The sequence below is a fragment of the Nicotiana tomentosiformis genome, chromosome 9 (genome assembly GCF_000390325.3).
Source record: "Nicotiana tomentosiformis chromosome 9, ASM39032v3, whole genome shotgun sequence".
Taxonomy (NCBI): domain Eukaryota; kingdom Viridiplantae; phylum Streptophyta; class Magnoliopsida; order Solanales; family Solanaceae; genus Nicotiana; species Nicotiana tomentosiformis.
The window spans coordinates 308312-452490 of NC_090820.1; the positions used below are offsets into that span (position 1 = coordinate 308312).

At 38.0% G+C, this 144179-nt stretch overlaps 3 protein-coding genes, 1 long non-coding RNA gene and 1 pseudogene across 4 annotated transcripts; 4 read left to right on the top strand and 1 right to left on the bottom strand.

Moving 5' to 3' along the window:
- Positions 1-33972: 33972 nt before the first annotated feature.
- Positions 33973-37431, bottom strand: LOC104106848 (uncharacterized). Its single transcript, XM_070186038.1, has 3 exons — positions 37304-37431; positions 36413-36522; positions 33973-34763 (listed from the first exon to the last, which is right to left on the bottom strand). The coding sequence occupies exons 1-3, from the start codon at positions 37429-37431 to the stop codon at positions 33973-33975; spliced, it is 1029 nt and encodes a 342-aa protein (XP_070042139.1).
- A 21170-nt stretch (positions 37432-58601) lies between these two features.
- Positions 58602-106083, top strand: LOC138899456 (uncharacterized). Its single transcript, XR_011411110.1, has 2 exons — positions 58602-58683; positions 105987-106083. It is a non-coding gene; the product is annotated as an uncharacterized lncRNA (long non-coding RNA).
- LOC104089298 (protein neprosin-like) lies at positions 81862-84733 on the top strand. Its single transcript, XM_033654305.2, has 8 exons — positions 81862-82311; positions 82435-82527; positions 82642-82836; positions 83021-83077; positions 83637-83792; positions 83905-83958; positions 84047-84184; positions 84292-84733. The coding sequence occupies exons 1-8, from the start codon at positions 82153-82155 to the stop codon at positions 84646-84648; spliced, it is 1209 nt and encodes a 402-aa protein (XP_033510196.1). The 5' UTR covers positions 81862-82152; the 3' UTR covers positions 84649-84733.
- Positions 88339-103381, top strand: LOC104089297 (uncharacterized; annotated as a pseudogene).
- A 25644-nt stretch (positions 106084-131727) lies between the features above and the next one.
- Positions 131728-133108, top strand: LOC104103717 (protein CURLY FLAG LEAF 1-like). Its single transcript, XM_009611643.4, has 2 exons — positions 131728-132128; positions 132584-133108. Exons 1-2 carry the CDS (start codon positions 131958-131960, stop codon positions 132917-132919), a joined length of 507 nt encoding a protein of 168 aa, XP_009609938.1. The 5' UTR covers positions 131728-131957; the 3' UTR covers positions 132920-133108.
- Positions 133109-144179: the final 11071 nt, after the last annotated feature.

The window sequence follows — 144179 nt, forward strand, 5'->3', positions numbered from 1 at the left end:
TAGTCACCGCCCCGCCATGAGTGTTCCTCGTTTTTTGGTGTTTCATTGCCTTAAAACTGGAATTCCGTCTGATTCTCATATTTTTGTGTGCTATAACCCACGCCTTCCGTTTAGGCCTAGTCCCCTGGATCCGGATCACCTAAAACTTTTTCGGGCCATCAAAAACGACCTAAGGAAATTAGTTACCGCCCCGCTATGATCGTTTCTCATTTTTTGGCATTTTACGGCCATAAAACTGGAATTCCGCGTGATTCCCAGATTTTCTTGTGCTTTAGCCCACGTCTTCCGCATAGGCCCGTCCCGGACCCGGATCACCTAAAAAAATTTTGACCCATCAAAAATGACCCAGGGAACCATAGTCACCGCCCCTCCATGACCGTTCTTCATTATTTTGCATTTTACGGATATAAAATTAGAATTCTGCCTGCTTCCCAGATTTTCGTATGCTATAGCCCAAGCCTTCCGCATGGGCTTGGGACCCCAGATCCGGACGCTGAAAATTTTTCTGGGCCATAAAAACGACATAAGGAACCATATAAAAGGCGTGGGTTATAACACACGAAAATCAGGGAATCGAGCGGAATTCAGTTTTATGTCCGTATAACGCCAAAAAATAAGGAACGGTCATTGCGGGGCGGTGACTAAAATAGATTATGGATCGTAACTCTTTGTGAAGATTTTTCTAATTAATTTACACTGTTGTTTATTCTCTTCAGCGGGCTATCGTTACAACTGAAGATAATCCAAATAACAAGTTTGGAGGAGCTTCAATGATAGCTGCTATATATAATCCTAATAGCGTGGGTCAACACATAGTGCATGTCGAAACTTGTTAAAGGAAATAGTATTATACAAACGGGTTGGAGAGTAAGTCAAATCAGCTACTTTATATATGTGAATTTATAATTTCACCTTTCCACGCCAACATGCATAAAAATATCTTTATTTCCTTTTTGTCTTAGCTTGACCTACTTTATATGGAGATAACAGGACAAGGATTCATACATTTCGATGTAAGTCTCTAACTAGTAATATTGGTTAATTAACTACTTTATTTTATAAGTTGTTCCTCCCTCAAATTAAACATAATATGTTTCATATTTTCAGGATGGTACAAATTCTTGTTTCGATTTGTTATGTCCGAGCTTTGTACTTATAACCACACGACTGTCTTTTGGTCAACCATTTCCTCACATTTCGCAAATTAATGGGAAACATTTTGACTAGGGATTTCGCATAAATTGGGTTAACTTTTCTGCCTCTATTATATATAACTTCATATTATGTTGCTCGGATCCTTCCAACATGTTGTTCGACACGCGTTAAATCTTTCGAGTATGAATAATTTTTGAAGAATTTGATACACATTCGATGATACTTTTGAAGGATCCGAGCAACATAGATTTCAGGAGAAGCATTAGTATCTTTATTTGTTAACCATATATTTTTCTCTATTGAAAAATGTAGGACATAAAGATTGGCAATTGGTGGTTGTTCCTTGAAGAGACTCGTAACAATTATGTACCAATTGGTTTTTGGCCTCGAGAGGTATTTGATGACTTTGCATATTTTGCAACAAGAGTTGAATGGGGCGGAGTCGTATATAGTCCATCAGGCATACTTGAACCACCTATGGGTTCAGGGCTTTATGCTTTTATAAGAAACGCTAAAGTTGTCGCATATTGCAGAAATATTACAGCTTTAAACGATAAGGGTGATTATATAAATTTAGGTGAGCTGCCAACATTTACAACCAGTCCTATGTTGTACAATGTAATAGATGTTCCAGATAATGGGATTCGTTATAACCATACCATCTTTTATGGTGGAGCTGGTGAGATGTAATAAAGTCTACCTTAATTTTGTTCGATTCCGTTGTAATTTGTTTAATTTCTCTAAGTAATTCAAGAAATGCTGCATCTTATCTTTATTTTCTATTTTCTTTTTGTGAGAAGTTCTAAGCTATATATTTTTGTGAATGACACCACCTATTTCTTTCTTTCCTTTTTAATTTTACCCATTGTATAGGCTTGCAGTACTATGCAATCTTATGAGTGATCAAAACGATACAAATAAGATGGTTACAAACGTGCTAAATTTAAATGATTTAACTCACGCGTTCTAGCCATGGAATCAGCCACTAATGCTTGCATCAGGATTCAGGGTAGGTCGCCTTGGGGTACAGCCCTTCCCGAATCATGCATGAATACGGAATGCTTTGTACACTGGACTTCCCCTTTTTATACAGTCAAACATCTCCATAACAGTCTCATTTGTTCCGACTTTTTTGGTTGTTATAGCGAAGTGTTGTTATAGAGAACATATATTATAACATAGTATGAAAATTAATTCCATAAAAAACTTGACTTGTATAGTAAATAATTGTTATATAGCGATATTGTTATAAAAATATCTGATTGTATAGATGGAGAATTTCTTTCATATGAAAGAAAATTAACCTCGACAATTAAATCATGTCTCAATGAAGAGAAGCAACTATGACGGCCTTTTAAAAAAACCGCTCCAAAGATGAGTCAAACCTAGAGAATGATCTCTAAGTTAAAGTTTTAACTAATAAAATCATGAAAAATATTTACGCAATTATAAAAAGTTTAGGAATTGTATGACTTAGTGAATAAACTTGAAAACGTTAACAAAAATAGTTGAATACGTTAGGATTTGTTAAAACAGATCATTTTGCAAGGCCAAGAATGGAAAGAGAAGATAAAGGAAGAAGCATATAGAGAAGAATATTTTAGAAATAATATTTTTTGGAATTCCAATAGGTCGCCTGCCTAAAAGGCGACCTGCTTTAAAACCTTTTCTTTTTAAAAAAAAAATCCAACATTTCGACTTTAAAATTCTAGTGATGGATTATTTTTTTCTAACTTATATACTTAACCAATTTACCCTTTTTCAAAATCAAAAACTCCTGAAAAGAAAGAAAATCAAAGTCAAAATGCCCACGAAGGCAAAATAAAGTTGAAAAAGGTTAAGTCCCATGTGATTAACCGTCATAGTAAAATTTTGGAAAAGCCAGTTTCTCCAGGGTCAGAAATAAAATCGGTCCTCAGGGAACAAGCAAGCAGTTGAGATCTTCATCAAAGAAGCCGGGCCGAGATCAAGTGACTGAAACGCCCAAGGCCACAAAACCAACCACTGTTTCAAACTGACAAATTGTTCGTTGTTTGAAAAATAGGAAACATGTGTAATTAAAAGTAACCTTGCAAGAAGCAAGTGCAACTAAAAGAAACTGCGCAAGGGCAAGAAACAGCTTCGCAGCAACAACTCCAAAAAGGGAAGTCTTCTCCAAAATTCTTTTCCGCATTTACTCAATCTCTGAAATAATAAAAAAAGAAGAAAGGAAGAAATGATGATGAAAATGATAATAATAAAAAAAGAGACAAAAAAAAGAGAGACAGAAAACAAAGAAATTTCAAAATCATGGCAGTATAGGGTCTCCAATCCCTAGCTGCACTTTCCAACATAGGGTCTCCGCTCCCTACTTGATGATTTTCCAACATAGGGTCTCCACTCCCAAGTTGATGCCAGCGTAGGGTCACCACTCCCTAGTTGATGACAGCGTAGGGTCTCTACACCCTATTTGATGCCAACATAACTTGATGCCAACATAAGGTCACCACTCCCTAGTTGATGCCAACATAACTTGATGCCAACATAGGGTCACCACTCCCTAGTTGATGCCAGCATAGGGTCTCTACTCTCTAGTTGATGATTTTTCAGCATAGGGTCTCCATTCCCTAGTTGATGATGTTCCAACATAGGGTCTCCACTCCCTAGTTGATGCCAGCATAGGGTCTCCACTCCCTAGTTGATGATGTATCAACATAGGGTATCCACTCCCTAGTTGATGCCAACATAGGGTCACTACTCCCTAGTTGATGCAGCATAGGGTCTCCACTCCCTAGTTGATGATTTTTCAGCATAGGGTCTCTACTTCCTAGTTGATGATATTCTAACATAGGGTCCCCACTCCCTCGTTGATGCCAACATAACGTGATACCAACATAGGGTCTCCACTCCCTAATTGATGATTTTCCAACATAAGGTCTCCAATCCCTAGTTGATTTTATTTTAGACATAGGGTCTCCACTCCCTAGTCGCTTTTCCAACATAGAGTCTCAATTCCCTAGTTGATGCCAACATAAGGTCTCCACTCCCTAGTTGATACCAATATAACTTGATGCCAACATAGGGTCTCCACTCCCTAGTTTATGATTTTCCAACATAGAGTCTCCAATCCCTAGTTGATTTTATTATTAGATATAGGGTATTCACTTCCTAATCTCTGTTTTTACAGGGTACACTAATCCCGGCCTTTTATTGCTTTCAACAATGAAGTAGTATAGAGTTTTGTTACCAATAACTCACATCTTTTCTAGAGAAAAGATGTGGACTGCTCAAGACATGATTGAAGTCACAAGCTTTGCATGTCCCGCCTTGATCCGAAAAGATGAAGAAGAATGAACAAGCACTTGCAGCTATTAAGCATCAAGATTCAGATCAGAGTATGCATGAAGAACCAGCCAAGACTCAAGGTCAAGCTTTAGAAGACCTATGGATAGGAATCTTGTAACTCGCAGTTGGTAGGCTTAGTTAGTCTTTTTTTTTCGGCGTAATAAGGAGCTCAGCAAGCAGTTACAACAGTTAAATCACAGTTTCTCGATAGTCCCAGCTACCAAAATTTCCAGAACTATACTGACCTGATTCCTTTATAGCCAAGGATATGTAGGCAACCTCCGAAGCAAGGTTCGGTCAAACTTTTTCAAAGTGCTTCCCATGGAGTATCAAACAGGTAAAAATTATTCATGATTGCTCCCTTTATCTTTGCCCCAAAATTTTTCATGTTTTCGAGCAAAGAGGGGCAGCTGTGAGCACCTAATTTTTGCCCAACATAGGAAATTACTCCTAAAAAAAATTAAAAAATAATTTAATTATTTTTATAAATTTTAGAAGTTTTTCTTTATTTATTTTATATTTATTCGCATTGTTTATGCATGTTAGGAATATTGTAAATCATAAAAATCATAAAAATGTTCAAATCTTAATTTCATAGCATTTTAGATTTTAAATTGTATTTTAGGATTTAATTGCATTGTTAAATACATTATATAAATATCTAAAAACCAAAAAAAATACATTCTTAGGTTAGTTAATTAATTAGGTCATTAGTCAATTAGTAAAATATATATATAATAGTTTATTCACGCAAATTGGTTTTAATTAAAATTTGAGTCCAAAGTGACTAATTTTGTAATTGTTTTAAGTTCATCCTTTTAGAAGCCCAATCCACCCCATAGCCTGGCCCATACTCTTCTCTTAAAACACCTATCTCCCCACTCTATTAGAGGAGACCCTAATTTGGACCTCTCTTTCTAGAACACACACACACGGACCTTCCCCTTCTCCTTCTTCAATCTTTCGATCGCCACCCCCATTCTGATCGACAGACCTCACTCTTTCTCTTCTAAAAAAGGCCAGTCGATACACATACATAAATCCACACTAGTCTGACTCTATTTGGCTCTCGCTAAAAGCTGAAAAAACTGAAGGAAACATAGAATTCAAAAGAAGGTTTGAAGAGAACCAATTTAAAAGCTCAACTTCTCTTCTTTCTGGATTTTCTTGATGCCGTGGATGTTGCTTTGGTGAGCCGCTGTTGATTTCTGGTTTGTCATTTTAGCCTTTATTTGGATTTCTCTTCTACAAACTTAATTCTAGAGAAATTAGGTATGTGTCTTCTCACTTTTGTATTTTCAGCTTTGTCTTAATATGAAACCACAATTGGTACATACTAAATGCTTGTATTTCTGCTCGTCTGAAGAATTGATTCATATTTTAAACTATGGCATAAAATTAAGCTGCTTTATATTTATAGAATCTGTTAATGGTTCCTTTAAGTTCAGATTATTGGGATAATATATATTATTGTTGCTTTGGGCCCTTTTCTATATTTTTTTTGTTCTGTTTGAAAAATGCCATGAATTGTTTCTTTATAGATGTTTCACGGTTTGGATCTGTTCTTGTCAATTTTAGTATATGTCATTGAGGTGTTACCTTATCATTAAATTCATCCTTGTTCTTTGCCTATTTCGTGTGAATTATCATTAGTAAGTTGATGTTCATTTGTTATGATTAGGATCCTAGTGTTGACATTGTTGTTCCTTGTTTACTCATAGGAATTAATAGTTTTTTTTTTAATTTAAGTGGTTATGGCTTTGAAACGAAATAGAGGCTACATTTATAAAAAAAAATAAAATGGCCAAAAATTAGAATTCTTAAATAAAAGGGGTTGTTATTTAAAGATTAGGCAAAATATCAGAACCTTACTAGCTAGTTTAAATTTGAATGAATGATTAGTGTCGCACCTCCTTTTTCTCGAAGGGGATAGGGATAAGGGAGTTTTTCCAATTTAAGTGACATTAATCGAAATGAGATTATTTATTTAATTTTAGAGTTGCCACTTGGAATAATTTATGGTGTCCCAAGTCACTGATTTATTTTAAATCCCAAATCGAGGCAATTTGACTCCGTTAAAAGTCTGCAAACCAGAAGATCGGGTAAAGAATTCTGTTAACCCGGGAGAAGGTGTTGGGCACTCCCGAATTTCGTGATTCTAGCACGGTCGCTTAATGATTCATACTTGGCTTATTTGATCTAATTACTCATTTTAGGACCTATGTGTATTTATCCTTTACCGCTTTTAATTACTTGATTTATCTAAAGGATTACCTTAATGCGAGTTACGCGTACGTATACCCGTTTAGTTTGGTGTGTCAAAAATCATGGCACGCGTACGTGTACACAACTCATGACATTTGGTTTATTTAAGAAAAATAGTCAAAGTCGCACGAACGCGTACCTTGGATTTATTTAAAAATCGAGATCACGTCACGCGAACATGTACGCAACCACGATAGTACTTTAAAATTCGCGCCTAAAAGCATTTCTACGAGTATTTGATTAAGGCGTTTTATTTACTAAGAGTGTTTGACCATGGTCACGCGAACATGTACCTTGGTTTATTTTGGTATCATAACGATGTCACGCATGCGTGTACATAATTGTAATAATTAATTTAATTATGAGTACCTAAAGTCATGCCTACGTTTCTAATACTATGTCGTATATCTAGGTGTAAAGGTTCAATACTAATGTTACATATTTGTTTGTATCTAATAGGGCAGCTTATCTACAAACTGCCTATCAGGCCCAGATTTTTTAGAAGTTTGAGGCCTGATAAGGACTGAATCCAAATAGACTCTGGCCCATGATTATATTGTCCATTGTTTGGACCATACTACTGAATTAATTGGAAAAGAATTTGGGTCTGTTTGAGTCCAATTAGACTCTGACCCAATTAAGCATCTAAGCAGTTAAACACATTTAATTCAGAGGTTTGGACATAGTAATAAGTCTGAATGAATCTGGCCCAATGCATATTTATTTGAATGAGTTTGAATTTAACATTGGTAATGACATATGTAAAATTTACCTATATTTTGTTTATACTTTAAAGCAGAAGTAAAAGGATCTTTGAATAACTAATCGAAATCTAGTTAAAGTTGGCGAAATTTCCTATTGATTTGCCTAAGTTTTTCATTAAAAATGCTAAGTTTAAAACTCTTATATTTGAAAATCATAAAGTGATTATATTTAATCAAAGTATTTATTTAATTTAAAGACTAAAATCTAAAATACAGTTTGAGGGATCCAATTGGTTTGGGCCTGAAACTGTATCAAAGCATGCTACATTAATTATCTTGTGAACAACCTAGTTTCATACAAATTTGAGTTATTATATTTAATCACTAAAAAAAGAGTAGTAAATGGCTAAAATATCAAGCGGATCTATAGCATAAGAAGATGTAAAAAATAAAATTGTTACATTTCTTGTTTTGACTAACTGAACAGTGATAAAAATTTGCTTGTTATTACTTAAACAAATTTTCTAGACTATTTTTCCCTTATTCTCACTACTGCATACAGATCTCATGAACATAAAGCCTTAAACTTATTTCATAATTTGCTGACCTTTTAACAGTACCACCTAAATTGCCTAAATAATTAATCCTTCATGAATTGACACATGATATATCACTCTACCACCACCATTTAGGTGATAACTTAGCTTAAAATATCCAGTCACATTCAAACCAACCACACACTTTATAAACAGTAAATGAAACTTCATAGCAAAAAGAATGGAATTTTACATTGTTAAGGAGGTACCTTGACAGTAGCAAGAAAATGAAAATAGTAAGAAAATAAGTCTCTGAATAAACTTTGAAGCAAAGTAGCAGCAATGAAACTAGATTTCAAAAATAGGAAGATATTTTTTGATTCTGAAAGATCAAGACCGATTCTCAGAAAAGAAAAGAAGGTTTTTCTCTTAAGGATGAAAGAAAAATTTCTTTTAGGCAGTGCAGAGATTTCTGTGTGTATATTGTCACTCAAAATCTATCCTATTTAGTGAAAAGGGAAGAATGTATTTATATAGTGAGGTGGTGAAAAGGGATAAGAATCAAGGTACAAAGAATCTGTCAGAATTCCCTATAAATTAGGGAAAATGGCATCTTCTTAATAGAAATGAACAACTTTCCAATTTCTAGTACCTTCCTTATCTCAGAAAATAGATAAGTGTCCAGATTCTGGATATTTTTGGATCTTATCCCTATTTTCCTACTCAGCATTGGGACAGTTGTCCATATTCTAGAAAGTTCTAGTACCTTCTGAATTAATTTTAGAATTAGGTTTCCAAAATCGACCCCTAAGGGTCTTGGAATTACCTCAAAACCAGATTGGTTCTGGGCCTGAGTCAGGTGACTCTTAGCCTGAAGATCTTGGGCTCTTAAACTTTTAACAAAGCTATGGGCCTGTCTATTTAGTCAGGCCCAATAATAACAAAAAATAAATAAGCAATAATAAAATAACAAAGCTATGGGCCTGTCTATTTAGCCAGGCCCAATTAATTTAAAAATAAATAACAGGAAATAAAATACAACAGTAAGCAGAAAAAAATAAACTCAACACTGATTAATCTATTTTAGCTAATAAATTAATGCAAACGAAATAACAAATGATGTAAAAATTAACAGAATATATTTAAGTCCTGATTTTTAATATTTTTTAATTAAGTCTGATTTAATTAGTTAATTAATTATAATGGAGTATAACTAACAATGATAATTAAAAAAAATAAATACAGAAATATAAAAAACAGAATGCGTAATTAATTGAAAAATAACAGAATAAATAAAAAATTTGGAAACAATAACAGAAATAATAAAAAAAAATACGGAGACCCGTGAAAGGAGTTCTTGGCATGAGGATCTTTAGACGGACTAGGTAGGATTTTAACAGATCTAGGGTTATTGGTGGAGATTTTAGGGATTTGGTCGGTAAGATGAGGTTTATGAGGATGAGAGGAGGGTATGGGGTGAGTTTGGGGTAGTTTTAGAGGTCCACCACCGCTGTAGGCGATTTTCAGCGGCGGGGTTAGGGTTTCTGGGATCTAAGATCTAAAGTTTATTGATTTTGGTGTGGTTTTTGGGGAATCAGTTGTTATGGTGGGATTCTAGAGGGTGAGGAGAGTGTTTAGGGTAAGTTTGGGGGGCTTTGGAGGTCCACCGCCGCCGTAGGGCGATTTCCGGCGACGGCGTGAGAGGAGCATATTGGGGCGGCTAGGGTTTGGTTAGAGATATGAGAGACGAAGTCATCTCTAGGGTTAGAGAGAGATGTGAGAGAGGGGGGTGTGACTAAATGAGGGGGGTAGGAGTCGTTTGGACATTTATATACAAAATGACAGGCAAGTTTCGAGCCGTTGGATCTTGTGAAGATCAACTTCCAGGATCGCCTGGCACCTAAACAGCGTCGTTTGGTTTAGTGATGGGGCGGACCGGTTCTGGGGTATTTGAGCTTGGGTGATTGGGCTAGATTTCGAGGGATTGGGCTGGTTTTTTACCCTGGCCCAGTCCGATTTAGGCTAATTTAAACCCCACTTTGTTTAATTAACTCTTTAAAATTTATTTAATTTAAACAAATCCTAAGTTACCTTAATTTGTAAAATTAAACCAACTATCTATTTGTATTATTTACATAATTAGTCAATCTTAGATTTAAAAAGGAAAATTGCTAATTTAATACTAAAACTGAAAATGTCAAAACAAATAATTTTTTTGTGATTTTCTTTTAATGGAGTAATTAATTATGTACTTAAACATTGAATTAAATTAAAAACCTAACAATACAATATGATGAAGGTTTAAATATGTTTTGTTAGTTTTCATAACTTTAAAAATAAAAAAAATGCAACAAAAAATGCAAATAATTCCAAACAAACATAAAAAAAAAATTCTAAAACAAAATCCAAAAATAAATAGTACTAATTTATTCATTAATTTTGTAGGAATATTTGGGTAAGGTAAAAATTACATGCTCACAGCTGCCCCTCTTTGCTCGGAAATATGAAGAGTTTTCGATCTAAGACAAAGTGAGCAGTCACGAACAACTTTTACCCGTTTGGATACTCCATGGAAAGCACTTTAGAAAAGTTTGACCGAACCTTGGTTCAAAGGTTGCCTACATATCCTTGGCTATAAAGGAATCAGGTCAGTGTAGTTCTGGAAGTTTTGGTAGTTGGGACTACCGGAAAGCTGTGATTTCACTACTGCTGCTGCTGTTACTGTTGCTGAGCTCCTTATTAAACCAAAACGAAGAAAACTAACTAAGCCTATCAGCTACGAGTTACAAGATTCCTATCTACAAGTTTTTCGAAGCTTGGTCTTGAGTCGTAGCTAGTTCTTTGTGCAGACTGTGATCTAGATCTTGATGCTTATTAGCCACAGATGCTGGTTCAATCTTCTTCATCTTTCGGATCAAGACGGGACATGCAAAACTTGGGACTTCAATCTCATCTTGAGCAGCTCATATCTTCTCCTCTTCTGTATTTTGGGTTTTTCTTCTTCTTCTTTTCTTTATTCTAGATTGAGACGTCTTCTTTTGGTTGTCTCCAACCCAGTACTTTAAAATATAACTTGCTCAGGAATTGAAACAAATAAATGAAATTTTCTGCCCCAGTTATCACTAGAAAAATTTCGTGGGTTATTGTAAACAAATTCTATACTACTTCATTATTGAAAGCGATAAAAAGACGGGAATGGTGTACCCGGGGTAAATGTAGACTAAGGAGTGGAGACCCTATATCTAAAAGTAAAATCAACAAGGGATTGGAGATCCTATGTTGGGGAAAATCACCAAGTTCTGCTGGCATCAACTAGGGAGTGAGGATCCTATGCTGGAAAGTTATCAGGTTATGCAGGCATCAACTAAGGAGTGGGACCCTATGTTGGAAACTCATCAGGTTATGCTGGCATCAACTAGGGAGTGGGACCCTATATTGGAAAGTCATCAGGTTATGCTGGCATCAACTAGGGAGTGGGACCCTATGTTGGAAAGTCATCAGGTTATGCTGGCATCAACTAGGGAATGGGACCCTACGTTGGAAAGTCATCAGGTTATGCTGGCATCAACTAAGGAGTGGGACCCTACATTGGAAAGTCATCAGGTTATGCTGGCATCAACTAGGGAATGAGACCCTATGTTGGAAAGTCATCAAGTTATGCTGGCATCAACTAGAGAGTGGGACCCTACGTTGGAAAGTCACCAAGTTATACTGGCATCAACTAGGGAGTGGGACCATACGTTGGAAAGTCATTAGGTTATGCTGGAATCAACTAGAGAGTGGGACCCTATGTTAGAAAGTCATTAGGTTATCCTTGCATCAACTAGGGAGTGGGACCCTACGTTGGAAAGTCATTAGGTTATGCTGGCATCAACTAGGGAGTGGGACCCTATGTTGGAAAGTCATCAGGTTATCCTGGAATCAACTAGGGAATGAGACACTATGTTGGAAAGTCATCAGGTTATGCTGGCATCCACTAGGGAGTGGGACCCTATGTTGGAAAGTCATCAGGTTATGCTGGCATCAACTAGGGAGTGGGACCCTACGTTGGAAAGTCATCAGGTTATGCTGGCATCCACTAGGGAGTGGGACCCTATGTTAGAAAGTCATCAGGTTATGCTGGCATCAACTAGAGAGTGAGACCCTACGTTAGAAAGTCATCAGGTTAACTGGCATCAACTAGGGAGTGGGACCCTACGTTGGAAAGTCATCAGGTTATGCTGGCATCAACTAGGGAGTGGGACCCTATGTTGGAAACTCATCAGGTTATGCTGGCATCAACTAGGGAGTGGGACCATATGTTAGAAACTTATCAGGTTATGCTGGCATCAACTAGGGAGTGGGACCCTACGTTGGAAAGTCATCAGGTTATGTTGGCATCAACTAGGGAGTGGAGATTTTATGTTGGAAAGTCATCAGGTTATGCTGGTATTAACTAGGAAGTAGGACCCTATGTTGGAAACTCATCAAGTTATGCTGGCATCAACTAGGGAGTGGGGCCCTATTGTAATGACCCAACCGGTCATTTTAACTTTTAGAAACCCGTTCCCTAAAATAAAACTCCCCGAATATGCTTTTATTAATTTATGACTTACGGGGATGGTTGGTTCGGGATTTGGAAGCATTTGGGTTGAAATCGGAACACTTGGTTCCTTAAGTTAGCTTTAAATGGACAAGTTTAACTTCGGTCAGCATTTTGAGAAAACGACCCCAAAATCGGGATTTGACGGTTCCAATAGGTTCGTATGATGAATTTGGACTTGGGCGTATGTATGAATCTGGTTTTGGATAAACTGGGAGCGTTTTGACGCTTAAATAGTAAACATCAACTATTTGAAGGTTTAAAGTTCTTTAAATTTGGTTTGGAGTAGATTTTTGAGTAATTGAAGTCCGTTTGGAATTTCGAGTTTGGGAATAGTTCTGTATAGTGATTTAAGATTTGCACGCAAAATCTTATGTCATTCCGAGTAGTTTAAGTATATTTCGGCGCATTGGAAGTAAATTGAAGAACTTGAAGTTCTTAAGTTTGATTCAATTTGGTTTGGGGTATGATTCTTAGATTTGATGTTGTTTTACATGTTCCATGAGTTCGAGCGAGTCCGTTTTACGATTTCAAACCTGTTGGTATGTTCGGGCGAGGCTCCGGAGGGCCCAAGTGTTAATCAGACGAGGCTCGGATCAATTTTGGAATTTTGAAGAAGAGCTGAAGCTTCTAGCTTCTGGTATGATCGCACCTGCGCATGGTAAGCCGCAGGTGCGAGCTCACAGGTGCGAAGGGGAGGATCTGCCAGGCCATCGCAGATGCGAAGAATTAGGCGCAGAAGTGGACGTGCAGGTGCGGTCCTTTGGGCGCAGGTGCGGAGCCAGTCTAAGAGGAAAAATCTCGCACCTGCAAGGCTTTTCCGCAGATGTGAAAGCCGCAGGTGCGAAAAATCTGTCTGGGCAGAACCTTAAAATGGACGAAGCTCAGTCCATCTTTGTTCATATTTCCTCCATGTTTGCGCGATTTCAGAGCTCTTTGTGAGGAGTTTTCAACTAACAACTTTGAGGTAAGTTAATTCTATACCCTTGAGTTAAATACATAGATTATTGGTAGATTATAACTAGTAAATCTTAGAAATCAAGAGTTTAGGTGAAAAACCTAGATTTTTATAAAAATAATATTTTAACCACGAAAATGGTTATGGAATTGTATAGAAATTATATATTTGAGTTCTTGAGATTATGGGTAACGTTTTTATCCGAATATTTTCGGAATCCGGGCACGTGGGCCCGGGATGAATTTTAGGAATTTTATCATTTTGGATAGGGTAATTTATTTAATAGATGAATTTCGAATTTGTTGAACATATATTAATTATTTTATATAACTTTTGGATAGTTTCGAATTTTTCGACATTGAATCGACAATTTTACGCGACTCGATAATCGAAAAGTGGACTTTGAGACTAGGTAAGTCTCTTGTCTAATCTTGTGGGGGAAAAATTACCCCATAGGGATTAAATTGAATAATTGTTGCTAATTGCGGGGGCTACGTATGCACGAGGTGATGAGAGTCCGTGCGTAGCTACTATAAATGTTAAAGTCCGGGTAGTTTAAGACTCAAAAGCATGAATTACTTGTGTAAATTATATTCTCTGATTAATTAATTTTAAATTGATATATATGAATATATTGTGAATTTTTAGATAAAGATATTAAAAGATGAAAATCTCATATACTTGATTTTCTGTTTAAATTAATTAATTATTAAACAAAATAATTCTTCCTCCCAAATTTATCTTATAATAAATATACTCTCCTTCCGGAGGTACATATAAAAATGTCCTCCTTTCTTGTGGAGCGGGTCGAACGCCTCGGCAGGATATATGCATCTATGGATCGCGCCGCACATCCCTCGACAGTATACATGACACTCTGGATCGGGCCGTACGTCCTCGACAGAAATCGTGCTTAATAATAATAATTATTATACGATACTTTAATTGTTTATTTCAGCTTGCGAAGCTAATTGATAAATTGAAAAATCCTTAGAATTTAATGAATTATTATTCTTGCTTGTTAAAGAATTAATTGTTATTCCTGTAAATGATATTTAATTGATAAATTAGAAATTATTTGAATTGAAGGAATTTAATTATTATATTGAGAATTGTTGCATTTGAAGGAATTTGATTATTTTCGCTGATTAAATAAATTATTTTAAATTCTGTAAATCATGTTGATTTAAATATCCTAGTTGTATTTTAATTATTATTATTGACCCATAGTGAGTCTCAAAGTCGGCCATCTCGTCTCTACCACTTCGAGATTAGGCTTGATACTTACTGGGTACACGTTGTTTACGTACTCATACTATACGTGTTGCACTTTTTGTGTAGGAACTGAGGCAAGTACTAGTGGAGGACCTATCGTCTTACACCCATATTATCCAGGGGCATAGTGGTGAGCTGTTTCTCTAATCCGTTCTGCAGCTACTGGTGTCTCTTTTTGTATTTTTTTTTCATTCTGTCTATTTTTATTTCAGACAGTATTTGAGGTTTTGTATAATCTACTAGATGCTCATACACTTGTGACACCAGGTCTTGGCACACACACATTGGTAGAATTTGGATTTTATTATTTCTCTTGGTTTTAAATTTTGTCAATGAATGCTTAATTTATTAAGTTGGCTTGCCTAGCCATAGTGTTGGGCGCCATCATGACTTATAGGTGAAATTGGGTCGTGACAACATGGTATCAGAGCACTAGGTTCATGTAGGTCTCACAAGTTATGAGCAGGCCTAATAGAGTCTTGCCGATCGGTACAGAGACGTCTGTACTTTTCTTCGATAGGCTATAGAGTGTTAGGAAATTACCTTTCTTCATATTCCATCGTGCATTTAATGTAGTACTAAATATCCTTCTCTTATTCTCTCATAGATGGTGAGAACGCGCTCAAATGAAGTTCCAGATCAAGGAAGAGCTACTCCCCCAGTTAATAGAGGCCGAGGCCGATGAAGGGCTCTAGCTCGTGGTAGAGGACGAGGACGTCATAGGACTGTTCCAGTTATGCCGCCAGTGCATCCAGCAAAGAACCCCATTGTTGAGGAACACGATGAGGTGCCTGTGGTAGAGCCAGCTCCAATGGATTTCACATCTGCACTGGGATTTCAGGATGTCATGGGTCGTATGTTGCGATTCATGGACAATATGACTTAGGCCGGTTTATTTCCGGCAGAACCAGCCACATCTCAGGCGGGCGGAGAGCACAGACCCCTACCGCGCAAGCTCATAGACAGGCAGCTGCTGTATATCATACCCAGGGTGCACTACCCATGGGTGGAGCCCAACCAGTGGCAGCAACTACACCTGAGCCCAAGCCAACTGTAGTCGCCGATACCTCAAAAATTATTGGACAGATGGACTAGACTACATCCTCCTATCTTTGGGGGTGAGCGACATGAGGATCCACAGGACTTCATTGATCGGTGCAAGTATATATTGTATAACATGAGGATATTGGAGTCTTATGGAATAGACTTTGCTACTTTTCAGCTAGAGGGCAGAGCCCGTAGATGGTGGCAGTCTTATGTTTTTGGCAGACCAACAGATTCTCCTCCCATGACTTGGGACAGGTTCACCCATATCTTCATGGACAGGTATATTCCACCCTACTAGAGGGAAGAGTTGCAGTTTCAGTTTGAGCAGCTCTAGCAGGGTCAGATGTCAGTGACTGATTATGAGGCGAGGTTTTCTGAATTATCTCACCATGCACTTATGATACTCCCTACTGAGGCGGAGAGAGTGTAGAGGTTTGTAGCCGGTTTACATACTGGTATTCAGGCCACTATGGCTCGAGAGGTTGAGGTGGGTACTTCTTGTGAGTGAGTTGTGGAGATAGCCCGGAGGATTGAGGGTGTGCGTCAGCGGAGCCGAGAGCAGATTATGAGAGATAAGCGGTTCAGGTACTCTAGAGAGTTCAGAGGTGCTCCGTCTGGGGGCAGAGGTCAGTTTGTGAGGGGGCAGTCCAGCAGACTCCCATTTCCAGCACCACCACCTCCTCGAGGTGCTCCAGTACAACCTTATCTCAGTGCTATACCAGAGAGTTCCTACCGCCCACCAACTATTCAGGGTCCTCCTAGTGGGTATTCAGTTCCCCAGGGCCAGACACTTAGTCAACAGCCCATTGCACCGAAGAGTTGTTACGAGTGCGGGGATCCCAGTCACATGCGGAGGTTTTGCCCCAGGCTTCGGGGTAGACCAGTACAGCAGGGTCAGCAGCCTATGCTTACCGGACCAGTTGCTCCACCAGTAGTCCGACCACCCAGAGGTGGAGGACAGGTGGGTAGGGGCCGTCCTAGAGGTGGAGGTCAGCTAGGCGGAGGCCAGCCAGTTGGCGCTCTAGCTCGGTTCTATGCTTTTCCGGCTAGACCAGATGCAGAGGCCTCAGATGCTGTGATTACAGGTATTATTTCTGTTTAAGGCAAAGATGCCTCAGTATTATTTGATCCAGGATCCACGTATTCATATATGTCATCTCTGTTTGCTCCATTCCTGGGTGTTTCTCGTGAGTCCTTTAGTACTCTTATTTATGTGTCCACTCCTGTAGGCGATTCTATTATTGTGAATTGGATCTACCGGTCTTGTATTATTACATTCTGTGGTTATGAAACTAGAGCAAATCTCTTATTGCTCGAGATGATCAATTTTGAAATTATTCTGGGTATGGACTGGTTATCTCCATATCATGCTATTCTAGATTGTCATGCCAAAACTGTTACCTTGGCTATTCCATCTTTGCCTAGGCTGGAGTGGAAGGGTTCGTCGGCTAGTTCATTTAATAAGGTTATTTCCTTTATAAAGGCTCAACACATGGTTGAGAAGGGTTTTTTGGCTTATCTAGCCTATGTTCGGGATACTACTACAGAGACTCCGGCTATTGATTCAGTGCCAGTAGTTCGGGAGTTCTCCGATATATTTCCTTCAAATCTTCCAGGTATGCCACCTGATCGAGATATTGATTTTTATATTGACTTGGCTCCAATTACTCAGCCTATATCTATTCCACCGTATCACATAGCTCCGAAAGAATTGAAAGAACAGCTTGAAGAGTTATTAGCCAAAGGGTTCATCAGACCGAGTGTATCGCCTTGGGTGTACCGGTATTATTTGTGAAAAAGAAGGATGGAACAATGCGGATGTGTATTGATTATCGCCAATTGAACAAAGTCACTATTAAGAACAAGTACCCATTGCCACGTATTGATGATCTATTTGACCAGTTGCAGGGTGCCAGGGTGTTCTCTAAGATTGACTTGAGGTCGGGGTATCATTAGTTGAAGATTCGAGATTCGGATGTTCCAAAAACTGCTTTCCGTACTAGATATGGTCATTATGAGTTTCTAGTAATGTCTTTCGTTTAACTAATGCCCCGGCAGTGTTTATGGATATGATGAACATGGTATTCAAGCCATATATTGATTCATTTGTCATTGTCTTCATTGATGACATTTTGATCTACTCGCGCAGTAAGGAGGAGCACGAGCAACATATGAGAGTAGTGCTTCAGACATTGCGGGAAAAAAAGCTATATGCTAAGTTCTCCGAATATGAGTTTTGGCTAGAGTCTGTAGCATTTTTGGGGCATATTGTATGGTATTAAGGTTGATCCCAAAAAGATTGAGGCAGTTCATAGTTAGCATCGTCCCACTTCGGCGACTGAGATCAGGAGTTTTCTGGGTTTAGCAGGTTATTATCGTCGATTCGTGGAAGGTTTTTCATCTATTGCAGCACCTTTGACCAAATTAACCTAGAAGGGTGTTCAGTTCCGATGGTCCGATGATTGTGAGTCAAGCTTTCAGAAGCTCAAGACAACATTAACTACAGCACCAGTGTTAGTGTTACCTTCCGGTTCGGGAATGTATACAGTGTATTGCAACGCTTCATGCATTGGTTTGGGTTGTGTATTAATGCAGGAATAGCGAGTTATTGCATATGCTTCATGGCAGTTGAAGCCCCACGAGAAGAATTATCCAGTACATGATTTGGAGTTAGCTTTGATTATTCACGCTCTAAAGATTTGGAGGCATTATCTTTATGGGGTGTCCTGTGAAGTTTATACTGATCATCACATTTTGCAGCATTTGTTCAAGCAGAGGGACTTAAATTTGAGGCAGCTCAGATGGCTGGAATTACTAAAAGATTATAATATTACTATCTTATATCATCCAGGTAAAGCAAATATAGTTGCAGATGCCTTGAGTAGAAAGGCGAAAAGTATGGGTAGTTTGGCTTTCATTTCAGCAGAAGAGAGGCCATTAGCTTTGGATATCCAATCCTTGGCCAATAGACTTGTGCGGCTAGATATGTCAGAGCCCAGCCGAGTTCTTGCATGTGTCGTAGCTCAGTCTTCACTATTTGAGCAGATCAAGGCTTGCCAGTATGATGACCCACACTTAATGGTTCTTCGAGAAATGGTACTACGAGGTGGTGCCAAGGAAGTTACTATTGGTGCGGATGCTGTTTTGTGACTCCAGGATCATCTGTGTGTTCCTAATGTGGATGAACTGAGGAAAACGATCCTGGAGGAGGCACACAGTTCTCAGTACTATATTTATCCAGGTGCTACGAAGATGTATCGTGACTTGAGGCAGCATTATTGGTGGCGACGAATGAAAAATGACATAGTTGAGTATGTAGCTAGGTATCTAAATTGCCAGCAGGTTAAATATGAGCACCTGAGGCCAAGTGGCCTACTTCAGCAGATGACTATACCGGAATGGAAATGGGAACGCATCACTATGGACTTTGTAGTTAGGTTGCCGCGGACCTTGAGGAAGTTTGATGCAGTTTGGGTGATTGTTGACAGGTTGACCAAGTCGGCACATTTTATTCCTGTTATGACTACGTATACTTTAGAGAGGTTGGCCCAGATTTATATTCAGGAGATAGTTCGGTTTCATGGTGTGCCAATTTCCATCATATCAGATAGAGGCCCTCAGTTTACTTCACATTTCTGGAGAGCAGTACAGAGTGAATTAGGGACCCGGGTAGAGCTCAGCACAGCTTTTCAACCGCAGACCGATGGGCAGTCAGAGCGGACAGTTCAAATTTTGGAGGATATGCTCAGGGCATGTGTGATTGACTTTAGAGGTCAGTGGGATCGTTTCCCGCCTTTGGCCGAGTTTGCTTATAATAACAGTTACCAATCCAACATCGAGATGGCTCCATTTGAGGATTTATATGGTCGTCGATGCCGTTCACCTATCGGATGGTTTGAGCCCGGTGAGGCTAAGTTATATGGTACTTATTTGGTAAAGGATGCATTGGAAAAGGTAAAGTTAATTCAGGGGCGACTTCGTACAGCACAGTCAAGACAGAAGAGTTACGCGGATCAGAAAGAGTGTGATTTATCATTTATGGTAGGTGAAAAAGTTCTCTTGAAGGTTTCGCCGATGAAGGAAATTATGAGATTCGGGAAGAAGGGAAAGTTGAGTCCAAGGTTTATAGGCCCATTTGAGGTGTTGAGACGAGTTGGGGAGGTTGCTTATGAGCTTGCATTGCCTCCCAGTCTATCGGGAGTTCATTCGATTTTCCATGTATCTATGCTCCGAAAGTATCATGCTGACCTATCACATGTGTTGGACTTCAGCACAGTTCAGCTAGATATGAGTTTGGGATAAGAAGAAGAGCCATTTGCCATCGTTGATAAACAAGTTTGCCAGTTGAGGTCTAAGAGGATTTCTGCAGTAAAGGTCCAGTGGAGGGGCCAACCAGTCGAGGAAGCGACTTGGGAGGCCGAGGAGGACATGCGAAGCAAATATCCACACTTATTTAGCACTCCAGGTATTATTCTAAACCCGTTCAAGGACGAACATTTGTTTAAGAGGTGGAGAATGTAATGACCCAACCGGTCCTTTTAAATTTTAGAAACCCATTCCCTAAAATAAAACTCCCCGAATATGCTTTTATTAATTTATGACTTGCGGGGATGGTTGGTTCGGATTTGGAAGCGTTTGGGTTGAAATCGGAACACTTGGTTCCTTAAGTTAGCTTTAAATGGACAAGTTTGACTTCGGTCAACATTTTGAGAAAACGACCCCAAAATTGGGATTTGACGGTTCCAATAGGTTCGTATGATGATTTGGACTTGGTTGTATGTACGAATCTGGTTTTGGATAACCCGGGTGTGTTTTGACATTAAATAGTAAACATCAACTATTTGAAGGTTTAATGTTCTTTAAATTTGATTTGGAGTAGGTTTTTGAGTAATTGAAGTCCGTATGGAATTTTGAGTTTGGGAATAGTTCCGTAAAGGGATTTAAGACTTGCACGCAAAGTTTCATATCATTCCGAGTAGTTTAAGTATATTTCGGCGCATTAGAAGTAAATTGAAGAACTTGAAGTTCTTAAGTTTAATTCAATTTAGTTTGGGGTATGATTCTTAGATTTGATGTTGTTTTACACGTTCTGTGAGTTTGAGCGAGTCCGTTTTATGATTTCAAACTTGTTGGTATGTTCGGGCGGGGCTCCGGGGGCCCCGAGTGTTAACCGGACGAGGCTCGGATCAATTTTGGAATTTTGAAAAAGAGCTGAAGCTTCCAGCTTCTGTATGATCACACCTGCGCATGGTCAGCCGTAGGTGCGAGCCACCAGCCGTAAGTGCGAAGGGGAGGATCTGCCAGGCCATCGCAGATGCGAAGAATTGGGCGCAGAAGCGGACGCGCAGGTGCGGTCCTTCGGGCGCAGGTGCGGAGCCAGTCCAAGAGAAAAAATCTCGCACCTGCGAGGCTTTTCCGCAGATGCGAAAGCCACAGGTGCGAGCACCTTCCGCAGGTGCGAACACCTTCCGCAGATGCGAAATATCTGTCTGGGCAAAACCTTAAAATGGACGAAGCTCAGTCAATTTTTGTTCATTTTTCCTCCATGTTTGCGCGATTTTAGAGCTCTTTGTGAGGAATTTTCAACTAACAACTTTGAGGTAAGTTAATTCTACACCCTTGAGTTAAATACATAGATTATGGGTAGATTATAACTAGTAAATCTTAGAAATCAAGGGTTTAGGTGAAAAACCTAGATTTTTATAAAAATGAGATTTTAACCACGAAAATGGTTATGGAATTGGATAGAAATTATATATTTGAGTTCTTGAGATTATGGGTAACGTTTCAACCGAAAATTTACGGAATCCGAGCACGTGGGCCCGGGGTAAATTTTAGGAATTTTACCATTTTGGATAGGATAATTTATTTAATAGATGAATTTCAAATTTGTTGAGCATATATTAATTATTTTATATAACTTTTGGATAGTTTCGAATTTTTTGGCATTGAATCGAGAATTTTACGCGACGCGATAATCGAAAAGTGGACTTTGAGATGAGGTAAGTCTCTTGTCTAATCTTGTGAGGGGGAAATTACCCCATAGGGATTAAATTGAATAATTATTGCTAATTGCGGGGGCTACGTATACACGAGGTGGTGCGAGTCCGTGCGTAGCTACTATAACTGCTAAAGTCCGGGTAGTTTAAGACTCAAAAGCATGAATTACTTATGTAAATTGTATTCCCTGATTAATTAATATTAAATTGATATATATGAATATATTGTGAATTGTTAGATAAAGATATTAAAGGATGGAAATCTCATATGCTTGATTTTTTGTTTAAATTAATTAATTATTAAAAGAAATTATTCTTCCTCCTAAATTTATCTTATAATAAATATACTCTCCTTCCGGAGGTACATATAAAAATATCCTCCTTTCTTGTGGAGCAGGCCGAACATCTCGGCAGGAAAGATGCATCTATGGATTACGCCGCACGTCCCTCGGCAGTGTACACCACACTCTGGATCGGGCCGTACGTCCTCGGTAGAAATCGTGCTTAATAAAAATAATAATTACACGATACTTTGATAGTTTATTTCAGCTTGCGAAGCTAATTGATAAATTAAAAAATTCTTGAAATTTAATGAATTATTATTCTTGCTTGTTAAAGAATTAATTGTTATTCCCGTAAATGATATTTAATTGATAAATTAGAAATTATTTGAATTGAAGTAATTTAATTATTATATTGAGAATTGTTGCATTTGAAGGAATTTGATTATTTCCGCTGATTAAATAAATTATTTTAAATTCTGTAAATCATGCTGATTTAAATATCCTAGTTGTATTTTAATTATTATTATTATTGACCCATAGTGAGTCTCAAAGTCGGCCATCTCGTCTCTACCACTTCGAGATTAGGCTTGATACTTACTGGGTACACGTTATTTATGTACTCATACTACACTTGCTGCACTTTTTGTGCAGGAACTGAGGCAAGTACTAGTGGGGGACCGATCGTTTTACACCCACGTTATCCAGGGGCATAGTGGTGAGCTGTTTCTCTCCTTTGTTCTGCAGCTACTAGTGTTTTTCTTTGTATTTTATTTTTTCATTCTGTCTATTTTTATTTCAGACAGTATTTAAGGTTTTGTATAATTTACTAGATGCTCATACACTTGTGACACCAGGTCTTGGCACACACACATTGGTAGAATTTGGATTTAATTATTTCTCTTGGTTTTAAAATTTTGTCAATGAATGCTTAATTTATTAATTTGGCTTGCCTAACCATAGTGTTGGGCGCCATCACGACCTATAGGTAAAATTGGGTCGTGACACCTATGTTGGAAAGTCATCAAGTTATGCTAGCATCAACTAGGGAGTGGGACCCTATGTTGGAAAGTCATCAGGTTTTGCTGGCATCAACTAGGGAGTGAGGATCCTATGTTGGAAAGTCATCAGGTTATGCTGGAATCATCTAGGGAGTGGGACCCTATGTTGGAAAACTCATCAGGTTATGCTGGCATCAACTAGGGAGTGAGACCCTACGTTAAAAAGTTATGAGGTTATGATGGCATCAACTTGGGAATGAGATCCTTCGTTGGAAAGTCATCAGGTTATGCTGGCATCCAGTAGGGAAGGGGACCCTATGTTGGAAAGTCATCAAGTTATGCTGGCATAAACTAGGGAGTAGGACCCTACGTTAGAAAGTCATCAGGTTATGCTGGCATCAACTAGGGAGTGGGACCCTACGTTGGAAAGTCATCAGGTTATGCTGGCATCAACTAGGGAGTGGGACCCTACGTTGGAAAGTCATCAGGTAATGGTGGCATCAACTACGGAGTTGGGCCCTATGTTGGAAAGTCATCAGGTTATGTTGGCATCAACTAGGGATTGAGACCTTATGCTGAAAAGTCATTAGGTTATGCTGGCATCCACTAGGGAGTGTGACCCTATGTTGGAAAGTCATCAGGTTATGCTGGCATCAACTAGGGAGTGTGACCCTATGTTGGAAAGTCATCAGGTTATGCTGGCATCAACTAGGGAGTGGGACCCTACGTCGGAAAGTCATCAGGTTATGCTGGCCTCAACTAGGGAATGAGACCCTATGTTGGAAAGTCATCAGGTTATGCTGGCATCCACTAGGGAGTGGAACCCTATATTGGAAAGTCATCAGGTTATGCTGGCATCAACTAGGGAGTGGGACCCTACGTTCGAAAGTCATCAAGTTATGCTGGCATCAACTAGGGAGTGGGACCCTACGTTGGAAAGTCATTAGGTTATGCTGGCATCAACTAGGGAGTGGGACCCTACGTTGGAAAGTTATCAGGTTATGCTGGCATCAACTAGGGTGTGGGACCCTACGTTGGAAAGTCATCAGGTTATACTGGCATCAACTAGGGAGTGAGACCCTATGTTGGAAAGTCATCAGGTTATGCTGGCCTCAACTAGGGAATGAGACCCTATGTTGGAAAGTTATTAGGTTATGCTGGCATCCACTAGGGAGGGGGACCCTATGTTGGAAAGTCATCAGGTTATGGTGGCATCAACTAGGGAGTGGGACCCTACGTTGGTAAGTTATCAGGTTATGCTGGCATCAACTAGGGCGTGGGAGCCTATGTTAGAAACTTATCAGGTTATGCTGGCATTAACTAGGGAGTGGGACCCTACGTTGGAAAGTCATCAGGTTATGCTGGCATCAACTAGGGAGTGGGACCCTATGTTGGAAAGTCATCAGGTTATACTGGCATCAACTAGGGAATGAGACCCTATGTTGGAAAGTTATCAGGATATGCTAGCATCCACTAGGGAGTGCGACCCTATGTTGGAAAGTCATCAGATTACGCTGGCATCAACTAGGGAGTGGGACCCTACATTGGAAAGTCATCAGGTTATGCTAGCATCAACTAGGGAGTGGGACCCTATGTTGGATACTCATCAGGTTATGCTGGTATCAACTAGGGAGTGAGACCCTATGTTGAAAACTCATCAAGGTATGCTGGCATCAACTAGGGAGTGGGACCCTACGTTGAAAAGTCATCAGGTTATGCTGGCATCAACTAGGGAGTGGGGATCCTTTGTGGGAAAGTCATCAGGTTATGCTGGCATCAACTAGGGAGCAGGACCCTATGTTGGAAACTCATCAAGTTATGCTGGCATTAGCTAGGTAGTGGGACCCTATTGGAATGACCCAACCGGTCATTTAAACTTTTAGAAACCCTATCCCTAAAATAAAACTCCCCGAATATGCTTTTAATAATTTATGACTTGCGGGGATGGTTGGTTCGGGATTTGGAAGCGTTTGGGTTGAAATCGGAACACTTGGTTCCTTAAGTTAGCTTTAAATGGACAAGTTTGACTTCGGTCAACATTTTGAGAAAATGTCCCTAGAATCGGGATTTGTCGGTTCCAATAGTTTTGTATGTTGATTTTGGACTTGGTCGTATGTCCGAATCTGGTTTTGGATGACCCCGGAGCATTTTGACGCTTAAATAGTAAACATCAACTATTTGAAGGTTTAAAGTTCTTTATATTTGGTTTGGAGTAGGTTTTTGAGTAATTGAAGTCCGTTTGGAATTTCGAGTTTGGGAATAGTTCCGTATAGTGATTTAAGACTTGCACGCAAAATTTCGTGTCATTCCAAGTAGTTTAAGTATATTTCGGCGCATTGCAAGTAAATTGAAGAACTTGAAGTTCTTAAGTTTGATTCAATTTGGTTTGAGGTATGATTCTTAGATTTTATATTGTTTTACATGTTCCGTGAGTTCAACCGAGTCCGTTTTACGATTTCAAACCTGTTGGTATGTTCGGACGAGGCTCCGGGGGCCCCGAGTGTTAACCAGACGAGGCTCGGATTAATTTTTGAATTTTGAGGAAGAGCTGAAGCTTCCAGCTTCTGGTATGATCGCACATGTGCATGGTCAGCCGCAGGTGCGAAGGGGAGGATCTGCCAGGCCATCGCAGATGCGAAGCATTGGGCGCAGAAGCGGACGCGCAGATGCGGAGCCAGTCCAAGAGGAAATATTTCGCACCTGCGAGGCTTTTCCGTAGATGCGAAAGCCGCAGGTGCGAACATCTTCCACAGGTGCAAAAAATCTGTCTGGGCAGAACCTTAAAATAGAAGAAGCTCAGTCCATTTTTGTTCATTTTTCCTCCATGTTTGAGCGATTTCAGAGCTCTTTGTGAGGAGTTTTCAACTAACAACTTTGAGGTAAGTTAATTCTACACCCTTGAGTTAAATATATAGATTATGAGTAGATTATAACTAGTAAATCTTAGAAATCAAGGGTTTAGGTGAAAAACCTAGATTTTTATAAAAATGAGATTTTACATGAAAATGGTTATGGAATTGGATAGAAATTATATATTTGAGTGCTTGAGATTATGGGTAACGTTTTCATCCGAAAATATTCGGAATCCGGGCAGGTGGACCCGGGGTGAATTTTAGGAATTTTACCATTTTGGATAGGGTAATTTATTTAATAGATGAATTTCGAATTTGTTGAACATATATTAATTATTTTATATAACTTTTGGATTGTTTAGAATTTTTCGGCATTGAATCGAGAATTTTACGCGACGCGATAATCGGAAAGTGGACTTTGAGACGAGGTAAGTCTCTTGTCTAATCTTGTGAGGGGGAAAATTACCCCATAGGCCTTAAATTGAATAATTGTTGCTAATTGCAGGGGCTACATACGCACGAGGTGACGAGAGTCCGTGCGTAGCTACTATAAATGCTAAAGTCCGGGTAGTTTAAGATTCAAAAGCATGAATTACTTGTGTAAATTGTACTCCCTGATTAATTAATATTAAATTAATATATATGAATATATTATGAATTGTTAGATAAAGATATTAAAGGATAAAAATCTCATATGCTTGATTTTCTGTTTAAATTAATTAATTATTAAAAGAAATTTTTTTTCCTCCCAAATTTATCTTATAATAAATATACTCTCCTTCCGGAGGTACATATAAAAATGTCTTCCTTTATTGTGGAGCGGGCCGAATGCCTCGGCAGGATAGATGCATCTATGGATCGCGCCGCACGTCCCTCGGCAATGTACACGACACTCTGGATCAGGTCGTACGTTCTCGGTAGAAATCGTGCTAGATAATAATAATAATAATTACACGATACTTTAATAGTTTATTTCAGCTTGCGAAGCTAATTGATAAATTGAAAAATTCTTGGAATTTAATGAATTATTATTCTTGCTTGTTAAAGAATTAATTGTTATTCCTCTAAATGATATTGAATTGATAAATTGGAAATTATTTGAATTGAATGAATTTAATTATTATATTGAGAATTGTTGCATTTGAAAGAATTTGATTATTTTCGCTGATTAAATAAATTATTTTAAATTCTGTAAATCATGGTGATTTAAATAACCTAGTTGTATTTTAATTATTATTATTGACCCATAGTGAGTCTCAAAGTCGGCCATCTCGTCTTTACCACTTCGAGATTAGGCTTGATACTTACTGGGTACACGTTGTTTAGGTACTCATACTACACTTGCTGCACTTTTTGTGCAGGAACTGAGGCAAGTACTAGTGGGGGACCGATCGTCTTACACCCACGTTATACAGGGGCATAGTGGTGAGCTGTTTCTCTGCTCCGTTCTGCAGCTACTAGTGTCTTTCTTTGTATTTTGTTTTTTAATTCTGTCTATTTTTATTTCAGACAGTATTTAAGGTTTTGTATAATCTACTAGATGCTCAAACACTTATGACACCAGGTCTTGGCACACACACATTGGTAGAATTTGGATTTTATTATTTCTCTTGGTTTTAAATTTTGTCAATGAATGATTAATTTATTAAGTTGGCTTGCCTAGCCATAGTATTGGGCGCCATCACGACCTATAGGTGAAATTGGTTCGTGACACCTATGTTGGAAAGTCATCAAGTTATGCTGGCATCAACTAGGGAGTGGGAACCAATGTTGGAAAGTCATTAGGTTATGCTGGCATCAACTAGGGAGAGGGACCCTACATTGGAAAGTCATCAGGTTATGGTGGCATCATCTAGGGGGTGGGGATCCTATGTTGGAAAGTTATCAGGTTACGCTGGCATCAACTAGGGAGTGGGACCCTATGTTGGAAACTCATCAGGTTATGCTGGCATCAACTAGGCATTGGGACCCAACGTTGGAAAGTCATCAGGCTATGCTTGCATCAACTAGGGAGTGGGACCCTATATTGGAAAGTCATCAGGTTATGCTGGAATCAACTAGGGAATGAGACCCTATGTTGGAAAGTCTTCAAGTTATGCTGGCATCCACTAGGGAGAGGGACCCTATGTTGGAAAGTCATCAGGTTGTGCTGGCATCAACTAGGGAGTGGGACCCTATGTTAGAAAGTCATCAGGTTATGCTGGCATCAACTAGGGAGTGGGACCTTACGGTTGAAAGTCATCAGGTTATGGTGGCATCAAATAGGGAGTGGGACCCTACGTTGGAAAATCATCAGGTTATGCTGGCATCAACTAAGGAGTGGAACCCTATGTTAGAAAGTCATCAGATTATGCTGGCATCAACTAGGAAATGAGACCCTATGTTGGAAAGTCATCAACTTATGCTGGCATCCACTAGGAAGTGGGACCCTATGTTGGAAAGTCATCAGGTTATGCTGGCATCAACTAAGGAGTGGGACCCTACGTTGGAAAGTCATCGGGTTATGCTAGCATCAACTAGGGAGTGGGTCCATATGTTGGAAAGTCATCAGGTTATGCTGGCATCAACTAGGGAATGAGACCCTTTGTTGGAAAGTCATCAGATTATGCTTGCATCAACTAGGGAGTGGGACTCTATGTTGGAAAGTCATCAAATTATGCTGGCATCAACTAGGGAGTGGGGCCCTACGTTGGAAAGTTATCAGGTTATGCTGGCATCAACTAGGGAGTGGGACCATACGTTGGAAAGTCATCAGGTTATGCTCACATCAACTAGGGAGTGGGACCCTACGTTGGAAAGTCATCAGGTTATGCTGGCATCAACTAGGTAGTGGGACCCTACGTTGGAAAGTCATCAGGTTATGCTGGCATCAACTAGGGAGTGGGACCCTATGTTGGAAAGTCATCAGGTTATGCTGGCATCAACTAGGTAGTGGGGATCCTATGTTAGAAAGTAATCAGGTTATTCTGGCATCAACTAGGGAGTGGGACCCTACGTTGGAAAATCATCAGGTTATGCTGGCATCAACTAGGCATTGGGACCCTACGTTGGAAAGTCATCAGGTTATGCTTGCATCAACTAGGGAGTGGGACCCTATGTTGGAAAGTCATCAAGTTATGTTGGTATCAACTAGGGAATGAGACCCTATGTTGGAAAGTCATCAGGTTATGCTGGCATCCACTAGGGGGAGGGACCATATGTTGGAAAGTCATCAGGTTATGTTGGCATCAACTAGGGAGTGGGACCCTATGTTAGAAAGTCATCAAGTTATGCTGACACCAACTAAGGAGTCGGACCCTACGTTGGAAAGTCATCAGGTTATGTTGACATCAACTAGAGAGTGGGACCCTATGTTGGAAAGTCATCAAGTTATGTTGACATCAACTAGGGAGTGGGACCCTACGTTGGAAAGTCATCAGGTTATGTAGACATCAACTAGGGAGTGAGACCCTACGTTGGAAAGTCATCAGGTTATGCTGGCATCAACTAGGGAGTGGGACTCTACGTTGGAAAGTCATCAGGTTATGCTGGCATCAACTAGGGAGTGGGACCCTACGTTGGAAAGTCATTAGGTTATGCTGGCATCAACTAGGGAAGGTTATGGTGGCATCAACTAGGGAGTGAGACCCTATGTTGGAAAGTCATCAGGTTATGCTGGCATCAACTAGGGAATGAGACCCTATGTTGGAAAGTCATCAGGTTATGATGGCATCCATTAGGGAGAGGGACCCTATGTTCGAAAGTCATCAGGTTATGCTGGCATCAACTAGGGAGTGGGACCCTACGTTGGAAAGTCATCAGGTTATGCTCGCATCAACTAGGGAGTGGGACCCTTCGTTGGAAAGTCATCAGGTTATGCTGGCATCCACTAGGGAGAGGGACCCTATGTTGGAAAGTCATCAGGTTGTGCTGGCATCAACTAGGAGTGGGACCCTATCTTAGAAAGTCAGCAGGTTATGCTGGCATCAACTAGGGAGTGGGACCTTACGTTGGAAAGTCATCAGGTTATGGTGGCATCAACTAGGGAGTAGGACCCTACGTTGGAAAGCTATCAGGTTATGCTGGCATCAACTAGGGAGTGGGACCCTACTTTAGAAAGTCATCAGATTATGCTGGCATCAACTAGGGAGTGGGTCCCTATGTTGGAAAGTCATTAGGTTATGCTGGCATCAACTAGGGAGTGGTACCCTACGTTAGAAAGTCATCAGGTTATGTTGACATCAACTAGGGAGTGGGACCCTATGTTGGAAAGTCATTAGGTTATGCTGGCATCAACTAGGGAGTGGGACCCTACGTTTGAAAGTCATCAGGTTATGCTGGCATCAACTAGGCAGTAGGACCCTACGGTGGAAAGTCATCAGGTTATGCTGGCATCAACTAGGGAGTGGGACCCTATGTTGGAAAGTCATCAGGTTATGCTGGCATCAACTAGGGAATAAGACCCTATGTTGGAAAGTCATCAGGTTATGCTGGCGTCCACTAGGGAGTGGGACCCTATGTTGGAAAGTTATCAGGTTATGCTGGCATCAATTAGGGAGTGGGACCTATGTTGGAAAGTCATCAGGTTATGCTGGCATCCACTAGGGAGAGGGACCCTATGTTGGAAAGTCATCAGGTTGTTTTGGCATCAACTAGGGAGTGGGACCCTATGTTAGAAAGTCATCAGGTTATGCTGGCATCAACTAGGGAGTGGGACCTTAAGTTGGAAAGTCATCAGGTTATGGTGGCATCAACTAGGGAGTGGGACCCTACGTTGGAAAGTTATCCGGTTATGCTGGCATCAACTAGGGAGTGGGACCCTACGTTGGAAAGTCATCAGGTTATGCTCGCATCAACTAGGGAGTGGGACCCTACGTTGGAAAGTCATCAGGTTATGCTGGCATCAACTAGGGAGTGGGACCCTACGTTGGAAAGTCATCAGGTTATGCTGGCATCAACTAGGCAGTGGGACCCTACGTTGGAAAGTCATCAGGTTATGCTGGCATCAACTAGGGAATGAGATCCTATGTTGGAAAGTCATCATGTTATGCTGGCATCCACTAGGGAGTGTGACCCTATGTTGGAAAGTTATCAGGTTATGCTGGCATCAACTAGGGAGTGGCACCCTACGTTGGAAAGTCATCAGTTTATGCTGGCATCAACTAGGGAGTGGGACCCTATGTGTGAAAGTCATCAGGTTATGCTGGCATCAACTAGGGAATGAGACCCTATGTTGGAAAGTCATCAGGTTATGTTGGCATCCACTAGGGAGTGGGACCCTATGTTGGAAAGTTATCAGGTTTGCTGGCATTAACTAGGGAGTGGGACCCTACGTTGGAAAGTCATCAGGTTATGCTGGCATCAACTAGGGAGTGGGACCCTACGTTGGAAAGTCATCAACTTATGCTGGCATCAACTAGGGAGTGGGACCTTATGTTGGAAAGTCATTAGGTTATGATGGCAACAACTAGGGAGTGGGACCCTATGTTGGAAAGTCATCAGGTTATGCTCGCATCAATTAGGGAGTGGGACCTTTTGTTGGAAAAGACACGGCTGGGGACCAAAGACCGTAGTTTTGAATTATTTTCAACATTATTTCTTCTTTTCTTCCTTTATTTTTTAGAGGACGTTTGAATGCGGGAAAGAAATTTGGAGGAGACTTCCCTTTTGAAGCTGTTGTTGTAAGGTTGTTTCCAGCCTTTGCGCGGTTTTCCTTTTGGTTGCCTCTGCTTTTGCGAGGTTGCTTTCGGGTTGCACATGTTTTCCGTTTTCTTCAACAAAGAATAGTTTGTCAGTTCGAAACAGTTGTATGTTTTTGTGGCCTTGATTATTTGGTCACTCGATCTTGGCCCGTCTTTTGGACAAAGATTTTGATTGCTTGCTGGTTCACTGGGGATTGGTTTTATTTCTAACCCTCGAGATCTTGACTTTTACAAAATCTTATCAGGACGGTTAATCACGTGGGACTTAACCTTCTTTAACTTTTTTTTGCCTTTGTGGAACTTTGACTTTAATCCCTTTCCTTTTGGGAATTATTAATTTCGAAGAATCAGATATCACGACTGGTCGAGGTCGACTCGATGCACCTGCCGAGGCTGGGCGCTTTTTGCATACTAACTTGTATCAAATGAGAACCTTATAGATCGGTCTTGCCATCCTTTATTTGTCTCAATTTTGAATAGAATTAGACCAAAAGGGATTGAAAGAAAAACACACAACGGAATGGAAAATGAATTTAGATAAGAGGTATCCCTTTCGGGGAAAGGAAATAAGGACTTATCTGGAGGGTACGCGGACTTCAATGAACATGACATGCCTCTTGGACTGGATGCCCGATCTGTGCGGACCGTCCAACTCTCAGAAATCCATCATAGCTTATACCTCAAGATTTGAGAAACCTTGCCCTGGGCTTTGTCCATGTCAGTGACCAATTATCCTCTTTTTCGATCAGTGGTGCCCTTTGCGGGTTTTCACCATCTAACCTTTCTCATTTCTTTTCTCACCATCCCTTTGTAGTGCTCTTTGCGAGTTTTCACTAATGAGACTCTCTCATTTTCAATTTCTCTACTTACCATCGCCTCATGATGCTCGTGTGGATTTTCACCGATAAAACTCTCTTATTTTATTTCTCTCATTTGGTCGCATCAAATCCAAGTCATTGTATTCTCCTATTTTGGACATCTTTACCGATTGGTCGGAAGGACTTGAACAGGATTTGGGTAGAAAGAATTTGAATTGAATTACAACCTTGGGACCTTTCAGGAAAAAGCACCGCCAAACCACTATAAATTTTGCCCCAGTTTCATCTTCGGGGGAATTTGGATTTTTATTTTGGTGTGACTGATTCCCAGAGTGAGGCTGCCTACGTATCCTTTTGGAATCAAGTCGAACGTAGTTCAAGGAAACATTTTTTATTTTTTATTTTTGTTTTGATTTTTTTTTTTTTTTTTGATAATTGAACTTTCAGGTTCCAAGGAAGGTGATCAAAGAAGAGTAACCAACTCAAAGGGTTTACAAAACGTTGATAGTATTTGGGTAGCGAGAATGAAAGCCTTCGTCATCCTAATCAGAGAGTATTAAGATCGCGAAAGGGGTTAAACATAATACCTTTTGACTACATCTACATTGACAGTCATTTTGGGCTTATTTTCGTCAATATCTCATAAGTACAATGCCCCTTTTGGCAGCAGTTTTCTTATAATGTACGGACCTTTCCAATTTGGTGCAAACTTTCCTTTTGCTTTTTCATGATGCGGGAGAATGTGTCTTAGAACGAGTTGCCCCACTTCGATGCTTCTAGGCCGCACTTTCTTGTTGTAAGCACAAGCCATTCTTTGTTGGTACAACTGCCCGTGACAAACTGCGGCCATCCACTTTTCATTAATCATAGTTAACTATTCCAGCCGAGTTTTGACCCATTCATCATCCTCGATCTCTACTTCAACAATGATTCGAAGAGAGGGAATTTTGACTTCCGCGGGTAATACGGCTTCAGTGCCATAAACCAATAAGTAAGGCGTAGCCTCGACTGATGTGTGCACGGTTGTGTGATATCCCAATAATGCGAAAGGCAGATTCTCCGGCCATTGCCTAGAACTTAGGATCATTTTCCTGAGGGTCTTCTTGATGTTTTTGTTTGCCGCTTCAACGGCGCCTTTGGCTTTTGGTCGATAAGGGGCAGAATTGCGATGCGTAATTTTAAACTGTTCGCATACCTCCCTCATCAGGTGACTATTCAAATTTTTAGCGTTGTCGGCAATGATAGTTTTTGGAATACCAAAACAACAGATAATGTTGGAATGTACGAAGTCCACCACTACTTTCTTGGTGACGGCTTTAAAAGTGACCGCTTCGACCCATTTGGTGCCCATTTGAGGCTTTCGGCTCGATCGGCCCAATGACATCCATACCCCAAGCAACAAACGGCCAAGGTGCTGACATAGCATGCAAGTCTGAAGGCGGTGCATGAATCAGGTCACCGTGTATCTGACACTGATGGCACTTCTGAACAAAACTAAAGCAATCCTTTTCCATGGTCATCCAGTAATAACCTGTCCACAGGATTTTCTTTGCCAAGACATATCTGTTTATGTGGAGGGCCGTATACTCCTGAATGCACTTCGTTCATGATCTTTTCGGCTTCTTTGGCATCTACACACCTTAAAAGATTCAGATCTGGAGTTCTCTTATACAACACTTCTCCGCTTAAGAAGAAACTGTCAGCAAGCCTTCTAATGGTTCTCTTTTGGTCTACATTGGCCTGCTCAAGGTATTCCTTTGTTTTCAAGAACCTTTTAATATCATGATACCATGGTTGGTCATTTGGTTCTACTTTAACCGTGTTGCAATAACCATGTCTTTCTCGGATTTGAATCTCCAAAGGGTCAATATGGACGTTGCCTGGATATGACATCATTGCAGCTAAAGTAGCTAGCGCGTCAGCTAACTCATTGTGGAATCGAGGAATATACCTGAATTCAATGGATTGATATGGGATGAGCTTGATATCTCGAGTTTCCCATTCGCCCTGTGCTTGCCGAATGATCAAATCAAAATCTCCCATAATTAATAATTCTTCTACATCCATATCAATTGCCATGTTCATGCCCATGATACAAGCTTCATATTCAGCGGTGTTATTCGTACAGAAGAACCAAAGCCGGGTTATATCCGGATAGTGCTGACCCATAGGCGAAATCAAAATTGCCCCAATCCCAACACCCTTTGCATTTACAGCTCCATCAAAGAAAATTTTCCAAGTCTTAGTATCTTCTGGGATTACTTCAACTGAATTCACTTCATCGTCTGGGAAATAAGTGCTTAGGGGTTGGTATTCATCATCAACCGGGTTCTCAGCTAAATGATCGGCCAAGGCTTGGGCTTTCACGATTGTGCGGGTGACATAGACAATGTCAAACTCAGTGAGCAGGATCTGTCATTTGGCTAGCCTTCCCGTAGGCATTGGTTTCTGGAATATATACTTCAGGGGATCCATTCCGGTTATGAGATATGTGGTATAAGCCAACAAATAATGTCTAAGCTTTTTAGCGACCCAAGTTAAAGCACAACAAGTTCTTTCCAGCAAAGTATACTTGGCTTCATAACCAGTAAATTTCTTGCTCAAATAGTATATGGCTTGCTCTTTCTTCCCGGTCGCATCATGTTGTCAGAGGACACAGCCAAAAGAATTCTGCAGAACCATTAAGTACAAGAACAAAGGTCTTCCAGGCTTATGCGGAACCAACACCAGCAGATTTGACAAATATTCTTTGATTTTTTCAAAAGCTTTTTGACACTCATCCGTCCATTTAATTGCCGCGTCTTTCTTTTGCAGCTTAAATATGGGCTCACACATGGTAGCAAGCTGAGCGATGAACCTACTGATGTAATTCAACCTTCCCAGCAAACTCATGACCTCTTTCTTAGTTTTCGGAGGTGGCAGATCTCGGATAGATTTTATCTTTGTTGGATCCAACTCAATACCCCTTCGACTGACTATAAACCCTAAAAGCTTCCCAGATGGAACTCCGAATGCACATTTAGCTGGATTCAATTTCAAATCATACATGCGCAGGCGCTCAAAGAACTTTCTCAAATCCTTCACATGGTCTTCCTACGTTCTGGACTTAATGATCACGCCGTCCACATACACCTCAATTTCCTGGTCATCATATCGTGGAAAATGGCAGTCATAGCCCTCATGTAAGTTTCCCTAGCGTTCTTCAGACTGAATGGCATGATCCTGTAACAGTAAATCCCTCATGGTGTGGTGAAAGCTATCTTTTCTGCATCTTCTTCATCGATCAGGACTTGGTGATACCCAGTATAACAATCTACAAAAGACTGTATCTAATGTTTGGCACAATTATCGACAAGGATGTTGATGTTGGGTAATGGAAAGTTGTCCTTAGGGCTTGCTTTGTTCAAATATCTATAGTCCACACATACTCGGATCTTCCCATCCTTCTTTGGTACTGGGACTACATTGGCCAACCATGTGTTGTATCGGACTACTCGGATCACACCAGCTTTTAATTGTTTGGCAACCTCTTCTTTAATCTTATCACTGATGTCTGTTTTGAATTTTCTTTACTTTTGTTGGATAGGTGGACAACCGAGATAAGTCGGCAACTTGTGTACCACTAGATCGACACTTAGTCCTGGCATATTATCGTAAGACCAGGCAAACACGTCTTTAAATTCAAACAAGAGTTGGATCAATGCATCTCTAGTTTTTTCCTCGGCGTGAATGTTTATCATGGTCTCTCTGATCTCTTCTGAACTGCCCAAATTAACTGGCTTGGTTTTATTTAGGTTTGGCTTAGGCATCCCCAGCTATGTCGTCCTCTAACCATGCGAAATAGTAGTACATATGACCGGCGTGAACCCGTCTGCCTTAGTAGTCTTATTCTCAAATTGTTCCAATTCTCAATTTATTTTCCTAAAATCCTCACCTTCGTCATATTCTGGTTCTTGATTCATTATTTCGGGGTTAGACAACGTTTTAGGATCTGGGCATGAAGTCCGCAAGCATGTCATGTTATTTAAGTCCGCATTATTAGAACTGAAAAGAGAAAGATAGCAAAATCAGAAAGAATAACAGGAAAAGATTCATAGACGATGAAATATTGATTTCATTTCATTGAATTTTGAAGATAGGAGGGTTTACATCAGAATTTAAAAAGATAATGAAACTAAAGACATTCGAGTTACACCCTGAAATAACTCGGAATGCAGAAAATATGGCAAGACTGATCTACCAGGATTCCCGCCTGACTGGGAATAGAGTAGCCTACCAGTTTTGCAATTTAGCATTGGGCCCCATGTATTGAACCTCAGCAGTGCTCGAGCCTTCGCCCGGTTGGACCATGTGGACTTCATAGAGCATTTGCCTCATTGCTTCACAAATATCCTATATTTCATCGGCCGTGATGGCCTCTTCTTCTTCTTCTTCTTCTTCTTCTATATATCTTGGCTTAACAAATGATTTGGCGAGGTGCGGGATTGGCTGAGGCAAAACCCACCCATCTTTCTTACATTTATCGGCCCATGTTTTGTCGATATCGGTGGCTTAGAAACCTATGCCAAAGAATTTCTTGTTGGCAGCCAAGGTGACGGGTTCTGTGATGCCCTGTAAGGATACCCCGAGCCCTTTTCCAGGTTTGTACCCATGCTTGATCATTTTGCTGGCGACCATGATTAATGCGCTTGATAAACAAGGTTGAGGGCATGCGGTTCTTTCCTTGCACTGGTCGGCGAGCACAATTTCAAAGGCTTGGTAGATGATGTGCTCGTTTCCGTCTCTTGCCTCGAGGTATGGGACTGACGGGTCCCTGTAGATTTACTGTTCATCTTCTCCATGGACCACTTGGTTCTCATGTTCGAACTTGACCATTTGATGGAGAGTAGAGGGCGAGGCTCCTGCTGCATGGATCCATGGTCTTCCTAACAGAAAGTTATAGGAAGTGTCCATGTCCAGAACTTGGAATGTTACTTCAAAATCTACGGGGCCAATGGTTAGGATATCTCCCTTATCATGTCCCTCTTGACACCATCGAAAGCACGCACGCAAACATTGTTTGGTTTGATCCTTTCAGTCCCAATTCCCATCCTTTGCAATGTTGATAGAGGGCAAATATCAATTCCGGACCCGCCATCCAACATAATTCTTTTCACATAATATCCCTCACACTTGACAGTCAAGTGAAGGGCCATGTTGTGGGCGGCTCCTTCGGGAGGCAAGTCATTTCGACTGAAGGGGATTTTGTTGACCTCAAAAAATCGCTCTGCCATTCTTTCTAACTGTTCAACCGTGGTTTCAATTGGAATGTATGCCTCATTCAGCATCTTTAGAAGCACTTTTTGGTGTTCGTTTGAGCTCATCAGTAAAGACAAGAGTGGAACCTGGGAAGGGGCTTTTCTCAGTTCATCAATTACAGCATACTCCGAGGTTTTCATCTTTCAGAAGAATTCCTCCGCTTCTTCAGCAGTTACAAGCTTTTTGAGGGGAAAACGCTTCTGGTTGGTTATGTTCAATTCTTTTGGGTTATGATACTTCCCAGATTGGTTTGTTTCATTCACTTCCCCCTTAACTTCCTTCCCTTTGCATGTGACAATTGTCTGATTGTAGTTCCAAGGAATGGCAGAAGTGTCTTTTTTGGGATTTTGTGGCATGCAGCTGATGATCAAAGGCTCATCCAACCTAGGTGGAATGAATGGCCTCCGTGCCACGTAAGTCCCTTTTGGTACATTCATTTTTGGCAGATTTGGTGTGGTTTTCCTTAGCTTAAATCTCTTGGGAGGGCTTAACATGAGCTGTCCCTCTCTGGGGGCTCTTGGGATGTAGAGAATGGCCTCTTTGGCAGGTGATGTCCCTGTCTTTGCTTCCCCGTCCTTTTCTTCATTTTGGGGAGTGGAATTCATCTTTTTCTCATTCGTAACCTATTTTGCCACTGCTTTAGGTTTCCTCTCTGAATCAGCAATGGCAATAATTTCTTTTAATGCGGGGTCGAATTCTTTATCTTCACAGATCATCCCGATGACCGGCCCGTTGTTGTGGGCTGGTAACGGGTTATTGGTTACATTGGGGACTTCCTCATCCCTTAGCACTACCCTTTTCTCTTCTATCAGGTTCTCGACTACTCTCTTAAGGGTCCAACAATCTTTAGTATCATGCCCTTCTGCCCCGGAATGATAAGCGCACCTGGTACCTAGCCTGTAGGATGGAGATTCTAGGTTTTGTCTGTTCGACAGTACAGGCTGCAACAGGCCCATTTGGACTAATTTCGGGAAGAGGCTGGAGTTCGACTCACCAATGGGTGTAAAGTCAGCTTTTCTGGGTGGTTCATGGGGACAGGTGTTATATTGGTAATTATTCTGTGGTGGACGGGGATTATACGGAGCTTGGTGAGGATGAGGGTTGATTCTTGGAGGTGGAGCTCTATTTTGATTGTAATGTTGTTGTGGCCGGGTGTACGGTTGAGCGTTCATTACTGCATAAGGATGAGGGGTCATAGCATAGGCTGCATCTTGGTAGGGGTAATAATGTTGCGGGGCCCTGGAAGGTGGACCAGAATAATCTCGGGGTCGCCGAGAGTTTCTTAAGCTCGAAGCCATCATGGCTCCCTCTTCTTTTTTCTTTCGGCTTGCTAAACTTCCCGAGCCGCTCTGAATGGCTTAGGAAGTGGCTCTTAGAGCTGATTGACTTAAGTACGGCCTGCGTTTAGGTCATTTTCTACCATTTATCCAATTTTAATGGCCTCCGCAAACGGTTTGCCCATGGCAGACATCATGTTTTGGAAATAATCGGTCTCTTGGGCCTGTAAGAAGACACTGACCATCTCGGTCTCATCCATCGGGGGTTTTATCCTGGCTGTTTGTTCACGCCATTTGATAGCGTATTCTCGGAAGCTTTCCGAGGCTTTCTTTTTGAAGTTGGATAAAGCATTTCTGCCTGGAGCTATGTCCACGCTGTATTGGAATTGCCTCACAAAATCCCGGGCCAGGTTATCCCATATGTGCCAATGGGAGATATCTTGGTCTATATACCATTCACACACGATTTCGGTGAGGCTCTCTCCGAAGTGGGCCATTAACATCTCCTCTTTTCCACCAGCGCCCCTCAGCTGGTTACAATATCACTTTAAGTGAGCAATCGGGTCTCCATGCCCGTCATATCTTTAAAACTTTGGAGTCTTAAAGCCCACAGGTAAATGCACGTGAGGGAACATGCACGGATCAGCATATGACACGCTCTTTTGACCACTCAGGCCTTGTATATTCTTGAGGCTTTGCTCAATACTTTTCATTTTTCGTACCATCTCCTCTTGTTCAGGATTCCTTAAGACTCTCTCCTGTTCTACGGGAGATTCAAATTGTGGGTGCTGAGGATATGAATTTGGGGTAACCCGAGCGATGTCCAATTGGAATTGGGGAGCTTGTAAAGTAAAAGTTGATAGTTCGAAGGTTTGTCGAGGCAGCGTTAGTTGTGCCATACTAGAAGTTGGTGGTGTTGTGAACACGGTAGATGGTATTCCTGAAGATAGTGCCTCGGGGCAAACCTTAGAAGGCATTCCAGTGAAGTTTGTTGTCATGGTGGGGAACCCAAATGGCATGAATGGGTTGGCTACTGAGATAAGGACATTGGCAGTTCCTCCCATTCTTGGGATTAACTCAGGGAAACCAGGGATAGTACTGGGTGGCTCCCTGCCATTGGACCATGCATCCCATATTTCTAACATGTGGCATCTTAACCGCCTATTCTCCTCAGCAGTTGCTGACTCAAGCTGTGGGATAACTGATGCAGGGCTCTCTTCGGGCTCAACGATAGGTAGGTGACTCTCTAAGGCCATGGCGATACTTCCTTTAGATCTTGTGAAATAAGGGTGTGAATCCAGATTACCACCACAAAACCAACCATCTAAAAATAGAACCTTGTTCTTTTAAAGCACACATAACAAACCGGTTAGTTTGAGACATTTAACACATAGGGAATCGCATATTGGGGATGCAATGCACCTAAACAGTTAAACGTTTTGCTAAGATGTTTTGCAACGGCTGCGTGTTTCATCCCACCTTTATTGTCTCTCTCTCTCTCTCTCTTTTGCTTTCTTAATTATTTTCTTTTAGGGTTATGATCAAATCCTACGTGGATTGCCTACGTATCATGGCGCCGCATGAATCATATCATTATGTAGTTCAGGGAATACAAAGTAACAAAGTGCAATTTTTCATTTCATTAATAAAGGATATCTCTTTCTTTTGGGTTTTTCATTACAGGGAATTAAAGTACTGACAACAATACAGACTCAAAACAAGTGACAAAACAATTTAAAACTCTAGAAAGAAGGAAAGTACAGACTCGAAAACTAGTTAATCAAAAATACATGAGAGCTTCTACTGGTCTTCTTGGAGCCTGTGGGGCATTAGCTGGTCTTTGCACGGGCCTTCGCGCAATATCTTCTTGAAGACGGTCCAAGTCATCTATTACTTGGTGGACGAAGGTCATCAGAGAAGCGAAAAACATGGACCTAGTCATGTCTTCACACTCGTGACATTCCATCACAACATAGTCAGCTATTTCCTTGATCCTAGTTCTGATGACTCCTTTCTCTTGAAGCATACACCCAATCTGTTGTGCCCGGGCTTCCAACACTTGTGCACTTGTGTTGTTTTGGTCTTGTAGTTGTTGCACGCTTTCTTCTAGTTGGCAGATTAGTGCGTAAGAATGCTCTTTTTCTGTTTTGAAATCTTTGGTTTGCTGGACCATCCCATTCCCAAGGGCAAACAACTTTTCCTTTAGAATTGTTATTTCTTTGCCATATTTCTGTCTCAAATGGTGGGTCTGTTTTGCTGCCCCCCTTAGCTAGTTTTGTTTGAGCATCTAGCAAATTCTTTTCGGTTTTTATCAAGTCAGCTGCATAGTCATGGACCTTCATTCTTAAGTTGTTGATGATCTTTTCATCTCTCTTGCTTCTTACAGGCATTTCGGCGGCTATCCTCACATTCCGGAGTTGGGCTCGGAGCGCTTCGTTCTCTCGGGTTAACTTTCTCTTTTCACCTTCAGCTACCTGTTCCTGCAAATCATTGTCAAATGCGAGGTTTCTCAATTTTTCCTCCAAGGTATGGATAGTGTCTTGATATTTCTTTTTTTTCCCCGGGCCAACCGTTCTTGGATCTTGTCATCAAAAGCTTGAACATGACGCCTTTTGGCGGGCCTTTCTGGCTTGGGCTCTGGTTCCTCATCGATGCAATTCCTTTTCTCAAACTATGTGGCATAGCCCAAATCTACTTCGCCTTTGGCAAGATCGGTACTTGAGTATCCTCTTTCAAATATCGGCACCCATTCCAGATTTGTTGAATCAAGGCTTCTGGAAGTAGGGCTTCGGGATGTAGCTCAATAACTTGGGTACTCAAGTCTTCATCCTCAGGTACTACTTGATATCTTCCCAATTGCCTTAGAACCCTTTGGGTGCATATGGTTGGACACTTCTCAGGCCCATCAATAACAAATAATTCTTCGTGGCTGACATATATATAACTTCCCTCACCAGGAGCCATCCTAAATTCCACTCAATCTAATTTGCCCTTAAAGTTATCAAGTGGACGATCCAAGCTTCAACCCCTTCCGAGGAGTCGTAATCTTTCACTCTTTCTTTATAGCTTTCAATGAAGTTGCTCTTGCTTGGACCGTAGTTCAATTAGTCACATTTGTAGAAGAATGTTGCAACCTTCGAAGAATGTCGCCCCCGACTTACACTGCGTCAATGCCCGATAAATATCCGACAATATTAGAGGAGTGAGTGTGTGATCTTCCTTGTCAGTTAGGACTTGTGCAATTCTAGCCATACGAATATCAACTGTCCCCTTTTCATTTGGCAAAACGACGGTGAACTTTTCAAGTATCTTTGCTTTGCTTGTTGTTCAACCCTTTTTCATGCGTTTCAAATCCCTCTGGATGCCCATATCGGGAGTATAGGAAGTAGAATAAGCAGCAGCCCTCGTTCACATGGTTCTTTCTTATTCGCTTACTGATGTTCATGACATCAAAGAAATGGTGCACTGACATAGGCCTCAGGAATATAAGCTGTTGATTTCTCAAACCCCGCCCAAAACCTCTATACCCCGCTATTTCCTACAAGGTGGGAGTGAGCTCGAAATCTGAGAAGAGGAAGACATTACGGACAAGATCCCAAAAAGTCACTAAAGCATTGATTACGTCATTTCATGGCTTAACTTTCATGATATCGGTGAGAGCACCCAGATGTTCGACTACCCAGTCTTGACCCTCTTTGTCTAAATCATACCACCACATTTGGAGCTGTAGCGGAGCTTGCTCTACGGTATTCAATGGTGGATTCTGGACAATATTCATTTTGTACTTGTGAGCAGGTATGGTTAAGGTTAACTCTAATTTTGAAAGACAAGACCAGCAGAAGTAAAAGTGTCTATTTGTGCAACCTCGACCAAAATGGTTATTTTGCAAAAGTGGCCCCTTCATACTTTTGAATAAAGTTTTGAGGCTGAAGTAAGGCACTTTTCTGGGAAAAGTGATGATTTATTGACAAATATGTCAGTTCTTAGCGAAAATAACCCTTTGACAATTTAAAGGCATTCCAAGGCTATTACGGCAAAAACGGCACAGGACTTAACCGAAGCTGGGTCGGTTTTATTTTTGATCAATGGACACACTTTATTTATTTGATTGGAAATAATTGGGGTCGGCACCGATGAGGTTTGCCTACGTATCTCACATTCGGTGAGAATCAGACCCACGTAGTTCGGTCAGTTTTGACATAATTGGAAAAGCATGATATTGATAAATTTTATTTATTTTTTATTTTTTTCTCTTTTTTTCAAACTTTTGGCAGAGTTTCGAGGCATTTTCAAATACCGTGATTTTTAGAACCGGGTGAATTTTCTATCCTACCTCACTCTTGATTTTTCTGCTGATTTTCTTTCCTTAGCCGGTCAACAAACAAGCCGAAACAAATAAATGCACACATAGAAGGTAAGATGCATCAAGATGGTCTTTTATTTCGGGTACACCTGTCCTAGACGAACCCAACCCCTATGTTGAGTTCCCTAAGTCAAATGCACGTGATGCAAACAAACGTACCTACTAGGGATCCGGCGTGAGGCTATGTTATTTTAGGTTTAAACTTGGGAGTGTGTTCTATGCATGGCTTACCCAAGAGGACAACTTGAGCCGAGGTGGGAGCGACGTACCGGGAGTAAGAATGTCTACCCGGCCTAGTGGCTGATCCATCCTCGTTCTATTTGGTACTACCTCTAACAGAAAAGTGGGCCACGCGTACGTGTGCACTATATTTTTTAGAAGACTCAGAAGGGAGGCGTTAAAAAATAGTTTAGTACAGTTCAAATAATATCAAAACAGTAAATGAGCGGCAATTAGCACATTAGGCCCACAAAAACAGTAATATAAACAATCAATAAAGCCAAGTAAAAATCATATTAACAAGCACGAATTCTTGAACCCTGAACCAGAGATTCTGGGTTCGATCCCCTGCAGAGTCGCCAGAGCTATCACACCTCCTTTTTATCGAATGGTATAGGGATAAGGGAGTTTTTCGAACTTAAATGACATTACTCGAAATGGGATTATTTATTTAATTTCAGAGTCGCCACTTGGAATAATTTATGGTGTCCCAAGTTACCGGTTTATTTTAAATCCCAAATCGAGGAAATTTGACTCCGTTAAAAGTCTGCGAACCAGAAGACCGGGTAAGGAATTCTGTTAACCCGGGAGAAGGTATTAGAAAATCCCGAATTCCGTGGTTCTAGCACGGTCGCTTAATGATTCATACTTGGCTTATTTGATCTAATTACTCATTTTAGGACCTATGTGTATTTATCCTTTACTGCTTTTAATTACTTGATTTATCTAAAGGATTACCTTAATGCGAGTTACGAGTACGTATACCCGTTTAGTTTGGTATGTCAAAAATCATGTCACGCGTATGTGTACACAACTCACGACATTTGGTTTATTTAAGAAAAATAGTCAAAGTCGCGCGAACGCGTACCTTGGATTTATTTGAAAATCGAGATCACGTCACGCGAACATGTACGCAACCACGATAGTAGTTTAAAATTCGCGCCTAAAAGCATTTCTACGAGTATTTGATTAAGGCATTTTATTTACTAAGAGTGTTTGACCATGGTCACGCGAACATGTACCTTGGTTTATTTTGGTATCACAACGATGTCATGCATGCGTGTACATAATTGTAATAATTAATTTAAGTATGAGTACCTAAAGTCATGCCTACGTTTCTAATACTATATCGTATATCTAGGTATAAAGGTTCAACACTAATGTTACATATTTGTTTGTATCTAATAGGGCAGCTTATCTACAAACTGCCTATCAGGCCCAGATTTTTTAGAAGTTTGAGGCCTGATAAGGACTGAATCCAAATAGACTCTGGCCCATGATTATATTGTCCATTGTTTGGACCATACCACTGAATTAATTGGAAAAGAATTTGGGTCTGTTTGAGTCCAATTGGACTCTGACCCAATTAAGCATCTAATCAGTTAAATACATTTAATTAAGAGGTTTGGGACTAGTAATAAGTCTGAATGACTCTGGCCCAATGCATATTTATTTGAATGAGTTTGAATTTAACATTGGTATTGACATATGTAAAATTTACCTATCTTTTGTATATACTTTAAAGCAGAAGTAAAAGGATCTTTGAATAACAAATCGAAATCTATTTAAACTTGACTAAATTTCCTACTGATTTGCCTAAGTTTTTCATTTAAAATGCTAAGTTTAAAACTCATTTATATTTGAAAATCTTAAAGTGATTATCTTTAATCAAAGTATTTGTTTAATTTAAAAACTAAAATCTAAAATACAGTTTCAGGGATCCAATTGGTTTGGGCCTGTAACTGTATCAAAGCCTGCTACATTAATTATCTTGTGAACAACCCAGTTTCATACAAATTTGAGTTATTATATTTAATCACTAAAAAAATAGTAGTAAATGGCTAAAATATCAAGCGGGTCTATAGCATAAGAAGATGTAAAAAAACAAAATTATTACATTTCTTGTTTTGGCTAACTGAACAGTCATAAAAATCTGCTTGTTATTACTTAAACAAATTTTTTGGACTGTTTTTTCTCTTATTCTCACTATTGCATACAGATCTAATGAACACAAAGCTTTAAACTTATTTCACAATTTGCTGACATTTTAACAGTACCACCTAAATTGCCTAGATAATTAATCCTTCAGGAATTTACATATGATATATCACTCTACCGGCATCATTTGGGTGATAACTTAGCTTAAAATATCCAGTCACATTCAAACCAACCACACACTTTATAAACAGTAAATGAAACTTCACAGCAAAAAGAATGAAAATTTACATTGTCAAGGAAGTACCTTGACAGCAGCAAGAGAAATGAAAATAGTAAGAAAATAAGTCTCTAAATAAACTTTGAAGCAAAGCAGCAGCAATGAAACCAGATTTCAAAAATAGGAAGATATTTTTTGATTCTGAAAGATCAAGACCGATTCTAAGAAAAGAAAAGAAGTTTATTCTCTTAAGGATGAAAGGAAAATTTCTTTCAGGCAGTGCAGAGATTTCTGTGTGTATATTGTCACTCAAAATCTATCCTCTTTAATGAAATGGGAAGAATATATTTATATAGTGAGGAGGTGAAAAGGGATAAGAATCAAGGTACAAAGAATCTGTCAGAATTCCCTATAAATTAGGGAAAATGGCATCTTCTTAACAGAAATGGACAGCTGTCCAATTTTTAGTACCTTCTTTATCTCAGAAAATGGACAAGTGTCCAGATTCTAGATATTTTTGGATCTTATTCCTATTTTCCTAATCAGTATTGGGACAGTTGTCCCTATTCTAGAAAGTTCTAGTACCTTCTGAATTAATTTTAGAATTAGGTTTCCAAAATCGACCCTTAAGGGTCTTGGAATTACCTCAAAACCAGATTGGTTCTGGGCCTGAGTCAGGTGACTCTTGGCCTGAAGAGCTTGGGCTCTAAAATATTTAACCAAGTTATGGGCCCGTCTATTTAGCCAGGCCCAATAATAATAAAAAATAAATAACCAATAATAAAATAACAAAGCTATATGCATGTCTATTCAGCCAGGCCCAATTAATTTAAAAATAAATAACAGAAAATAAAATACAACAGTAAGCAAAAAAATAAAAAATAAACTTAACACTGATTAATCCGTTTTAACTAATTAATTAATGCAAACGAAATAACAAATGATGTAAAAATTAATAGGATATATTTAAGCCCTGATTTTGTATATTTTTAATTAAGTCCGATTTAATTAGTTAATTAATTATAACAGAGTATAACGAACAATGATAATTAAAAAAAATAAATACAGAAATAAAAAAAATAGAATGCGTAAATAAAGGAAAATAACAGAATAAATAAAAAATGCGGAAACAATAACAAAAATAATTAAAAAAAATGCGAAAATAACAAAAAAAAATGAAAATGCGTAAATAACAGAAAAAATAGCAAAAAAACAAAATTAAATGGGTCTAACCGTGAAAAAACCCTCATGCCAAGACTCCTATCTGGGATCTGAGACCCGTGAAAGAAGTTCTTGGCCTGAGGATCTTTAGACGGACTAGGTAGGGTTTTGACAAATCTAGGATTATTGATGGAGATTTTAGGAATTTGTTTGGTAAGATGAGGTTTAGGAGGATGAGAGGAGGGTATGGGGTGAGTTTGGGGTGGTTTTAGAGGTCCACCACCGCCGTAGGGGATTTCCAGCGGCGGGGTTAGGGTTTCTGGGATCTAAGATCTAAAATTTGTTGATTTTGGTGGGGTTTGGGGGAATCAGTTGTCATGGTGGGATTCTAGAGGATGAAGAGAATATGTAGGGTAAGTTTGGATGGCTTTGGAGGTCCACCGCCGCCGTAGGGCGATTTCTGGCGACGGCGTGAGAGGAGCGTATAGGGGCGGCTAGGGTTTGATTAGAGAGATGAGAGACGAAGTCGTCGATAGGGTTAGAGAGATATGTGGGGGGGGGGGTATGATGAAATGGGGGGGTAGGAGTCATTTGGACATTTATATACAAAATGGCAGGCGAGTTCCGAGCCGTTAATCTTATGAAGATGAACGGCCAGGATCGCCTGGCACCTAAACGGAGTCATTTGGTTTAGTGATGGGGCGGACCGGTTCTGGGGTATTTGGGCTTCGGTGATTGGGCTAGATTTCGGGGGATTGGGCTAGTTTTTTACCCTGGCCCACTCCAATTTAGGCTAATTTAAACCCCACTTTGTTTAATTAATTCTTTAAAATCTATTTAATTTAAACAAATACTAAATTACCTTAATTTGTAAAATTAAACCAACTATCTATTTATATTATTTACATAATTAGTCAATCTTAGATTTAAAAAGAAAAATTGCTAATATAATACTAAAACTTAAAAATGTCAAAACAAATAATTTGTTTGTGATTTTCTTTTAATGGAGTAATTAATTATGTACTTAGACATTGAATTAAATTAAAAACCTAACAATGCAATATGATGAAGGTTTAAATATTTTTTGTTAGTTTTCATAACTTTAAAAATAAAAAGATGCGACTAAAAATGCAAATAATTCCAAACAAACACCAAAAGAAATCCTTAAAAAAATCTAAAAATAAATAGGACTAATTTATTCATTAATTTTGTAGGAATATTTTGGGTAAGGTAAAAATTACATGCTCACAGTAAGCCTTTAAATCAGAGGACTACGAGTTGTTATGTTAATATGAGCCCATTAAGAACAATGATGCACATCTTCTCCAAATCTTCTTTTCATAATCTATGACCTCTCACATGTTGTCTAAAATTTAGGAAAATTAATTGACCCATTAATATTCGTAGTTGCTTTAGGCACGCTCTTAATTAATTTATTATCATGATTGTGTTCACGTTCGCGTGACATAATTACGATTCTCAAAATAAATCCAGGTACATGTTCGCGTGACTTTGGCCAAACAATCTTAACATCAATAAAGTGTTATTAGTTGTGTACACATACGCGTGACATAACTTTGACATACCAAACAAAACGAGTACACGTACGCGTGACTCATTTCAAGATAATTTCATAATTACGAATAATCAAGCAAATAAAAGCGGTAAAAGATAAAATGCACATAGGTTCTAAAACATGTAATAATCCGTAATTAAAGCCAGGTATATGATTATAAAGCGACCGTGCTAAAATCACGAAATCTGGGAGCGCCTCACACCGTCTCTCGGGTTAACAGAATTTCTTACTTGGTCTTCTGTGTTCGCGGACCGTAAGATAGAGTCAATTTCCTCGATTTGGGATTTAAAATAAATAGGTGACTTGGGACACCATAATTATCCTAAGTGGCGACTCTGAAATTAAATAAATAATCCCATTTCGAATAATGTTACTTTAATTAGAAAAACTCCCTATCCCCTACCCCTATCGGGAAAAAGGAGGTGTGACAGCTCTGGCGACTCTGCTGAGGAATCAACCCAGAATCTCCGGTTCAGGGTTCAAGAATTCAATCTTGTTAATATGATTTTTACTTGGCTTTATTGATTGTTGATATTACTGTATTTTGTGGGTCTAATGTGCTAATTGCCGCTCATTTACCTCTTTGATATTATTTGAACTTGTAACGACCCGGCCGGTCATTTTAAGAATTAGAGCCCCGATCCCCTAATAACTGCTTTTTTCCATATCTATTTCTGCTATTGTGACTTGCCGGGATGATTGGTTTTGAGTTTCGGAGTGTTTTGGGACACTTAGTCCCTAAATGAAAGCTTAAGCCTTAGGATTTGGACCGTAGTCGGAACTATGTGAATACGAATCTGGAATGAAATTATGTCGGTTTCGTTAGCTCCGTTAGGTGATTTTGGGTTTAGGGGCGTGTCCGGATTATATTTTGGAGGTCCGTAACTCATTTAGGCTTGAAATGGTGAAAGTCGAATTATTGGAGTTTTGGACCGGTAGTGGTATTTTTGATATCGGGGTCATTTTCCGATTTTGGAAGTTGGAGTAGGTCCGTAATGTTGACTATGACTTGTGCGCAAAATTTGAGGTCAATCGGACGTGATTTGATAGGTTTCGGCATCGGTTGTAGAATTTTGAAGTTTTAAGTTCTTTAAGTTTGAATTGGATGGTGATTTGTGATTTTAGCGTTATTTGATATGATTTGAGAGCTCGACTAAGTTCGTATAGTGTTTTAGGATTTGTTGGTATGTTTGGTCGAGGTCCCAGGGGCATCGGGTGAGTTTCGGACGCCCAACGGATCGATTTTTGGACTTAGGAGGTTGCTAAAGTTTTCTGGTGTCTGAGTTCTGGTTTCCTTATACGCGATCGCGTGGGGTGATCCGCGATCGCGTAGGCTTAGCTGGGGCAGAGGAAGGAATTTTTCTTCGCGTTCATGGACATGGGCATATGAACGCGTAGTGATGTGAGGTGGTGCTTCGCGAACGCAGAGACAAGGCCGCGATCGTGTAGGGTTAAGTATACCAAAGCTGGACCACGCGGTTTGCTCATCGCGAACGCGTGCGGATGTTCGCGATCGCATGAGTAAGGGAACCAGAGCATCGTATTCGCGTGGTGTTTTATGCGATCACATAGAGTAATTTCTGGAGCAACAAAGTTGTTCTTCGGGATCACAAGGCTATTTCCGCGATCGCGATTAAGGAATCGCTGGGCAGTGTTAAAGTTTCCAAAAACGGGGGGGTTTTGCCATTTTACCAAAAACTTGAGATAGGGAGCTCGGATTTGGACGAGATTTTGAGGGATTTTCAGAGATATCAATTGGGTAACGATTCTTAACTCCTTTATGGTTATATTTCACTAATCTATCATTAATTTTGGATTTTTGGGGTTGAAATTGGAAAATATTTGGAAGAACTTCTTCAACAAAGATTTCGAGGTTTGAAGGGGATTTGTGGTCGGATTTGAGCAAATTTTATATGGTTAGACTCGTGAGCGAATGAGTGTTCGTATTTTATGACTTTTACCCGATTCTGAGACGTGGGTCCCACGGACAATTTTTGAGTTAATTTCAGAATTTTCGTTAAAATGTTGATTTCGTTAATTAGAAGAGTCTATTATTGTTGTATTTATGATATGTAATTGCTTTTGGCTAGATTTGGGCCATTCGGAGCCGGATATTCGTAGGAAAGGCATTGTGACCGATTGATTGAGCTTGGTTCGAGGTAAATGATTTGCCTAACCTTGTGTTGGGGACTTTCCCCTTAGGATGTTTGATATTAATTGAGGTGTGGGCGCCGTGTACGTGAGGTGGCGAGTACGTACATGGGCTATTATTGCAAAAATCCCGTTTTTCCCTTCTAAATCATAAATTTGTCTTTCCCTTATTAAATTGCACTAATTCGCTTAATTGTTTAGCTTAGACTAGAGAAGCATGCTTACGTGTTTTAACTGCCTATCTGACATTCTGTGCGCCATGATTAGTTAAGTCCCTACTTTCCTTATCTGTGTTCTGTATGAACTGTAAAACTCGATGCCTTACCTGCCATTTCATCTTGCGTTGCATATTTATTTTGGGACTACGGACGTATTCCGGGAGGTCCTCCAGCACTGCATATTTACTTTGGGACTACGGACATATTCCGAGAGATCCCCCAGCACTGCATATTTACTTTGGAACTACGGACGCATTCCGGGAGATCCCCCAGCGCAGCATATTTACTTTGGGACTACGGACGTATTCCGGAAGATTCTCCAGCACTGCATATTTACTTTGGTACTACGGACGTATTCCGGGAGATCCCCCTGTACTGCATATTCATTCGAAATTATGGGACAGTATCCCGGGAGATTTCCCATTGTGTTTACCTTGTTCTGAGCCGAAAGATCCCTTAACTGTTAAATTAACGAGTATTTCTTTAACCGTGTTACTGTAAATTTTATTTATATCTTTTACTGTTTAAGTTATTATATTTACTCCGGTAGGGCCTTGACCTGACCTTGTCACTACTCGACCGAGATTAGGCTTGGCACTTACTGGGTACCATTGTGGTATACTCATGCTACTCTCTGCACATATGTTTTTCATGTGCAGATCCAGGTGCACCTTATCAGCCGCACTATCAGTGAGCCGGGACAGTTTTGGAGACTTCAAGGTATATCTGCCGCGTTCGCAGACCTCGGAGTCCCCTTCTACTCTTTCCCATGTCCATTATCTTCTGTATTTTTTCTTGTTAGACTCTAATGTATAGAGACACTAGATCTTTCCTTCTGTAGTTTGTGATTCACGATGTTTCGGGTTTTAGAATTTATTGTATAATTTTTGAATAGTTGGTTAAATCTATATTTTATTTCATTATTCTGCAAAATATTAGGCTTACCTAGTTGTAGAGACTAGATGTCGTCACGACATCACACAGAGGGGAAAATTGGATCGTGACAGAACTGTATTAAAATGTCAAATTAGCACATATCAAATTCGAGGCGTAAGAAGATAGTTTAATACAGTTCAAATAATATCAAAGCGGTAAATGAGCGGCAATTAGCACATTAGGCCCACAAAATACAGTAATATCAACAATCAATAAAGCCAAGTAAAAATCATATTAACAAGCTCGAAATGGGAGTTTTTACACCTCCTAATATGCTGTCAGAGCTGTCATACCTCCTTTTTCCCGATAGGGGTACGGGATAGGGAATTTTTTCAATTAAAGTGACATTATTCGAAATGGAATTATTTATTTAATTTCAGAGTTGCCACTTGGGATAATTATAGTGTCCCAAGTCACCAGTTTATTTTAAATCCTAAATCGAGGAAATTGACTCTATCTTACGGTCCACGAACATAGGAGATCGGGTAAGAAATTCTATTAACCCGAGAGAAGGTGTAAGGCGCTCCCGGATTCCGTGGTTTTAGCACGGTCTCCTTACAATCATATACCTGGCTTTAATTATGGATTATTACATGTTTTAAAACCTATGTGCGTTTTACCTTTTACCGTTTTTATTTGCTTGATTATACGTAATTATGAAATTATCTTGAAACGAGTCACGCGTACATGTACTCGTTTTATTTGGTATGTCAAAGTCATGTCACGCGTATGTGTACACAACTAATAACACTTTATTGCTATTAAGATTGTTTGGCCAAAATCACGCGAACATGTACCTAGATTTATTTTGAGAATCGTAATTATGTCAAGCGAACGCGTACACAATCACGATAATAAATTAATTAAGAGCGTGCCTAAAGCAACTACGAATATTCATGAGTCAATTAATTTTCCTAAATTTTAGATAACATGTGAAAGGTCATAGATTATGAAAAGAAGATTTGGAGAATATGTGCATCATCATTGTTCTTAATGGGCTCATATTAACATAACAGCTCGCAGTCCTCTGATTTAAAGGCTAATCATTTTTTCAAATTTAAACTAGCTAGTAAGGTTCTAATATTTTGTCTCATCTTTAAATAATAGCCCTTTTTATTTAAGAATTCTAATTTTTGGCCATTTTATTCTTTTTGTAAATGTAGCCTCTATTTCGTTTCAAAGCCAAAGCCACTTAAATTTAAAAAAAACTATTAATTCCTATGACTAAACAAGGAACAACAATGTCAACACTAGGATCTTAATCATAACAAATGAACATCAACTTACTAACGATAATTCACACGAAATAGGCAAAGAACAAGGATGAATTTAATGATAAGGTAATACCTCAATGACATATACTCAAATTGACAAGAACAGATCCAAACCGTGAAACATCTATAAAGAAACAATTCATGGCATTTTTTAAATAGAAAAAAAAAAAAGGGGGCCCAAAGCGACAACAATATATATTATCCCAACAATCTGAACTTAAAGGAACCATTAAAAGATTCTATAAACATAAAGCAGCTTAATTTTATGCCATAGTTTAAAACATGAATCAATTCTTCAGACGAGCAGAAATACAAGCATTTAGTATGTACCAATTGTGATTTCATATTAAGATAAAGCTGAAAATACAAACGTGAGAAGACACATACCTAATTTCTCTAGAATTAAGTTTGTAGAAGAGAAAGCCAAATAAAGGCTAAAATGAAAAATCGGAAATCAACAACAGCTCACCAAAGCAACATCCACAGCATCAAGAAAATCTAGAAAGAAGAGAAGTTGAGCTTTTAAATTGGTTCTCTTCAAACCTTCTTTTGAATTCTAAGTTTCCTTCAGTTTTTTCAACTTTTAGCGAGTGTCAAATAGAGTCAGATCAGTGTGAATTTATGTGTGTGTATCGACTGGCCTTTTTTAGAAGAGAAAGAGTGAGGTATGTCGATGAGAATGGGGGTGGCGGCCGAAAGATTGAAGAAGGAGAAGGGGAAGGTCCGTGTGTGTGTGTTCTAGAAAGAGAGGTTCAAATTAGGGTCCCCTCTAATAGAGTGGGGAGATGGGTATTTTAAGAGAAGAGTATGTGCCAGGCTATGGGGTGGATTGGGCTTCTAAAGGGATGGGCTTGAAACAATTGTAAAATTAGTCACTTTGGACTCAAATTTTAATTAAAACTAATTTGTGTGACTAAACTATTTTATATATATTACTAATGACCTAATTAATTAACTAACCTAAGAATGCATATTTTTCGGTTTTTAGATATTTATATAATGCATTTAACAATATAATTAAATCCTAAAATGCAATTTAAAATCTAAAATGCTATGAAATTAAGATTTGCACATTTTTAGAATTTTTATGATTTACAATATTCCTAACATGCATAAACAATGAGAATAAATGCAAAATAAATAAATAAGAACTTCTAAAATTCATAAAAATAATTTAAATTATATTTGAATTATCTTTAGGAGTAATTTACTATGTGGGACAAAAATTAGGTGCTCACAGCTGCCCCCACTTTGCTCGGAAATATGAAGAATTTTTGGGCAAAGATAAACTGAGCAATCATGAACAATCTTTGCCTGTTTGATACTCCATGGGAAGCACTTTGAAAAAGTTTGACCGTACCTTGCTTCGAAAGTTGCCTACATATCCTTGGCTATAAAGGAATCAGGTCAGTATAGTTCTGGGAATTTTGGTAGCTGGGACTACCGAGAAACTGTAATTTCACTGCTGTTGTTGTTGTTACTGCTTGCTGAGCTCCTTATTACACCAAAAACAAAAATGAAAAAAGACTAACTAGGCCTGCCATCTACGAGTTACAAGATTCCTATCCCTTGGTCTTCTGAAGCTTGATCTTGAGTCTTGGCTGGTTCTTCATGCAGACTCTGATCTGAATCTTGATGTGTGTTAGCTGCAAGTGCTTGTACATTCTTCTTCAGCTATTCGGATCAAGGCGGGACATGCAAAGCTTGTGACTTCAATCATGTCTTGAGCAGTCCACATCTTTTCTCCGCTCCTGCACTTTGAGTTCACTCCTTCCTCTTTCTTTTCTTTATTTTGGGATTGAGACTTCTTTTTGGTCATCTCGAACCTTGTGCCTCGAGGTAAAAACCTGCTCAGACACTAAAACAAACAAACGAACGAAATTTTTCTGCCCCAGTTTTTACTAGAAAATTTTCGTGAGTTATTGGTAACAAAACTCTATACTACTTTATTGTTGAAAGCAATAAAAAGTCGGGATTAGTGTACCCTGTGAAAACAGAGATTAGGGAGTGGAGACCCTATATTTAATAATAAAATCAACTAGGGATTGGAGACCCTATATTGGAAAATTATCAACTAGGGAGTGGAGACCCTATGTTGGCATCAATTAGGGAATGGAGACCCTATGATAGAAAAGCGACTAGGGAGTGGAGACCCTATGTCTAAAATAAAATCAATTAGGGATTGGAGACCCTATGTTAGAAAATCATCAACTAGGGAGTAGAGATCCTATGTTGGCATCAAGTTATGTTGAGATCAACTAGGGAGTGGAGACCCTATGTTGGAATATCATCAACTAGGGAGTGGAGACCCTATGTTGGAACATCATCAACTAGGGAGTGGAGACCCCATGCTGGCATCAACTAGGGAGTGGTGACCCTATGTTGGCATCAACTAGGGAGTGCAGACTCTATGTTGGAATATCATCAACTAGGGAGTGGAGACCCTATGCCGGCATCAACTAGGGAGTAGAGACCCTATGTTGGAACATCATCAACTAGGGAGTGGAGACCCTATGCTGGAAAATCATTAACTAGGGAGTGGAGACCCTATGCTTGCATCAACTAGGGAGTGGTGACCCTATGTTGGCATCAACTAGAGAGTAGAGACCCTACGCTGGCATCAACTAGAGAGTGGTGACCCTATGCTGGCATCAACTTATGTTGGCATCAACTAGGGAGTGGAGACCCTACGTTGGCATCAACTAGGGAGTGGAGACCCTATGTTGGAAAAAAATCAACTAGGGAGCGGAGACCCCATGCTGAAAAATTATCAACTAGGGAGTGGAGACCCTATGTTGGCATCAACTAGGAAGTGGTGACCCTATGCTGGCATCAAATAGGGAGTGGAGACCCTATATTGGAACCTCATCAACTAGGGAGTCGCCAGAGCTGTCACACCTCCTTTTTCCCGAGGGATAGGGGATCAAGGAGTTTTTCCAATTAAAGTTAAATTAATCGAAATTGGATTATTTATTTTAATCAGAGTCGCCACTTAGGATAATTTATGGTGTCCCAAGTCACCTGTTTATTTTAGAATCCCAAATCTAGGAAAATGACTCTATTTTTGGTCTGCAAACACAGAAGACCGGGTAAAAAATTCTGTTAACCCGGGAGAAGGTGTTAGGCATTCCCAGATTTTGTGATTTTAGCACGGTCGCTTTAATCATACCTGGCTTAATTAATTTGTTTAATTACTTATTTTAGGACCTATGTACATTTACTTTTTACCACTTTTAATTATTGAATTATGAATTTATCTTTGAAACGGATTACATGTGCGTGAATCCGTTTTATTTGGGGCACTAAAATCATGTCACGCGTATGTGTACACAATTAATCGCGCTTTATTAATAATGAAGAATTGCCAAAGTCGCGTGAAAGCGTACTTTGATTTATTTTAAAAAATTATGATTATGATACGCGAACGTATACATAATCACGATAATAGATTAAAAGCGTGCCTAAAGCAATCTACGAATATTCATAAATGGATTAGTTTTCCTACTATCTGAGTTTGTTCGTAAGGGACCAAAGGTCGTGGAGTTTAAATGTTTTAACAGGGAAGAGTTTAAGTAGTTAGTCTAAGGCAAACTTCTCAATTTGAAAGTAGTAGATATTTTGCAGAATACTGATATGTGTAAACTTCCATAACCTAGGGCCTACTGAAAGTGAATATTTTGGGAGCTTCATTAATAGAAAACGTAGCAGCTATATTTTAAAAGAGATTAAACAAAGACCCAGTTTCAAGATTCATAAAATCTTAGGCTTGTTGTACCCCATAGGAAATTAGGTGTAATAGATAGATACATTCAACACAGTGTTCACAATTAAATGACTGAACAAATGAACATCCTTTAGGAACCAACTTGTGACAATTGATGTGATATAGTTGCTACGTGCTCTTTTAGGGAGAATTTAGAAAGAGAAACATTCCCCTAACCGTGACTTCCATTCATAAGTTCCCATATCTCTTCCATGCTCCGAAAATAACCATTATTGTAAGAATTGCATTTGGTCATCTGATAAAACCTTAGCATATGCCGACTTTAAAGACGATTGAATTGAATTAAAGCTTTTGGAAGTGAAGGATGGGGAAAGCTTTTTTTCTTGCTAGAAGTAAGTCAGTTGTACCGATAGAAAACAAGAATGAGGAATTCGAATTAGGCTCTATTTCGTTTCAAAGCCACAGCCACCTAAATAAATAAAAAAAAACTATTAATTCCTATGACTAAACAAGGAACAACAATGTCAACACTGGGATCTTAATCATAACAAATGAACATCAACTTACTCACGATAATTCACACGAAATAGGCAAAGAACAAGGATGAATTTAATGATAAGGTAACATCTCAATGACATATACTGAAATTGACAAGAACAGATCCAAACTGTTAAACATCTATAAAGAAACAATTCATGGCATTTTTCAAATAGAACAAAAAACAAAATACAGAAAAGGGCCCAAAGCAACAACAATAAATATTATCCCAACAATCTGAACTTAAAGGAACCATTAACAGATTCTATAAACATAAAGCAGCTTAATTTTATGCCATAGCTTAAAACATGAATCAATTCTTCAGATGAGCAGAAATACAAGCATTTAGTATGTACCAATTGTGATTTCATATTAAGACAAAGCTGAAAATACAAACGTGATAAGACACATACCTAATTTCTCTAGAATTAAGTTTGTAGAAGAGAAAGCCAAATAAAGGCTAAAATGACAAACCGAAAATCAACAGAGCTCACCAAAGCAACATCCACAGCATCAAGAAAATCCAGAAAGAAGAGAAGTTGAGCTTTTAAATCGGTTCTCTTCAAATCTTCTTTTGAATTCTAAGTTTCCTTCAGTTTTTTCAGCTTTTAGCGAGTGTCAAATAAAGTCAGACTAGTGTGGATTTATGTGTATATATCGACTGGCCTTTATTAAAAGAGAAAGAGTGAGGTATATCGATGAGAATGGGGGTGGCGGCCGAAAGATTGAAGAAGGAGAAGGGGAAGGTCCGTATGTGTATGTTCTAGAAAGAGAGGTCTTCCCTTTAATAGAGTGGGGAGATGGGTGTTTTAAGAGAAGAGTATGGGCCAGGCTATGAGGTGGATTGGGCTTGAAACAATTACAAAATTAGTCAATTTGGACTCAAATTTTAATTAAAACCAATTTGTGTGGCTAAACTATTATATATATTTTACTAATTGACTAATGACCTAATTAATTAACTAAACCTAAGAATGTATTTTTTTGGGTTTTTAGATATTTATATAATGCATTTAACAATGCAATTAAATCCAAAAATGCAATTTAAAATCTAAAATGCTATGAAATTAAGATTTGAACATTTTTTATGATTTTTATGATTTACGATATTCCTAACATGCATAAACAATGCGAATAAATGCAAAATAAATAAATAAAAACTTATAAAATTCATAAAAATAATTAAAATTATTTTTGAATTATTTTTAGGAGTAACTTCCTATGTGGGGCAAACATTAGGTGCTCACAGCTGCCCCTCTTTGCTCGGAAATATGAAGAGTTTTTGGGCAAAGATAAAGTGAGCAATCATGAATAATGTTTGCCTGTTTGATACTCCATGGGAAGCATTTTGAAAAAGTTTGACTGAAACCTTGCTTCGGAGGTTGCCTACATATCCTTGGCTATAAAGGAATCAGGTCAGTGTAGTTCTGGGAATTTTGGTAGCGGTGACTACCGAGAAACTGTGATTTCACTGCTGTTACTGCTTGCTGAGCTCCTTATTACACCAAAAACAAAAATGAAAAAAGACTAACTAAGCCTGCCAGCTACGAGTTACAAGATTCCTATCCCTAGGTCTTCTGAAGCTTGATCTTGAGTCTTGGCTGGTTCTTCATGCAGACTCCAATATGAATCTTGATGTTTGTTAGCTGCAAGTGCTTGTTCATTCTTCTTCAGCTTTTCGGATCAAGGCGAGACATGCAAAGCTTGTGACTTCAATCATGTCTTGAGCAGTCCACATCTTTTCTCCGCTCCTGCACTTTGAGTTCACTTCTTCCTCTTTCTTTTCTTTATTTTGTGATTGAGACATCTTTTTGGTCATATCAAACCTTGTGCCTCGAGGTAAAAACCTGCTCAGACACCAAAACAAACAAACAAACAAACGAAATTTTTCTGCCCCAGTTTTCACTAGGAAAGTTTCGTGAGTTATTGGTAACAAAACTTTATACTACTTCATTGTTGAAAGCAATAAAAGGTCTGGATTAGTGTACCCTATGAAAATAGAGATTAGGGAGTGGAGACCATATATCTAACAATAAAATCAACTAGGTATTGGAGACCCTATGTTGGAAAATCATCGACTATGGAGTGTAGACCCTATGTTGGCATCAGGTTATGTTGGCATCAACTAGGGAGTGGAGACCCTATGTTGGCATCAACTAGGTAATGGAGACCCTATGTTGGAAAAACGACTAGGGAGTGGAGACCTTATGTCTAAAATAAAATCAACTAGGGATTGGAGACCTTATGTTAGAAAATCATCAACTAAGGAGTGGAGACCCTATGCTGGTATCAAGTTATGTTGGATTCAACTAGGGAGTGGAGACCCTATGTTGGAACATCATCAACTAGGGAGTGGAGACCCTATGTTGGAACATTATCAACTAGGGAGTGGAGACCCTATGCTAGAAAATCATCAACTAGGGAGTGGAGACCCTATGTTGGCATCAACTAGGGAGTGGTGACCCTATGTTGGCATCAAGTTATGTTGGCATCAACTAGGGAGTGGAGACCCTATGTTGGAACATCATCAACTAGGGAGTGGAGGCCCTATGCTGGCATCAACTAGGGAGTGGAGACCCTATGTTGGAACATCATCAACCAGGGAGTGGAGACCCTCTACTGGAAAATCATCAACTAGGGAGTGGAGACCCTATGTTAGCATCAACTAGGGAGTGGTGACCCTATGTTGGCATCAAGTTATGTTGGCATTAACTAGGGAGTGGAGACCCTATGCTGGCATCCACTAGGGAGTGGAGACCCTACGCTAGCATCAACTAGGGAGTGGTGACCCTATGTTGGCATCAACTTATATTGGCATCAACTAGGGAGTAGAGACCCTACACTAGTATCAATTAGGGAGTGGAGACCCTATGTTAGAAAATTATCAACTAGGGAGCGGAGACCCTATGTTGGAAAATTTAGCTAGGTATTGGAGACCCTATATTGCCATTATTTTGAAATTTCTTTGTTTTCTCTCTTTTTTTGTGTGTTTTTTGTTTTTTTTTTAATTATAATTTTCATCATCATTTCTTCCTTTCTTCTTTTCTTATTATTTTAGAGAATGAGTAAATGCGGAAAAAAAATTTGGAGAAGACTTCCCTTTTGGGAGTTGTTGCTGCGAAGCTTTTTCTAGCCCTTGTGCAGTTTCTTTTAGTTGCACTTGCTTCTTGCAAGGTTACTTTTAATTACACATGTTTCTTTTTTTTCAAACAAAGAACAGTTTGTCAGTTTGAAACAGTAATTGATTTTGTGGCCTTGGGCGTTTCAGTCACTTGATCTCGGCCCGACTTCTTTGATGAAGATCTCAACTGCTTGCCTGTTCCCCGAGGACCGATTTCATTTCTGGCCCTGGTGAAACTGGATTTTCCAAAACTTTACCATGACGGTTAATCACGTGGGACTTAACCTTTTTTAACTTTATTTTTCCTTTGTGGGCGTTTGACTTTGATTTCCTTTCTTTTCAGGAGTTTTTGATTTCAAAGCATCGGCCATCATGGCCAGTCGAAGTCGACTCGATGCACCTGCCGAGGTTGGGTACCTTCTTGAATATTGGCTTGTGTCAAACAAAAGTCCTGTAAATCAATCTTGCCATCCTTTCTTTGTCTAACCTTCATAACAGAATTAGACCGAAAGGGATTCAAAGAAAAGCAAACAATGAAATGGAGAAGTGGATTTGGACGAGAGGTATCCCTTTGGGGAAAAATGAAGAAGGACTTATCTGGAATGCATGCGGACTTCAATAAACATGACATGCCTCTTGGACTAGATGTCTGATCTGTGTAAACTGTTCAGCTTTCAGAAATTCATCACAACTTTTACCTCGAAACCGAGAAAGCTTGTCTCGGACTGTGTCGATGTAGATGGTTGTGAGTATCCTCTTTTCGATCAGTGGTGCCCTTTGCGGGTTTTCACCAGCTGACCTCTCTCATTTCTCTTCTCATTGTCGCCTTATAGTGCTCTTTGCGAGTTTTCACTAACAAGACTCTCTCATTTTCAATTTCTCTGCTTATCATCGCCTTATGGTGCCCGTGAGGGTTTTCACCGATAAAACTCTCTCATTTTATTTCTCTCATTTGGTGGCAACAGATCCAAGTAACATTCTCGTTGATTGATCAGAAGTACTTAAAAAGGATTTAGGTAAAAGGTTTTGGATCGGGTTATAACTTCGGAACCTTTCAGGTGGAACCATCGTCGAACCGTTATAACTTCTGCCCAGTTTCAACTTTGGGAAAATGTGGATTTTATTTTGGTGTGACTGAATCCCAAAAAGAGGCTGCCTACGTATCCTTTCGGAATCAAGTCGAACGTAGTTCGAGGAATATTGTTTTTTTCATTTTCTTTTGTTTTTTTCTTTTTCTTCTATTTTTGTTTTCTTTTCTCTTTCTTTTTCCTTTCCTCTTTCTTTTTTTTCATTTTTCATTTCATTTTCTTTTTGTCTATTGTTTTTGGTTTCCTTTTTTTTCTTTTTTTTAATACTTTCAGTTCCAAAAAGGGTAATCAAAGAAAAGTAACTAACTCAAAGGGTTGGCAAAAGGGTTAATAGTATTTGGATAGCGAGAAAGAAAGCCTTAGTCATTCCAATCGGAGCATTTATGCTATATAGAGGATCAAACATAATACCTTTTGACTGTACCTGCATCGACAGTTGTTTCAAGGACATTTCTTTCGATGTTTCCCAGGTACAGCGCTCTCTTTTTGCAGTTTTCTCATTACCATGTATGGATCTTTCTATTCTGGAACCAATTTTCCTTCAGTTGTTCCGAGTCTTTGTTTTATTTCCTTAAACTTATCTTCATTGCATTCTGATTCTTGATTCATTATTTCGTAGTTTGACAGCGTTTTAGGATCTGGGCATGAAGTCCGCAAGCATGTCATGTTATTGAGATCTTCATTTAACAGAACTGAAAAGAGAATAAGAAAAGTGACAAGATAAAGAAAAGACATTACTGGACAATGAAATATTAATTTCATTTGATTTTGATGATTTTTTTTTTGAATTTTAAAGATAGAAGGGTTTACATCGGAAAGTAAGACAATAAAGTAAAACATCTGGATCACACCCTGAGATAATCCGAACGCAGAAAGGATAGCAAGACTGGCTACCGAGACTCCCATCTGATGGGGAACTTTCAGGCTTGGCGGTCGTTTTTTGGCTTTTCTTCTATCTCGGCAATGGCTGCAATGGCCTTCAGTGCCGGATCAAATTCCTCATCTCTTCAATTTCTGTTCATCAAACCCTCTGAACCACTCTGAACGGCCTGTGATGTGGCCTTAAAGGCATCATGACTCAAGATTCGGCCCGTTTTTAACCCATTTTCTACCAACTCACCAATTTTGATAACCTTAGCAAATGGCCTACCCATAGCGGACATCATGTTCTGGAAGTAATCCGCCTCTTGGGCATGTAGAAAGACTACAACCATTTCGGCTTCATCCATCGGAGGCTTAACCCTGGCATCTTGCTCACACCATTTAACAGCATATTCGTGGAAGCTTTCCGTGGTTTTCTTTTTCAAAATAGACAAAGAGTTCCTGTCGGGAGCGATGTCCGTATTATATTGGAATTGGCGGACAAAATCTCGAGCCATATCGTCCCACACATGCCAATGGGTAATATCTTGATCCATATACCACTCAAAAGCAATTCCAGTGAGGCTTTCTCCAAAATAGGCCATTAGCAGGTCTTGTGTTCCAACAACAGCCCTCAACTGGTTACAATATCGTTTCAGATGAGCGACTGGGTCTCTGTGCCCGTCGTACTTTTCAAATTTTAGCATTTTGAAACTAACTGGCAAGTGAACATTGGGAAACACACACAGATCGGAGTATGAAACACTCTTTTGGCTACTCAGACCTTGCATATTTTTCAAACTTTGTTCCAGGATCTTCATCTTCCGAGTTATTTCCTCTTGCTCGGGATTCTTGATAGCCCTTTCTTGCTCCACCGAGAAATCATATTGCGGAGGTTGAGTAAAGGAGTACGGGTCACATATGTTATTTCTGGTTGAAACTGTGGACCCTAAAAGGTGAACATTGGAGGCTCAACATATGGCCGTGGTAAAGTTAGTTGTGTTGTGGCGCAGATTGGTGCTGCAGAGAACATTGCTGGCGGTGCCTTTGAAGCCGGCGCCTGGGGACGAACCACAGAAGGAATTTTGGGATCGTAAAACGGCATTAGAGGGTACCCGCATAGGATAAATGGGTTGGGCACAGGGGCGTTGTTAGCCTCACTTGACCTGGGGATCAACTCAGGGAACCCAGGGATTGCACTTGGCGGTTCCCTACCATTAGACCAGTGTGATGACCCAAAATATCATCTTTAAATTTAACAAGTAATTCTATATTCTAAGACCTTGAAAAGTACCATTTATCATTTCTCGTCTTACGTGCGCAGTCCATACAAGTTTTCGGAAAGTTTTCATGTGAAAAATGGATTAAAATATGAAATGGAGTTTTAAAACTCAACTGAGTTGACTTTGGTCAACATTTTGAGCAAACGGACTCGGATCAGTATTTTGACATTTCCAGTAGGTCCGTATCGTGATTTAGGACTTGGGCGTATGTCCGGAATCGAATTCCGAGGTCCCTAGCCCGAGATATGGAATTCTGATAAAAAATTAAAAGCTTGAAAGCTTAATGATTTTTAAGAAATTATTGATGTTGGATTTATTAAGCCAGGGTCCATATTTTAGTTTCGAAGCCCGGTATAGGTCCACTATAATATTTATGACTTCTCTGCCGAATTTGGTAAGAATCGGAGTTGATTTGACGTGATTCGGACGTCCGGTTGTGAAAATATAAGTTTTAAAGTTTTCTTGAAAACTTCCTTTGATTTGATGTTCGATTCGTAGTTTTAGGTGTTATTTTGGTGATTTGATCATTCGAGTAAGTTCGTATGATATTTTAGGACTTGGGTGCATGTTTGGTTTGGAGCCCCGAGGGCTCGGATGAGTTTCGGATAGTCTACGGGATGATTTTAAACTTAGAAAATTTGGTTTTTGAGCTTCTGCTGTCATCTGGTGCATTGTGCTTCGCGATCGCGAAGCCCTTCTTGCGATCGTGAAGAGAAAATTTTAAGCCGTGAGTTTTACTCTTCGCGTTCGCAAAGATAGGCATGCGAACGCGAACGGCTAGCTCCTAGTGCACTGCGAACGTGAGCTCAAAGATGCGATCGCGAAGAAGGAAAGAAGCAGAAGTTGTAGCACCGAAATTGTCTACGTGATTGCATAAACCTGAACGCGATCGTGTAAGGCTGAGAAATTGTTCTCTGCGATCGCATGGCCTTATACGCGATCGAGTAGTGTTAAACAAACCTGGGCAAAATTTTCTACGCGATCGCGAACGAATTTCCGCGATCGCGATGAATAAAAATCTAAAAAACAGAACTTAAGTTCTGGAAATAGGGTTTCGACCCATTTTCAACCATTTCCAATTTTCTAGCTCGGGTAAGGCGATTCTTGAGCGATTTTCACGGGAAAACATTAGGGTAAGTATTCCTTATCCTATATTGATTATATTTTATGATTTCATACTCATTTATATCATGAATCCGTGAATTTATGGAAGTAAAATCAGATTTTTATAGAATCTTCCAAAAACGAAAATTTAAGATTTGAAGGTCCATTTGACATCGGAATTTGATATTTGTATGGTTGGACTCGTATCGGACCGGGTGTTCGAATTTCGTAAGTTTTTTCGAGATTTGAGACGTGGGTCCCACTGTCGAATATTTTAATGAATTTCGTATTTTTATCCGGAAAATTAATAAATTCATATGGAATTCATTCCTATGATTAGTATTGAGTATATTGAATTGTTTATGAATAGATTTAAAACTTTTGGAGACAAATTTAAAAGGAAAAGTTGTGGTCGAGTAATTGATTGGAATTTGCAAAGCGAGGTAAGTGTCGTGGTTAACCTTGACTTGAGGGAATAGAGCCCTTAAATTATTTGTTATGTGAAATGCATGTGAACGGCGTATAGGTGAGGTGACGAGTGTCTATACGTCGTCAAATTAATTATTTGCATACTTACTTGAAAAATCATAAATTGTTTTAAATCACGAATTAATTGTTAGAAAAATTGTTCTCTCCTATTGTTTGTCAAATATTAATTCTTGAATTCCTGTATTAATTGTTACATGCTAGTTGAATTATGTGTCTTAATCGTTGTTTGATATTTAGTACATTAAATATTAAACTACCTATTTTCTCCTTGCTTTCCATAATAACTTGCTATTTGTCATTGTTTGTTTCATAATTAAATCATAATTATTGTATGGTTGTTGTCTTATAATTTTATATTAATTATTGCATTTATTGAAAATTTCTTTTATAAGAATTGATTGAAATGGATATATTGGAAGATCGGGTTGCACGCCGCAACAGACTTATTAAAAGTCCATATTGGAGGATCGGGTTGCATGCCGCAACATACTTATTTAAAAGTCAATATTGGAGGATCGGGTTGCACGCCGCAACAGATTTATTAAAAGTCCATATTGGAGGATCGGGTTGCACGCTGCAACAGATTTATTTAAAAGTCATTATTGGGGGATCGGATTGCATGCCGCAATAAGTCAATATTGGGGGATCGGATTGCACGCCGCAATAGACTTATTTAAAAGTCAATATATATACTGGATTAAAAATAATTATATGAGAGGATTGAAAATGAATATATTGTGAGAGCGGGTTGCACGCTGCAACAGAATTGAATGTGAATATATTGTGAGAGTGGGTTGCACGCTGCAATATAATTAAATGTGAATATATTGTGAGAGTAGGTTGCACGCTGCAACAGAATTGATGGAAATGATAATTATTATGACTGCTGAATTGGCTTTAATTATTATAAATGAGTTCCCTGATTTATTTTTATTATTGTTGTTGTTACTAATATTGCGTACAGGTAATGTAAGTGACCCACCTTAGCCTCGTCACTACTTCGTCGAGGTTAGGCTCAGTACTTACCAGTATATGGGGTCGGTTGTACTATTACTACACTCTGCACTTCTTGTACAGATTTTGCAGTTGGTCCTAGCGACGTACCATAGACTTGCTCGGATTTCAGCTACTCAGAGGAGGCTTGAGGTATAACTGCACGACGTCCGCAGTTCTGAAGTCCCCGTCTATTTTACTTTGGTTGTGTGTTTATTTCCAGACAGTTTTATTTTATTCAGGCCCTTATTTGTATTATTTTAGAAGCTCGTACACTTGTGACACCAAATTCCGGGATGGTATTTAGGCACCGTTATTTTTTTTATGGATTATTCACTATTTCAGACTTTACTTCCGCAATCGTTCTTTATTATTAATAAATAAATAAAATTGTTTAAAAATTAGTTAATATTATTCTAACGTTGGCTTGCCTAGCAAGTGAAATGTTAGGCGTTATCGCGGTCCGAAGTTGGGAATTTCGGGTCGTGACAGTTGGTATCAGAGCACTAGGTTACATAGGTCTCACGAGTCACGAGCAAGCTTATTAGAGTCTGAGGATCAGTACGGAGACGTCTGTACTTATCTATCATAGGCTATAAAGTTTAGGAACAATATCACGTTTTTCTTATTCTGTCATGTGAATTTATTCTATCATCGATGATTGAATCATTCTACTTTTATTCTTTCGCAGATGGTGAGAACACGTAATACCTCTACCGATGGACAGGGACCAGAACCCCCGGTGGCAACTATGGCCAGGGGTAGAGGTCGAGGCCAAGGTCATGCTAGAGGTCGAGGTAGAGGCAGAGGTAGAGCTCAATCCAGAGCTCGAGCAACTGCACCTGTTATAAAACCTCATATGGATCTTCAGGAGGAAGTTCCAGTTCAGAATGTACCAGTTGGACCAGTTCAGGTCCCGGAAGGATTCATAGCCACTCCAATACTTCAGGATGCTCTAGTCCGTTTGGTAAGTCTTATGGAGGGCGTGGCCTAGAATGGTATATTTCTAGTGGTACCAGCCGTCTCACAGGCTGGGGGAGGAGCACAAACTCCCACTACTCCTGCTCCGGAGCAGATGGCTCCCCAGAATCAGGCTCCAGCAGCCCCGCCAGTTGGGGTAGTTTAGCTAGTTGTTGCGGCACAGACTGGTGATAGGCCTGCCATGTCTTTTGAGGCCTTATTGAGACTGGATAAGTTTACTAAGCTCTTTACAGTTCACTTTAGTGGTACACCTTCTGAGGACCCACTGGATTATCTTGAACGCTTCCACGAGGTGCTGCGAAACATGGGTATAGTTGAGACCAATATGGTTGATTTTGTTGTATTTCAGATGATGGGTTCCGCCAAGAGGTGGTGGAGATATTATACATTGACCCGAGCAGTCGGATCGCCTGCACTTACCTGGGAGCAGTTTTCTCAGCTATTTCTGGAGAAGTTCCTTCCTATCACACTGAGGGAGGATTACCGAAAGCAATTTGAGCGTCTACAGCAGGGCAGTATGACTGTTACTCAGTATGAGTCTCGTTTTGTGGATTTGGCCCGTCATGTTTTCCTTTTACTACCTACTGAGGAAGAGAGAGTGAGGAGGTTTATTGAGGGACTCACTCACCCTATCAGACTTCAGATGGCCAAGGAGACCGGAGGTGATATTTCTTTTCAGGCGGCTACTAATGATGCAAGGAGGATCGAGATGGTTCTTGCACAAGAGAGAGGGCAGAGGTATAATAAGAGGCCTCGTCAGTTCGGTGGTTTCGGTGGTGGTCTGGAAGCAGGGGTAATTTTGGTAGGGGTCATCCTCCCAGACCGTTTCATTCAGCACTTCATGCATCTCCCGGTGCTTTAGGGAGTCACGGTCCTATTATGCCTTACTATGGACATCCAGCATTTAGTGCACATTCAGCTCCTATCAGTGCACCGCCTCTCTAGAGTTAATACAGTGATTATCTGGCCCATTTGGATTAGCTTCAGCAGCCACGGCATCAGGATGGGTGTTATGAGTATGGGAACATTGGTCGCATCAGGAGGTATTGCCCTAGATTGGAGGGTAACAGATCTCGGCAAGATTCTCGTGACATCATACCGGCACCGGTTGCTTCACCGCCTACTCAGCCAGCTAGAGGTAGGGGTCAGGAAGCTAGAGGTAGAGGTCAGGCCATTAGAGGTAGAGGTCAGGACATTAGAGGTGGAGGTCAGGCCATAAGAGGTGGAGGTCAGACCGTTAGAGGTGGAAGCCAGCCAGTTAGAGGCCGTCCCAGGGACGCAGTTCAGAGTGGTGGGGCCCCACCCCGATTTTCTACTTTTCCAGCTAGGACTAAGGCCGAGTCATCTGATGTTGTGATCACAGGTATTATTCCAGTTTGCCATAGAGATGCTTCAGTTCTATTTGATCCAGGATCTACTTATTCCTATGTGTTCTCCTATTTTGCTTCATATTTGGTTGTGCCTTGTGATTCTCTGAGTGCTTCTGTATGTGTATCTACACCGGTGGGAGACTCTGCTGCAGTAGATCATGTCTATCGTTCGTGTGTGGTTACTATTGGTAATCTTGAGACTAGTACGGATCTTCTATTTCTTGATATGGTAGATTTTGATGTCATCTTGGGTATGGATTGGTTGTCCCCTTATCATGCTATATTGGATTGTCATGCCAAGACAGTGATCCTAGCTATGCTGGGGTTACCTCAGTTAGAGTGGAAAGGAAACCCTGGTCATTCTGCCAGCAGGGTTATTTCTTATATGAAAGCTCGGCGTATGGTAAAGAAAGGGTATCTAGCCTATTTGGCTTATATTCGCGATCCCAGTGCGGATGTTCCTTCTATGGACTCAGTACCAGTTATTCGTGAATTTTCAGAAGTATTTCCTGCAGATTTGCCGGGGATGCCACCCGACAGAGATATTGACTTCTATATTGATTTTGCTCTGGGCACTTAGTCCATTTCTATTCCACCATACCGTATGGCCCCGCCATAGTTAAAAGAATTGAAGGAGCAGCAAGACTTGCTTGATTAAGGATTCATTAGACCCGGTGTCTCGCCCTGGGGTGCACCAGTATTATTTGTAAAGAAGAAAGATGGCTCTATGCGGATGTGTATAGATTATCGGCAGTTGAACAAGGCCACTATCAAAAACAATTATCCGCTGCCAAGAATTGATGACTTATTTGATCAGCTTTAGGGTGCCAAGGTATTTTTGAAGATCGATTTGAGGTCTGGTTACCATCAGTTGAAGATTAGGGCATCTGATGTCCCTAAAACAGCTTTTTGGGCTCGGTCTGGGCATTACGAATTCCTAGTGATGTCATTTGGGTTGACAAATACCCCAGCAACATTTATGAATTTGATGAATCGGGTGTTCAAGCCTTATTTGGATTCGTTTGTGGTTGTATTCATTGATGATATCTTGATTTACTCCAGCAGTCGAGAGGAGCATGAGCAGCATTTTCGAAGTGTGCTTCACACTTTGAAGAATAATCAGTTATATGCCAAGTTTTCAAAATGTGAGGTTTGGTTAGACTCAGTTGCCTTTTTGGGGCATGTTGTATTGGTAGAAGGCATAAAGGTGGATCCTAAGAAGATTGAGGCTATTCAGAATTGGCCTAAACTTACTTCAGTTACAGAGATTCGGAGTTTCCTCGGTTTAGCAGGTTATTATCGTCGGTTCATGGAAGGGTTTCATCTATAGCAAACCCATTGACCAGACTGACCCAGAAAAGTGTCCCATTTAGATGGTCAGACGAGTGTGAGTTGAGTTTTTCGAAACTCAAGACTGCTTTGACTACGGCGCCAGTGTTGGTATTACCCACAGGTTCAGGATCGTATATATTATATTGTGATGCATCTCACATTGGGCTTGGTGCAGTATTAATGCAATATGGCAGGGTAATTGCATATGTATCACGGAAGTTGAATGTTCACGAGAAGAATTATCATGTTCGTGACTTAGAACTGGCAGCCATTGTTCATGTGTTGAAGATTTGGAGGCATTACCTCTACGGTGTCTCGTGTGAGGTATTTACTAATCATCGTAGCCTTCAGCAACTGTTCAAACAAAATGATCTTAATTCGAGGCAGAGAAGATGGTTAGAGTTGTTGAAAGACTATGATATCACCATTTTGTATCACCCCGAAAAGGCCAATGTGGTGGCCGATTCTTTGAGTAGAAAGGCTGTGAGTATGGGCAGTCTTGCGTATATTCCGGTTAGTGAGAGGCCATTAACTGTAGATGTTCAGACTTTGGCTAATCAGTTCGTAAGGTTAGATGTTTCAGAACCCAGTCGGGTTCTAGCTTGAACAGTCCCTCGGTCTTCTTTATATGAGCGCATCAGAGAGAGGCAGTATGATGATCCTCATTTACTTGACCTTAAGGACACGGTGAGGCACGATGATGCCAAACAGGTTGCTGTGGGGGAAGATGGAGTTCTGCGAATGCAGGTTCGTATTTGTGTGCCTAATGTGGATGGGCTTCGTGAATTAATTCTTGAAGAGGCACACAGTTCCAGGTATTCTATTCATCCAGGTACCGCCAAAATGTATCAAAATTTACGGCAACATTATTGGTGGAGGAGAATGAAAAAGGATATAGTTGCATATGTAGCTCGGTGTCTGAATTGTCAGCAAGTTAAGTACGAGCATCAGAGACCTGGTGGTTTGCTTCAGAAGTTAGAAATTCCTGAATGGAAATGGGAGCGTATCACTATAGATTTTGTTGTTGGACTCCCACGGACTCAGAGAAAATTTGACGCAGTTTGGGTCATTGTGGACAGGTTAACCAAATCAGTACATTTCATTCCAGTGGCAGTTACCTATTCTTCAGAAAGGTTAGTTGAAATTTACATTCGTGAGATTGTCCGCCTTCACGGTGTGCCCGTGTCTATTATTTCAGATCGAGGTACGCAGTTTACCTCACATTTCTGGAGGGCTGTACAGCATGAGTTAGGCACGCGGGAGGAGTTGAGTACAGCATTTTATCCACAGACAGACGGACAGTCAGAGCATACTATTCAGATATTGGAAGATATGCTTCGCGCTTGTGTTATAGACTTTGGAGGTTCTTGGGATCATTTCTTGCCACTTGCGGATTTTGCTTATAATAATAGCTACCAGCCGAGCATTCAGATGGCTCGATATGAGGCATTATACGGAAGGCGATGCCGTTCGCCAGTTGGCTTGTTTGAACCGGGAGAAGCTCGGTTATTGGGTACCGATTTGGTACAAGATGCCTTGGATAAGGTCGAGATTATTCAGGATCGACTTCGCACAGCTCAGTCTAGGAAAATGAGTTATGCCGACCGTAAAGTTCGTGATATTGCATTCATGGTTGGAGAAAGAATATTGCTCCGAGTTTCACCTATGAAAGGTGTAATGAGGTTCGGAAAGAAGGGCAAGTTGAGCCCTAGGTATATTGGATCCTTTGAAATTCTTGAAAGGGTGGGTGAAGTAGTCTACAGGCTTGCATTACCACCTAGTTTATCAGTGGTTCATCCGGTGTTCCATGTATCTATGCTCCGAAAATATCATGGTGATCCGTCCCACGTGTTAGATTTCAGCTCAGTCCAATTGGACAAAGATTTAACTTACGAGGAGGAGCCGGTGGCTATTCTAGCCCGGCAGGTCTGACAGTTGAGGTCTAAGAGTTATCCTTCAGTTCGGGTGCAATGGAGAGGTCAGCCGGTAGAGGCATCTATCTGGGAGTCCGAGTCGGACATGCGGAGTAAATATCCACACTTATTCACCAGCTCAGATACTTTTTTCTAACTCCGTTCGAGGACGAACATTTATTTTAGAGGTGGAGAATGTGATGACCCAAAATATCATCTTTAAATTTAATAAGTAATTATGTGTTCTAAGACTTCAAAAAGCACCATTTATCGTTCCTCGACTTGCGTGCGCAGTCCGTACAATTTTCAAGAAAGTTTTCATGAGAAAAATGGATTAAAATGTGAAATGGAGTTTTAAAACTCAACTAAGTTGACTTTGGTCAACATTTTGAGCAAACGGACTCAGATCAGTGTTTTGACAATTCTTGTAGGTTCGTATCATGATTTGAAACTTGGGCGTATACCCAGAATCGAATTCCGAGGTCCCTAGCCCGAGATATGGAATTCTGATTAAAAGTTAAAAGCGTAAAAGCTTAATGATATTTAAGAAATTACTGATGTTGATTTGACACGATTCGAACGTCCGGCTGTGAAAATATAAGTTTTAAAGTTTTCTGGAAAACTTCCTTTGATTTGATGTCTGATTCGTAGTTCCAGGTATTATTTTGGCGATTTGATCACTCGATCAAGTTCGTATGATATTTTAGGACTTGGGTGCATGTTTGGTTTGGAGCCCCGAGGGCTCGGGTGAGTTTCGGATAGGCTACGGGATGATTTTGAACTTAGAAAATCTGGTTTTTGAGCTTCTGCTGTCATCTGGTGCATTGTGCTTCGCGATCGCGAAGCCATTCCTGCGATCGCGAAGAGAAAATTTTAAGCCGTGAGTTTTACTCTTCGCGTTCGCGAATATAGGCATGCGAACACGAAAGGATAGCTCCCAGTGCGCTGCGAACGCGAGCTTAAAGTTGCGATCGCGAAGAAGGAAAGAAGCAGAAGCTGAAGCATCAAAATTGTGCTACGCGATCGCATAAACCTGTATGCGATCGCGTAAGGCTGAGAAATTATTCTCTGCGATCGCATGGCCTTATACGTGATCGCGTAGTGTTAAACAAACCTGGGCAAATTTTGTTCTACGCGATCGCGAATGAATTTCCACGATCGCGATGAATAAAAATCTGAAAAACAGAACTTAAGTTCTGGAAATGGGGTTTCGACCCATTTTCAACCATTTCTAATTTTTGAGCTCGGGTAATGCGATTCTTTGGCGATTTTCATGGGAAAATATTGGGGTAAGTATTCCTTATCCTATATTGATTATATTTCATGATTTCATACTCATTTATATCATGAATCCGTGAATTTATGGAAGAAAAATTAGATTTTTATAAAATCTTCCAAAAACGAAAATTTAAGATTTGAAGGTCCATTTGACATCGGAATTTGATATTTGTATGGTTGGACACGTATCGGAACGGGTGTTCGAATTTCGTAAGTTTTTTCGAGATTTGAGACGTGGGTCCCACAGTCGAATATTTTAATAAATTTTGAATTTTTATCCGAAAAATTAGTAAATTCATATGGAATTCATTCCTATGATTCGTATTGAGTATATTGAATTATTTATGAATAGATTTGAAACTTTTGGAGACAAATTTAAAAGGAAAAGTTGTTGTCGAGTAATTGATTGGAATTGCAAAGCGAGATAAGTGTCGTGGTTAACCTTGACTTGAGGGAATAGAACCCTTAAATTATTTGTTATGTGAAATGCATGTGAACGACGTATAGGCGAGGTGACGAGTGTCTATACGTCGTCAAATTAATTGTTTGCCTACTTACTTGAAAAATCATAAATTATTTTAAATCACTAATTAATTGTTATAAAAATTGTTTCTCTCCTATTCTTTGTCAAATATTAATTCTTGAATTGCTGCATTAATTGTTACATGCTATTTGAATTATGTGTCTTAATTTTTGTTTGACATTTAGTATATTAAATATTAAACTGCCTATTTTCTCCTTGATTTCCATAATAACTTGCTATTTGTCATTGTTTGTTTCATAATTAAATCATAACTATTGTATGGTTGTTGTCTTATAATTTTATATTAATTATTGCATTTATTAGAAATTTCTTTCATAAGAATTGATTGAAATGGATATATTGGAGTATCGGGTTGTACGCCACAACAGACTTATTAAAAGTCCATATTGGAGGTTCGGGTTGCATGCCGCAACAGACTTATTTAAAAGTCAATATTGGAGGATCGGGTTGCACGCCGCAACAGACTTATTAAAAGTCCATATTGGAGGATAGGGTTACACGCCGCAACAGACTTATTTAAAAGTCAATATTGGGGGATTGGATTGCACGCCGCAATAGACTTATTTAAAAGTCTATATTGGGGGATCGGATTGCACGCTGCAATAGACTTATTTAAAAGTCAATATATATATACTTGATTAAAAATAATTATATGAGAGGATTGAAAATGAATATATTATGAGAGCGGGTTGCACGCTGCAACAGAATTGAATGTGAATATATTGTGAGAGCGGGTTGCATGCTGCAACAGAATTTGTGGAAATGATAATTGATTATGACTGTTGAATTGGCTTCAATTATTATAAATGAGTTACCTGATTTATTTTTATTATTGTTGTTGTTACTAATATTGCGTACATGTAATGTAAGTGACCCGCCTTAGCCTTGTCACCACTTCATCGAGGTTAGGCTCAGCACTTACTAGTACATGGGGTCGGTTGTACTATACTACACTCTGCACTTCTTGTGCAGATTTTGGAGTTGGTCCCAGCGGCGTACCATAGACTTGTTCGAATTTCAGCTACTCAGAGGAGACTTGAGATATAACTGCACGACGTCCGTAGTTCTGAAATCCCCGTCTACTTTAATTTAGCTGTGTTTTTATTTTCAGACAGTTTATTTTATTCATGCCCTTATTTATATTATTCTAGAAGCTCGTGTATATATTATACTAAATTCTGGGATGGTATTTCGACGCCGTTATTTTTTTATGGATTATTCACTATATTTCAGATTTTACTTCCGCAATCGTTCTTTGTTATTAATAAAAAAATTAAAAATTAGTTAATATTATTCTAACGTTGGCTTACCTAGCAAGTGAAATGTTAGGCGCCATCACGGTCCGAAGGTGAGAATTTTGGGTCGTGATAACCAGGCATCCCACATTTGCAATATGCGGAGACGCAACATCCTATTCTCTTCAGCAGCTGCTGATTCTGGTTGCGGAATAGCCGGTGCTAGGCTATCCTCAGGATCGATAATTGGTAGATGATTTTCGGAGGCCATAGGAACCTTTCCTTTGGATCTAGTGAAGTAAGGATGGGAAGCCAGATTACCAACAAAACCAACCACCTGATCAGAACCTGGCTAATTTGCACACCCAACAACCTTGTTAGTTTTGAGACACTTAACAGATAGGGAATCTCATGTTGGGATGCAATGCACCTAAACAGTTAAACGCTTCTACCATGTGTTTGAACGGTTGCATGTTTTATCTCGGCCTTAAACTAACCCTTTTTTCACTCCGTACCTCTTTTCTTTCACTTCTGCCTCTTTTTAATCAATCTTGATTTTCTCATTTTGTTTTTGCCGCTCTTTTATTTTTTGTCACTTTCTTTTTCTCTTTTCATTTTTGTCACTCTTTTATTTTTATTTTTTGTCGCTCTTTTTTTTTCTTTTATTTTGTCACTCTTCTCTTTCTTTTCAACTCAAATTTTTTTTTTTCAGTTTATTTTTCACTCAATTAAATTTAAGGCTATGATGGAATCAGATCATTACGTAGTTCAGAAAAATCAGGAATGGAGTAAATAAACAAACTCTTTTTTTTTTACTTTTTTATAACACTTAGACAATGAAAGCGTTTAGAAAGAGAATATATATTTTTTGCATTTCATCTTTTTTGGGAATTTTGCGAAAGAAAGCCTTTTAAAGAGGAAAGAAAATATTTTTAAATTTTGGTTTTGATTTTTATTATTATTTTTTAAAATTTTCGAAAGAAAGACTTCTAAACAAGAAAGAAAATATTTATTTTTGGATTTTTTATTATTATTTTTTTTAATTTTAGGGGAAAACAACTTTGTGAGTTTTCTTTATAATTTCCGAAAGTGAACTTGTGACTAAAAGCGAAAGTATTTTTTGGACTTCAACCTTTCAATTTTTATGACATTTGCGAAAGAAGACTCCTAAAGAATAAAAAGATTTTTGTATTTTGATATTTGTTTTTGATTTTTTTTTAATTTTTGTTTTTTTGGAAAAATACTTCTGAAGAAGGGAAAAACATATTTTGGATTTTGATTGATTTTTTTTTTTTAATGAAAGATTTCAAAATAGAAGGAAAATATTCTTGGGTTGTAAAAAATAATTTTTTATTTGTTTGGAATTTTCTAAGAAAAGACTTCTAAAGAAGGAATTAATGAAAAATATTTTATTTATTTTTGGATTTTTTGAAAATTGAGACCGGAACCGATGAGGTTTGCCTACGTATCTCATATCCGGTGAGAATCAGACCCGCGTAGTATGGTTTGTTTTGACATAATTGGAAAAACATATTATTGACAATTTTTTTTCTTTTTCTCTTTTTTTTTAAAAACGTTTTGGCAGAGTTTCGAGGCATTTTCAAATACCGGAGTTTTCAGAACCGGGTGAATTTTCTATCCTACCTCACTCTTAGTTTTTCTAGCACATTAGGCCCACAAAATACATTAATATCAACAATCAATAAAGATAAGTAAAAATCATATTAACAAGTTTGAATTCTTGAACCCTGAACGAGATATTCTAGGTTGATTCCCCACCATAGTTGCCAGAGCTGTCACACCTCCTTTTTTCATATAGGGGTAGGGGATAGAGAGTTTTTTCAATTAAAGTGAAATTATTCGAAATGGGATTATTTATTTAATTTCAGAGTCGCCACTTGGGATGGCTATGAAACTTGGTCGGCCGGTCACTGCCAATGGACGACAATCCGGTGGCTTTTTGGAATGAGCTAAAATCAACATCAATCGATCGTTCTTGTTAAGAACGATCGACTGATGTAGGTTTTGGGTCAAAACTAGAAAAAAAACGCCGGCGAAACAGAAAGGGGCAAAATTAGGGTTTTAAAATTTTCTCAGATTTGAAATTCAAGGAATTTGGGTGGTCTTATGGTGAAATGGAATGGAGATATGAGATGAGGGGGATATGGTGGTTGTCTGGTAAAAATTTGGAGGTGATTGAAGGTGGGCCGCCGCCGTAGGCGATTTCTGGTGGGCGGCGGCCAATGGTGAAGGGTTGAGGGTGAGAGAGGGAGATGAGAGGGGTCTGGGATGATTCTCTAGGGTTTTAGGGGGGCATTAGGATAGTTAAATGGGGTGGTAATAATCAGTTGCGAGCCGTTGGATCAAGAATAATCAACGGCTGGGATTGGATGTTTATTAAACAGCGCCGTTTGGTTTAAGTGGGCAGTTGGACCGGACTGGGGTTTGGGCTGGGGTGGAATTGGGGTGTTTTGGGGGCAATTGGGCCACTAAAAATGGTTGTGGCCCAATCCGGAATTAAACCAAGCTTTTTTCTTTCTTTCTTTCCTTTTTTTTTTTTTTGATTTTTAAAATCCTACTAAAGTTAATTAAAACCTAAAGAAAATCTAATTTGTAGAATGGAACTTAATTATCTATTTTTACCATTTAAACAACTAATTAACTTAAAGCTAATGAAAGGAAATTAATTAATTTGCAACTAAAAGCTAAAAATGTAAAAATGACCCATATATTTGTGTTTTTTTGTTTAATAATGTAACTAACTCCATTAATTAAATACTAAATGCAAATAAACCTAAAATGTTATGCAACGAAGAACTAAATAAATTATGTTTGGTATTTTCATGTCATTAAAATATTAAGAGTGCATAAAATGCAACTAAATGCAAATAATTAAAAAAAATCTATAAATTCTATAAAATTAGAAACAATTAAGAAAAACCTATTTGTGAATTTTGTAGGAGTATTTTAATCGGGAAAAAATCATGTGCTCACAGCTGCCCCTCTTTGCTCAAAATATAAAGAGTTTTCGGGCAAAGATAAAGTGAACAAATACGAGCGATTTTTGCCTGTTTGGATACTCCATGGGAAGCATTTTGAAAACGTTTTACCGAACTTTATTTCCGAGGTTGCCTACATATCCTTGGCTATAAAGGAATCGGGTCAGTATAGTTCTGGAAGTTTTGGTAGCTGGAACTACCGAGAAGCTGTGATTTCACTGATGTTACTGCTGCTGAGCTCCTTATTACACCAAAGTCAAAAATGAAAAAGACTAACTAAACCTATCAGCTACGAGTTACAAGACTCCTATCTATAAATCTTTTGAAGCTTGATCCTGATTCTTGGCTGGTTCTTCATGCAGACTCTAATCTGAATCTTGATGCTTGCTAGCTGCAGGTGCTAGTTCATTCTTGTTCAGCTTTTCGGATTAAGACGGGACATGCAAAGCTTGTGATCTCAATCATGTCTTGAGCAGTCCACATCTTTTCTCCGCTTCTGCACTTTGGGTTCAACTCTTTTCTTTTCTTCTTTTCTGTTATTCTGGATTGTGACTTCTTCTTTTGATTATCTCGAACCCTGTGCCTCGAGGTAAAACCTGCTCAGACACCAAAACAAAATAAACAAACGAAATTTTTGTGCCCTAGTTTTCACTAGAAAAATTTCGTGAGTTATTTATAACAAAACTCTATACTACTTCAATATTGAAAGCAATAAAATGGGAGGGAATGGTGTCAACATAAGTTGATTAATGTCACACCTCCTTTTTTTCGATAGTAGGGGATTATTTGAAAGTAACATTAAAGTGATATTATTCGAAATGGGATTATTTATTTAATTTCAGAGTCGCCACTTGGGATAATTATGGTGTCCCAAGTCACCGGTTTATTTTAAATCCCAAATCAAGAAAATTGACTATATCTTACAGTCCGCGAACACAGAAGACCGGGTAAGGAATTCTGTTAACCTGAGAGAAGGTGTGAGGTGCTTCCGGATTCCGTGATTTTAGCACGGTCGCTTTACAATCATATACCTGGCTTTAATTACGGATTATTACATGTTTTAGAACCTATGTGCGTTTTACCTTTTACCGCTTTTATTTGCTTGATTATTCGTAATTATGAAACTATCTTATAACGAGTCACGCATACGTGTACTCATTTTGTTTGGTATGTCAAAGTCATGTCACGCGTACGTGTACACAACTAATAACACTTTATTGCTATTAAGATTGTTTGGCCAAAGTCACGCGAACGTGTACCTGGATTTATTTTGAGAATCGTAATTATGTCACGCGAACGTATACACAATCACGATAATAAATTAACTAAGAGCGTGCCTAAAGCAACTACGAATATTCATGGGTCAATTAATTTTTCTAAATTTTAGATAACATGTGAAAGGTCATAGATTATGGAAAGAAGATTTGGAGAAGATGTGCATCATTGTTCTTAATGGGCTCATATTAACATAATAGCTCGCAGTCCTCTGATTTAAAGGCTAATCATTCATTCAAATTTAAACTAGCTAGTAAGGTTCTGATATTTTGCCTCATCTTTAAATAACAGCCCCTTTTATTTAAGAATTCTAATTTTTGGCTATTTTATTCTTTTTATAAATGTAGCCTCTATTTTGTTTCAAAGCCATAGCCACCTAAATTAAAAAAAAATTATTAATTCCTATGACTAAACAAGGAACAACAATGTCAACACTGGGATCTTAATCATAACAAATGAACATCAACTTACTAACGATAATTCACGCGAAATAGGCAAAGAACAAGGATGAATTTAATGATAAGGTAACATCTCAATGACATATACTCAAATTGACAAGAACAGATCCAAACCGTGAAACATCTATAAAGAAACAATTCATGGTATTTTTCAAACAGAACAAAAAAAATAAATAAAAGGGCCCAAAGTAACAACAATATATATTATCCCAATAATCTGAACTTAAAGGAACCATTAACAGATTCTATAAACATAAAGCAGCTTAATTTTATGCCATAGTTTAAAACATGAATCAATTCTTCAGACGAGCAGAAATACAAGCAGTTAGTAAGTACCAATTGTGATTTCATATTAAGACAAAGCTGAAAATACAAACATGAGAAGACACATACCTAATTTCTCTAAAATTAAGTTTGTAGAAGAGAAAGCCAAATAAAGTCAAAAATGACAAACCGGAAATCAACAGCAGCTCACCAAAGCAACATCCACAACATCAAGAAAATCCATAAAGAAGAGAAGTTGAGCTTTTAAATCGGTTCTCTTCAAAACTTCTTTAGAATTCTAAGTTTCCTTTAGTTTTTTCAGCTTTTAGCGAGTGTCAAATAGAGTCAGACTAATGTGGATTTATGTGTGTGTATCGACTGGATTTTTTTAGAAGAGAAAAAGTGAGGTCTGTCGATGAGAATGGGGGTGGCGGCCGAAAGATTGAAGAAGGAGAAGGGGAAGGTTCGTGTGTGTGTGTGTTCTAGAAAGAGAGATCCAAATTAGGGTCCCCTCTAATAGAATGGGGAGATGGGTATTTTAAGAGAAGAGTATGGGCCAACTATGGGGTGAATTGAGCTTTTAAAGGGATGAGCTTGAAACAATTGCAAAAATAGTCACTTTTGACTCAAATTTTAATTAAAACAATTTGTGTGGCTAAATTATTATATATATTTTACTAATTGACTAATGACATAATTAATTAACTAACCTAAGAATGCATTTTTTTGGTTTTTAGATATTTATATAATGCATTTAACAATGTAATTACATTCTAAAATGCAATTTAAAATCTAAAATGCTATGAAATTAAGATTTGAACATTTTTATGATTTACGATATTCCTAACATGCATAAGCAATGCGAATAAATACAAAATAAATAAAGAAAAACTTCTAAAATTCATAAAAATAATTTTAAAAAATTTGAATTATTTTTAGGAGTAATTTCCTATGTGGGGCAAAAATTAGGTGCTCACATTTTGCTATTTTCGTTTTCCTGTTTTTGAATTTCAATAGTATGGACAGAGTTAACAAAATACTGTAAGATTCACTCGATCACAAACTAAATCTAGCTTCCCAGTATAACATCTCTGATAATATTACCTTACTTTTGCACAGAGGGAAAACTCCACTAATTCAGGCAAAAAACAAAACCTAAATAAGACAACAATTTAAGGTTAATATTTGTTTCAAACTCTTAAAAACAAAAGAAGAAAACCATTCAAGATCAATTAAATTATAAATACTCATCGATGAGTTTCTAAAATTGGCTTCATGAACTTTGCTTTTCTAGAGGTCAATCAATATCCATTAAATTAAGAAAAAAAATCTACAAAACTGGAACAATTTTTTCACTTTGATTAAATAATCTCGTTATGGCAATGTCATTGGATTTGTTCTCACCCCCCTCCACAAAAAGTAAGTGTCTAAAAACATAGAAGTATTTGGCAATCTTTAATTATCCTATGGATTACTAAAATTTATTGACTTGTATATTTGAAAACACTGCAAATTCCATGTATAAAATCGTCAAAGTAGTAGCCTGGGCAAGAGTTGCTAATGAAATATTCAACTTTAACTTAATCTTTGTGAATCAAGTAAGTGTTGGTCCTTCTTTTTTCATTTACTTTAGTTTGATATATCTGGAATTTTATGAATGTTTGGTCTTCATATAAGATACTCATTTTCCCTTTTTTCATTTTTCTTTTTTCCTTTGCACTCTCCACTACCTACATATATCTGCGTTTGTTTTTCCTTCTATGCTTTATTTTAGAATGATATGTTCCAAACATTACAGAGCGGTGTAATGGGATGATTGAGATCACTCCATCTTAACCGGGAGAAATCAGGTCCAATCCTTGAGAATAGGGAGCGCTAACCTTCACTGGGCCCTACACCATGCGAATCTAGACTAGTCGGGTATGTGGGTCCCAATACTTCACTGAAAAGCTTAGAAGAGGGCTAGGAGTGCTTGCAAAAATTGATCCATTCCAAATTTATTGCCACGATTAACAATTTGGCGAAAATTCACCTTGATCGCCTATAGAAGATCATACAGTTTAGAGACTAGCAAGGATTTTTCTTATTCTTATTATTATTCTCCCTTTTTCTCTAAAGTAATTAAATTTTCTTCTTATACGCATCTTCTATGACAATGTTTATATTCTGAATAAACGTTTTTTTTATGATGTAGAAAATGATAATGAATCGACGAATTATAGAACAATTTTTGTTGATGCTCTTTCTATGCTTGAGCTATGCTGGGGTTCGAGGAACAAAGTTACCAAGTCAAGAAGACTTAGAGTTGGAGAAGCGACTAAAGCTTCTAAATAAGCCTGCAATTAAAACGATTAAGGTACGCGTCTAAAAAGCTAAAATGGTAGATCCATAACACATGTCCACTTCGTATGCATTATATTGTTAATAATTCTCTTTTATACGAAGTAAGTCGTTAATATTTTTATTTTTTTACCAACAGACAAAATATGACGATATATATGATTGTGTGGACTTTTACAAGCAACCAGCATTTGATCATCCATTATTAAAGAATCACAATTACCATCCTCAAGTTTGCCTCCAATATCTCCTCTTGCAATCACTTGTTATTTTCAGTTCTGAATATATATATATATATATATATATATATATGCTGAATTATATAAAGAAATTTTGGATGAGACAGATAAAACCCACTTCGTTTATGAAAGAGAGCGATTCAACTATTTCAACAAGTCAAAGGTTGCCAAGAACAGGATTACCAGTTGGAGGTTGTCCTGTTGGAACTGTTCCAATAAGAAGAACCACCAAAGAAGATCTTATTAGACATAAACTTTTGCCCTCACAAGAAGATGTCATGGTCAACAGTTCACTTACTCATGTAAGAATGTTGTTCTAAGTTAACAAAGTTGGTTCTAATACAATTCATATTTCACTATATATCATTGTATTGCTAGTTTGTAACTTATAAACAAAATCCTGAAGAATCATTTCCTATCACAAACTAAGTTTAGCTTTTTAGTATAACGTATCTTACATTATTATCTTATATTACTTTTGCACAGAAGGAAAATTCCATTTATTCAAAAAGGAGAAGATATAAACCTTTGCAAGGGTACAAGGTACATATCATGATTTGTCATACTTATTTAAACTTATTTTATTTTATCCTTTTTGCATTAGTTTAATCTTCTTTTTCATTAATAAATTGATAGCCAACGTCATGGTCCAACAAGTCCTGGTTGGTTTTATTCAATCTCACACACAACATAATGACATGGTTATATGGTTTTTTGTACTGCATGCGCAAATAGGGAAAAAATATTTATTTTTGGTTATATATAAATTGTTGAATCTCTCTGACATACGGAAAGATTTTAGTGAAGTGGAAAAGGAGGTCCAAAAATTGCTTTGATTAGGAGCTCAAATCTTAGGTGTGACACTTTAGTATTTTTTGGATCCCCTTATTTGAATTTCTGGCCATGCCGCTGATATCCATGAACATCTTGTTTATAGCACGACGGTATGTCATCATGCTCGAATAAGTCTTGATAAAATTATGTAAACATTGCTAAATATATAGGAAATCACTTAATTAGAAATATGTTGAAATCAAGCCTAGCTCTTCATGAAGAAATTTCAAATTTAAGTGATCCTACATTTATATTATACTCTCTTCAGCTTGCAATCGCTAATACTCGAGGTTATCCAAGTGACAAATTTGGAGGAGCCGCGATGACAACTAGTGTCTATAATCCTCATGTCGAAGGTCAACAAAGCAGTGCATGTCGATTGAAACTAATTAACGGAGCAAATATGATACAAGTCGGTTGGAGAGTAAGTCAGTTGACCTTTTCATTGTGAATTACTTCTTTTTCCTATCTACATAAATAAAGAAGTGAGCTATCATTTCACCTACATATAACATTATTTCATATTTGCTTTTTAGGTTGATCCTACCTTGTATGGTGACAACGCGACTAGGTTATTCATACATTTCCAGGCAAGTCCCTAACTAGTATGATTAGATAGCTTTTTAAATAATTCATAATTTCTTTTGCTCCCTCAAACTTTTCTTTTCATACTTTCAGGATGGTGAAAATGCTTGTTTCAACTTGTTATGTCCTGCCTTTGTACTTATAAATCCAGAAGTAGCTATAGATGGAGCATTTGATATCGTTTCACAACGTGGAGGGAAAGTATATGAGATAGGACTTTCGATAAATTGGGTAACTTTTCTTTATTTATTCTACCTTTAAGTAAGTAGAAGAATTAATTCAAGCATAAAAGCAATTTCGACCTTTATTTGTTAACCATTTTTTACTATTGAAAATAGGACCAAAATGAAGGAAACTGGTGGTTATTCTATACAGAGACTAATACACCAATTGGTTTCTGGCCTCGAGAGGTGTTTGATGACTTTGACTATTTTGCAACAAGCGTTCAATGGGGTGGAGTCGTATATAGTCCACCAGGAATACCTGAACCACCTATGGGTTCGAGCTTTTTACCTATTAAAGACGTTAATTATGACGGATATTGCAGAAATATTACACTTTTAAGTGATAAGGGTGATTACATTGATACAGGCGACTTGCTATTTTATTTAGACGCCCCTAATTTGTACGATGTAAGATTTAGTGGGGATTATTTGGAACACACAATGTTTTATGGTGGACCTGGTGGCTTGTGAGCAGGCATGAGTCTTTAATTAAGTCTAGCCATTTTATGGTAATTTGATTAATTGCTCAAAATAATGCAAGAAAGTGGGTGCAGTATCTTTTTATGTTTATTGTATTTTGTTTCAATTTTCAGTTGATTGAGAAAGAAGACCTTTACAATTATATTTGGAGACATTTTTTCTTTCCTTCTTCTTCTGTCTTTTTTTTTAAAATTAGGAAACCACCTATATTTCTAATTGTCATGCCCCAAAAAGACCAGCGCAATCGGCACCTAGTATCTTCAACATATACGGAGCGAACCACTTAAACCTGTCTATTTATTCATGATTATTTCAAGGTTTGAGATATGACTTAAACATTAAAAATACCATCTTGAGTTATTTGGTTAAAATCTTTGTTTTAACTCAAAACATAACTAGGCATTTGGCCAATTGATATAAGTGTGGAATGAATATGAGAGTTAGAAAATATAAATCACATCTACATGATTAGACCTCCCCGCAGTTTTACTGGAACCTCTATGGACATAAATGAATAAAGCAAAATCTCTAAACATGAATCCACAGATAAAAGAAACAGGGCTCACCAAGCAGAATAGAGAATGGAAGAGACGGCAAGCTCGTACTGTCAACTCCACTGCCATAATATCTAACACAAGTAATTAAGTTGCCCATGTAGGAGGTTGGGCACAATTTCAATAAAACCGCATCTCAAGTATCATCGACTCCTCCTAAAAAGGTTTATGAGCGATGTCTTTGAAACTCTAGATGTGATGGCCCAAAAGGTCATCTTATATTTTAGAACTCGAATCTGCGCTCTTAAGCATTAAAAATCTCATTTGTACCTTCCTCGATTTACGTGCGCAGTCCCGGCAGATTTCCGAAAAATTTTTATGTTGAAAACTAATGAAAATAAGAATTTTTGCCTTAAAAGTTAATTTTAATTGATTTCGATCAATATTTTTGGTAAACGGGCCCGGATCTGTACTTTGACGGTCCCGGTAGGTCCGTATCGAATTATGGGACCTAGGCATATGCCTAGAATCGAATTTGGAGATCCCTAGCTTGAGTTATGAATTTTTGATAAAAATTTAAAAGTTTGGAAATTATTTATTTTTAAGAATTGATTGATATTTGGCATTGTTAGTATCAGGTCTGTATTTTAGTTCCGAATTCCGGTACAGGTTCATTATGATATTTAAGACATGTCTGTGAAATTTGGTGAGAAATGGAGTTGATTTGACGTGATTCGGACGTCCAGCTTAGAAATTAAAAGTTTTAAAGTGTTCTTGAGAATTTCATTTGAATTGGTGCTAAATTTAGAGTTCTAGGTGTTATTTTGGTGATTTGATCACGCTAGCAGGTCCATATGATATTTTTAGACTTGTGTGCATGTTTGGTTTGGAGCCCCGAGGGCTCGGGTGAGTTTCGGATAGGCCACAGGATGTTTTGAACTTTGAAAATCTGGTTTTTCTGCAGAATCTGTGTTCTGGCATGTCCTTCTTCGCGTTCGCGAAGGTACTCTCGCGAACGCGAAGAGTAAACTAGGCAGCTGAGGATTTCTTTTTTGCGAACGCGAAGCGATGGGGGCGTTACCTATCGCGAACGCGTAGCGTTAGGCACTAGGGAGGGGGAGTCAGCCTTTTCTTCATCGCGAACGCGAGAAATGTCTCGCGAACACGAAGGCCAGGGAAGGGTAGCCTACGCGAGCACTTCCTCGCGAACGCGAAGGCTTGGCAGGCCATACACTTCGCGAATGCGACAGTGCTCTCGCGAACGTGATGAACACTATCGCCCAGCACTTAACAGAATCCAAAACGGGATTTTTTGCCAAAAAACTCATTTTTCTCAAAAACCAAACGGTGAGGGACGATTTTTCAAGAGTCATTCCTTCCCCAAATTGTTGGTAAGTGATTCTAAACTATTTTTTTTCAATTACCCATTACATTTCTTGAATTTTTAACCTAAAATCTAGAGTTTTCATGGTAGAATTAGGGGTTAGGGTAGAAAATAGAGATTTCGGGAATTTGGGGATTTAGACTTAAATTTGAGGTCGGATTGCAAAACTAATTATATATTCGGGCTCGGGGGTTAATGGGTAAAAGGATTTTGGTCCGAACCTCGAGTTTTGACCAAGCGGGCCCGGGGTCGATTTTTCGACTTTTTGGAGAAAAATTTGGAAAATTTAATTTATGCAATATAATTGATTCATTTAGCAATATTTGATATTATTGAGTCATTTTTGAATAGATACGAGTGGTTTGGAGGTGAATTCCAAAGGAAAAGTTGTGATTGAGAATTAAGTGGCATTCAGAGCGAGGTAAGTGTTGTGTCTAACCCTGACTTGAGGGAATTAGGAACCTTAGATTATTTGCTAAGTGAAATTCATGTGAGCGGTGTATATGTGAGGTGACGAGTAATTATGCACCGCCAATTTACTTATTTTCCATGTTTCTCTATTTTTCTTATATTGTCTTATTCATATGCCAAATTGCTACGTGTTATACTAGTGTTGTTCAAATTATCATTCTTATCATGTTTACGGAATTTTCTGGTGATAATTGAGTTTTTATTTCAAAGTTGAGATTGATATTATGGAACCAAATGTTGAAGTAAGGTTTGTACTTATTATGCTATCTCCATGTTATTATTCATGCATTGCATTATGGTGAGGAAGATTGTTAATGCACGAAGGGTGATGCCGTGCCATATTGTGAGTGTTAATGCACGAAGGGTGATGCCGTGCCATATTGTGAGTGTTAATGCACGAAGGGTGATGTCGTGCCATGATATGAGAGTAAAAACACGAAGGGTGATGCCGTGCATTTTTCTTTACTGTATTCATTATTCCTGTTGATTCATGGTATATTGACTGCTCCAGTGATCATTCTGTTGTAGTTCTTTATCTATATTCCCCTTAGTATATCTCCCCTCCCGACATTTTCTGTTTAGTTCTTCATTCCTGCTATTTGTATATACACTGTTAAATTGTACAGGTTGATTGTAGGTGCCTTGCCTTAGCCTTGTCACTACTTCGTCGAGGTTAGGCTCAACACTTACCAGTATATGGGGTCGGTTGTACTAATGCTGCACTATGCACTTTCTGTGCAAATTTTGATACCGGCTCAGGTTGATTGAGATTTGCTATTGGTCCGTTGTCCGGAGACTCAAGGTAGATCTGTCGGCATTCAAAGACCTTGAAGTCCCCGTCTATCTTTTTATGCCCTACTGTTTTCTTTCATTCAGACAGTTGTATTTCTTTTAGACTATTACTTGTAGTAAATTCTAGAATGCTCCTGAATTGTGACTTCATATCCGAGTGGTAGTAATTAATACAGTTTTATGATATTGCACTTATTATATTTCATTTTAGTTAATTATTGTCATTTACTGAATGAAAATAAGGAATTTGTTTAATGATTCTCTAACGTTAGCTTGCCTGGCAAGTGAAATGTTAGGCACCATCACGGTCTTGTCGGTGGGAATTTTGGGTCGTGACAATTGGTATCATAACCCTAGGTTACATAGGTCTCACGATTTACGAGCAAGCTTAGTAGAGTCTAGAGGATCGGTACGGAGACGTCTGTGCTTATCTTCCAGAGGCTATGAAGTTTAGGAACAAGTTTCACTTCTATTCTTCCTTGTCGTGCGATTTTGCTTTCTCAATACTTATTGAACTCTTCTACTCTTATTCTCTCGCAGATGGCGAGAACACGTACCACTTCCTCAGCTGAGCAGCAGCCAGAGCCTCCAGTGATAGCTCCTATGCGGGGCAGAGGTCAAGGCCGAGGCCATGCCAGAGGGCCGGGTAGGGGTAGGGCTCAGCCTAGGGCCCGAGCAGCAGCCCCAACAGTGGAGCCTCAGATAGAGATTGATGAGGAGGTTCCAGCCCAGACTGTTCCTGTCAGACCAGCTCAAGTTCCGGAGGGGTTCATTGCTACCCCAGTACTTCAGGATGCTTTGGTCCGTTTGGTGGGCCTTATGGAGAGTGTGGCCCAGACTGGCGCATTTCCCATGGCACCAGCAGTCTCTCAGGCTGGAGGAGGAGCCCAGACTCCTACCACTCCCGCTCCAGAGTAGATAGCTCCCCAGTATTAGTCTTCAACAGCTCAGCCAATCGGGTTAGTTCAGCCGGTTATTACGGCACAGGTCGGAGATGGGCCAGCTATGTCTTCTGAGGCTTTATGGAGATTGGACAGGTTTACCAAGCTCTTTCCTGTTCACTTCAATGGTGCTCCTTCAGAGGACCCCCAGGAGTATCTTGACAGTTGTCACGAGGTTCTACGGAACATGGGTATAGTGGAGACCAATGGGGTCGATTTTGCTGCATTTCAGATGACTGGTTCCGCCAAGAAATGGTGGAGTGATTACTTGTTGACCAGACCAGCTGGGTCGCCTGATCTTACTTGGGACCAGTTCTCTCAGCTCTTCATAGAGAAATTTTTGCCTATCACATGGAGAGAGGAGCGTCGCTGTTAGTTTGAGCATATCCAGCAGGGCGGTATGACGGTTACTCAGTATGAGACCCGTTTTGTGGATTTGGCCCGTCATGCTATTCTTCTGCTTCCCACCGAGAGAGAGAAGGTGAGGAGGTTTATTGATGGACTTGCTCAGCCTATCAGATTGCAGATGGCTAAGGAGACTGGGAGTGAGATTTCTTTTCAGGCGGCTGCTAATGTCGCCAGACGAGGTAAGATGGTTCTTACTCAGGGAGGTCAGGGGTCTGACAAGAGGCCTCGTCATTCCGGTGAGTTCAACGGTGCCTCATCTAGAGGTAGGAGTACTTTTGGTAGAGGCTATCCTCCCAGGCCATTTCATTCAACGCTCTAGGCATCCCACGGTGCCTCAGGTGGTCGTGGCCCTCAGATGCATTATTCCGACCAGCCAGCCTACAGTGCACCACCAGCTCTTATTAGTGCACCTCCACTCCAAAGTTATCAGGGTGATTATTCAGGTAGACAGGGTCAGTTTCAGAGTCAGTAGTCACAGCAGCCGAGGTTATTTTATACTTATGGTGATCCGAGGCACATTGCTAGATTTTGCCCTTGGGCAACGGGCAACTCACAGCATCAGAGTTCTCGTTCCATGGTTCCGACACTAGTTACTGCACCACCTGCCCAGCCAGCCAGCGGCAAGGGTCAGGCAGCCAGAGGTAGGGGCCAGACAGTTAGAGGTGGAGGTCAGGCCGTTAGAGGTGGAGACCAGCAAGCTAGAGGTCGTCCCAGGGACGTAGTTTAGGGTGGTAGGGCCCAGCCCCGGTGTTATGCTTTCCCAGCCAGGCCTGAGACTGAGTCATCTGACGCTGTTATCACAGGTACTGTTTCAGTTTGCAATAGAGATGCTTCAGTTTTATTTGATCCAGGATCTACTTACAACTATGTGTCATCCTATTTTGCTTCCTATTTGGTTGTGCCCCGTGATTCTTTGAGTGCTCATGTGTATGTGTCCACACCAGTGGGAGATGCTATTGTTGTAGATCATGTTTATCGTTCGTGTGTGGTCACCATTAGGAGTCTTGAGACTCGTGTAGATCTTCTACTTCTTGATATGGTTGATTTTGATGTCATACTGGGTATGGATTGGCTGTCACCTTATCATGCTATATTAGATTATCACGCCAAGACGATGACCTTAGCCTTGCAGGGGTTGCCTCGATTAGAGTGGAGAGGGAATCTTGGCCATTCTGCCAACAGGGTTATCTCTTATGTGAAGGCTCAGCATATAGTTGAGAAGGGGTGTCTAGCTTATTTGGCTTATGTCCGCGATTCTAGTACAGAGGTTCCTTCTATAGATTCGGTGTCGGTTGTTCGTGAGTTTCCAGAGGTGTTTCCTGCAGACCTGCCGGGGATGCCACCCGACAGGGATATTGATTTCTGCATTGATTTGGCTCCGGCCACTCAACCTATTTCCATTCCGCCATATCGCATAGCCCTGCCAGAGTTGAAAGAATTGAAGGAGCAGTTGCAAGATTTGGTGGATAATGGCTTTATTAGACCTAGTGTCTCGCCCTGGGGTGAACCTGTGTTGTTTGTGAAGAAGAAAGATGGATCGATGAGGATGTGTATAGATTATCGGCAGTTGAACAAAGTCACCATCAAGAACAAATATCCATTGCCGAGGATTGATGATTTATTTGATCAGCTTCAGGGTGCCAAGGTGTTTTCAAAGATTGATTTGAGATCTAGCTACCATCAGTTGAGGATTAGGGCATCCGATGTTCCTAAGACAGCTTTTCGGACTCGGTATGGGCATTATGAGTTTCTAGTGATGTCATTTGGGCTGACAAATGCCCCAGCAGCATTCATGAATTTGATGAACCGGGTGTTCAAACCCTACCTGGATTCCTTTGTGGTTGTGTTTATTGATGATTTCTTGATCTACTCCCACAGTCGAGAGGAGCATGAGCAGCACCTTCGGATCATTCTTCAAACTCTGAAAGACAACCAGTTATATGTTAAGTTCTCAAAATGCGAGTTTTGGTTGAGTTCAGTTGCTTTCTTGGGTCACGTTGTATCAGCAGAGGGTATTCAGGTGGATCCTAAGAAGATTGAGGCAGTCCAGAATTGGCCTAGACCCACATCAGCTATAAAGATCCGTAGTTTTCTAGGTTTGGCGGGCTATTACCGTCGATTTGTGGAGGGGTTTTCATCCATAGCAGCCCCGTTGACCAGATTGACCCAGAAGGGTGCCCTGTTCAGGTGGTCAGACGAGTGTGAAGCGAGCTTTCAGAAGCTCAAGACAACTTTGAATACGGCACCGGTATTGGTGTTACTCATAGGTTCAGGATCTTATACAGTATATTGTGATGCATCTCGTACTGGTTTGGGTGCGGTATTGATATAGGGTGGCATGGTTATTGCATATGCTTCACGGCAGCTGAAGGTTCACGAGAAGAATTACCCTGTTCATGATCTAGAGCTGGCAGCCATTGTTCACGTGCTTAAGATTTGGAGGCACTATCTTTACAGCGTGCCATGTGAGGTATTCACTGATCATCGGAGCTTGCAGTATTTGTTCAAGCAGAAGGAACTCAATTTGAGGCAGAGGAGGTGGCTAGAACTATTGAAAGACTATGATATCACCATATTGTATCATCCCGAAAAGGCCAATGTGGTGGCCGATGCTTTAAGTAGAAAGTCAGTCAGTATGGGTAGCCTTGCATATATTCCAGTTAGTGAGAGACCGCTTGCATTGGATGTTCGAGCCTTGGCCAACCAGTTTATGAGGTTAGATGTTTCTGAGCCCAGCCGTGTTCTAGCTTGTACAGTTACTCGATCTTCCTTGTTTGAGCGCATCAGAGATCGGCAGGATGACGATCTGCATTTACTTGTCCTTAGAGACACAGTGCGGCACGGTGGTGCCAAGCAGGTTACTGTTTGAGATGACGGAGTTTTGAGGATGCAAATTTGTATGCCTAATGTGGATGGACTTCGTGAGTTGATCCTTGAGGAGTCCCACAATTCCCGGTATTCTATTCATCCGGACGCCGCCAAGATGTATCAGGACTTGAGGTAGCATTATTGGTGGAGGCGAATGAAGAAGGACATAGTTGCCTATGTAGCTCAGTGCCTAAATTGCCAGCAGGTAAAGTGTGAGCATCAGAGACCTGGTGGTTTACTTTAGAGGTTAGATATTCCTGAGTGAAAGTGGGAGCGTATCACTATGAACTTTGTTGTTGGACTCCCACGGACTCAGATAAAGTTCGATGCAGTTTGGGTCATTGTGGGCAGGCTGACTAAGTCAGCGCATTTCATTCCTGTGGCAGTTACCTATTCCTCGGAGCGGTTGGCAGAGATTTATATTCGTGAGATCGTCCGTCTTCACGGTGTGCCCGTGTCTATCATTTCTGATCGAGGTATGCAGTTTACCTCGCACTTTTGGAGGGCAATTCAGCGTGAGTTGGGCACGTGGGTTGAGTTGAGCACAGCATTTTATCCTCAGACGGACGGGCAGCCCGAGCGTACTATTCAGATCTTGGAAGATATACTTCGCGCCTATGTTATTGACATTGGAGGTTCTTGGGATCAGTTTTTGCCGTTATCGGAGTTTGCCTACAATAACAGCTACCAGTCGAGCATTCAGATGGCTCCCTATGAGGCATTATATGGTAGACGGTGTAGGTCGCCAGTTGGGTGGTTTGAGCCGGGGGAGGCTCGGTTATTGGGTACAGATTTAGTTCAGGAGGCCTTGGACAAGGTCAAGATTATACAGGATCGACTTCGTACAGCTCAGTCCAGGAAAAAGAGTTATACTGACTGTAAAGTTCGTGATATTGCATTCATGGTTGGAGAAAGAATATTGCTTCGGGTATCGCCCATGAAGGGTGTTATGAGATTTGGGAAGAAGGGCAAGTTGAGCCCTAGGTATATCGGGCCATTTGAGATCCTCGAGAGAGTGGGGGAGGTAGCTTATCGATTTGCGTTGCCTCCAGGGTTATCCTCAGTTCATCCGGTATTCCATGTGTCTATGCTCCGAAAATATCATGGTGACCCGTCCCACGTGTTAGATTTCAGCTCTGTCCAGTTGGACACGGATTTGACTTACGAGGAGGAGCCGGTGTCCATTTTAGACCGACAGGTTCGTCAGTTGAGGTCAAAGAGTTACCCTTCAGTTCAAGTGCAGTGGAGAGATCAGCCTATTGAGGCAGCCACTTAGGAGTCCGAGTTCGATATGCGGAGTAGATATCCCCACCTTTTCACCAGCCCAGGTATTTTTCTATGTCCGTTCGAGGACGAACGGTTGTTTTAGAGGTGGAGAATGTGATGACCCAAAAGGTCATCTTATATTTTAGAACTAGAATCTGTGCTCTTAAGCCTTAAAAGTCTCATTTTTACCCTTCTCGATTTGCGTGCACAGTCCGAGCAGGTTTACGGAAAACTTTTATGTTGAAAACTAATAAAAATAAGAATTTTTGCCTTAAAAGCTGATTTTAGTTGATTTCGGTTAACATTTTTGGTAAACGGGCCCAGATCCGTACTTTTACGGTCCCGGTAGGTCCGTATCGAATTATGGGACCTAGGTGTATGTTCAGAATCGAATTTGGAGGTCCCTAGCTTGAGTTATGAATTTTTGATGAAAATTTAAAAGTATGAAAATTATTTGTTTTTAAGAATTGATTGATATTTGGCATTGTTAGTATCGGGTCCGTATTTTGGTTTCGGAGTTCGGTACAGGTTCATTATGATATTTAGACATGTCTGTGAAATTTGGTGAGAAATGGAGTTGATTTGACGTGATTCAGACGTCCAGTTAAGAAATTAGAAGTTTTAAAGTGTTCTTGAGAATTTCATTTGAATTGGTGCTAAATTTAGAGATCTAGGTGTTATTTTGGCGATTTGATCGCGCGAGCAGGTCCGTATGATATTTTTATACTTGTGTGCATGTTTGGTTTGGAGCCCCGAGGGCTCAGGTGAGTTTCGGATAGGCCACGGGATGTTTTGGACTTTGAAAATCTAGTTTTTCTGCAGAATCTGTGTTCTGGCATGTCCTTCTTCATGTTCGCGAAGGTACTCTCGCGAACGCGAAGAGTCAACTGGGTAGCTGAGGATTTCTTCTTCGCGAACGCAAAGTCTTGGTCGCGAACGCGAAGCGATGGGGGCGTTACCCTTCGCGAACGCGACAAGCCCATCGCGAATGCATAGCGTTAGGCACTGGGGAGGGGGAGTCAGCATTTTCTTCATCGCGAACGTGAAGACCAGGGAAGGGTAACCTATGCGAACGCGAGCACTGCCTCGCGAACGCGAAGGCTCTGCAGGCCATACATTTTGCGAACGCAACAGTGCTCTCGCGAACGCGATGAACACTGTCACCCAGCACTTAACAGAATCCAAAACGGGATTTTTTGCCAAAAAACTCATTTTTCTCAAAAACCAAACGGTGAGGGACGATTTTCCAAGAGTCACTCCTTCCCCAAATTGTTGGTAAGTGATTCTAAACCATTTTCTTTCAAATACCCATTATATTTCTTGAATTTTCAACCTAAAATCTAGAGTTTTCATGGTAGAATTAGGGGTTAGGGTAGAAAATAGGAAATTTGGAGATTTAGACCTCAATTTGAGGTCGGATTCCAAAACTAATTACATATTCGGGCTCGGGGGTGAATGGGTAAAAGAATTTTAGTCCGAACCTCGGGTTTTGACGAAGCGGGCCCGGGGTCAATTTTTTGACTTTTTGGAGAAAAAATTAGGAAATTTAATTTATGCAATATAATTGATTCCTTTAGAAATATTTGATATTATTGAGTCATTTTTGAATAGATACGAATGGTTTGGAGGTGAATTCCAAAGAAAAAGCTGTGATTGAGAATTAAGTGGCATTCGGAGCGAGGTAAGTGTTGTGTCTAACCCTGACTTGAGGGAATTAGGAACCTTAGATTATTTACTAAGTGAAATTCGTGTGAGCGGCGTATATGTGAGGTGACGAGTAATTATGCGCCGCCAATTTACTTATTTTTCATGTTTCTCTGTTTTTCTTATATTGTCTTATTCCTATGCCAAATTGCTACGTGTTATACTAGTGCTGTTCAAATTATCATTCTTATCATATTTACGGAATTTTTCTAGTGATAATTGAGTTTTTATTTCAAAGTTGAGATTGATATTATGGAACCAAATGTTGAAGTAAGGTTTGTACTTGTTATTCTATCTTCCTATTGTTATTCATGCATTGCATTATGGTAAGGGAGAGTGTTAATGCACGAAAGGTGACGCCGTGCCATATTGTGAGTGTTAATGCATGAAGGGTGATGCCGTGCCATATTGTGAGTGTTAATGCACGAAGGGTGATGCCGTGCCATATTGTGAGTGTTAATGCACGAAGGGTGATGTCGTGCCATATTGTGAGTGTTAATACACTAAGAGTGATGTCGTGCCATATTGTGAGTGTTAATGCACGAAGGGTGATGTCGTGCCATGATATGAGAGTAAAAGTACGAAGGGTGATGCCGTGCATTTTTCTTTACTGTATTTATTATTCCTGTTGATTCATGGTATATTGACTGCTCCAGTGATCATTCTGTTGTAGTTCTTTATCTGTATTCCCCTTAGTATGTCTCCCCTCCCGACATTTCCTGTTTAGTTCTTCATTCCTGTTATTTGCGTATACACTGTTAAATTGTACAGGTTGATTGTAGGTGCCTTGCCTTAGCCTCGTCACTACTTCGTCGAGGTTAGGCTCGACAGTTACCAGTACATGGGGTCGGTTGTACTGATGTTGCACTCTGCACTTTCTGTACAGATTTTGATACCGGCTCAGGTTGATCGAGATTTGCTATTGGTCCGCTATCCGGAGACTCAAGGTAGATCTGTCGGCGTTCACAGACCTTGAAGTCCCCGTCTATCTTTTTATGTCCTACTGTTTTCTTTCATTTAGACAGTTATATTTTTTTCAGACTATTACTTGTAGTAAATTCTAGAATGCTCGTGAATTGTGACTCCAGATCCGGATGGTAGTAATTAATACAGTTTTATAATATTCCGCACTTATTATATTTTATTTTAGTTAATTATTGTTATTTACTGAATGGAAATAAGGAATTGGTTTAATGATTCTCTAACGTTGGCTTGCCTGGCAAGTAAAATGTTAGGCGTCATCACAGTCCCGTCAGTGGAAAATTTCGGGTCGTGACACTAGAATATATATATATATATATATATATATATATATATATATATATATATATATATATATATATATATATTAAAAGCACGAAGGCCCTTAGCAAAATATTGTTCGCCTTTTTTATCCCTTAATAATAGAGTTTACACTAGACAAAATATTCAATTTAATTAATTTTCTAATATATGGAATATTAAAATCAACTAAAATTTTGCTCATTAAATTATTTCTTATTTGAACTATGTATGAAGCCCTAATATTTAGGACTATAAAATTAATAAATATTTTTACCTTATATAAATCAACTAATTTTTAAGTAGGTATTCCGTATTCACCAAATTGCATTTGGACATGCGAGGAAGAGTTCCAAACTTCCAATCCTATTGCAAGTTCCACTTGGTCCAATCGTGAATAAGAAGGATGGGTATCCTTAGAATCAATTTGAGCGATTAGAAAGGTACAAAAGTTCCCATAGACACATAATTTAGTTCTGTAAGCTTTATTAAAAAAAATAATTACATTAGGAATAATCTAGGTCCAAGGTGCAACTCTCATTAGGAATAATTTATGTACTAAAATGTAAATACACATTTTACTATATACTATAATTAGATATAAACTAACATTTTTTTTTAATAAACTAACTCAATATTCATAATTATGATACTCTTTAGCTCAACATCAAATCTAACAAATACTTTTAAAATGACACAAAATAATCGAATGTCAGATATGGGTAGACACGCAAAGTGTCTATTCAAAAAGGGTGCCCTTCACGAAATATTGATCGACATTTTTACCCTACACAAATAAATTTTACTTGAGACAATCTAGCTAATTGGGATCAATATTCTATCATTTTCTAAAATTTATATTTTATAATATAATTTATTTTATAACTCAAATACATTATTCAAAATAATTGTTGTAAATTTTTACATTATATATTCATTAATATAGATACATGTGCAAAGCGCGTACTATAAAGCTACTTATATTGAAAGCATGAAGGCCTTTAACGAAATGTCGTTCGCCTTTTTTACCCTCCGTAAATGAACTTTATATTGGATAAAATGGTAAATACAAATAAAATACTTTTTGGAAAATCAAAATTACCTTAATAAAAGGAATAAGTAATTAAGAAGAAGCCAAGAAGTAGGAAACTCCTTTTATTAGTATCCCTAACACTCTACAAAGAGGCAGAACATTTTGTAGGTTAAAAAGGAAAAAAATAAGATCATGAGTAAGAAACTCATTAATTAATATCCTATTAAAGAGGTCAAAATGTTTGTAGTTCAAAAAGAAAAAAGAATAAGAAAACAGTTAGTAGGATATTAACTACGCACATTTTGACCTCAAGAAATAAAAAAATCATTAAGTAGAAAGATTTTAAAGTCCATCAGTAAGATTTTAACATCAGTAGGTAGAAAATTCATCATTTAATAACCCTATTAAAGAGGTCAAAGTTTTAGTAGGCTGATAAGAAAAGAAAAAAAAAGAATAAGACAATAGTTCGGACATTCATTAATATCCCTATTGAAGAGTGTAAAAAAAAACAGTTAGTATCCTAATCTTTTATTTTTTATGAATACATTCTTTTAGTTTTCTATCTATTTATATTTATATCTATATCTATATCTATCTATCTATCTATATATCTATCTATTTATCTATACTATATTAAAAGCACGAAGCCCCTTAGCGAAATGTAGTTCGCCTTTTTTATCCTTTAAAAATAAATTTTATATTTGACAAAATTTTAATTTTAATTATTTTCCTAATATTTAGGACTTCTAAATCAAATAAAATTTAGTTATTAAACTTTTTCTTATTTGGACTAGGTAAGAAGTCCTAATATTTAGAATTTTAAATGAGTAATATTATCTTTCCATGTTTAGTATTTGTGGAAGTTGTAAAAATATGTAGGACGACAAAATATAATACCAAGCAAACTTGTATTGTGTATAAAAGGTGCAAATTTTAAAAGTAGAATAATGGCAAAAACTTTAAAAAGTTATCCTTTTTTTCCAAATCAACTAAATTTTGTTTATCTAATCATTACTTTGAACCATGTAAGAAATTTTAAATAGGAAGTAAAAATCAATTATTATTTTAAATATATAATATAAGTTATTTATTAATTTAGAAAAAATTATAACAAACTGTAATATGCTAATTTTGTGTGGTTAAATATTGCACTTTCTATAAGCTTTGATTTTTATTTATAAGGTAAATAAGTAATTTTAATTTATGCATTATATTTAAAAATTATTACATTTCAATTTTATAATAATCACTAGGCTACACGTGTATATATACTCTATAACTAGTATGTATAATAGCTCCAATATTTCATAAAGTGCATTTAAAGAAAACAATAAATATTTAAATGCAAAACTTGTAAAACTGGATATGAAACATTAAACTTAGAAAACATATCATTTGCCGAGACTTAATCTAACTTTTATTTTGACAAGCTGCGGCTAGTTTCATAATAAAATTCTATAGATATGAATGTTAGAGTAGGATCTATTGTGTTAAAAATTTGTTTAATATATATAAATAATCTACATATTCAGAACCTAATAAGCAAAAAAAGACGTTATAGTTTAAAATCCATAAAGTAAAAATCTTAATTTCTCGAGTAGATATGAATGTTAGAGTATGATCTAATGTTCATCAGTGTTATTTGGGTCGTAAACTAATAGTGGGCTACTGGAATTGCGCCACTATCTTTGGGCTTATCGTAAGAAAATTGGTTGGGCAAAACTTTTATTATCCATTAGGCATGAGTTATGGACATAAATTAGTTTTGCTTATCAGGGAGGAATTCAGGACATGATTTCAATAAGTCAGAGACAGTGAGTCTGCTAAATTAGCCACAAGTTTTGCCTCATAGACAAAATTGCATATGTTGCTCAATTGTCATAAGTTATGGCGCACAAGCAAGACTTAGTATTCGTTCTACCTATCGTGTTAAATTGATGCGTTAAGTAGAAGTTGCATGCATGTATTGTTTACAACTTTTTCCCATACTGTATAAAGAATCATCTTGTAATCTACAAACTAATATTTTACGCATATTTAACAAAAAATAGTTGTTACTGAATTATTATTGAAAAATATGGTTGGCAGCGTATCAGCCTCGAACCCTTGACCTAGTGGCATGAAGGACTCTCTCAATCACTATGAATGTGAATGGCCTTGTTAGAGAAATAAAATTGAACTTGATCATAATTAATTTTTAAATTTGTTTTTTTTAAAAAAGAAGTCGTGTAAAAGGCAACATATTGCACTATCTTCAATCTCTGTAACTTATTGAAATATCCCCAACTTCAGCCTGATATGCAAAGCTAACTTATATGCACTAGAACTTATGCCTAATGGGCAACAGGTTTTGTCCAACGGATTTTCTTAATTAAGGTGAGATTATTTTTTAAAGATTTTGTTTATCCCTTATTGTGTTCTATTTCTGCAATTAATTCGTCTTGGGCGGAATGTAATTTGAAGAACATACAAGGGAGTTCAAACTTCAACAAAATTGCTACTTTTTAAACCGCTAATTAATATTTAGCTACCGTTTAAAATTATTTAAACATTTACCACTTTTTAATACAAAATAAAATTAATTTGGACAACAAAAAATCCTAGCTAAAACACGGATCAAGAAACTCCTACAATTTTTACTGGAGTTTGAACTGCCACGATTATTTCATGTGAAAAATAGAGAAGAGTCAAATAATTTATTTCAACTCTTGAAATAAACTAAAGAAGACAACCATTTAAGATTCATTAATTTTCAAGTAATCATCGATGAGTTTCTAAAATTGAGCTTCATGAACTTTGTTTTCCAGAGGTCTATGAATCTATCAATATCCATTAATCAATGAAGAAATAAATCTTCAAAAATGGAAATTATTTTTCCACTTTAGTTAAATAATCACCTTATGGTAATGTCATTACATTAGTTCACACTTTTCCCTCCACAAAAGGTAAGAAGATAAAAACATAGAAGTATTAGTCAATCTTTAATACTCCTATAATTGAAAACACTTCAAATCCTAATAAGTATAAAATCTTCTTGATAGTAGCTTAGGCAAGAGCAGATAGATAAAATCTCAACCTCAAGAGTATTGGTGAATCAAGTAAGTGGTGGTCTTTTTTCTACTATTTTAATTTACTTTAGTTTGATATAAATATCTGAAATTTTATGAATGTTTGCCTCCATATTAAATGTTCTTTTTCTTTTTTCTTACTCTTTTACACTCTTCACTACCCACATATCGACTTTCATTCTTCTAGATGACATTTACAATCTAGAAGATGTCATCGACTTGTAAAAATAATTAGCAATTTATTTATTTGAAATAAATCATCTTCCTATACACACACATCTTTTTATAATGTAGAAAATGACAATGAGTCGAACGACTATTATGCAACAAGTTTTGTTGATTCTCTTTCTATGCTTGAGCTATGATGGTGTTCGAGGAACAAAGTTATCCGACGAACAAGAAGATCAAGAGTTGGAGAAGCAACTAAAACTTCTAAATAAGCCTGCAATTAAAACCATTAAGGTATATATGTGTTTCAATAGCTAAAATGTCATACTTGTTTTTTGTAACTTATTTTTGGTAATTCTATTCCTCTTTGTAACTTAATTTTGCATTTTATTTTTAAGTTCTCCCGTTCTTTATTCAGTGGGTGTTTTTGAATTTCTGATATCTCTGTTACCATTAACCTGTCTTGGAGATAATTGTTTCGTTTCTCAAATGACCTTTTCATTAACTTTTAGATCCATATCATATGCCCACTTTGTATATATACACTGCTAATTAATTATACTCTTTGCCTCTTTGGTATAACGTAAAAATATTAATATTTCAAATTTATCATTAACAGACTGAATATGGTGATATATATGATTGCATGGACTTCTATAAACAACCTGCATTCGATCATCCATTATTGAAGAATCACAATTACCATCCTCAGGTTTGCCTCCAATATAATTAATTTTTATTTTTATTTTGAAAATAAGTGATGAATAAAAAGAAATTTTGGATGAGCAGATGAAACCCGAGAGCGATTCAACTTTATCGACAAATAATAAGCTGCCAGGAATAGGATTACCAGATGGAGGTTGTCCTGTTGGAACTGTTCCTATCAGAAGAACCACCAAAAAAAGATCGTATTAGACATAAACTTTTGCCCCCACTAGAAGATGCCATGGTCAACAGTTCACTTACTAATGTAAGTTAATGTTGTTTTCAGTTGATAAAGTTGGTTCTACTACAATTCATATTTCACTATATATTATTGCTAGTTATAACTTATATAAACTAAACATGCCAAAGATTCATTTTCTATCACAATCTAAATTTAACTTTTTAATATATTACTTTCTGCACAGAGGGCCGTTGATTCAAAAAAAAGAAGATACAAACCTTTGCAAGGGTACAAGGTACACGTATCATAATTTATCATACAATTATTTAATATTTTATTTGATCCTTTTTGCATTTTAGTTTTGAGATTGTCGTCTCACGCAATCCTCTTTTTCATTAATAAACAGATAGCGAAAGCCATTCTCCAACAACTCCTGGTTGGTTTTGTACAATCACACACAAACAACATAATAATGACATGATTATATGGTTTTTGTACTGCATGCCCAAATAGGGGAAAAACAAATATTCTTGGTTATATATAAACTATTGAATCCCTTTGACATGAGAAAAGATTCATGTGAAGTGGCAGGTTCCAATTTTAGGTGTGACACTTTAGTATTTTTGAACATCTTGCATAAATTTCTGGCTCTATTACTGTATCCATGGACATCTTGTTTATCTCACAACGGTCTCACTCTCGGATAATCCTTGATGTAATTATGTAGACATTCCTAAATCAGGAGTAAATCACTGAAATAGAAATATGTTTAAATTATTCCTAAATTTTCGTGAAATTTTTCAAATTTAAGTGATCCTATATATTTTTATTCTCTTCAGCTTGCAATCATTCATACCGAAGACAATCCAAGTAACAAATTTGGAGGAGGCGGGATGACAACAAGTATCTATAATCCTCATGTCGAAGGTCACCAACATAGTGCATGTCGATTGAAAATAATTAAAGGAGCAAATATTATACAAGTCGGTTGGAGAGTAAATCAAATAGCTCTTCACTGGGGATTACTTATTTTCCTATTTACATATTTAAACAAAGAAGTGAGCATCAATTAACATTATTTCTTTTCTACTTTAGGTTGATCCAACCTTGTATGGTGACAACGCGACTAGGTTATACATACATTTCCAGGCAAGTCCCTAACTAATATGATTTGTTAGCATTTTAAATTTTTCATAATTTCTTTTGCTCACTTAGACTTTTCTTTTCATACTTTCAGGATGGTGAAAATGCTTGTTTCAACTTGCTATGTCCTGCCTTTGTACTTGTAAACCGAGAAATAGTTATAGATGGAGCACTTTATCCCGTTTCAAAACGTGGAGGGAAATTATTTGAGACGAAACTTTCGATAAATTGGGTAAATTTTCTTCTTTTTTGAAAAAAAATTCAAGCATAAAGCAATATCGATCTTTATTTGTTAATTTTTTTTTTTTTTGGTTGAAAATAGGACCTAAACAAAGGAAACTGGTGGTTGTTCATCACAAACACTAATATACCAATTGGTTTTTGGCCTCGAGAAGTGTTTGACGACTTTGACTATTATGCAACAAGAGTTGAATGGGGCGGAGTCGTATATAGTCCACCAGGAATACGTAAACCTCCCATGGGTTCAGGATTTTCCCTCATTAGAAACACTTTATATGACGCATTTTGCAGAAATATTACAATTTTAAGTGATACGGGTGACAATATTAATGTAGGTCAATTGCCAACATATGTAAACAGCCCTAATTTATACAATGCTATAGATATTCCTAATGGTGGGGATTATTTCAAAAATGTGATGGTTTATGGTGGACCTGGTGAGCAGGCATGAGTCAAATCTAGTTATTGATCAGTTGTAATTTGATAAATTTATCAAAATAATGCAAGAAAGTGGGTGCAGTATATTTTTATGTTTATTGTATTTTGTTTTACTTTTCAGTTGATTGAGAATCTCTAAGTTATCAAGGTATTACTAATATTTAAAATTTTATCTGATATATGATAGTAATATATAGATTTCTGAACAAGCTATGTAGATAAGCAGATGTATCTGTGTCAGAAACGTGAATGATAACCAAATTAAACATTATATTAGTAAACTTAATTAACGGCACGTTGTCACACCCCTTTTCTACCCTCAAACAAATATGTTATTATGGATTGTGGTGGGTTAAAGAGTTTTTCCAATTAAAGTGACAAGTTTTTTATAGGGCTTTATTTACAGAGTCGCCACTTGAAATTGATTTTTTGGTGTTTCAAATCACCTTTTGTTTGAATCCCTAGTCAAAGAAAGATTTGACTCTATTATTATTGGTCTGCGAAAACAAAGTCCAAATAAGAAATTCTGTTGACTGAGGAGAAGGTGTAAGGCATTCCCCAAGTCCTGTGGTTCTAGCACGATCGCTTTATTGACGATAACTTAGCTTGAATTAATTTTGGACAAACTGTGATTTATTGGCTCCCATATTTTACCTATCCGCTTTTAATTATTAAAATTATTAAAGAAAGATTTGAATAAGATAGTCCTAACCACACCACGCAAGCGAATGTGCAATCGAGATGAATTTTATTAATTTGTGTCATAACCGCGCTACGCAAGCGAATCTGTAGTCATGACGAGGATTAAGTACGTTATTACTTTTGGAGAAAATTACTATATCCGAAGAAATTAATTAAATATCAATTATCATGTTACGCAAGTGAATTTGCGATTACAACAAGGGATTAATTCAACAAAAGCTGTTAAAAATATTATAAGAAATTGAAATTGATGTGAGATTATTGAAGAAGTTAATTATTAAATGTCACAAACCACGCTACGCAAACGAATCCATGGTCGCGGCGAAAAATTAATAGCACGCCTAATATTTGTCTAGCGCTTAAATTAATTCATTAGTGAAAAATATTTTTTATAATGAAGTCTAGTATTTAAAAGACTGAGTCAAAACTCGTTATTACTTTAAACTTGATAGTTAAAATTTTTCAGTAGCCTTGATGTTAAAGAAAGAGATATGGCTAGTAAACTTAATCCAAAGGTGATGGTGACCTGAAATATTCTTAAAACTAATGTAAACCCAACAAGGACATGTATCTAAAAATAATGCATTAAAGAACATGGATTCCTAGATATTTAACTGAGAAAATGTATGCATTAAGCTCAACCAAATAGAAGTTCAAAATAGTAATGACACATTAAGACATTCTTTCATTGGTTCTCTCCTCTAACCAGCACACTCATCATATACTATTCCCCAACTTCAACTCAACTTAATCAAGAAAAGAAGTATTACTATCAGTTATGTTTTTAGCACTGAGAGGCCTCGTGAGGCGACGAAATTCAAAAATGAAACCAAGGCAAAGAGAATGCTTCTGGTAATGAAAATGCTTATTCTCCTTGACTAAGGAACTTAGCAGAAGGTTGTATTGGCTACATATGTAAAGTGGAATTGAAGATTAAGCTAGATATTACAGTTTTACATGCTTAAAGCATGGGTAACAAGCTAAACATTCAACTATTCTAGTAAAGTACATCAAGCATATTCAAAGACGTGAACAGGCCCATATCTTCAATTATTTGATAGAAAAATCTGCATTGCAAAGTTCAAGGGTTACCTGGGTCGCAAAATTATAAAAATACAGTAGTAGAATGAGCAAGAATAGCAACAGAAACAACGATAAAGACAGCAGCAACTCAGTGTTAAGAGAATCCCTCAAAAAAAACTCAACAAGGATGCTTGAAACTAGTAGCTAACAACTTCACGAATTGCTTAAGGGATCCTTCTATTTTTCTCAAGGTTTTTACACTCTAAGAAACACTCACCAAGCTGAGAATATTCAGCTTACTATTTAGGTGTTCAACTGCTCTTTTTTATTTTATTTTTTTACTCTCAAAGTTGTATTTTTTTAGAATGTAAAGATCTCATTTTTTAAGTGTGTTAGAGTGTGTGTCTATATGAGTGAGTTGAGAGAGGCGAGTGTGAGAAGTGTAGGCGGATCGGAGGGAGTGAAGAAGGAGAGGGTGGCGGCTAGGGTTTTTTGTGTAAAGGGAGAGATGATCCGTTCTTCTTCCTAGGTTTTGGGGAATGTGGAGTGTTTTAATGAAGAGGGGGTAGGTTGGGCCAGGCGGGTCGGGCAAGTGGGGTTTTGGGCTGTTGGAATTGGGCCAATTTGGAACAAGAAGGAGAAGACCTTGTTCTTCTTTTATGTGATTTTTCAAAAATAGCCACATTACTACTAATTGAATATGGTTTGCCAAAAAATGACCTAATTAGTATTTTAACTAATTAATTAAACTAATTTATTAAAGCTAATGTATATTTTTGTGATTTTTGTTTTAACAATGCGAATGATGCAAAAAAAAAAAAATCCTAAAATTCTATAAAACCATTAAAATTATTTTTGGACTATTTTTTAGAGTAATTTCCCATGTGGGGAAAATATTGGGTGCTCACAGCTGCCCCTCTTTGCTCGAGAACATGAAGAGTTTTCGGGCAAAGATAAAATGAGCAATCATGAATAATTTTTGCCCGTTTGATACTCCTTTTGGAAGTATTTTGAAAAAGTTTGACCGAACCTTGCTTCGGAGGTTGCCTACATATCCTTGGGTATAAAGGAATCAGGCCAGTGTAGTTCTAGAAGTTTTGGTAGCTGGGACTACCGGGAAGTTATGATTTCACTGCTGTTGCTGTTGTTTACGGCTTGCTGCGCTCCTTATTACACCCGAGTCAAAATGAAAAAGAAATTAACTAAGTCTATCAGCTATGAGTTACAAGGTTCCTATCTCTAAGTCTTCTGAAACTTGATCTTGAGTCTTCGCTGGTTCTTCATGCAGACTCTGATCTGAACCTTGATGCTTGCTAGCTGCAGGTGCTAGTTCATTCTTCTACGGCTTTTTCTGATCAAAACGGGAAATGCAATGCTCGTGACCTCAGTTATGTCTTGAGCAGTCCACGACCCTTCATCCGCTTCTGCATTTTGGATTCACTTATTTTTCTTTTTCTTTTCTTATTTTGGATTGAGACTTCTTTTTTTTGGTCACCTCGAACACTGTGCCTCAAGGAAAAACCTACTTAGACACCAAAACAAACAAACGAACGAAATTTTTCCGCTTCGGTTTTCACTAGGAAAAATTCGTGAGTTATTATAATAAAAATTCTATATTACTTCATTATTAAAACAATAAAAGGTCGGGGTTTGGGTACCCTGGGAAAACATGATTCTTTGGGAATTGTGTACCTTTATTGTCTAAATGGTGTCTCAACAAAGGATTGGTGTATCTTATGTTGGAGAAAATGTGGCGAGGGAATGGTATACCCTGCATTTAAGCTTAAATCAACTAGGGAGTGGTGAACCATTTGTTACTGAAAGGAAATGTAACCAGGGTTGGCACCCTCTATTACTGAAAAGATATGCAACCAGAGGTTGGTATCCTGTATTACTGATATAAAATGTAATCAGGGTTTGGCACCCTGTATTACTGAAAAAGGGATGTAACCAAGGGTTGGTGCCCTATATTACTAAAAAATGAAATGTAACCAGGGGTTGGCGCCCTGTATTATTAAAAAAAGAAATGTAACCGGGGTTGGCGCCCTGTATTACTGAAAAGGGATGTAACCATGGGTCGGTGCCATGTATTACTAAAAGGGATGTAACCAAGGGTTGGTGCCCTGTATTACTGAAAAAAGGAAATGTAACTAGGGGTTGGCGCCCTGTATTACTAAAAAGGATATAACCAGGGGTTGGTGCCCTGTATTACTGAAAAAGGAAATGTAACCAGGGGTTGGCGCCATGTATTACTAAAAAGGGATGTAACCAAGGGTTAGCGCGATGTATTACTAAAAAGGGATGTAACCAAGGGTTGTGAAATGTATTACTGAAAAGGAAATGTAACCAGGGGTTGGCGCTCTGTATTACTAAAAAGTAAATATAACCATAGTTTGGTGCCCCTAGGCGAAAATGTTCTACCTGGGTTAAGTTACGTAAAACAACTTAGGCGAATAGTACTTCTACCCGGAAATATGAGTTGGATCCCCCTAGGCGAAAATGTTCTACCTGGGTTAAACTACGTAAAATAAGCATGGGCGAAGACTACTTCTACCAGGAAATATGAGCTAGATCTACCTAGGCGAAAAATATTCTACCTGGGTTAAACTACGTAAAATAACATGAGCGAAGAGTACTTCTACTCGAAACTATGAGCTGGATCCCCCTAGGCGAAAATGTTCTACCTGGGTTAAACTATGTAAAACAACCTGGGCGAAGAGTACTTCTATCCGAAACTATAAGCTGGACCCCCATAGGCGAAAAGGTTCTACCTGGGTTAAGCTATGTAAAACATCTTGAGCGAAGAGTACTTCTACCCGGAACTATGAGCTGGATCCCCCTAGGCGAAAAGGTTCTACTTGGGTTAAGCTATGTAAAACATCCTGAGCGAAGAGCACTTTTACTCAGAACCATGAGCTGGATCCCTCTAGGAGAAAAGGTTCTACCTGGGTTAAGCTACGTAAAATATCCTGAGCGAAGAGTACTTCTACCCGGAACTATGAGCTGGATCCCCCTAGGCAAAAAAGGTTCTACCTGAGTTAAGCTACGAAAATGATTTGTATGAACAATAGTGATGCATACTGAAAATAAAAGAAAATGGAGATGTTGCGGAAACTTACCTTTGGTGATATTCGTCCTATAAGAATCGTCATTCTGCATTGCTTTGTTCCTGCTTTAAACAAAGAAAAATTGTGAGTTTAAATGTGATGGTCGGTTTGTGCCCTTGATGTCTTTGACAGCTTGGCTTTGTGCCCATTCGCTTTAGGAAGACCAACTGTATTGGTAGTTGACTACACTGCTGGTAGACTCTGTTGTTGCTTTCAAGAGACTTTCGCTCTCTGTACCAACCCTCATTGTGTTTGTGGCTCAATCAGCCTTATCCCAACTAGAGATCTTTGCTTAGGTGACCTTTTCTGATATCTTGAATGACTTTTTGTTTTTTGAGCAATTTGTTTGTCAGAGAGAATCGCAACTATGTATGCGCCTTTTGCATGATGTGCACACTTCATAGTCTCTGTTCAGTACCACAGGGAACCCGTAATCAGTCTTGAGCTAAGTAAAAGGTTTCTATATGATGAAGTGTTTATCTTATTAGTGGTTCAGGAGTTATGGTGAAATTCTTGTACTCTCGTGTATTGGCATGTTAGGGGCAGTGAGCGGCATGGGAAATTGGAAGCTAAGGATCAAGGTTGCGGTTCGGTGTTGACGAGAATGTCACGAGCTCGGATGAGCAGAAAATAATTTAGATGTTTAGAGTAAGCTGGTATTGTCTTCAGCGTCATCTGAGATCGGTGTCATGTGTAAGAGGTTTTGTGTACTGATTTGTGGACTTTCGATTCGCTTTACAGCATTGTATAGCTGGTGGTATGGATGTGCAGGCTTTGTTACCTGGTACGGAAGGTCGTGGGAGCGTATCTCACGGGAAGATTGTATAAGTGTGACATATAGTCACTTGATTGATTAAAGATTGAAACCAAGTATGGAGATTTTGGTACCATCACTAATGTGAGAGTTTAGGCCTGAAAGGCGTTCTATTCAGTTGGTTGTGAGTTGTGGAAGTTTATTCCGGATTCGACAGTTGCTATTGCGTGTCATGGGAAGAGGGTCATTGTGGATCCTTGAGAGCTTATTTGCCAAGCATGGTATGATCAAAATCGGTTTGAGGTCCGTTGATGGGTCCAAATGTGGATGTGTACTCTACACCAGCCTGGGTGTGTTCATTCAGCATAGCATTCCTTATGAAAGAGTATTCGGGCATTGGATGTTAATTCCGTCGTCAACTATTTCATATAATACTCTACTGTTCCGTGTGGGTTGTGAGGCGATTTGATTATTCGCACTCGTATTGAGATTTCTGTGTATTGTAGCATAAAACAAAGCCTTCATTAATCTAAATTTAGATAATTATATTAACACTTATTTTTAAACTTACTTAATTAATTATTTGCAGAGAAAAAATCCATAATGAGATTAAATTCCAAGAAATATCAAATAACAATCACATCAAATTGTCATATAAAAACAAGTTCAACCAACAAGGATTTAGGCATGGCAAATAGATGATTAAATAAATGCCAACAATTATCCAATTTACTACACAATATGCCTAAGACTTAAACCCAATATAGTTTGCACATACAAGTCCGAGTACGTACTTGTCACCTCGCGTACACGGCTTTTCACATTTCACAAACGGCACATAAGACTCGATGCCTAAGGGGTAATTACCCCACTCGAGGTTAGGCAAGACACTTACCTTTTTAAAGTTAGGCCGATATTCTAAAATAGTCTTCTTGCTTGAATTGACCACCGGATAGCTCAAATCCTAACCAAGCTTGTGAAGAATCCCTCCAGAATCGCTCAAATCCGAGCTCCAAAAATTCCAAAACGAAATGTCAAAAATGACCAAGTTCAATCCTTATGTTTCTGTCCAGTTTTGCACCTGAGGGCATTTTAGTCGCACCTGCGAGCTTGCCTTTGCGAGCAATTTCTCGCTTCTGCGATGCCCAGTGACCACTGTCCTCTCGCACATGCGGAGGAGTTCCGCTTCTACGGTCTCGCATGTGCGGGATAATTTTCGCACCTGCGACCACTGCCCAGGCCTTCTCCTTTCGCTTCTGCGACCTGAATCTCACATCTGCGATGGCGCATCTGCGATCAATTTCATCGCAGATGCGATGACACCAGTGGCAGATTTCCAACAATTCCTTCAAGTCCAATTTTGGTCCGTTTAACCATCTGAAACTCGCCTGAGACCCCCGGGACCTCAACCAATTATATCAACATGTACTAAAATACAATACGAACTTAGTCGAGGCTTCAAACCATGTCAAACAACGCCGAAATTATGAATCGCACATCGAATCGAATTATAAGTTTTCAAATCTTCCAACTTCTATATTTTGCACCGAAACGTATCAAATCAATCCGGAATGACTTCAAATTTTGCACACAAGTCATAATTGACGTAATGGAGCTATTCCCATTTCCGGAATTAAAATCTGACCTTGTTATCAAAAATTCACCCTTCGGTAGGATTTTCAAAAAATCTTCTATTTTTCAACTTTCGCCAAAATGCGTCGAATTGTCCTACGGAATTCCAAATACGAATCCGGACATACGCCAATGTCCGAAATCACCATACGAAGCTATTGACATCATCAAAATTCTATTCCGAGGTCGATTGCTCAAAAGTCAACTCTTTCCATTTAAGCTTCAAAATGAAAAATTTCTCTTCTAACTCTTCCGAAAATCCAACTCGATCACACCTGCGGGTCATAATAAATATTACGAAGTTGCTCAGGACATTAAGTCGCTGAACGGGACGTTAATTCTTAAAATAACAAGTCGGGTCGTTACATTCTCCACCTCTTAAACAAACGTTCGTCCTCGAACGTGCTAAGAATTATTCTGAGGACATTAAATTACTGAGTGTATTATTACACACATACTCGCGTACGATTCTATGTTATGCAATTTAACATGGGTCCGACAACACCATCTCAATTGAGATTATTTCTTTTATCCATACATATAAACTTTAAAACCAATTTCTTACACTCTAAACATTTTCAAAAGGTCTGATTTTTACATCAACGCACGACATTAGTCTCAACTGGCTATAGCAACTCGTGCCTACGCACACATCAACTTTTTTGATAGTGTTGAAGTACTTCAAAAAAAATTTGGGGTGTTACATTCTTCCCCGCTTAAGATCATTCGCCTTCAAACACATAACATAATTTATCTCTTTTTTCGCACATATCAATCTCCCAAATTTTTCTAACTCCCAAATTTTTCAAAAATTTCGGCAGAGTCTCCCCTGTAACTGGGCCTAACCACCTGCCAGAGTAATACTAAAACAACTCCTAACAATACATCCATAATATATATATATATATATATATACTCCTAACAATACATCCACAACCCAACAAAATACCACAATGTATATATCAATAACACTAATCTCAGCATTACAAGCACTGCATTATCACAATGATATCAGGACATGAAGCACATCATATGTATGCTCATCACCATATCTCTGGTCTTAAAAGCCATTCCTAATTAATTTCAGCATCATCAATTAATCTCATATTAACCACCACCTCATTTCAAATTTTCATAACACTGATAACAGAATGTGAGACATGAAGACCTCATGATTACTTACTCGGATTAATGAGTCACATATAACGCCACTTGGGCACTCATCTCATAGGCTAAAACTCAATTTTTACAGCACGAAAATGGATGAATATGCACAAAAAATATACAAGAATTATCAAATAAAACTAACTGGCATGACTCCCTATTAATATTATTGTACAAATTAAATTTCGCACAGGGAGAATTTTAAACTCATAAATATTTCACCACAAGGACCTCGTCCTTTTATAACTTCCACCGCGGCTTGTAGCCTGGTTTAAATATTTCACATCATATAAAAAATGCGAGGATCTCGTCCTCAACTCTGAATCACAAGTATTTTGCACATTGTGCCAACTGAAATTTCAATTTCCTTTTTTTCTTCTTTTCAATATATTTCATAAACAATTTTCACAATACTTAATGAACCTTCATACTGGTAGGGCATATAATTCATAAAAATTGGAAACAATTATTTCGAAACACATTAAACTCACTGTAATGAATAATTAAAATTACTTTTGGACTTATAGCCCTCAATGGTGTACCAAAAATAAAATGACAGACACGGGCTCACATCTTCAAATATTTCAACATGGATAAACATATAAGTGGGTCACAAAAATTACGAAGCTCACCCATAAGTAGAACATAATAGGAGAACTCACCTTAATATTCAGAACCGAATCAAATTAAAGGAAAATATCCTTTTATAACAGAATCAGGATCGTACCTGTAACGACACCATCTGGTATATCGACCTCAACCAAATCATAGCGATCATATCAACGGGTCGGGCCTCCACATCTTACACGCCCTCTACCCGCCTGTCCTGCACCTTTAACTGACTGTGTACGTGGAGTATTAACTGGATTAAAGCTTGTAGCTTGAGTGCTCTGATGAAATCCACCCTCCCCCCCAGTCTGGGACAATCTTTCATGATGTGCCTAGTATCACCACACTCACAACAACCCCTCTGAGGTCGCGGCTGCTCGTACTGAGTCTATGCCGGATAACTGAAATAACCACGGTAAGAATCTCGTGTCGGTGGTGCACTATAAACTGGAGCACCCCGAGTAATCTGATGTGCGGGCTGAGCTGACCGACTGCTCGAGCCTCCGCTATAATGGGTCATAGCTGAAGAGTAAAATTCACTGAACCCTCCAGATCTTCAAGACCTTTTGGCCTCCTTAGACTCCCTTTCCTTGCCTAAAACACCCTCAATCTTCCTTGCAATCTCCACTACTTGTTGAAATGGAGTATCAATTTACAACTCTTGAGCCATGCATATTTTAATATCATAATCGAGCCCCTCAATGAATCTACGGACCTGTTCTCTAACTGTAGGAACCAAGATAGGTGCATGACGGGTTAACTCACTGAACCTGATAGCATATTCTGACACTGTCATAGTGCCCTGACGCAACCATTCGAACTTTGTGCTCCACGCATCTCGGAGAGTGTGGGGAACAAACTCTTTCAAGAATATTTTCAAAAATTGAGCCCAAGTTGGTGGTGTTGCATCGGCTGGTCTAACTTCTTCATAGATTTGCCACCACCGATACGCTGCACCTGACAGTTGAAATGTAGTAAAGGCAACTCCGCTCACTTCTACAATACCCATGGTGCGGAGAATACGGTGACAATTTTCTAGAAATCCTTGGGCATCCTCTATAGTTATACCACTAAAAGTAAGTGGACTATACCTATTAAACCTTTCAAGTCTCTTTTGTTCTTCTTCTGATGCCTCTGGCCTGATCTCAGGCCGAACAGGAATAACAGGTTATACCGGTACTACACCCGGAACCTGACCAACGTGAACCTGTTGCTCTGGAGTTGTGGTAGGAGTCTGAGCTACTCCCCCAATCTGCAAACTATTTGGTGCAACAGAGATCAATCCCGCCTAAGTTAATGTACCAAACATACTCAGGAACTGTGCTAAACTCTCTTGAAGTCCGGGGGTAACAACAGGTGCTTATGGTACCTGTCCCCCAACTGGAGCTACTGGCGGCTCCTCAACTGTTGTTCTGACAGGTGCTCTAGTCGCGGCACGTGCCCTTCCTCGACCTCTGCCTCGGCCTCTACCTCTACCCCGGCCTCTTGCAGCCCTAGCAGTATGTGCGGATGCCTGCTCTGCTAACCCGGTAGCGCGTGTCCTCACCATCTATGAGAGAATAGAGATACAAAGGCTCAAATTCTACAATCAACAAATCCGCACGACAAGAATGAAAGAAGTGAAAATTTCTTAACAGTTCTATAGCCTCTCGAAGATAAGTACAGAGGTCTCCGTAGCAATCCGCAAGACTCTACTAGACTCCTTCGTGACTCGTAGAATCTATAAACCTAGAGCTCTGATACCAACTTGTCACGACCCAAAATCCCACCATATGTGTCGTGATGGCACCAAGTCTCTAAGACTAGGTAAGCCGATTTCAATTACATTTTTAAGCCATTTGTTTTTGAATTAAATAAGTAATCAAAACTAACAGCGAAACAAATATGAATATACAACCTCCCAAGACCGGTAGTATTGAGTCACGAACTCTAACTAAATACATGGAATGATCACGAGGACCGAACATACAATACTGTTTGATTAAAAATTAACAATACAATGAAATGAAAAGACTCCAAGGGACTGTGACGACCAAACAACTCTACCTTGAATTCTTACGATCCCCCTTTAACTCTGCTCAAATCCCACATCTCCAATACCTGGCTCTGCACAAAAATGTGCAGAAGTGTAGTATGAGTACACCACGGTCGGTACCCAGTAAGTATCAAGACTAACCTCAGTGGAGTAGAGACGAGGTACAGTCAAGACACTCACTAGTCTAATAGCATGTGCAATATAATATACAAAATAATAGAAAACAGATAACAATAAGGGCAACATAGAACAACAGTGATATGCATAGCAAGACAACAATAACACCATAAATAAATACAATTATACCCAATTAAATCAAGTCCTTCAAATAATTGTCTTTCACATATAATTCTTTCAAATAACTCTCTTCCAAATATAATTTTCTCAAATAATTATCTTTCAAATATAATTCTTTCAATAAATCTCTTCAAATATAATTTCCTCAAATAAATATCTTTCAAATACAATTCTTTCATATAATACTTTCTAAATAAAAACCCTTCCAAATAAATATATTGAATATAATTCTTTCAATTAAAAGTCACCATGTGACACCTCATTTCATAATCATAAAAATACGGGTCTAAGCCCATTTTCATATTTTTCGTAAACACGAGTCTCAGCCAATTTTTTATATTTTCACGGCACCTCGTGCCCATAATTAAATCATCATATTTTCCTGACACCTCATGCCCTCATTTCATATCACAACTACACGGACAATTCACGTGCCAAATATCATTATCATGTAATCACAGCACCCCGTGCCCACATTTTATATCACAATTGCACAGACAATTCACGTGCCAGTATCCTCATTATTTACTCACGGCACCTCGTGCCCATATTTTATTTTATAATCCGCCTTGCAATAACCACAAGCTCTCAATTTCAACATAAATCGGATTGTTATTAGTTTACCAACAACAAGACAAATTGCACAAGGTATAAAAATAAACACAAGAAAATCACAACATCATATAAAATTACAAATGCAACCACTCCACATCATCACATATCATCCCTGACAATATCCACCCTTATTTCTCATATAGCCTCCCTTATCACTCCTATAATAGCCACCCTTATCCCTCCGTCCAGACAATACCAATAGCCACCCTTATCGCTCTTATTGCCACCCTTATCGCTCATATAGCCGCCCTTATCGCTCCGCCCAGACAATATTTTAACAAACACAACAACAGTGAAATGCCACCCTTATACCCACATAATATCAACGGTGAAATGCCACCCTTATCTCCTCAAAATAATAACTCACACAACACAATAATTTACACGGAAAATTATCACGGCAACATAACAAAATCAATTCATATCACAATTTGCCCAATGGCCACAACCAAAATTTCAAAGATACAACCAAGTTAATTAATTTTACAACAAATAGCCGAAGGCTCCACACAATGTGTATAACACCCCAAAAATAATCAACAGAGATAGAAATTTCTTAGCATAAAGCAAAGCCTTCATTAATCTAAATTTAGATAATTATATTAACACTTCTTTTTAAACTTACTTAATTAATTATTTGCAGAGGGCAAATCCATAATGAGATTAAATTTCAAGAAATATCAAACCAACGAACTCATGGAATTACATAAATATTCAGAAAACAATCACATCAAATTGTCATATAAAAACAAATTCAACCAACAAAGATTTAGACATGGCAAATAGATGATTAAATAAATGCCAACAATTATCCAATTTACTATACAATATGCCCAAGACATAAACCCAATATATTTTGCACATACAAGCCCGAGTACGTACTCGTCACCTCGCGTACACGGCTTTTCACATTTCACAAACGGCACATAAGACTCGATGCATAAGGGGTAATTCCCCAACTCGAGGTTAGGCAATACACTTACCTTTTTGAAGTTAGGTCGATATTCCAAAATAGCCTTCTTGCTTGAATTGACCTCCGGATAGCTTAAATCCTAACCAAGCTTGTGAAGAATCCCTCCAGAATCGCCCAAATCCGAGCTCCAAAAATTCCAAAACGAAATGTCAAAAATGACCAAGTTCAATCCTTATGTTTCTGTCTAGTTACGCACCTGCGAGCTCGCTTTTGCAAAAAATTTCTCGCTTCAGCGATGCCCAGTGACCACTGTCCTCTCGCACCTGCGGAAGAGTTCCGCTTCTGCGGTCTCGCAGGTGCGGGATAATTTTCGCACCTGCGACCACTGCCCAGGCCTGCACCTTTCGCTTCTGCGACCTGAATCTCGCATCTGCGATGGCGCATCTGCGATCAATTTCATCGCAGATGCGATGACACCAGTGGCAGATTTCCAAAAGTTCCTTCAAGTCCAATTTTGGTCCGTTTAACCATCTGAAACTCGCCCGAGACCCCTGAGACCTCAACCAATCATACCAACATGTCCCCAAAATACAATACGAACTTAGTCGAGGCTTCAAACCACGTCAAACAACGCCGAAATTATGAATCACGCATTGAATCGAATTATAAGTTTTCAAATCTTCCAACTTCTATATTTTGCGCTGAAACGTATCAAATCAATCCGGAATGACTTCAAATTTTGCACATAAGTCATAATTGTCGTAATGGAGCTATTCCCATTTCCGCAATCGAAATCCGACCTTGTTATCAAAAATTCACCCTTCGGTAGGATTTTCCAAAAATCTTCTATTTTTCAACTTTCGCCAAAATGCGTCGAATTGTCCTACAGACTTCCAAATCCGAATCCGGACATACGCCGAAGTCCGAAATCACCATACGAAGCTATTGACATCATCAAAATTCTATTCCGAAGTCGTTTGCTCCAAAGTCAATTCTCTAGTCAACTCTTTCTATTTAAGCTTCAAAATGAGAAATTTCTCTTCTAACTCTTCCGAAAATCCAACTCGACCACACCCGTGGGTCATAATACATATTACGAAGTTACTCAGGACCTTAAGTCGCTGAACGGGGAGTTAATTCTTAAAACGATAAGTCGGATCGTTACATATGGCTTGTGAGGTTACAATTATTTAATGACGGAAATTGACTTGGGATTTACTATTAGTGAAAGAATTATTTATTCACTGCCTGTTGTTGAGTTTCATTATTATTTACATAATCCATGCTTATTTAGAATTTCGACATTTTATTGTTAGTCCATAGTAAGTGTCCAAGTCGACCCCTCGTCACTACTTTTTCGAGGTTAGACTAGATACCTACTGGGTACATATTATTTATGTACTCGCGCTACACTTCTGTACTAACCGTGCAGGATCTGAGGCAGGTGCATCTGGTAGTCATCCCGGCGCGCACTCCTGATACTCTGAGACTTCGCGGTGAGCTGCCTTCCGAGTTCGTTCTGCAGTACCCGAAGTCTCTCTTTTGTATTTACTTTCTGTCTACTTTATTTCAGATAGTAGTTAGTGTTTTGTATATTCTACTAGTAGCTCATACACTTGTGACACCAGGTCTTGGAATATTTGCTAGTAAACACTTGATAATTTTGAGTATTTATTTCACCACACATGTTCTTAAAATCGTTCACAATTTATTTTATTAAATTTATCACCTCATACTTATTTAATAATTTAAAAATCAACTATTTCTAAAAATGTTAAAAGAATAAATACATGGCTAATTCACCATTGGCTTGCCTAGCGGCGACGTTGGGCGTAATCATGGCCTATAGGGAAATTAGGTCGTGACACCAAAACTCTATTATAGCTAAAAAATACAGCCTTCAAATTGGTTCCAGCTAAAATTCAAAGAAAAGCTCTCATCAATTCACGAACCCAGCCATCCAAACATAACATCTTAAGCTTAATCTTAAGTTTACCAGTTCAAATTTAAAAACCTCAGATGTTTTTCAATGGAGAACATTAATTGGCTTGAAGAAAAATTATATTTTAGAGATCAATTTAATATACTACAAAAATTAATAGATTGGTAATGAAGAAAAAGGGGTTGGGGTGAGGAGATGAGTAAAGAAGGAGGAAGACAAGAAAATTGATTCTTAGGAGAAGTGGATGTGAAATTGGAGAAGAAAGGAGTGAGTGTTTAGATACAGAAGAAAGGGAGGGGGGGGGGGGGGGCAAGAAAGTCTTTTCTTGCAAAAAAAAAATTTAATTCTAATAGCTTTTATTAATTTTTATTTTATATTTTTGCCACATCAACTTTTGGGTAGGTATTAAATTTACTTTGGACAAGTATAGGGAGGTAATGGGACGCCCATAAAGATTAAGTATGAAACTGATTTTTCTGGATAGGTACAGGATGCATCCTATGTATTTTCCCTTTGTAAAATAAAATTTGTGAATTTGTGCTGATTTGAATTAATAAATGTATATTTTTACCTGCTCCTAGAGATAATAAAGTTGGTTGGAGAGTAAGTCAAATCAGTTACATACATCTTATTCGAGCCAACACAAACATATTTTCATTTATTTAAATTGATAAATTTAACATTAATTAATATGATGCCTCAATCACCTTCAAAATGAATTGAGAAATATGAACCTTACACTTGTAAAATACAAGGTAATAACTAGAAAATTAAAGTAAGTTAATAACAACTCAACTCTCACATATTTATCCTTTTTCTTTGCTTCAGGTTGACCCTACTATGTATGGCGACAATAATAATAGGTTATACATACATTTCGACGCAAGTCTCCAATTACTAGTAAGATCAGTTAGCTTCTATATATATATATATATATATATATATATATATATATATATATATATATATATATACACACACACACTTTTCGACTAACGAATACAATTAATTTTATCCGATCGGTTAATTTTATATTTTGCCCGTTTTGGATTAGTATTAAGATTGTGCATGAGCACTGGGTGTAGAAATGGCACGGGGTAGCCACTTTTTAATGTGGTATTTAGTTTTTATTCAGTATTTTTAATACTGAGCAAAAATAGCCACAACTCTATTAAAATTAATACGAAAAGACGGTTTTACCCTTTTTTCATGAGTGTTGTGTAAATATTAAGGACATCATTTCCTAAAGTTTAACAACAGAAGGTGCAAATAGAGGATACTTTGTCCTTAATATTTACACAACATTCATGAAGTTAAGGACACCATGTCCTTAATATTTACACAACACTCATTAAATTAAGGACACTATGTTCTTAACATTTACACTGCACACATCAAGTTAAGGACACCATGTCCTTAACATTTATAATGCACATGTGAAGTTAAGGACATGATGTTCAAAAGTTTAACAACAGAAGGTGTAAATACAGAATATTTTGTCCTTAATATTTACACAACACTCATGAAGTTAAGGATACCATATCCTTAATATTTACACAGCACTCATGAAGTTAAGGACACTATGTCCTTAAAATTTACATTGCACATATGAAGTTAAGGACATGATGTCCTAAAGTTTAAAACATAAGGTGCTAATTCAGGACACTTTGTCCTTAATATTTACAACGCACTCGTGAAGTTAAGGACATCATATCTAGCATAAGGGTATTTTTGATCCGGACGGGTAAAGGTTTATTAAAGCACTGGCTAAAGAATAAATGTCACACCTCTTTTCTACCTCCCTCCCCCCCCCTCCCCCCTCCCCCCAAAAAAAAGATAATAATATGTGTTATGGATTGTTGTGGGTTAAAGAGTTTTTCCAATTAAAGTGACAAATTTGAGTAGAGATTATTTTATTTATAGAGTCGCCACTTAGAAATTGATTTTTGGGTATTCCAAGTCATATTTTATTTGAATCCATATTCAAAGGAAGATTTGACTCTTTTATTATTTGGTCTACGAAGACAAAGTCCGAGTAAGGAATTCTGTTGACCGGGGAGAAGGTGTAAGATATTCTCCGAGTCCCGTAATTCTAGCACGGTCGCTTTATTGACTTAAATTTGGCTTGAATTAATGTTGGACAAACTGTGATTTATATGTTTTTTTTCATATTTTTTTTCAATATCCGCTTTTATTGCTTGATTATTAGAATATTAAAGAAAGACTTGGATAATATTACGTTGTCATAACCACACTACGTAAGCGAATGCGTGATCGAAATAAAATTTATTAATTTTATCATAACAGCACTACGCAAGCGAATCCGCAGTCATGACAAAGGGTTATTAGTACGTTATTACTTTTTTAAAAAATACTACATTTGAGAAAATTGATTTTTTTAAAATTTAATAAATGTCAACTATCGCGTTACGCAAGCGAGTCCGCGATTTATAGCAAGGGATTAACTAAATAAGAAATTAATTAAAGCTATCAGATATGGTATGAAATTAATGAATTAATTGAATGTTCAATATCACGCTACGCAAGCGAGTCCGTGAAGTTAAAGCACGACTACTAACTACCTAACGTTTAAATTAATTATTAAGGAGATTAAGTTATTAAAAAAAATATTCAAAAGAAAAAGGCTATAATATTACTACATTTGTTTAACCAAATATGACATTTAAACTTCTACATAACTTATCAATTATTGGCATTGGGCTTGTTGAAGTTATTAAAGGAAAATTGGCCATCTTTATTGAAAGTATGGGCCTGCTCTATTTAAAAGGAATGGACCAGCCATCTTTGTTGGAATTGGGCTGCAGAAATTCGGATTTTATTTGGCCCACGTGATTATTTTTATATTAAAAAAACGGACCAGCTAGTATGCTTAACATGAAATGGGCCTAGCAGAAAATATTTGCTAAGAATGGGCAAGCTAAACTATTGTTTTCATGGGCCTGGCGAATTTGATTTCATTCGGCCCAAATAATCTGAAGTTCTAATTTACTAATACAGCCCAATAAGATTAGTTATGCACAAATTTATGTAGCCTATTTACTCAAATCCAACTTCTATTTTATTACTTTCAAAAGTCTACCTCTATTAAGTATTACCACATTATATAATGCTGACTTAAACGAGAACTAAAAAATATTTAAACTTACACATCTTAAATAGCCAATTTCAGTTAAGTGAGGCGAAATTAACACATTCATCATGCCAAACTCCCCAAACTTCAAATTACTTCATTTCACTAAACATTTTGTTTTTCTCTTTTTAGCTTCAAACATCCAACGAATTTAAAAGAAATAATAATAACTCTATGTAGTAGTACATTAATAATAAGAATGAAATAGTAAATCTTTATCAAGACTTTTCATGCTCAGCATATTTACAGCCCAAAAGAGATAAAGCAATGCTCCCTAGAACTTCAAAATGACAACACTTGTTTAATATTAAAACTTAACAAGACAAAACAGTCATATTCTCATGCTTTTTAATTTTAAATTAGAAAATAAGTCCACCGGGAAGTGATCTTCAATACAATATGATTCTCATTCATTTTATCACAAGTTACATTGCAAAGCTTAAGAGAAATACCTAGTTTGCAGAATTTCAGTATGCAGCAATAGAGAAAATGAAGCTAAGAAACAAATGGCCGCAGAAAACAACAATAAACAACAGCAAATCAATAATTTTTGATCCGAGACAACAACCCAGAAAAGACCCTAAACTTAGCAACTTTTAAAGAAAAGAGAATCCCAACAATCAACTTCAATACTCTTATGCTTTTGAAAAGTCTTGCACACAGAGAATTCAATCACAAAAGCTCACCACTTTAAGCTTACTACTAAGTGTTCAGATGTTACTTTTTACTCTTAAAGCTGTGTTCTTTTTTGTGTGTAAAGATGATCTCTTTCAAGTGTGTTAGAGTGTGTGTCTATATGAGTGAGTTGAGAGAGGAGAGTATGATAGAGAGAAAAGAAAGAAGGGACGACGGCTAGGGTTTTTGAGGTTAAGGGGAAGATAGGGTTCTGATCCTTCTTTTCGTTTTTTGAGTGTGAATGGGATTGAAGCTATATGGGTGCAGTATCGTGTAGGACGTGGGGATATTGGGGTTGTGAGTGGGGACAAGCACGGGGACAAGGGAAAGTGGAGTGGGGACATGCGTGGGAAGATGTGAGCGGGAAATATGGAGTGAGAAGTGAGGTATTGGTGAGATGAGTTGGAAAATTTCAAGCACGGTCAAAAACTAGGTGCTCACAATAAATATATTTTAAACAGTGGCTTAAGAGTAAATACAGCTCTAATTAGTGGCTAACTGTGCAGTTCTCCCGTACTGGAATCGGTAAAAATAGCACGGGCTAGCCAGTTTTCGGACTGGTAATTGTAAAATAGCTAGCGTTTGCAAAGTCATTGAAAACTAGCCACTATTTTGCTGCAACACAGAAAGTTCCAGCATAATATACTGTAGATTGGTGCATCTGTGTATGAACTTCCAGCATATTATGCTGGAACTCCAGCACGCGGAAAGTTCCAGTATAATATATTAGAGATTGGAGCACCTATGTATGAACTTCCAGCATATTATGCTAGAACTCGAGTATACGAAAAGTTTCAGCATAATATACTGGAGATTGGAACATCTGTGTATGAACTTCCAGCATATTATGCTGGAACTCTAGTATATTATGCTGGAAGTTCACATGTAAAAAATTCGAACTCCAGTATATTATACTGGAATATTTTCCGGATTTTGAACAGTATTTTCGTTCAGATTTATCTTTATATGAAAAGTGGCTACATTTTGATTACTTTTGAAACTGTGACTATTTTTCAGTTACCACTTGTAAAATCTGTCTATTTTTAAATTTCACACCACTATCTTTGGGCCCATTCGTAGTGTCTTGGAAGGAATTTAATTTGGGGATTTGGCGTTGTATAACAACTTAGTCTAATAATTGGTAGAAAAGGGCCTATCTTTTAGAATTTGGCACACGTAACCTAAATTTAACATTTAATGATCTCTCTCTTTCTAATGGTCCCACCATCACCCTAAAAATAGGCTTTCTTTTCTTTTTTGTTAGAATTCGAAAATCTTTCAAGATTTTCTCCCAAATCTCTACAATCTTTTTTCTAGGTTTTTAAATTATTTCTCACAAGCATTAAAAATATAAAAAATTATAAATATAGTTTGTATATCATAGTGTATATCCAAGTATATAACACAAAAATAATTATATTTTTGTATATCATACTGTATAACATGTTAAATAAGGTGTATACCAACATATACATCGCAACTTTATTTTTCTTCTTTGTGTATTCACAATATATATCAAAAATTTATTTTCCTTCGATGTATATCTTAGGGTATAACACATAATTTCTTGGAGATATACACAAATATATATGCAAAAAATACATTGATATACAAAATGAGAATTTCCTAAAACAAAATTAATTCTCAAAACATGCTGGTGATAAACATTAGTAAAGGTATATATGTGTGTTGGAAAAGTTCTGTTGTTGAATTCCCTTCGTGTTGGCTGTAAAGAACAACGGAGGGAAGCATTGATGGTAGAATAAGAGTATTGTGTGGGTCTGGGGGTAAGAGGAGGTTAAGTACTATAGAGAAGCAAATAAAGAGGGAGAGGGGGAAGGGACAAGCAGCGCACAAGGGGTGGGGAGGGGTGTGGGGTAGCAAAGAAAGGGGGGAGAGAGGGGGAGAGAAGTAGCGAACAAGAAGGGGAGAGGTGTAGGGTAGCAAAGAAAGAGGGCGGGGGGAGGGGAGAGAGAAGTAGCGAACAAGAAGGGGAGAGGCAGCAAACGATGGAGAGAAAATAAATAAAACATAATGTTTTTTAAGAATGAGCTATATAATGCCAATTGTTTGGGGATACCTTTGCCAAACCTAATATAAGGCTAAACAAATTGCCAATTTCTCATGTGTTGTCATGTGGTACCATTTTTTCATTTAATTTGAAGCATATAAGGGATTTCAGACTTCACATTTTTTGAAGAAAAAATAAACAAATAGTTAATTTTCAGACCTCTCATCAATATTTAACCATTTTTTTAAAAATTATTCAAAGTTTTACCGTTTAATACGAAAATGAAGTTTTGAAAAAAAAAATTCTAACGGAAAACTCCAGGAAATTTTACGAAGTTTGAACACCTAGAATTCATACTCCAGAAAATATTCATGGAGTTTAAACATTTATCAGTTTGAGAAAGAGATAGTTCAAGACACTTCAAACTTTAAGACAGTGTCATGGAGTTTTGCTTGTATAAGTTTGAATTCCAGGACACTATCCTAGATGGAGTTTCACTTTTAAAGTTTAGTAATAGGATAATTTCATAGGTGGTACCAGAGAAAATAATGGGTTAGTTAAATTTGCAACAAAAACATGATATGGTAATTTTATTTCATGAGTTGTACCTTAGAAAAATAATGATATAATTTCATGGTTGGTACCTATGTAAAAGTGAAACTCTTCGGATTTTTTTCTCATAGAAGTTCGAAGAAGTTTTTAACACTATGACAGTGTCATGAGTATCTAAAATTGGCTTCATGTACTTTTCTTTTCTAGAGGTCAATCAATATCCATTCAATGAAGAAATAAATCTTCAAAAATGGAACTATATTTTCACTTTAGTTAAATAATCTCCTTATGCATGGTAATGGTCATTGCATTTGTTCACACTTTTTAGGCAATTTTTAATACTCCTAAACGGCGAATCTTCTCTATATATGAATATTACTATAATCTCGATTAATTTGTATAATAATTGAAAACACTCCAAATCCCAATAAGTATAAAATTGTCGTGATAGAAGCAAGAAACATTCAACCTCAAGAATATATGTGAATCACGTAAGTGGTGGTCTTTTTTCATACTATTTTAATTTACTTTAGTTTGATATATCTAAAATTTTATGAATGTTTGGGCTCTATATAAAATGATCTTTTTCTTTTTTCTTTTTTCTTTTTTCTTATTTTTTTACACTCTTCACTTCCCACATATCGACGTTCATACTAGCTAGAAAAATGCCCTTAAAGTTTTAATTCAATTAGCAATTTATGTATATGAAAGAAATCATCTTCCTGTACACATCTGTGAGTGAACATTCTTTTTTATGATGTAGAAAAATATAATGAATCGAAGAATTATAGAACAATTTCTGTTGATGCTCATTCTATGCTTGAGCTATGATGGGGTTCGAGGAAGAAAGTTACCCGATAAAGACGGCTTAGAGTTGGAAAAACGACTAAAACTTTTAAATAAGCCCGCAATTAAAACGATTAAGGTACGTATTTCAATAACTTATTTTTTGTGATTATCCTTGTATTTTGTGGTGTATTCTTTCCTTTTCTTTTTACTTTTTGTCTAAGTTCTCTCGTTCTTTATTTGGTGTGGTGTGTTTTTGAATTTCTGATATCTCTGTTACCATTATCCTAACTGGCTTGGGGATAATTGTTTCGTTTTCTCAAATGACCTTTTCATTAACTTTAAATTCATATCGTATGCCTAGTTTGGTATAACATAAATCATTTATATTTTAATTTTAACAGAATTTGGCGATATATATGATTGTGTGGACTTCTACAAACAACCTGCATTTGATAATCCATTATTAAAAAATCACAATTATCATCCTCAGGTTTGCCTCCGATATATCCTCTTGCAATCAATTTTTATTTTCATTTCTGAAAATAAGTGGTGATTTACAAAAATGAAAATTTGGATGAGCAGATGAAACCCTCTTTGTTTGTGAAAGAGAGCGATTCAACTACTTCAACAAGTGAAAGGTTGCCAAGAATAGGATTACCTAATGGAGGTTGTCCTATTGGAATTGTTCCTATCAGAAGAATTACTAAAAAAACGTCTTATTAGACATAAACTTATGCCACCAACAGAAGATATCATGGTCGACAGTCCACTTACTCATGTAAGATTATGTTGTTCTCAATATTTCATTATTGTTATTAGGGCAGATCCTAGACCTGCCTCTGATTGCCTAAAAAAATAAGTCAAAGCTCCAACTGAAAACCAGTCCAAAATCACCCGAAATCCAGCCCTAAAACACTTCAAATCAGCTCCAAAATCTCATCCAAAACTAGCTGAAAACCAACAAAAAATGCAGCAGTCTTTCCCCGGCGAAACTCCACTCATCCCCGCCATTTTAACTTCCAAAAACCAGCCAAGAAAAGCAGCGAAAATTAGCTGCAAACCAGTCCAAAGAAGCTCCAAATTCAGCTGAACAATAGCTACAACAACATTTTGGTCGGGTTCAAGTCGAATTTTTCGACGAATTTTTCCCTGCGAGTTTCGAGGTTCCGACGTGGTCTTTTGTTAGCAGGTCTGTTCGTTGTTAGCTTCTTCAGCGTTCCTTTCTTTGTATACTTTGAAAGCTAATAAAAAGTTCGTTTTCTTTCTAATATTTTTAGCTATTTTGTGCTTAGATTTCGTTGATATATGAATACCTCTTTTAGATCTAGTTACTTGCTTCATGTGTGTTTATTCGATACTTTGAGGCATGATTTGAATTAATTACATGAATTTTAGAATCATGTTTCAATTTAATTAAGTGTTTTGGAGTTATAAGAATAATCTGCCATAGTTTGGTTTTCTAGCAATTGGTTATGGGTTGAAGTCAACTCATTAAATTGTTGAGCCATATAGTTTAAATGTCACACAAACAAGGTTGGGCCGTAAGGTGTTGAGTTGCTTCGAATTTGCCTGCTGGCTGTGGCGTAATCCTGAAACGGAGTTGAGATTTTGGCTCAGTGAGTTTAGTTTGCCGGCCCAATAATTCTACTATTTTCACAATATATAAATGCCTCGTAACTTCAAAACCACAAATACTTTAATAGTTCATCTTGATAATAATTTATAGTGATCAATTAGTATACTTCATCCACAAATGACTTCTATAGACTTTTGGCCTCACAATAATTTCAAAGTTTAGGAAGAATAACAAACATCATAGTTTGCTTTAGGTACGTAATTAAATCATCACGGCTATGGGTACGGTTCCCGTGGCATAGTCGTGATACCTAATTCTCAATTCGGGTGCGCATTTCATGTGACCCGACCTTAACTTCAAACAATAATAAAAGTAAACATGTTGTAGATCGCGGGTACGGTTCACGTGACGCGATTCGCAATGTGTACAAGAACAAATGAGGGCGCGACATCGCGACTTGTTAAAACAAATTCCATAAACACTAAAAGCGTTTAATTAATACTAAAAGCGGTTTAAAAGGTAAAAATGCACAATAGGTCTCAAATATGTATTAAATTAGGTCAATTATTAATAGTTGAGCGGCCGTGCTAGAACCACGGAATTCGGGAGTGCCTCACATATTTTTCCGGGTTAACAGAATTCCTTACCCGGTCTTCTATGTTCGCGGACCATAAATAAGAGTCAATTCCCTCGATTTGGGATTTAAAATAAATCGGTGACTTGGGACACCATGAATTATTCCAAGTGGCGACTCTGATCAAATAAATAATCTCATTTCGATTAATGTCACTTTAATTGGAAAAACTATCATATCCCCCTCGAAAAAAAAGAGGTGTGACAATACATATTCAGATTAATTATTTTGTTTTATTTTATTGTTTTTTGCATTTTAGTTTTGATATGGACATCACACGTAATCCTTTTTCATTAATAATGATCTTGTTTTGGCACCAGCGTAAAGATATATCTAGACTGTTTTGACTACCTTGTACTGATTAGAAATAGGTTATGTTATTAGCAGTATGTGTGGAATTTTCTAAATCATATTGTTGTTTATTCTGTTCAGATTGCGACTGTTCATACTGATGACGATAATCCAAGTAACAAATTTGGAGGAGCTTCCATGGCAGCCACCGTATATAATCCTCATGTCGAAGATCAACAAAATAGTGCATGTCGATTAAAAATTATTAAAAGATCAAATATTCTACAAGTTGGTTGGAGAGTAAGTCAAATCAGTTACATACATCTTATTCGAGCCAACACAAACATATTTTCATTTATTTAAATTGATAAATTTAACATTAATTAATATGATGCCTCAATCACCTTCAAAATGAATTGAGAAATATGAACCTTACACTTGTAAAATACAAGGTAATAACTAGAAAATTAAAGTAAGTTAATAACAACTCAACTCTCACATATTTATCCTTTTTCTTTGCTTCAGGTTGACCCTACTATGTATGGCGACAATAATAATAGGTTATACATACATTTCGACGTAAGTCTCCAATTACTAGTAAGATCAGTTAGCTTCTTATATATATATATATATATATATATATATATATATATATATATATATAATAAGTTTTTTGTCCCTTAAATGTATATTTTCATTTGTTTTTTCAGGATGGTACAAATTCTTGTTTCAATTTGTTATGAACTGCTTTTGTACTTATAAATACAGAAATAGCGGTAGATTCAATAATTTCTCCCGTTTCACAACCTGGAGAGAAAATATATGACCTGGATTTTTACTTAAATTGGGTAACTTTTTTTCCCCCTATGTTGTACCTTCAAGTAGAAAAGCACAAATACAATTTTATTTATCTCCAACAGGACCTAACAATGGAAATTGGTGGTTGTTTATTACAAATACTCATACACCAATTGGTTTTTGGCCTCAAGAGGTGTTTGATGATTTTGCGACAAGAGTTGAATTTGGCGGAGTGGTATATAGTCCACCTGGAATACTCGAACCGCCCATGGGTTCAGGCTCTTTCCTTGTTGGAAACACTACGCGTGATGGATATTGCAGAAATATTACAATTTTAAGAGATAAAGGCGAAAATATAGACATAGATAAATTGACAACACATGTAGATAGTCCTAATTTATACAACGCTGTAGATGTTGAAAATGCTGGGGGTGATTGGAAACATATGGTTTTGTATGGTGGACCTGGTGGCTGGTGAGAGGGCACAAATTTAAGCCTTGTCCAATTCTATTATAATTTGTTTAATTTCTCTAAGTAATAGTATAAGAATAATGCAGCAATTTATCTGGGGGGTTTTTCCTTCAGTTATTTGACAAGTCTATCTAAGATTCCACTATATCTCGAATTCCATCGACCTCAAACTAAAACAAATTAAATTTGTCCTCATTTTAGGTGATGTCTGCTCTCAAAATCCTTTTCCAGACTGGTATTTGTGGCAACTGTGTCAAATCTAGGGCTGTCAAATTTGGCCCAAGCCCAAATAACCCGGCCAATCCGTCCAAGACCCGTCCATTTATTAAACTCAATCCATCTTGATCCAACTCATCTCAACATATTTAAAATTTGGCTGATTTTTAGCTCAATTTGATCTATGAGTAACTTTGCCAAAATATCTTAGATATAATTTTTTTCTTTTTTTTGATATGTTATTTGAGTATAACAAAAGAAAAAAAATTTATTTAATAATTATACAATTCATAAGAAAACAAGACATATTAAGTAAAGCTTCATAAGAGTTGGGCAGGTTGGGCTGATCCGACCCAAATTTTAACTCATCTAGATCCGACCCAAATTTTAGCCAAATAATTGACTCAATTCATTTTGACCCGCCCAAAATCGCTCCAACCTGCTCATTTGACACCCCTAGTCAAATCGGTGAAGTCTCGAGTCGAGTTTTTGGACCCTTGGTGTGACTGCATCAATTCTGGCACAATCGTGTCAACATGTTAGCGTTGCGCGCCGTTAGAAAAATGAATTAATTTTTTATATATAGTAATGTTCAAAATAACTATTTTTTTTTTATGAAATTGCATTCTTGATTTTGTAAAACGATACTTGTTTTGAACTAAACTTGGTACATTTAAAATAGACTGGAGGGGATATTCCTCTTCAAATACGTAGCTTTTACTGTTGTTTTACAGCAATGTAAAGTGCAAGGTAAACCTAAATTGATGTGAATTCCCAATTGAAGAGTATTCAACTAGGTTTGCAGGCTAACTGCAAGTACTTGTCACATACCAATAAATGAGGTGTAGATAATATATACTCCTCCTCCTCCTCTCTTTAATGAATTCATAGATGCAGTTTCCCAACTTCTCATTAATTGCAAATGAGGATTTCAGAAAAAAGAAGTTAATACCTCCATTCAAAAAAGGAAATATTACAATGGCTACCCATTGGGAGTACGAGAAGAGTGTACTACTATATAAGTATCAGCTTCTGTTACAGTGTGTAAAGGAGAAAATCTTCTTCATAATTACCAAAAAAAAGGATATAAATAAAATCAATTTTGATTAATGACTTTACACTCCAAATACTTCAAATTAAATTTTGATTAATAAATTTTTCAGATTTATAATCTTAATCGCTCTTATCTTCCTGCTGGTTTTCATTTCTTTCTTTTTCGAGAATACATATCCTGCTGCCTATGCTCTTGTTTGGGCCTTGGAAATCCTTTCCTTTCGGATAAGGTCTTTATTTACCTTTTCTCATTCCATCCTTAAAATTACAAATTCACAAACACTATTAAAACAGCACGAGAGAGCGAGACAAGAATACCTTAGCAGATATACTTACGGACAAGAAAGAACAAAAGTAACCTAAAAGGTTATCTTTTCCCTTGTGCCATGCAACATGTTGTGTTATAATATGGCAAAATTTACTATGACGTAAATTCTCACTACTAGAAAATGGTTAATTCGATCGGAAATCAAGTTTTTCGATGGATTCCCGACCTAAAATGATCGGTCGAAAAATATTTGGTCGCAAAACATCTACGACCGAAATAGTCGGAAATTTCCGATTGAAAGGGTCGAAAATGGGACAATCTGGGACGCGGTACATTTTTAGGGCTTTGCGACTGAATTGGTCGGTATATTTCCGGTTGTATTTTAGAGGGAAAAAAATACTTGTGGGAATACACTGAATTTGTTGTTGTTATTTTATTTTTTCTCCTACCTAAAATTTAAGTTATGAATTACCATATCTTTCTAGTGGAGACCTTCAGTTAACCTCTTCATTTATGTTCAGTTATCTTTTCTATTATTTCAATCCCTTGATAATTGAAGACATTAATTGTCGTGTTTAATGAATGAACTATGTGAGATGAAGGCGGTGGTTTTAACTACTTCCTCTGGTCCATTTTAATTGAGTTTTTTGGTTGTTTTCACACATATTAAGGAATTCACCTTTTAGTATTAATTAACAATTTTATTGACCATATTAATCTTAATATGTTCATTAAAAATTTAACAAGTACTCCTAGGCTCTTTACTCCAAAGGCTTTAGAAAAAAAAAAGTTAATTCCTTCTTGATTTCTGAAAAAAATCAAATATTATGGATCACAAAACAAAAAAAAAAAATCAATTAAAGTGGACCGGAGAAAATAACGTCATAGTCCCACTGGTTAACGAGGCACAAGTATATTATCATTAGACAACAAAATTTATTTTGCAGGTCACACTATTCTTGAAGGACCTTGCCTAGGAAAATAATTAATGTTCTTTAATATATATTTTTTTGTTTTTCCTTTCATTAAAGGAAATTGTTGAAATGCAAACACCACAATAAATTGAGGTGTTAATGTTTCATCTGTAGATGGGATTTTAAATGCAATATGAGAGAGTAGGATTTTGGGCATTAAAGAGATATCTACTTGTCTCATTAAATGCTTGGCCTGCCCTCCTTTAAATGTGTTTGATAAAGGCAATTTAAGTATACTCACCTTCTTGCATGACCCTCTGCCAAAAAAGAAAATTAGATATCAAAGTTAAGTAAAGGAATTTAGTTTGTCCAACTCCTGATGCTTTAAATTTTGCTTGTCCTTTCTCTTCTATTCCCCTCCTATAAGTTTGCACATACATAAGATTACACTCCATAACAAAGCAAAGAAGAAGTGAAAAAACAAGTTGATGAATTTGTTGAGAGATTATATTTGAATATAGCTATGGAATTTCCTGAACTTTCCTTGGCTCCATCTGTTGGTAAAAGCTACAATTATGAATCTGAAGTAGTCAACCTTCCAATGAAGAGGAAGCAAGATATGATTCAAGCAAGTGTTGATCTTCAACTTAAAGACCCTCTTCCTTTGGATTGGGAACAATGTCTTGATCTTGAAGTATACCCTTTAATTTCTTTCTCCAATTTTTCACTTCAAATCTATCTTTTTCTATTATTAATAGAGTTTTACGTTACAAAAGGGGAGTCTTGGCGTAACTGGTAAAGTTGTTGTCATGTGACCAGATGACCAGAAGGTCACGGGTTAAAGCCGTGGAAACAGCCTCTTGCGGAAATGCAGGGTAAGGCTGCGTATAATAAACCTTTGTGGTCCCGCCCTTCCCCGAACCCGCGCATAGCGAAAGTTTAGTGCACCGGACTGTCCTCTAATAGAGTTTACGTTATATGCCCCGACAGTATAAAGCTGATTAGAGGAAGTTATCGCACTATTTCTTAGGTCAATTTAACTTGATTGTATAAAAACTATATATACTATCGGTGCACGGAACATTAGTAAACCCTTTTTTTGTTTTGAATTATTGACTAATGATATGTCTTTCATGTGTTTAATTGCAGTCGGGAAGAATGTATTACCTAAATAGGAAAACATTGAGGAAGACATGGGATTGGCCAAAGGACCAAAAGCTAGACCTTGAATTAAACATGTCAAGTTTTAGCCAACAAGAAACAATGGAATATGATCATATGTACTATAACTCAAAGAAGCAGAACAAAAGCAGCAGCAGCAGCAGTAGCAGTATGATAGCTTTGCCATGTTCAAATTGTCATCTCTTAGTTATAGTGTCACAGTCTTCTCCTTCTTGTCCTAACTGCAAGTTTGTTCATTCTCTACTTTCTAAGAAAGATCCTTCTACCGCAAAATGTTATGACACTTTGAGCCTCTTGAACTAGACTTGTAGTGTGTAGTGTCTACTAGTGCAGTTGGTTCTGTTTGAAAAATAGTTGTCAGTGCAATGGAGATTAAGTACGATGATATGTCATGTAGTGTTTTTTTTCTTCTTTTTTTTGTGTACTTGAAATCGTAAATAACTAGTGTTTAAGGTTTAATTATAGCGAATACAACACTCTTGAAATCTTGAACTAGAGTACTTTTAGTTGCTCATCATATAACTATTTAAGGTTACTAAAATTCCAACCAAAATGTACGTCGCATAATTTATTACTCTCTTCGGTCCACAATAAGTGATTATTTTATTTTTGACACACCTCTTAATAAAATACAAACTCCTAGAAAACAAATAAGTTTTTGACTAAATTACCCTTAATTAAATTTTACACATTGTTAACTGACACATTGGGATATGTAATAGGGACAAATTTGAAAAATTATAGTTAATTTATTATTGATTATGTAAAAAAATCATTTATTTTGGACCAAAATAAAAATGTTAAAAAAATTATTTATTATGGACCGGAGGAAGTAATCAACAATACGTGCAGTCAAAGTGAGAAATTCTAGAACTATAGCTAATAAACTCGACATGTCATGTTAAAAGTGAAATCAGATCATGTTGTGTTCCACGAGAGAAACTAATTAATTGTCCAATTTATTCTGTGTTTATTCAACTAATTGCACATCATAAATCCACAAAGAATGCTTTGGTCTTTCACATTAATGGTAACAGAGGATACGTATAAATACTTTCTCTCCCTCTCAATAACTTATATTTGATAATTAAACAGCAAAGGTGGTTTAACATGAGTTATCCACTTCAAAATTGAGTCTTTTAATTTATCATCTGAGTTCGACCTTAATTAATGGAAGAGTCTCTCTTTTAGTTGGTATAAGGAAGCTTAATCAATATCAATGTATGTATGTTTATGTTCGTAAAACTGAACTGTAACAATATTTTGAAAATTTTATAAACTCTTGGGATATTTACAAAGAGATCAAAATGTCAAATACTGTCTTTCTCAAAGTCGAAGTAATCAAGAGACGTTCTCCTCAAGATTAACTTGAAATACGACTGGCTGCTTCTTGACAACAATTAAATACTTCAAGAAGATTCACGCAACTTCGCTCGAGAGATCACTCTGGCCCTCAATTAAGGAAACAAGAAGAAAAGATCACGATAAATCATTCCTCGCATAGGGAGTATTGCGCTACTTTCTTGGAGATCAAATATATTATAAGAAGTCTGTATCATCTTTCTTTCGAGAAACACGTTACTTCAACCCTCGAATCACAGAGAATAATTCTAAGATGAGAATCAAGGAAACAAATAGAATTATACTCACAATCCCAAAGGTGGCTCGGACGCATCAACATAGCATAAGTTTTGGCTTGAGAGGGACTTCATGAATCGTTATGATCTAATGCCCCAAAACTCCTAATGCTGTTGATTAAACTAGAGACAAAGGTTGCTCCCAATTCAAAGGAAGTCTCTTCACAATTCTAAGAAACTAGAGAGTTTATAAAATCAAACTTCAAATATTAGTCAAAAACTGTAAAATCATCAATGAAAATATTACAATTTTTTTTTCCAAATAATGTCATGTAAAGTTGTCGTTGTACACTATGAAGAATTTGTGGGTGCATTGCAAGGACCCAATACATCCTCCTACATGTAAATGTGCCATAAGGGCAATTAGTTTTACTAGAACATCTATCATATCCATCTAAAAAGTAATACACATAATATGTATCTCTAGCTAATATGTCTAAGATTTGAACAATATAAAATTAAGAGCAAGAGAGAAGATGTCTTTGGCACTCTTTAATTTGCTAGTGGCAATAATGGCATCGTTCGACTTTCTGAAGTCAATGCAAACCCACGACAGCAATTTTCCTGGTTGGTATGCAACTCATTTGTTGGCATTAATTCTTTACATCTCAGTCCAAAGTGTTGTTTAAAGCGGGGAACTCCAATAACCATTACGTACAAATTTAAGATTCAATTATAATCAGTGAATATAATCTCCATGTACAAAAAAAATTAAAACTATAACAGGTTCACCCAAAGGACATCCTTTCAAAATATAATGTCAACTAGGGAGATAACTCCATTCCATACTCAAATGCAAAAACATCATAAAAAATAATATTAACACGAGTTAAACATGATAATACGAATCAAAAGGAATTTAGAGAGCTTTTCCATTTGATCTTGATTCAAGCATTATGTTTACCTAACAGTACAGTTGAATTTATACATGATTTTTATACAAGTGAATTAATTCGATCCTGAAATTATACAAGAATTGAAGAAATATGTAATACTTAGCCTGGATATGAAGATGAAATAGCAGAGATAGCAATTCCGAGAGAGCGAGGCTTCCGGCACAACAGTAATGAAATCAAAAAATAAGAAGATAAAATTGTATAGAGCTTTGAATAGAATATAGCGTAAGTTTGCCTGAAAATCCGTGTCATTTATAATGATAACAGAGCTCACTATTTATAGCTACACCTAGGGAACAAGGCCATTGGATTATGCCCTTCTTTAATGTTAATTATGAGGGCCGTTGAAGAATGTGTAATAGTGAGCATAAATGACAAATTCTTTGTAACGGGCAGTGTACTAAATGATATGAAAAATTCTCCATTAAATGCTACTGGGTGGCAGGTATTTATTGCATCTTTATGAACATCATTCTTTCCGGTGACAAATGGAATAGTTTTCTTCAGTTTTAACTATCATCTGCCTTCGGCTCCACGTGTCACTCTCTTATGCAACCACTTAGCATGGTATATTTTACCCTATACAGATAGTCCTCATGTTTTCCGGTGGCATAACTTTGTGTCATCGAAAAGTTGGTAGAAATATTCTTTTTGGCGGGAATTTCTCTGATCCCCTCTGAAAAGCTTCTGACGGTTGATTAGACGCACGTCTCTCCGCATTTAACGCCCCAAACACGCGTCATCCCACGATTCAGTATAACTTTTGTCGGTTATCGTGGTAATTATGGCCACGAATTTAGCCGCCTAAACCTTTACTTATATGCATCAATTTCCTTCATTCATACTTCATCATTCTCCAAACTTTCTCAAACTCTCTTCATTCAACTTGTATTCTGTTCTTCAACCTGTCTTTAACTCTCTTCAAACGAGAAAAACTTTTTCTTCTTTGATGTTTGGCATATTTCGATATGTGTTGATGTTACTTTACCCATATTTTAACCGCTTCTTGATGTTATTTGATCTTTAAAATGCCCAACATGGTTTAATTATTGGTTTTATGACTAATTGAGTTGTGTGGGGGTAAATTAGGGTGTATGGAGTGCAAAAATATGAAGAAAAGGTGCTCTAGGTAGAGGAAGAGAGATTGGATGCGTCGCATCCAATCTAGAAAAAGATCAGATTTCGTACACTCTTAGCAGTGAAGTCGGCCCATAGCATCCGCCTTAGCATCCGCACCTGGGCAAAGCTGAGAAGTGGAGGACGAGGTGGATGCGAAGCATCCACCCTAGCATGCGAAGCTGAGAAGTGGAGGACGAGGTGGATGCGACGCATCCATCCTAGCATCAATCCCTGAAGCTGATTTGGATTAGAAATAGGAGAACTTTGGCCCACGACTTTTGTACGCAATATATAAGCCAAAAATGCCTCTTTTAGGTCATCTAACATATTGGGAAGGGGAAAAAGCCACGACAAAGCTGTGGAGGCCGGAATTCATCAAGTTCCATCTTTCTCCCACCAAACTTAGTAATTTTTATGTTTCTTTATATGATTTGTTGTTTGGCTACCATGTCTATATGGAGCTAAACTTCACGTTCTAGGGTTGTGGTTCTTTCATGACTATTGTTATTCGGATATTGATTTTGACTTCTTGATTTATCATATTAGTTTATTTATTCAATCTTGCGCTTAATTATTTAATTGCTTGATCACCAATTGAATACTATCTACGAATCTAGAATTGAACTCGAAAGTGAGAATTCTATATTGCATATAGGATTGAGTAGGACAAGTTCTTGAACTCGGGCATCGGGGAACGGATTCGTAGTTAGGATAGACATATACCTAATTGCCTTGCTTGGTTGATTTACAGGAATTATAAATGCGTTCTTGTTGATTCTAACTCCATAGACATATAGGCGTTAGGTTAGCTTGAATAGGCGAGTAAGAACTCGACAGATTCTTATGAGCATTAACCCTGTCAACCAATAAGCTAGATAAATTAGTCGGTCAATTCAATTGAAGAATACAATAGGATTGTTAGATAGCCCATAACCCTAGATCGTTTTCATTACATTGATATCATTAAAATCTGCTCTTTCTCTGTTCAAAGTTTATTATTTATATTTTTCTTATTTAATTAGTTTAGAATAAAATATTTTTAGATTTAATTCTTGTTTAGATAATTGGGATAGTCTAATTTAGTTAATAGTTAATCATAAGTCCTCGTGGGTTCGACATCCGACTTTTAGTCACTTTATTACTTGACGACCGCGTATACTTGCGTGAGTGTGTTTGGTCGCAACAAGTTTTTGGCGCCGTTGCCGGGGACTTAGAAATTAACTATTTTTCTACATTAGGCTTTTACTTTTATCTTTACAAGTTTTTTTTTCTTCTCTTTTTGTAAATATTTTATTTTTATAACTATTTGATTTTTCTCTTAGTGTGTTTCTAGTTCTTTCACCATGACATCTGGGGATGAAATATATAGAGGTAAGGTTATTGATGAAGACTCTTGGTTGACGGAAGACTTATATGGCCCGTCATTTTGGGCTTGTCATGACCTGAACTCTTGGAAAGCTGAATTTGAATATGGGAGTAAGGGTTGGTATTGGGACGAATATTCTCGATTAAGGGAATATGCGGAACGACGTTGTCTTCTGACAACGTTGGTGAATGATTGGTCTAAGGAGAGAGATGATCTTGCACATAAAATTGATAATTTTGGCTTGGCTGTGCATAACTTGGATGCAAATTTGAATGAAAAGGTTGATGCGTGTAATGGCCAACAATTTAATGATGAGTTGTGTGAAGCTGAAAAAAATCTTCTAGACCAAATTGAGAAGCTAAAACGAGAATACCAATCATTAGACCATGTTTTTCTTGAGGAATCCAATGTTGAGAAGAATGCTCTAGAGTCATATGAGGGAATAGATAACATTACTTTGGGAGACTTGAGTGTGTGTATATATGGGGATGTAAATAGTAGTACAATTCATGAGTTAAGACATATTAGACCTCATTCCAATCATTTTTCTACATTGTGTTTAGATAGTAAGATAGCAATCGAGCCATCTGAGCCAATGAGGGGGTCAAAGGGTGAGGATGAGAGTGCCTATATTTTTGAATTTGTTGTGCCAAAAAGCAAAAATTACATTCCTCATCTAAAGGCCGAGAAGTGTAGAGTGAAAAATTTATTACTTGGCCTGGTTATCTTTGTAGCCCCACCACTGGAGCATAGCCGCAAACTGGATGTCATGTTAGGGGCTCAATTCATAAGTTCGAGGTGGAGGCAAAAAGTGGTTCACGTCATGCCGCTACGTTAAATCAGGCGCTTGTTGGGAGGCAACCCAGCTTTACTGCTTTCTTTTATTTTTGTTTACATTTTATTTTATTTTATTTTTATTATTTTGTAGTATTTATTTTTGTTTTGTAGGATTATGAGCATAGGAAGCAAAGCCATTAGAAGAGTGCAAAAGCGAGCTAGATGGTGAGGACTAAGTGTGGGGTGCCCACACAAAGGACGATGCCTGGGGAAAAGTCTGAGTACCTCGTGAGCCGCTATTGCTTCGGCCTTTGGCCTACCAGGGAGTCTCGTTTACCCTCTTATTATTTATAATGTGCATTGAGGACATTGCAAAATTTTAAGTGTGGGGTGAGGAGATCGTTTGGATGAGTTTCTGTGCTATTTTAGCTTAGTTGTAGTACTCATTCTTAAGTGTAGTAGCTTTTGTGAAAAAAAAAAGAAAAAAAGAAAAAAGAAATTAAAAAAAAACGAAAAAGTAGAAAAATTGGACTTTTCCCGACGATTGATCTCCTAGACAGTTTTCTTGAGGGATTAAAGTCTAAACAAAAATTCAAAATATGTCTTTTAGCTTTCTTTAGGTAGTAATAATCCCCTGTGGTTTTTCTTTGTGCCTCGGTTCTTTTCCATGGGATGTAGTTTGAACCGGGTAGCTTTTTTCTTTCCGAGTAGATTAGGAATTTAGGGAATAAAAGGAGCAAGAATGATGAACCTAGGCGCCCTTGACTTGTTTGATAGTAACATATTTATGCTTTCGCATGTGTAGTATCTTCTGTATGATTTGAATTTATTGATGATGCCTTGTTAAATTGGATAGCATGTTTTGTGGCGCCTATGTCTCGTTTACATGACTTATGTTCACCTTGTGTTTAATACTTAATATCTCGTGGCTCCGTGAATACTTGCATTGCTTGAGAGTCGGAATGTGATCGTCCTTAGTGAGTCATGTGCCATGTGTGGTGAGGTTTTTTGTGTTGTCCATGTATTGTACTTGTGTCTAGAACTTGCCCGGTATGTGAGTTGAAGCGAAATTTTAGGTGATGCTCGATTTGAAAAATGATTTTAGGATTTCTTTGATCTTTTTGAGCTTATTGCTTATCACAAATAAAATCTATCCCTAGTTAACCCTTTTGAGCCTGTAGACCTTTTATTTGGTACCCACATTACAAGCCTATACCCTTTTTATTCTTCATTGACATTGTTTTGATCCTTTTACCTCTTAAAGCACTTTAATTGTTAGATGAGCGCTAAAAGAAGTAAGAAGGGACTAAGTGTGGGGTGACTTTTGAGTGGAACCAATGAAAGAAAGAAGGGTGCACTTATTTTGTAAAATAATACACCACTAGCGGAAATTGAAAGAAAAAAAAAAGAGAAAAATCTGGAAAAAAAAAGAAGAAAAAATAGAAATGAATAAATTGTTATCTTGTTCTTGCTAGTGGGTATGAACTAAAGTAGTGCTTAAAGAAAAGGGGACTGTTTTGGGGGTGATATTGTTTGTGAAATTGAAGTGGGGTTGAAGAAAAAAATGCTTAAAGTAATTTTGTGATGTATTAAAGTGCTTAGGAGGGTGAGTCACTATTCCTTAAATATATCCTACCCGTCCCTTAGCCCACATTACAACCATGAAAAAGTCCTAATTGATTTTAGATCGAGCGAGCTTTCATTAGTAGAGATTTACATTAAGGGCAAGCCTATGGTACCAATTGCATGCATGTGACTTCTTTGTGAGAGTGAGCGATTTTCTTTGATATATGTGAGTCATTAAAATATATTTGATCATGAGATTCGAATGTGTGGATTGAACTCGCTCTCTTGTTCTTGTTGTGAGGGCACATGGTTTCACGAGGGATAGGTAACGTTATTAGACTTCTCTATGATGTTGGGTGTTCAAGCCATGAGTGCATAGTGACATTGAGTCGGTTTTTGAGGTTAGGGTTGTTGTGAGCATGTTGTCTTTGTTCGAATATGTTTAAAGAAGGGCATAAGTAAAGGGAAGTGTATGTGATGCATAGTCTAGAGCCTAATTGCTGCAAATAACCATGGTCATAGGTGCAGTGTGCTTTGAATGATAAGAGCTTAATTTTGTTTCGTCTACTATAGGATGGTTTGTTCGAGGACGAACAAAGGTTTAAGTGTGGGGTAGTGATGTTTGGCATATTTCGATATGTGTTGATGTTACTTTACCCATGTTTTAACCGCTTCTTGATGTTATTTGATCTTTAAAATGCCCAACATGGTTTAATTATTGGTTTTATGACTAATTGAGTTGTGTGGGGTGAATTAGGGTGTATGGAGTGCAAAAATATGAAGAAAAGGTGCTCTAGGTAGAGGAAGAGAGATTGGATGCGTCGCATCCAATCTAGAAAAAGATCAGATTTCGTACACTCTTAGCAGTGAAGTCGGCCCATAGCATCCGCCTTAGCATCTGCACCTGGGCAAAGCTGAGAAGTGGAGGACGAGGTGGATGCGAAGCATCCACCCTAGCATGCGAAGCTGAGAAGTGGAGGACGAGGTGGATGCGACGCATCCACCCTAACATCAATCCCTGAAGCTGATTTGGATTAGAAATAGGAGAACTTTGGCCCACGACTTTTGTACGCAATATATAAGCCAAAAATACCTCTTTTAGGTCATCTAACATATTGGGAAGGGGGAAAAAGCCACGACAAAGCTGTGGAGGCCGGAATTCATCAAGTTCCATCTTTCTCCCACCAAACTTAGTAATTTTTATGTTTCTTTATATGATTTGTTGTTTGGCTACCATGTCTATATGGAGCTAAACTTCACGTTCTAGGGTTGTGGTTCTTTCATGACTATTGTTATTCGGATATTGATTTTGACTTCTTGATTTATCATATTAGTTTATTTATTCAATCTTGCGCTTAATTATTTAATTGCTTGATCACCAATTGAATACTATCTACGAATCTAGAATTGAACTCGAAAGTGGGAATTCTATATTGCATATAGGATTGAGTAGGGCAAGTTCTTGAACTCGGGCATCGGGGAACGGATTCGTAGTTAGGATAGACATATACCTAATTGCCTTGCTTGGTTGATTTACAGGAATTATAAATGCGTTCTTGTTGATTCTAACTCCATAGACATATAGGCGTTAGGTTAGCTTGAATAGGCGAGTAAGAACTCGACAGATTCTTATGAGCATTAACCCTGTCAACCAATAAGCTAGATAAATTAGTCGGTCAATTCAATTGAAGAATACAATAGGATTGTTAGATAGCCCATAACCCTAGATCGTTTTCATTACATTGATATCATTAAAATCTGCTCTTTATCTGTTCAAAGTTTATTATTTATATTTTTCTTATTTAATTAGTTTAGAATAAAATATTTTTAGATTTAATTCTTGTTTAGATAATTGGGATAGTCTAATTTAGTTAATAGTTAATCATAAGTCCTCGTGGGTTCGACATCCGACTTTTAGTCACTTTATTACTTGACGACCGCGTATACTTGCGTGAGTGTGTTTGGACCCGACATTCTTCCATAACATATAATGACTTTTTCAAAAAAAATACTAGTTCCTCAAAGAACAAAAAACAAATCTGAGGACGCCGCTCCTCCAACAGTGAGCACCATCATCCCTAGAAGTCTTGTCACAAGAAAAGACTTCGAAGAGAAATTTCCTTCTGTTAGCCCTCGTACATGGGCCGTTAGCAGTTATACTTCTTCCATCCGTCCTTCCAGTATTCCTGCTGCAAAGGAAGATTTTTATTGCTAGGATTTATACATTATCGCTCCTGACCTGGCAAAGCGGGTAACCTTACCAAAGAAGGGTTTTACGTACTTCTATACGTATCCCTTCACTTTGGGGACATTTTCTCTGAGTGGAGAGCTTGTCTCCGTCATTAAGGAGTTTTGCCTCCGCTACCAAGTGTATTTGTCACATGTGAGTCCCTCCGTGTGGAGGACAATTTCTTGCCTTCGGCACCTGTGCCAGGAAACGGGGGAGGAGCTATCCCTAGCTCACGTGATGAACCTTTATTCCTCCAAGATCTTCTGTGGGGGAATGATAAACTTCAGCAAGCGAGGCCACCATGCATTGCTATCCAGCATAGATGATGATAACGATCGTGAGTGGATAGAATGGTTTGTTTTCTTTGCCACAAGTGACATCATCCCGGCCTCGGCTCCTTCCTTCCCGGAATTGTGGAACCGCACTCGTAAGTATACAGTTTTCTTCCACTCCTGTTAAAGATCTCTCCTCATCATTATTAACTTTTCTTCCTTTACCTGCCTCAGCGTCTCGGTGGGTTCCCCCTAGGGTTGAGGTCTTGGACTAATGGGTTCATAAAATGTTGGACATTACAACGCACGAAACCCGCTCATGGAAAGAGTTGTCCCTGAAATATAGGTGGAAGGCCAAAAATCATGGTAAGTTTAACCCATAATGTCCTTATCTTTTCTTATGAGAAATTTATCTAATTCTTCTATCCTGTTGAATATAGGTGTCATCCCCGAGGAGGACATTTTGGCTGATCCTATCGATATGGTGAGGCTACTACAGAAAGCTTTTTCATAGGCAGGTGTCTCCGGGCCTGCTTCTGGTGCAAGTGCTTCTTCTCGGAGTCCCCGGCCAGAGAACAAGCAATCAAAAAGAAGGCATTCCTCCGCGGTCAGGGGAAAGAATAAGAGGGCGAAGAATGCTGCCCCCGAGTCATCTCCGAAAGTCGTGGTGATGAGCCCTCTGCTCGGGCCAGCCATAGATACCATGATGATTGACGATGATGGAGAAGCTAGCGAGGAAGGAGCTTCTCTACATATAAGACGATGACCTTCCTCAGCTCAACAGACCGCTCAATCTATTGTGTTAGTTACACCAACCGAGGACGATGACTCGGCGCTTTGGGGGGAGTATGAAATGGTGGAAAATGCCAACGTCCGCTTGCGGATCCTAGTCGCTGCACCTGGTATTATGGGGCTGAGTATCGGCTCCCTTTCGCCTTCGGTTGATGAGCATCCAACAACCAGCACTGCGTTTGTCGCATCTGCGTCTCAGCCTTCAACACTATCAGCTTCATCCCCATCTTTACCAACTCTTCTACCAGCAACTGCTACATCATCTCCATCTTCACCAAATCTTCCACCAGCAACTGCTACATCATCTCCATCTTCACTAAATTTTCCACCAGCAACTACTATATCATCTCCAACGTCCGCATCTATTTGAGAAGAGGGTATTATTCTCTCCCAGTCCCCAGTCCCCAGTCCCCAGTTCATGGGAACTTGGGGAAAAATTATGCTGCCTCCTCAGAAGATCCGCAAAGGAGGAGGAGTGTTACTCTCTCGGTCTCCACCGGATGGAATTTACTATCCTGGTCGGAGGAACTTGCTAACTATCAGAAGCCTTTGGCTTCAGAAAAAGATTGGGAAAAGATACAGGCTCTCTCGGGAGAGTGCTTGTTGAACAATGCCATACACAACTCCGCAACAGTACATTCTTCACTTCTTTTGTCATTTCTTCTGTCTTTAACTGAAAAAATATCCTGAGTTTGCCTTTCTTTTTTTATAGGACAATTTCCTTGCTTCATAGGGCCTCCAGAGGTTGATTCAGGAGAAAGAAGAACTTACCTCCATAGGGGATCAACATTTGGCCAAGCGGGAGTAAAATGTTGCTCGCCTCTCAGAATTTGAAGCCAAAACTGCTGAGGCCGTTGTGTTGGAGGCTCGTTTGCAGCAAAGTGAGTATGAAATAAAAACCCTTAGAC

Excerpts from the sequence above, each read along its gene's own strand:
- LOC104106848 (XM_070186038.1), bottom strand. The coding sequence starts at position 37,431 with ATGGACACTTCCTATAACTTTCTGTTAGGAAGACCATGGATCCATGCA. Across the intron at positions 36,523-37,303 it reads GTCCATGGAGAAGATGAACA|TTCTAATAATGCGGACTTAA; the intron begins GTAAATCTACAG and ends TTCTCTTTTCAG. Across the intron at positions 34,764-36,412 it reads AGAACCAGAATATGACGAAG|ACGATGAAGTGAATTCAGTT; the intron begins GTGAGGATTTTA and ends CTTATTTCCCAG.
- LOC104089298 (XM_033654305.2), top strand. The coding sequence starts at position 82,153 with ATGATAATGAATCGACGAATTATAGAACAATTTTTGTTGATGCTCTTT. Across the intron at positions 83,793-83,904 it reads TGATACAAGTCGGTTGGAGA|GTTGATCCTACCTTGTATGG; the intron begins GTAAGTCAGTTG and ends TTTGCTTTTTAG. Across the intron at positions 84,185-84,291 it reads TAGGACTTTCGATAAATTGG|GACCAAAATGAAGGAAACTG; the intron begins GTAACTTTTCTT and ends TATTGAAAATAG.
- LOC104103717 (XM_009611643.4), top strand. The coding sequence starts at position 131,958 with ATGGAATTTCCTGAACTTTCCTTGGCTCCATCTGTTGGTAAAAGCTAC. Across the intron at positions 132,129-132,583 it reads AACAATGTCTTGATCTTGAA|TCGGGAAGAATGTATTACCT; the intron begins GTATACCCTTTA and ends GTTTAATTGCAG.